The sequence below is a fragment of the Nerophis ophidion genome, linkage group LG04, assembly GCF_033978795.1.
Source record: "Nerophis ophidion isolate RoL-2023_Sa linkage group LG04, RoL_Noph_v1.0, whole genome shotgun sequence".
In the NCBI taxonomy this organism is placed as follows: Eukaryota; Metazoa; Chordata; class Actinopteri; order Syngnathiformes; family Syngnathidae; genus Nerophis; species Nerophis ophidion.
Window position 1 is genome coordinate 29,453,404 of NC_084614.1, and position 127,868 is coordinate 29,581,271.

At 39.4% G+C, this 127,868-nt stretch overlaps 2 protein-coding genes across 13 annotated transcripts; both read right to left on the bottom strand.

Annotated features, from left to right (window-relative positions):
* Positions 1 to 237: 237 nt before the first annotated feature.
* acaca (acetyl-CoA carboxylase alpha) lies at positions 238 to 68,326 on the bottom strand. 10 transcript variants are annotated; one of them, XM_061897801.1, is made up of 54 exons: positions 68,087 to 68,325; positions 64,312 to 64,570; positions 59,237 to 59,369; positions 54,833 to 54,971; positions 54,185 to 54,294; positions 54,018 to 54,099; positions 53,852 to 53,950; positions 53,595 to 53,701; positions 49,663 to 49,773; positions 49,382 to 49,591; positions 47,823 to 47,993; positions 41,231 to 41,392; positions 40,973 to 41,136; positions 40,644 to 40,794; positions 40,305 to 40,408; positions 34,448 to 34,675; positions 34,203 to 34,353; positions 34,009 to 34,143; positions 32,873 to 33,019; positions 32,613 to 32,801; positions 31,821 to 31,921; positions 31,572 to 31,660; positions 31,268 to 31,392; positions 30,966 to 31,079; positions 30,462 to 30,575; positions 30,300 to 30,389; positions 30,076 to 30,194; positions 27,685 to 27,708; positions 27,224 to 27,295; positions 26,379 to 26,522; positions 26,090 to 26,300; positions 25,959 to 26,015; positions 25,680 to 25,724; positions 23,847 to 23,888; positions 22,658 to 22,873; positions 22,402 to 22,557; positions 22,123 to 22,326; positions 21,376 to 21,531; positions 20,928 to 21,074; positions 20,538 to 20,807; positions 15,981 to 16,078; positions 15,687 to 15,807; positions 15,492 to 15,602; positions 10,461 to 10,604; positions 10,256 to 10,376; positions 8,945 to 9,041; positions 8,738 to 8,834; positions 8,495 to 8,630; positions 6,628 to 6,805; positions 6,435 to 6,547; positions 5,019 to 5,173; positions 4,429 to 4,599; positions 2,386 to 2,522; positions 238 to 1,535 (listed from the first exon to the last, which is right to left on the bottom strand). In XM_061897801.1, the coding sequence occupies exons 2-54, from the start codon at positions 64,539 to 64,541 to the stop codon at positions 1,409 to 1,411; spliced, it is 7,125 nt and encodes a 2,374-aa protein (XP_061753785.1). In that variant the 5' UTR covers positions 64,542 to 64,570; positions 68,087 to 68,325; the 3' UTR covers positions 238 to 1,408. The 10 variants fall into 10 exon arrangements, with proteins under 10 accessions (XP_061753785.1, XP_061753784.1, XP_061753787.1 ...); XM_061897800.1 differs by having other exon boundaries at positions 22,102 to 22,326; XM_061897803.1 differs by lacking the exon at positions 25,680 to 25,724 and having other exon boundaries at positions 68,087 to 68,326.
* A 6,369-nt stretch (positions 68,327 to 74,695) lies between these two features.
* On the bottom strand, positions 74,696 to 94,467 carry LOC133551268 (T-box transcription factor TBX3-like). 3 transcript variants are annotated; one of them, XM_061897812.1, is made up of 8 exons: positions 91,897 to 94,467; positions 87,419 to 87,686; positions 87,151 to 87,297; positions 84,938 to 85,014; positions 84,720 to 84,865; positions 83,759 to 84,061; positions 83,619 to 83,695; positions 74,696 to 75,629 (listed from the first exon to the last, which is right to left on the bottom strand). In XM_061897812.1, exons 1-8 carry the CDS (start codon positions 92,235 to 92,237, stop codon positions 75,264 to 75,266), a joined length of 1,725 nt encoding a protein of 574 aa, XP_061753796.1. In that variant the 5' UTR covers positions 92,238 to 94,467; the 3' UTR covers positions 74,696 to 75,263. The 3 variants fall into 3 exon arrangements, with proteins under 3 accessions (XP_061753796.1, XP_061753795.1, XP_061753797.1); XM_061897811.1 differs by having other exon boundaries at positions 83,619 to 84,061; XM_061897813.1 differs by lacking the exon at positions 83,619 to 83,695 and having other exon boundaries at positions 75,256 to 75,629.
* Positions 94,468 to 127,868: the final 33,401 nt, after the last annotated feature.

Below are 127,868 nucleotides of genomic sequence, written 5' to 3' on the forward strand. Positions count from 1 at the left end.
TCCTTCTTAAGACTGTTGAAGTTTAAAAGGCAAGGGGAGGGGCGATGGGGGACAACGCTTTAATCGTCTTTGGACTGAGGAATGCAGAGAGTATCATTTTGAATAATCACAAAATGTATCTCCTGTGTAATGGACTCTGTTCTGACTGCTACAATGTAATGAGGCTTTCAGCTACTATCCTCACGATCACTGATATTTAAAACATGTTTATCTTTTACTGCAAAGACATGACACACATTCATTGGGTAAGGTTTATTTCAATTGTAAATATTATTCGTAATAGGTCACAACCAGTGTTTTAAAAAGCAATGGCCTGCTTGTCACTACAGACAAAAAAAAGGTACATCACTTAGCAGGAATCTGTTTTCACATTGTCAATGAACATCTGTGATGTAATTAAAGGACGGCGCTGTTTCCCCATTGTTACCTAATTGTGTCACAAAGTACTTGGCAGTCAGTAACAAAAACATCATATGCAATGGAAAACAATATTAAAACATTTCAATTTTGGTAAATAAAGTATAAATAAAACAAGGTTAACGGTTAGAGATTACGTGAGTCATCGAACATAGGTGATCTCATCAGTATTCCAAAAGCACTTTCCTACCATAAAAACAAATCAATATAATAAAAAAAAGGTATTTTAGATTTTTTTAGGAAGCAAAAAAATATGCTAATTTGTGTGTACTTTAGTACCATTATCATTTCCCAGTTCCTTTCAACGACGTCCACCTCTGTGTGTGTGTGTGTGTGTGTGTGTGTGTGTGTGTGTGTGTGTGTGTGTGTGTGTGTAAGTGTGTGTGTCATTCTGGCAAGCACATTTACAGCGAGGGTTGTGCCAGTTTGATTCTGTATGCAATGTGAACAGCAACGCAGTATAAAGTGCATCTGCAGCAGCATGAAGTCTGAACAGAAGGGACAGCTGTAGTTTTGTGTTCACTGCAGGGAAAACTGGGAAGCAGACAGGGTTTAAAAAGGCTCCTTTTGCTCCCTGCTGGGCTCTTCTGTCCAAATGTGTTACAGTGCTCCTGTTTATTTTTTTAAATATAGTTTTTCAACTAAGTGTGCCCATGTTGGTGGTTTAAATGACCTTTTCTTGCCAAGACTGCTCTCCAATTACTTAATAATTATAGTCAGAAAGCAGTTTAGATTGGAATTTGACAACATTCCAGTTCATTTGTTCAATATTGGTTCAGTCTCAAAAAGTGTACATTAAATTGGTCACCAAGTCATTGCACTGGAATACAAAATATGCTTATTTATCAAAATTGGTAGAAGGGTCATAAACAACTTACAAATCAATATCGAAGAATCATTACCAACAATTCATGAGTACCCTAGTGGGTGCCAAGGTGCCGTCATGTTGGCTCCTCCGAACCTCACTTTCCAGACTAAGTGGGCCTGAGCACTATGAGGAGGCGGCGGTCTCCATAGTAGAGAGTATACGCACTACCTCAGCTCTCTGAGTGGGTGAGATGTGCTGGGTCATGTGCACGATGGAATCCATGGCCACTTCTGGGTTAGCTTGAACCAGGCTGGGAGCAAGAAACCGAAAAATACATGTTATGTTTGTAGGGGTGGGTACCTTTTAAATAAATAACTGTGTTATACTTGAATATCGCATTTCTACATAACTGATCACGGTAATCAATGGTATGGCTTTTCAGGAATTTTGTGCGTGTTAATAAATGTTAATTGTTTTATAATAATGTCAAATTTTTTATTGTATCATTTGAAAATGAGGTGATTTTAAAAACTTTGCTATCCAGTTGTTATAGATTGTTTACTTATTACATTTCTGAGTCTCGTTTGCAAGTATTATACAACAAACTTTGCATGCAGTTGCAATTTCAAAACTTTAGATTGCTATGGTGTGTTGCTTAGCTAGGAAATAGCTGAATGGTCCAATGTCTCATGTTGCGCCCTACATAGTGTTTATACTCAAAGTATTGTATTTATTACACACTTGCTGTTTGATTGTAAAGTACATCTTAGTTTCATGTAGTTTTTCAAATTGCTAATGCTAATAAATAGCCTGTATAAGGCAAAGCCAATTTAAATTAGCATAAAGTTAGCACGTTTTGAAAAAGTGGAGCCTTAACTAATGTTTGAATGTTTTCTATCAGACGTACTTGCTTTGTAGGCATGAAAAATTGCAGCATTACCTATATTTGACAAAGTCTGCTTGTTTCCCCACTAAGTGTTTGAGCTCATGATTACTCTGTCAGAGGTATAAAAACATATCATCACTTAATTTTACGAGTATCGATAACCGACGGAATTTGGTGGTTGCCTATAAAATTACCAAATTTGTTACCCACCACTAATGTGGAGTGACAGCATCGTCATCATTATCATAAAACTGTGCTGCTTTATTAAAATCACCTGCGTATCTGCTTGAGGATGTGATCTCGGCGAATGTACTTTATGTTTTCATCGATGACAGACCTCGCACCCTCCTCTTCTGCGAGTTGCTTCTCCAGCCACCCCACCACCTCTTCATTGTTGTCCCACAAATAGGCCTGCATGATGACATTGTCATGTATGACCATTGTTGTGATAATGAAAAAACATAACTAGCATAACAAAACTTACAAATTGTAATGGTTAAATGTGCATAAATCTATAACAGCACATGCCAAAAGAAGTGGACCAGCACAAAGTAAGCACTGGATGTTTTGTTTATTTGAGCTTGATAGGAATATTAGTATTCATGAGTGCCGACATCTCTGATCCCAAACAAAGCCAGCCTGGAGAGGCTTAGCAAAGATTTGAAGGTGGAGGGGTTTAACAGGCCCTTACCTTTATATGAATAGTCCTGCTTGGGGTCCACAAGAACATTTAATGCCCTTATTAATCATTTTTAATCTGTTTGCTTTTAATTAAGAAACAGCGTGTTGCTCTCCTATCTGCACGTGCCAGAGCTGTGATTAATTGTGGCTTAAGACAGTCACTTCTGATTGGGTAATGGACGAGAAGGCCACTTCGCAGGAGACATGGCTCCTCTTAGCTCCTGCCTGCTGGTTCTCTCAGGGCAAGATTCCTCCTGAAGGAACAGCGGTTATGAACCTTTATTATAATATATGAAAATTACAAATGTTTTAAGTCAAATTACAACTAGTAGTCTTTTGAATGATTGAGTGACTAATGCTATGAGAAAATAATAACATTATCCAAATTGCAGAAATTTATATTTTAGGCCCATGTTGAGATCTCAACTACTTTTACAAACACAGATTTTATGGGCTCTTGAAAAAATACTTTCTGCAGCCAACGACTAGGAATTATCCAATGTAATGCATAGTTTGAGATAACATTAGTAATACAATAACAATTACTACTACTACTAATAATAATAATAATGATAACAATAACAATCAGAAATAATAATAATAGTAATAATTAGGGATGTCCCGACCACCATTTTTGGCCAGCAATCCTAATTACATTTTTTGGGGCATTATACCTACACCAATATCGAATCGAAGTGAAGGCAGGTAAATAAGACCGCCCACAAAATGGCCCAACCTGTAGAAAAGGTCAAAAAGCGGCTTGAAGATGGTCTGTAAAACCTGATCCATGCAAAATTTTGACCCAAGAACCACTATCACATGTTATGTAGACCATAAGGAAGGGTTTTAAATGTAGAAAAATATCATAATATGACCCCTTTAATGCGCCTTATGAATCCAGTGCTTTTGCATGAAAATAGACCTGAACAGATCCGCTCATTGGCAGTGCGCCTCATAATCTGGTGTGCCCTATGGTCCAAAACGTATGGTAGGTTATAAAACTGAACATTTTTTATAGTATGCAACTAAAGTAAATACAATAACACATTTTATAAAGCTTGTCTTATTACATTTGTGGTATTGAATGCCACATTCATGTATTTTTAACAAAATAAGAGTGGCTGTTGAACAATACCTAATGAAAAGCAAAAACTCATATTGGCTCCAATTCAAATATTTTTAGGTTTTGCTTTTAAAGTATTCCTTTATCCAGAGACTGACTACCCGAGTTTGTAAACAATAACAAAAAATTATTTTGTAATAATAAGAACAAGAAAAAGAAAAAGAAAAAGATATATATAATCACTTTAGCTTTGTTTATATACCGATACTACACTAGGTATCGATAGTATCGACCGCTGGATAGATCACCCCTCCTTTACATTTAAACTCTATCAGTTAGCTTCTTGTCATAATAATACTTGGAAGAAAGTGTTTATTTTCCGTCTTGGTAGTGAGGATTATTATTTTAGAAGCGGATTAATTTTGTGGATAAACGATGCATTCGTTGCAGCTTGCTCTTAAATTCCAGCTGGTGTTCTGGCAAGACAGCACCCCTCCTGCAATTCATGCAACTCCTGCATGTGTGTAACAACAAATATGGAAATATAATAGAGTAAACTTGTGTAGCAATTACCTTGACAGCACCTTCAGCCTCAACAAACCAACGGCGCAGCATTGCCTGGATTTGCCCGTCTGTCAGCTCGCTGTTAGCTTCTTGGATCTTTCGCATTACCGTGTCTTCCAGTAGGAGGCGCCGCAGACGCCAGTAGAAGAAACTACGAGAAGTCTGCCACTCTAATATATCCTAAAAGAAGAAAATGACAGGTATCTTGTTAAATATAAATGAATATGTTGGTTTGCTTGGGGCAATTAAAAGGAATGTGATTCTAATTTTTAGATAATCATGAAGGACTGATGGTGAAGTGGGGGTCAGAATATGTTTGTCATTACATGTACACACTTTTACCACAGCCTATCTCCTTCCAAAAGTGTGTGCTTGAGATGAGACTAGAACAGTATGGAAAGAGAGCCAGCCCGCTTCAGGCTGAGATGTGCTTTTCAAAGAGATTGACCTGCATCATCAGAAAATGATTATAAGGACAAACTTCCCTGCCTGACGACACAAGGCAGGTTCAGCAGCTAGCAAGACTCCCACTTAGCCAGGGTGCATTCACATTGCACCAACACGTGCGCACGTGGCTACAGGTAAATAAAAATGCTCACTGTGATGACGCCCTTCTCTTGCATGCGGCCTGGGGTGTCGTGGAGGTCTGCGAACTGCACGGCCACCTGGTGGTAGATTGGCAGCAGAAACTCTTCCCGCTCTTTCAGCTTGGTCTCCAGCTCTTTACGATCAGGGGGACTCAATTCTGGAGTACCTTTTTGGAGAAGAAAACGTGTTAAAATGAGGATTATATTTAAACGCACATGACCAGAGAGAATGCAGAACTGGATGAATAATGGCTTTTAAAAGCCAATTACTCAGTTGGTTAGGGTAAAAATAAATGTTGTAAAACACAGTGTTAAATCATTAATGAATCAAAATACTCAAAGCAATGGCACTGATGTAATAATTAGGCCTATTAAAGTAAACACATTCAACCACAAAAAATTATGTATAAAAGCATATTATTCACATAATTTTTTTGGACTGCTGCTCCTTTACCTTAACTGGGGATGGTTTAACTGAAAGGGGGAGTGAGTTGCTGTAGGGTCAGTGATTAGGTCAATGCATACGCCAGTGCAAAGACAAGTGGGGAGACCCCGACTGGTGTACTTGGTGGAATACTTTACTTCAAAATAAACCCCGAAAGGACTTAAGATAAAATTGTTACCAAGTTTTTAACAAATAAATGAAATGCATTCAAATAAAACATTTAAAAATATTTTTGTGTTTGACATTCTGACAATAAAATTGCGTTAGGCAAAAATGTTGGGGTATTTTAATCACCTTTGATCAAAATTCAAAAGTGTGAGTAATCTTATTAGAAAATGAATCAGCAACATTTCGATGCGCAATATTTGTGTAAAAATGTCGGGAAGCATTTCCACTCCATATTTTTAAGCTCAATGAAATTATTGTAGCTCAAAAATAAATCTACTTAAAAAAATATACAAATAAAAAGTATGGATAACAATGAACATTTTATGTGTCTGGAACAATTGGAATATCCAATATAAATAAACAGTAAGTTGCAAAATGTAGCAGTTACTTAACCTGGACTAAGAGCATTTTACTTAGTGCTACCTCCAGAAGCCCCCAAGCTCTTGTCACTAAAGACTGATTTCTGTCAATTCCAATCTGTTCGCACTCAAACCCTCCTCAATAATGCTTCACCGCTTTGCCCAAAGCACCAAACGCACACAGCATTGGATCACAGCTTCTGCGCGCTGCGAGGTAAATCGATAGGCAGCACCGGGTAGACGGGAGAGCTGACGATTGATCTGAGGCAGCTGTGATTGACATGTCTCCCAGAGGGGCACAATGAAGATGATACTATCAACACCAGATAAAGAAAAGTGACGGCACACAGCACCCCCCTTTCACCTTCTTCTCACTGACATGGGAACAGAGAGAGGGAAGACTACAAATGAAGAAGGCTGCAACGGCTTTAATTAAAATCGAAAATGATGACGAACCCAATCTTTCAGCCAAGCTCATGTAGACTGGATCTACTCGTCTCATGGTCTTCACGAGGTCCTTCTTCCTAAACTTGATCTCCACTGTCCCCTCTGGCTCCAACACTCCACCTCTGAAGACAGGAGAGGTTTCAGTGAAAGCCGTCTGGTCTAATACCGACCTGGATCTTTCCCCTTTTTCGATCCAACTTACCGACTGTCCTTGTCGGCGTACATCTCCATGTGACGGGGGTTAATGGTGGGATCTATGACCACCCAGGATCCTCCCCTCAACTCGGCGTGAGGGGGGATGTAAACCAGTACGGGCTGCTTGTATTCGCGCAGCCCGTCCACAATGTAGGCCCCAAACTTCAACACTTGGTCGTACATGTCTAATGGAATGTATTTTCCAAAAAAAAAATCCATGTTAGAAATATAGAAATATATTGAGATCTTTAACACTGCATTGTAAGACATGTGAAATAGAAGGTACATTATATATATATATATATATATATATATATATATATATATATATATATATATATATATAATATACATATATATATATATATATACATATATATATTATATATATGTATATATATATATATATATACACACATGTATATATATATATATATATACATATTTATATATACATATGTATAAATATATCTATATATATATCATGCATATGTATATATATATAAACATACACGTATCAAAATATATATATAAACATATATATATAAAAACATATATATATATATATATATATATACACAAAAATATATATACACATATCCACACACATGTATATATATACACACATATACTCTGTATATGTATATATATACACACATATACTCTGTATATGTATATATATATATATATATACACACATATACTGTGTATATATATGTATATATATATATATATATATATATATATATATATATATATATCTCATTGGAGAATGAAATTTGTCCATATGTATGAATGTGAGTGTAAATGATTGTTTATACAGTATACGTGCACTGCGACTGCCCATGCTAATTTCGGTTAGCTTGTCAATGAGCTAGTCCATTGTACGTTAGCATTAAGCTAACTGCATTAGAGCCAACTTTTATCCTGCATTTTTCTACTGGCCCTAGTGTGTGAATGTGAGTGTGAATGTTGTCCGTCTATCTGTATTGGCTTTGTGATGAACTGGTGACTTGTTCAAGGTGTACACCGCTTTCCGCCCGAATGCAGCTGAGATGGGCTCCAGCACCCTCCGCGACCCCAAAAGGGACAAGCGGTAGAAAATGGATGGATGAATGAACATAAAGAGCACAGTCTACCAAGTCAAACTCATTGTGTGTTAAACATACTTGGCCAATAAAGCTGATTCTAAAAATATAAGAAAAAATACATAACACATATATTAAGGTATAGCTCGGTTGGTAAAGTGGCCGTGCCAGCAACTTGAGGGTTGCAGGTTCGATACCCGCTTCCGCCATTCTAGTCACTGCCGTTGTGTTCTTGGGCAAGACACTTTACCCACCTGCTCCCAGTGCCACCCACACTGGTTTAAATGTGACTTAGATATTGGGTTTCACTATGTAAAGCGCTTTGAGTCACAAGAGAAAACGCGCTATATAAATATAATTCACTTCACTTCATATTTTTGAGCCTTTATATATATGTGCATCATTGCAAATCCAAATTGTCATAACGTCATATATATTTATATATACTGTATATATACAGTATATATACATATATATATTTATATATATATACACGCGCACGCAAACACACACACACGCACACACACACACACACACACACACACACACACACACGCACACACACACGCACACACACACACACACACACACACACACACACACACACACACACACACACACACACGTATATTGGGGATGGGGATATATATCTTCTTCCATATCGCACAACACTAGTCACTGCCACCCTGGCAGATTTGATAATAAATTATATAAGTAAATGTGCGTGGAAAGGTTGTCTCACAGGATTCAAACAATTAATGCATGATGTTTAATCGTGACACAAACCTTTCATTCCTCCAGAAAAACCTCTCCAGTTGGCAAATACAAAGAGAGGCAGCCCCTCTCTGTTCAGATCCTTAATAGCCTGTGCTGTTTTGAAAGCAGAATCAGGGAACCACACCTGCCCTGCCTGCTGGATGATCTAAACACACACACACACACACACACACACATCTGAATCACTCCAATTTATAGACAAAGAAACACTTGGCTCATACTTGAGTATATGTAGTGAGTGACCCGCCTAACCTTGGCCTCTGAGTCCAAATTGGCTGGATCAGCTGGGATTGACAGCTCCACTGACCTTGTTTCCACAGCAACCACCCCAGTAGGTATACCACCCAATCTGTGGAAATAAACCATTCAGCACATGACTTTTGCAACGTATTAACAGCAAGGACATTTGAGATGTGTTTATCATGTTTTTGTTTGTTTGTTTTTAATTTAGGTGCTTACCGTGCTCTGCCAACCACCACACTTTGAGCCCATGGCTGCATCAACTCCATGAAGGAGCCATGGTCAAAGAATCCACTCTGCCAGGAGCCTTTTGGACCTTAATGTACATAAATGATTCCTTTTTTTTTCACCGCTCATTAATGTTAGCAGCTTGATGAAAAATGTGCAGTGATTTTCATAAGTGTTTATTTCCACAGGGTATTTATTTGTAACTTTCTTCTTAACACAGTGGGAAGCTCTGGGTGTTTCACTGTGTAACAGTAATCCTGGCAGGAAACATGATGGATGATCGTATAAAAAAGCTTGCAAAGCTGTTTTTCTGCTTGCTAACCCTGAGAAACATGCCACACTACTACGAGGTTACTGTTCAATTAAGCCTCGTCGCTCATCACTACCACAGACGTGTACCGCTACCGGCACAATCCTCAAAGATCGCTGCAGTCCCAAGCTATAATTACACTGATACTGGACCTGCTCAGTCTTAGCCCGCATCAAGGAAACACATACACATCCATTTTGTGGCTATCTTGATCTTGTCTTTCGCAGTATGATAGTGGAATTCTCTCTCAGAGAGACTATATACTGTAGTGGCTCTCTAAAAGGAATCACAACTACTATTGTAAGGCACAGGAAATTATAATAATTTACTTGAGGTACTTAATTTGGCTTCACGATGGCAGAGGGGTTAGTGTGACTGCCTCATAATACGAAGGTCCTGAGCAGTCAGGGTTCAATCCCGGGCTCGGGATTTTCTGTGTGGAGTTTGCATGTGGGTTCCCTCCAGGTACTCCGGCTTCCTCCCATTTCCAAAGACATGCACCTGGGGATAGGTTGATTGGCAACACTAAATTGGCCCTAGTGTGTGAATGTGAGCGTGAATGTTGTCTATCTGTGTTGGCCCTGCGATGAGGTGGCGACTTGTCCAGGGTGTACCCCGCCTTCCGCCCGATTGTAGCTGAGATAGGCAACAGCGCCCCCCGAGACCCCAAAGGGAATAAGCAGTACAAAATGGATGGAGGCAGTTAATTTATAGTCAATTTATACTAAAATGGTGACATGACTCCGTTGGTATTCTGTTTAACTTTGCTGTGTATAGTGTGACTCACCCAGGCATGCAACTAGGCCACCCACATATATACAGCCTTTTACATAAAGCCCAAGTCCTTACAGACTAAGAGGTATCGGCTCTTTTGTACATGGTATAATAACAAATGTCATTACAATTTTTTTTTTAAAAGACTTCAAAAAGCCAATAATAGTTACAAATGGCTTTATCATAAACAAACTTGGGAGACCCAAAAAGGCACTTACTCTGGCTGGGACGCCCAGCGAGCATCCAACGAGGGTCATAGGGTGCCTTTGTCGGCACAAATTCAACAGGTCGATCTACGGGATCTTTGGCACTCACAATTGGCACTGGGCTAAATTTGCACTGAGAAGAAATGTATAAGAGCTCAAAAATGCTTTTTTTTTAACATGACAGAGTTATTCTTGGTGGACGGAATTTAAACCTTACCTTGGGCATGTAGGAAAGCCATTGCAGGAGGCTGAAGACTCCCTCAAAGTCATCGCAAACAGTACTATGGGTCACGCCATTGTTGTGCATGATTTGAATTCCACCAAGTTGGTTATTTGATGTGTAAACTTCTCTGCCCAGCACCTAGTGTACGACGTGAGACACAACATGAATGGGAGACTTCATGCATTGCTTAGCATCACACTGTATCTGCCCGTTATAACTTCTGATGCATAGCAACTTATAAAAACTGAACAAACACTTTGTATATAATAACCCTGGACTGTAGGGATGTCAATCTTACACCAACTTACGATTCAATTTAATTACAATTATTTGGATAACAATTTGATTCAGAATCAATTCTCAATTCAACATGATTCTTGATTCGAACAGATTCTTACATTACAGGGCTGCAACGATTAACTAGTTAAATCGTTTTATTCGAATAGAAAAAAGCTTTGAGTTACAAACCCCGTTTCCATATGAGTTGGGAAATTGTGTTAGATGTAAATATAAACAGAATACAATGATTTGCAAATCATTTTCAACCCATATTCAGTTGAATATGCTACAAAGACAACATATTTGATGTTCAGACTGATAAACATTTTTTTTTTGCAAATAATCATTAACTTTAGAATTTGATGCCAGCAACACGTGACAAAGAAGTTGGGAAAGGTGGCAATAAATACTGATAAAGTTGAGGAATGCTCATCAAACACTTATTTTGAACATTCCACAGGTGTGCAGGCTAATTGGGAACAGGTGAGTGCAATGATTGGGTATAAAAACAGCTTCCCAAAAAATGCTCAGTCTTTCACAAGAAAGGATGGGGCGAGGTACACTCCTCTGTCCACAACTGCGTGAGAAAATAGTCAAACAGTTTAAGAACGTTTCTCAAAGTGCAATTTGCAAGAAATTTAGGGATTTCAACATCTACGGTCCATAATATCATCAAAAGGTTCAGAGAATCTGGAAAAATCACTCCACGTAAGCGGCATGGCTGGAAACTAACATTGAATGACCGTAACCTTCGATCCCTCAGACGGCACTGTATCAAAAACCGACATCTATCTCTAATGGATATCACCACATGGGCTCAGGAACACTTCAGAAAACCACTGTCACTAAAAACAGTTATTCGCTACATCTATAAGTGCAAGTTAAAGCTCTACTAGGATTTGCAAAAGCCATTTATCAACAACATTCAGAAACGCCGCCGGCTTCTCTGGGCCCGAGATCATCTAAGATGGACTGATGCAAAGTGGAAAAGTGTTCTGTGGTCTGAGGAGTCCACATTTCAAATTGCTTTTGGAAATATTCGACATTGTGTCATCCGGACCAAAGGGGAAGCAAACCATCCAGACTGTTATTGACGCAAAGTTCAAAAGCCAGCATCTGTGATAGTATGGGTGTGCATTAGTGCCCAAGGAATGGGTAACTTTTTCACCATTAATGCTGAAAGGTACATACAGATTTTGGAACAACATATGCTGCCATCTAAGTGCCCTCTTTTTCATGGAAGCCCCTGCTTATTTCAGCAAGACAATGCCAAGCCACATTCAGCATGTGTTACAACAGCGTGGCTTCGTAAAAAAAGAGAGCAGGTACTTTCCTGGCCCGCCTGCCTTCCAGACCTGTCTCCCATCGGAAATGTGAAGCATAAAATACGACAGCGGAGACCCGGACTGTTGAACGACTGAAGCTCTACATAAAACAAGAATGGGAAAGAATTCCATTTTCAAAGCTTCAACAATTAGTTTCCTCAGTTCCCAAACGTTAATTGAGTGTTGTTAAAAGAAAAGGTGATGTAACACAGTGGTGAACATGCCCTTTCCAAACTACTTTGGCACGTGTTGCAGCCATGAAATTCTAAGTTAATTATTATTAGCAAAAAATAAATAAAGTTTATGAGTTTGAACATCAAATATCTTGTCTTTGTTGTGCATTCAATTGAATATGGGTTGAAAAGGATTTGCAAATCATTGTATTCTGTTTATATTTACATCTAACACAATTTCCCAACTCGTACGGAAACGGAGTTTGTATATTCTGTTGATTCAATTAATTGTTTAATGAGTGTAACTAATAAATATTTTAAAATTTGGACTGCATGGAGTGCCCGGCACTTTAATTACCCTGACATACCTTCCGCATAGCTGCTGTAAAAGAGCCCACATAATAGCGGTGGAGTGGGGGTGCTGTGATCTGTGTGCACACCGTGTACAAGTACAATTTCAATGTTGATATGTATTTATTACAAAAATAAGTGTGACGGTCACGGCAAGCAAAAATGTTTTTTATTATATTAAGTATTGGCCCTAAAAATATAGGCTATAAAGTGGGTTTTGCCCGATTTAGAAAAGGCTCAGTGATGGATTACTCGATTGCAAAAATCATATATTGCTGTTGCCCAATCGCAAAATATTACTTGTTATAAAATTCATAATAACAGTTTTTCAGGTTAAAAAAACTTATTTTGATTTCTGACATATGACGTATGCGCGCAGCAAATAATAGCAGATATGACCAGAAAAAAAGTTGGATCTTTTCAAAAATTGAACAAAAAAATGTTGTTTTTTAAAAAAACAAAAATTAAATAATAATAATTCAAAGAATATATATATTTTTGTTTTATGGTTTGAGTGTATTTCGAACATGCATACAACAACAACATGATACATCACAATTTTCAGTTTCTCTTTACAACATGTTTGAAAAGGAGTAAGAAGAAGCAGAGCTTATTTAATCCTAGCCCTTTCCATTACATAGCAATTGCTAACACTTTTGTTCGCTTCATATTTTCAATTTATTCACAATATACTCCATAAATAATAACATTGAAAATTAAATAAATACATAATACTTAGTTAAGTAAGTTGTAAGTTAGATTATTAATAAGTTTAGAATGTTTATCATGGTTCTTCTTCTTTGTACTTAGTTTGAACAGTTTCTTAAATAGGAGTATATGAGCACAGTGATTTCTTTACTTAATCTATTCCATTATTTAATTCCACATACTGAAATACTGAAGGTTTTAAGTGTTATACATGCATAAAAATGTTTTAAATTACATTTTTCTCTGAAATTACATTTCTCATTTCGAAAATTGAGAATTGATTTATACTTGGAATTAATAAAAATCGCGATTCGGATGTGAATACATTTTTTTAACACCCTTACTACTTGGACTGAATGTCAATATGTTATAATCAGGTTGGAGACAAACTAACTCACAAGTATCAATATGATCTAAAGTTGCACGAAATGTAGGCAACATAGTCATTTTTGGTCTATTTCGGTACAAATAGAGGCTTCTTCGTCCCTGTTTGAGCACTCTCTCACATCCAACACACTCCATAAACATAGTGGATACACCACAGAAAATGGTCACTCAAAAAAAGCAATCATTTTCCATAAAAACATTTACATTTTTTAGTTGCATACTTAAGGAGTTACCAGCATCCTATTTGCATTTATTGTTTGAAGAAAAAAATAGACCTGTTAATACTAAATTTAGGGCATACATTTTAATAAACTCCTATATTATTATTATTATTATATATTTTTTTGCATAAAAGTGTTGTACTGGCTTAAATTAATTTTTGTTGTCATGTACAGTAGTATATAATGTATACAGAATAGAGTACATTGAGAATCTGAGAAACCAAACTACTTTTACCTGCTAAAGTGTGCCCTACCAACCTGATGCCATAAACTCTTAACCCCAGCATATATCTAAGCAGGCTGGAACAGGTGGCAGGGTCCTGACATGGCTCAGTAAAAATCAGAGGGGCTCACACCCTCGCCTCAGCTTTCACCTTTTCAGCCATCATTTACTTTCTTTATTACCATTAATGGTTATGTATCTGGCTACAAATCTAGGGCGCTCTCCTAAAGCTGTCAGGAAAGCCTGCAGCCCCAAGAAACATTGCAGTCACCTTGACACACACAAAGCCTCTGAGCCTCCGGCCATCGCAGCTTCATTAAGATTCCACTGCGCAGAGGTGGGGAGCGGGGAAGGACTGAGGTGCCCGGGAGAGAGAAAAGAGAGGCCAAGTCGATGGAACAGCTTATTGGGGTATTTGTGCTAGTAGTTACTATCCAGAGCCCATGAAAATATGTGAGCTTTCTGGAGGCTAATTAAATGATGATCTTTGGGTGGCAGCCTCCTGCTCTCAATTAAGTTTCAGTTAATAGCCAGGAAGACACATGAAGAATGGAGGGGAGGGACTCTGCTGAAAACCTCAAAAAAATACAACTTTTACAGTTTAAACCTGAATATTACCTCAGTGCTGTGGCCACTTTGATATGTGTCCTTTTACAAACAGCTAAACCATGGGACAATCTATAAACAACAGAAGCTTCTGCAAATAGATGTGACATCAATGTGCCATTTGCATGATTTCTCATGTTGCCGCCTGTCAATTAATTTGTAATGGAGACATCTTATTACACTGTCAAGGAATGAGAATCGGGGGGGAAAAGATATGGAGAAGTAGCAAAGCGTGCTGGCACAAGCACACGCGCACACACACACACACACACACACACACTAATCAACAATATGCAAAAACCTGCCTCAGCAAAAAAAAACATTGTAATGGAAAGACAATAGTATGGATGTCCTGCATAGCAGCCTCCAGCAAAGCAAATATAAATTCATGGTTTGTTTTCAATTATTTAATACTGGCAACAGTGATCTGGGATTGGTAGGGTATCCTTGTGGAACAGAAAGGGACTAAAATATAGCACTGTACAATACTGTACTAGTCTCTCAATTTCTTGACACAGAAGCTTTTGTGGTAACCATGACAATGACATTTTGTAAGCAATAAAAAGGTTAATGCATTCCTCTGCTGTGATTTCACATTGGTAGAATATAAAATTGTAATGTGAATTGTTAAATAAAACGCAGAGATATTACATGTTAAACGCTTTGTGTGAATCTGAGTTGCAAGAAAATATGATGCATGTTATAAAATAAATCCTATTGAAACATTGATTTTGGCTTTACTGTTGTTGTACCTTGTTGAGTGCTCCTGCTCCAGTAAGAATAATATGTGAGTTGTCCACTTGAATGGTTCTCTGTCCAAGTCTCACCAGATAGGCTCCGATCCCGATTGCCCGACACGTTACCTTTCGAGCACAACAATCAACGTTAAGGCTTCTTGGTGCTACAGCTGAAAACTATTTGTATTTTGTACACATATGTGCTCCTACCAGGTTCATGGTGATGATCTCATCATAAGCCAGGGAGGATTCTCCAGCAATCATGCCAGACCCTTTCAGATTCTCCACCCCCAGCCCCTCGTCCTTCCCAATGATGTCAGTTATCTTGTACCTGCGTGACAGCACATAGCTCACGTACATCCAAAGGTTACAAGCCAATAGCCTCATCCTGTACTCTTGCCTTTGTTTTTTCAAACATTATGCAGACTTGAATGACCCAACAATAGCTTCCATAATCCTTTCCTCATACCGTACGGCGTACAGATATGCAATCTAGAGACGTACCTGGATTCTCCCTTGTCTTCCACATGTTCACAGTGCACAGAGTTCAGGGCTGATACCTTCTTATAATCCTGAGGTGTAAGGTAAAGATACTTGAATCCCTGCAGGCGAAAATAGCAGTGACAGCTCAATTATGGTATGACATTAATACCAGGCTTGTGCAATGTTCCGAATTTAAAAAATGTTCTCGATTATTTTGAAGAATTGGAATTACAATTTAATTGGCCTCACCCTACAGGATGTTGAATTGGGTTACAGCAAGTGGAATTTAATTTATTAAAATTCAGAGAAAATCATAATGGTTTTGGCTTAATCCCCAAAAACACCATTACAACACAAATTCCCCCATTTGGACTTCAAAGATTCTTTATTTTCAATCCGTCCATAGGTGTAAGACATATGGAAGAATAGAGTTCAAATGTATTCCTGTACTTGGATAAAGTAAAGCATTCTGGGAAATGTAGTATTTTTTCCACAGTATATTAAATTCCATGATTTGTTTTTTATTTCTGAGGCATTATTTAGTAATGCTAGATAATAACTATCTATATTAAATTATGTTAAATATCACTGTCTATTTATATTTTAACACTGTATGCTGGCATGTATAGGGACTACAGATGGAAATTAGCATTTTGTTAGAATCCGGTGTCTTTACATCCATCTTCTTCCACTTATCCGAGGTCAGGTCGCGGGGGCAGCAGCCTAAGCAGGGAAGCCCCAGACTTTCCTCTCCCCAGCCACTTCGTCCAGCTCTTCCCGAGGGATCTCGAGGCGTTCCCAGGCCAGCTGGAAGACATAGTCTTCCCAACGTGTCCTGGGTCTTCCCCGTGGCCTCCTACCGGTTGGACGTGCCCTAAACATCTCCCTAGGGAGGCGTTCAGGTGGCATCCTGACCAGATGCCCGAACCACCTCATCTGGCTCCTCTCGATGTGGAGGAGCAGCGGCTTTACTTTGAGCTCCTCCCGGATGGCAGAGCTTTTCACCCTATCTCTAAGGGAGAGCCCCGCCCCCCGGCAGAGGAAACTCATTTCGGCCGCTTGTACCCGTGATCTTGTCCCTTCGGTCATGACTCAAAGCTCATGACCATAGGTGAGGATGGGAACGTAGATCGACCGGTAAATTGAGAGCTTTGCCTTCCGGCTCAGTTCCTTCTTCACCACAACGGATCGATACAACATCCGCATTACTGAAGACGCCGCACCGACCAGCCTGTCGATCTCACGATCCACTCTTCCCTCATTCGTGAACAACACTCCGAGGTACTTAAACTCCTCCACTTGGGGAAGGGTCTCCTCCCCAACCCGGAGATGGCAATCCAACCTTTTCCGGGTGAGAACCATGGACTCGAACTTGAAGGTACTGATTCTCATTCCGGTCGCTTCACACTCGGCTGCAAACCGATCCAGTGAGAGCTGAAGATCCCGGCCAGATGAAACCATCAGGACAACATCATCTGCAAAAAGCAGAGACCTAATCCCGCGGCCACCAAACCGGAAACCCTCAACGCCTTGACTGCGCCTAGAAATTCTGTCCATAAAAGTTATGAACAGAACCGGTGACAAAGGGCAGCCTTGGCAGAGTCCAACCCTCACTGGAAACATGTCCGAGTTACTGTCGGCAATGTGGACCAAGCTCTGACACTGATTGTACAGGGAGCGAACCGCCACAATAAGACAGTCCGATACCCCATACTCTCTGAGCACTCCCCAGAGGACTTCCCGGGGACACAGTCGAATGCCTTCTCCAAGTCCACAAAGCACATGTAGACTGGTTGGGCAAACTCCCATGCACCCTCAAGGACCCTGCCGAGAGTATAGAGCTGGTCCACAGTTCCACGACCAGGACGAAAACCAAACTGTTCCTCCTGAATCCGAGGTTCGACTATCCGGCGTAGCATCCTCTCCAGTACACCTGAATAGACCTTACCAGGAAGGCTGAGGAGTGTGATCCCACGGTAGTTGGAACACGCCCTCCGGTCCCCCTTCTTAAAGAGAGGGACCACCACCCAGGTCTGCCAATCCAGAGGTACTGCCCCTGATGTCCACGCGATGCTGCAGAGTCTTGTCAACCAAGACAGCCCCACAGCATCCAGAGCCTTAAGGAACTCCGGGCGGATCTCATCCACCCGAGGGGCCTTGCCACCGAGGAGCTTTGTAACTACCTCAGCAACCTCAGCCCCACAAATAGGAGAGCCCACCACAGATTCCCCAGGCACTGCTTCCTCATAGGAAGACGTGTTGGTGGGATTGAGGAGGTCTTCGAAGTATTCCTTCTACTGATCCACAACATCCACAGTCGAGGTCAGCAGAACACCATCCGCACTTTACACGGTGTTGACAGTGCACTGCTTCCCCTTCCTGAGGCGGCGGATGGTCGTCCAGAATCGCTTCGAAGCCGTCCGGAAGTCGTTTTCCACGGCTTCTCCGAACTCCTCCCATGTCCGAGTTTTTGACACCTCGATGACCGCTGAAGCTACACACAGCTTGGCCTGTCAGTACTTGTCCATTGCCTCCGGAGTCCTATGAGCCAAAAGAGCCCGATAGGACTCCTTCTCCAGCTTGACGGCATCCCTCACCGCCGGTGTCCACCAACGGGTTCGAGGATTACCGCCACGACAGGCACCAACTACCTTGCGGCCACAGCTCCAGTCAGCCGCCTCGACAATAGAGGTGCGGAACATGGTCCACTCGGACTCAATGTCCAGCACCTCCCTCGTGACATGTTCAAAGTTTTTCTGGAGGTGGGAATTGAAACTCTCTCTGACAGGGGACTCTGCCAGACGTTCCCAGCAAACCCTCACAATGCGTTTGGGCCTGCCAGGTCTGTCCGGCATCCTCCCCCACCATCGCAGCAAACTCACCACCAGGTGGTAATTGGTTGAAAGCTCCGCCCCTCTCTTCACCCGAGTGTCCAAAACATGAGGCCGCAAATCCGATGACACAACTACAAAGTCGATCAAGGAACTGCGGCCTAGGGTGTCCTGGTGCCAAGTGCACATATGGACACCCTTATGTTTGAACATGGTGTTTGTTATGGACAGTCTGTGACGAGCACAAAAGTCCAATAACAAAACACCACTCGGGTTCAGATCTGGGCGGCCATTCTTCCCAATCACGCCTCTCCAGGTTTCACTGTCGTTGCCAACATGAGCGTTGAAGTCCCCCAGTAGGACAAGGGAATCACCCGGGGGAGGACTTTCCAGTATTCCCTCGAGTGTATCCAAAAAGGGTGGGTACTCTGGACTGCTGTTTGGTGCGTAGGCACAAACAACAGTCAGGACCCGTCCCCCCACCCAAAGGCGGAGGGAGGCTACCCTCTCGTCCACTGGGTAGAACTCCAACGTACAGGCTTTGAGCAGGGGGGCAACAAGAATTGCTTCCCCAGCTCGTCGCCTCTCACTGCCTGCAACGCCAGAGTGCAACAGAGTCCAGTCCCTCTGTCTTTACATCCATCCATCCATTAGCTACCTTTTGTCCCTTAAGGGGTCATCGGGGGTGCTGGAGCCTATCTCAGCTGCATCGGGGTACACCCTGGACAAGTCGCCACCTCATCACAGGGCCAACACAGATAGACAGACAACATTCACACTCACATTTACATTTACATTTCAATGCAAAATGTAGAGAAATGTTCATCAACTTGCAATATCCCTCCCAAATAAAACTGAATTAAATTGAAAATATGCTGCTGCGTATAATCAAAAATGAAAACAACATTTGTTCTAAATAAAATAATAATGTGTAAATGGGGTTCATGGTAAAATATTTATATGAAATATGTGGAAAAGTTATGAATGGCATATACTGTAAGCCTAATTGTGGAATACACCATAATATTATATTAAACTACAAATTTCAAATCAATTCTATTTCAATTCAAATGTGGCGGCTAACAGCAGAGATTTTTATTTATTCATGAATGAATTTTTGTTGATGCACACATATTAAAAGTCATTTTCAATGTGGATTGACATTAGAATGAAGGTTATGGCAAGCATAAAATAGTTGTTTTTTAAAACAATTTTAACTTAAATTGAGGCTAAAAAAGGGGTTTTATCCCATCACTCTATTTATCAAACAATTTAATTGAGAGATAAGTGGATTACTAAAATATTTGATGAGCCGGTAAGTCGTCAGCGGTGTGGCAAGCCTCAGGGGATATTTTCATTATTTGTGTGGAAACTAGTATTTATCTTGTAACAATGCACATGCCTGCAGCAAGGTGGCAGCAGTGCTCAATCTAATCAAGAGTCTCCCTGTTTTACCCAGTAAAATTAGTAAGTACACAGGACTGAGTGTGTACAGAGCTAACAGAGGCAAAGAGATGTAGCAATTTGTGACAGGAGTGAAAAGAAAAAAAAGTCGTCTTCTGCAGCATTTACAAAAATGTAACTCACACAGTGCGTTAAACAGACAAATAAATACATATTATCAAGGTCTCAATAGTAATTCAATTCAGGGGGTCACGAAAACTTCTGTGCTCCATGGGGGTCATGACAGTAAATAATTGAGAAGTACTGCACTAGTGTAATGAGTTGTGAGATGTACTTTGCTGACCTTGTAGGGATCCTCTGGATCTTGCCAGGCCACCTGAAACATGTGTCGGATTTCCTCAGCCAGGCCAATGCGCGCACCGCTGTTGGCTGCGATGTAAATCCGTGGGATCCTGCTCTCCCGGGCCATCTCTGAGGCTCGCAGGAACAGCACATCCTCCTGCGGCCCGAATGAACCGATCTTGTGCGTGATGTCATTACTTATGACGATGATCTCACGTCCTTCTGGATATTCTGGTGTATGTAGAGTCATCCGCCATGCCACCATGCCAATCTGGAAAAAAAATATAAAAATAATATATGCTAGATAACAACTAATTGCCTTCTAAATGGGATTTATTTATTTATTAATGTCTATGTTTTATTATTTATAAAGTAGACATTCACAACAAACCTCATTGCCACCTGGCAGTCGGTTCATTTGCACCAGCTGACCTTGAGCGTCAAGGACCAACTCGGTGAAAGTCAGCAGCTCAGAGGGAAGAGGGCATCTGGGTACATACATATGGGTTTGGCTTGAGTGCCACAGCTTTTTCAAAGCCTAAATAAAGGGATGTAAAAGTCAGTCATGTAAACTGAATCCATTTGCATTAGGTTTATTTTAGTACAAACTAATGCAGTCAAAAGATTGAAATGTTTAATCAAAATAATCACGAGTTTAATTTTGAGTGTTAATTTTGACAGTTCTGCTAGAAACACTAATGGTATTTCAATGCTGATCCATAATCACCTAATTTAGGGACACATTGCAAGACAGGAAAGTTTTTTTTATTTTAGTAATACAAACCAGCATAGTATTTAAACATTGTTGGTTGAACAAGAGATGTCTTTTCATACCATACCTGTCTGAACATTTCTGGAAAGTCATAGACATATGTGGTGCCCAGAGATTGTGCCTGAAAGCGTTTTGACTGCAGCAAGTCCTTAGTGACATAGGGTGTGTTGATGAGCATGCCATGCAAAGGACCCTGCTTGTCTCCATAGGCTTGGAACATAATCTACAGGAAAAAAAGGATTCATCGTTACAAACACGCCGACTGACAATCTTGACATTCAGGTGAGTGACTTGATGTTGAGAATGATTATTAATTGCCAATAAGCCCATCCTATACCCAAAGCAATTGTGTATGTGATGGAAATATATATTTTGCACACATTTAAATTGGTTCATGCTAAAAATGATATATACACTCCTGATCAAAATTTTAGGACCAGTTGAAGAATTGCAAGAATTTATATTTTGCACTGTTGGACCTTAAGAAGATTGTATTTGCCGTTTAATGGATGGCGGTAAAAAGGTGGGGCAATTGTGGCAAGTATAAGGTCAAACTTACCTGATTAGCTGAGAGGAGAAGCACATATTACTTGAAAGAACTGTCAACCAGGCAGAGTGCAAGGCAACATACTGGATCCCATTTGAATTCATATTAAAACCAAAAATCTATGGCTGTGAAAAAAAGGCTCAAACAACTGCAGTTTAAAAGATGAGGCATTCAGGATGATGTACAAGCACTTCGCCTGTGACTCGTTGGCAGGCGGATGAGATGGAAAATGTATGAATGCCCCACCTGACGGTCTTTGGGCCCCACCTGTCCCGTTCGGGAGTCAGTGACCTCCTTGTAGAGGCTGATGTCCAGGTAGTAGCCAGATTCGTTTGTAAGGAACAGACGAATGGGGATTTGTTTTCCCGTCGGAGTCAAGCGGATGTTGATTTTCAGTTCGGCCTGCAGGACCCGCAGCTTCCACAGACGGCTGCCGTAACGCATCACCATGGAACGCACAGACTCTTCAATCTGGTTATGAAGGCAGATTACTTATATGCAGATGTTAAAGCCGTCGTGTAACTGACAATATTTAACGTTAAGTACCTTTGAAGGGTCCATGATGACCGTAGGTACAAAATTGAGGAAGATGTGGTTGCAGTCAGTTCTCACAGTTGTGTTGTTGAAAGCCACCTCGAGCTCATCCATAGCCTCCAGAAGCAAACGCTCAGCCTCGTTGTGAAGGTATTCAAAGGAGGCCTCCTGGTGAGACAAAAAAACACAAAACAGTGAAGAGTAGTCATGATTGATTAGTGGAATAAACTGGGGGAGCCGATCTAGCATTGGGAGGAAGTATACTCACCTTTGTAACTAAATCAGAATGACGGATAATGGCTCTCACAAAGAATCGGTAGTCTGTAACTTCTGCTCCTACTTCCACGCGGGCTGCACCCAGATAAAGATGCATCTTGTGGTTGGCACATGGAATGGCGGTCAGGGCAAAATTGCGCATGCGATTAAGCTCCAGCTGAAAAGCTAAAGCTGGCTCCAAGTGGCGGTAGATCCTGTCTTCCTGAAACTGTTAAAAAAAAAAATTACAACACAACAGTAATGCAACACAAACTGTGTTAGGAAAAGAATATTTCACTTTTTTTTTTTTTACTACAAAGGAAGTAAAAGTATGAGGCAATATTGCTAAGAACCAAGATTGTATTAAATTGGCAGTTTCAAGAAAACTGATTTCCAATAGAAGTGGAAGGATGCCTGAAAGCTACACACTGTATTAAGTAAATGAAATCGTTGGCAATCTCAATCTCGGAGAGACGCTAATGGGTGTCATTTCTCTTAAATGGGAGACATAATTAAAGAGTTCATTACTTTAATGAGTTTTGCTGGTGTCATTGTAGTCAAACTATCAGGAGTCAGAGAGAGAGGGAGCCATCAATGTCTGCAGTCCAGTAAAATACAACGGATACGAGGGCGTAAAAAGTTGTGCTCCAAACCAATTTAAAAAATGGCCGTCTTAATGTGGATAATTGAGTGTTCAAATAGTGTAGATCATCATAACAAAAGGAAGACTCCTGGTTTTTGTGATGTTTTTGTGATGTCAATAGTACCTAACTGCTACGTGAACAACTATCACTGATTATTTGAGACAATATAACTGCCACTATTGTTGTATGCATACTTGTTAGCTGTCATCATTTGCATTAATGTTCACTTTTGAATTCATATGAGCTCCAGACTTTGAGTTTAGTATTTGAAATAAAGATTTACAAACAAACACAGCAAAATCAGTTATTTAACAATATTTTAAGAATGCCTTTATATTTCCATAGATTTAGTTACATTTATGGTCTTTCTAGTTACAACAGGCCCCTAATCGGCACCTATAATGCTGATAAGATTCTCGGTAAAAATGAGTTTGACAACCCTGTTCTAAGAAGTTCCCTCAAGCAAAACACTACTACATTCACTGAGAGAAATACAATGGATATTTTCAGTTGACACAGGCATTCTAAAACTTATTTCAGCCTTTTAGAAAAACCCACCTTGTCTCTGGCACGGAATGTGAAGAATTTGGGGAATTCTCTCTGTGTAGAAAATAAAAGGAGCAGAGAAAGAGCAAGAAATTAACAGCTTCATAATATTATCAAACTTGCATTAACGATAAATGTTATTACAACAAACTAAAAACTTTATTTGTAGCTCTTAAGGCATAACGTGTTTATTCTAAAGCAAGGGGGTCCAAAGTGCGGCCCGGCGGCTATTTTCGGCATGCCACTTTTCTTTACTATTGGCCCTCAACCTGTTCTGAAAATTAAATGAATTCATTATTACTGAGGTGTATTAGATATAACAATAACAACTATTTGCTTTGTCAACTCGAATACAAAAGCTAGGATAATGCTTTTTTCAAATGATTTAGTGTATACTGATGTACATATTGAATTGGTTTTAGCATATTTATTGTGCAAAATGTATCAAAGTGGCCCTCGCATTTTTCATTTTTGAGTATGATGCCCATTGTGGAAAAAGTCTGGACACTCCAGGTCTAAAGGTACAAAAATAAGTATCTGTCTGTGATTAATTAGGAGTTAACTATGGACAAAATGTAATTGAAATATATTGTAATCATTTAACAGCCCTACAATATATATTATTAGTTGGTACACTTGCTATTTTTTGACTAATAACCAAATGTATTGTAATAGCCCTACAAGATATATTATTAGTTGGTACTTTTGTTACTTTTTGACCAATAACAAAATGTAAGATAAGGATTTTTTTTTAAATAAATAATCATGTTCAATGTACATTGAATTGGTTTTAGCCTATTTAATGTACAAAATGCATTTAAGTAGCCCTCTGCATTCTAAGTTTCAGTATGCGGCCCTGAGTAAAAGAAGTTTGAACATCCCTGTTCTATAGGGAAGATCTACATAGACAAAGCCTTTGTCTAAAGGGATCTACTACCTTTGCTGATAAATAAAACATGACCCTATTTGTGAAACTCTTGATTCTCCAAATAATGCATGCCCGCCTATTTGGAAAACATCTGATGAAGTGTCCCTCTTGCCAAAACAATGCCAGCCCGATTGGGGGATGCTCTTTTCACCTCACTCACATGATTGCGACAGGAAGGCATTTGTACACAAACCGTAAGCTCCGCGGCTGTAATTGGAAACTGATTACACATGCTGGCCACAATATAGTAAATTGAGGAAATAATTCTTTTGGAGTAGAGTACTAAAAAGTCTGTTCACCTCATAATGACAGTGACACCACAGTATGATTAGTTCTCATCTGAGTCCCGCTGATACAAAAAAATCAAAGCCTATTGTCAAAATCGTATCAGGAGCAACGCACAGGTCGTTTCTTAAAATTGCAGAGTTAAATACCACCCTTTAGACTGTCATCACAATGTTAGTTTGTACGTAACTGAGCCAACACTTTTTACTGTGTTGCAGAAGTGAATGGCGGTAGGTATGGATATACTGATCATTGGACACCTAATCAGGTACACACAAAATCTAATGTGATCCAATGCAAGAGTATCAAAATGTATAATTTTCATTGTCATTAATTTAACAATATACGTATAAATGTAGATTATAGTACTGTAGAACCGTACTGAATTATACAGGGATACTTTAAAGTAGCAAAATAAGGGTACCAAAATGATTACAAAAATCTCCAATGATGCAGTTCAGTTCTGCGCCACTGTAAACTTTGATTGACTATATTATATGCAAGTCACCTGGCAGGTAAGTTTATATTCTACAGTACTGTATATAACATTTTTACTATATACAAAGCAACTTATTTCTGTATTATCTCTAATCATAAGGCCTGCAGCTATTCTCCCACCAGTCTCTACTTACGTGAAACCTTTGGTCCACCTCACAGTTGATTTGCTTCCTGAAATCCTGCCATCATAAATGCAGCGAAAGCAATGCATGCAAAAGGAGATACAGGAGAGACAAAGCTGAATTTCAAATCCAATATTACCACAAAAACAACAGCAATGCAGTTGGCATGAATTGTGATTAGTGATATGTTAGTGATTTATAACAGGCATTTGTTTTTGGTCAAACAGTTAAGTTTGATTCACACATAATTAAATTGGTGACATGCATGGCAGATGATAATGAAAGATTTACCTTCTGAGCCACAAGGAAAGTCAAACGACGGATTCCATGATCAAACAGAAGGGTTTTCTGGGATTGAAAAAAAAGGTAATATCTGAGTCCATCACTGTGAAACAAACATGTTTCCTGAAGGACGTTCCAACCTTTGACTGGGTGAACTCCCGAAACACGGTTGCTAGGCCATCATCGTCCGTGTCACTGTCTGTCTTTATAGCTACATTCAGTATATGGATGGGTTCATCTTGGACGCTCTTGTTGTCCTCTTCACCATAGAGGATGGGGTTACCTCCCTCTGGAAATGTTGGACTTTGAGGGGGAGAGTCGGTGAAGCAACTCAACACATCTGTTATGTTCCTGCACAGACAATACTTATTATTTATATAACATATCTGTGTTAAAAAAGCAAAAAAACAGAAGCAATATCACACTGACTTGGTGAACTCCTGGAAGGAGCGAAAGGAGACCATGGCGCCCATCCTCTGACAGGGTGGTGTAAAGGATGTGTCCAGCAAAACATCATTCACACTGGCCATATGCACCATGCCGTAGTGGTTCAGGTTTGAGGAGAATGACATCCTGTGGTGACAGCGGTAGGAATGTTACTCTGCTGCATAACGGGGAACATGTCGATGTTTCCCATCCACCATTTAAATAATCTGAATTTAAAACCCCAGTTTTTTTGATGCTGTGGATAGGAACCATCTTAGTCCCATGAAACAGAGTGACGTTCAAATTACAAAATAAAGCAGGAAGTAAGAAAAAGTTTGCCATTACATCAGCACAATAGAACAGCTGTGCAGTGTGTAAGGGATGTTTGACATTGTGTTAGTTGAATTGGATCAGAAACTCAGGAAACTGTCTGTGTAGTCCCAGTGAAGTGTTCACTGATTACCATTGCGTTAAAAATTGCAAAAGTGTGAGTGATGACAAAAATATGTAATGATATGACCCCAGCTATCTCAAGTACTGTGTAGAATTTGAGTCAAATAATTCTATGAACAAGTGGGGTTTATTTTCATAACACAGCAAACAAACAAATAATAAAAAAATTAAACAATGCAAAATATTCTCAGATATTGAGAGTTTTGCTAGATGCTGACTGAGGCCAGCTCCAATATAGTTGTGTCACTTCGCTGGGACTATTTCCTCCCCAACAAATAAAATTAACCCCCAATCAGACCTTATAAGTGTACACATGTTGATTATTAGCACCATATTGTAATGTTAACCCAAAACGTACACCCATCGAAAATACTTAAAGAGGTTTTGTGTCAAACCTGTCCAGAGATTCCAAATCTGAGGTATTATTGGCTTTTATAATGTCCAGGGCTGAAGGAGCAGACATTTTCCTGGCAGGACAGTCACATGTTTTATTTAGGGAGGTTTGAATTGATCATTTGCTCACATTGCATATTTTGTTACTCATAATCTATATAATACTGAAGCACATACACACACTACAGTTACCACACTATCACATAGACACAGACACACACACATTAAAATAGAATACCGTAGCATATGCAGAGGGCAATGATGTCAGTGAAATTGAAAAACATTGCACTTATCAAAGAGTTCTCTGGTTTCACCACCAGTTTACTTTTAACATGACAAAATGAGAAAACACCAAACTGCTAGGCTTCCAGAAATATTACTCTTAATGCTAGTTAACGCATCGACCATGCAGCTAGGCTACAGTCACTAGTAGTCTAGGCAATAAGAAGAATGTGTACAATACCTGTTTAGAGTGGGGATGTTCCCTCTGGAATCAAACAACATTGATTATTATTGGGTTAGTGGCAGGCATCAGGGGAGGAAGACAGTCAAGGTGGAGCAATGTGTTTGTCCATCTCAACAATGCTTTACTTGACGCTGGTCAATAACTAAATAAAATCACTGGATGTCAAAAGGTTGAGAACACATTTCACTCCTTGACTGCTGCCTGCACCACATGCACTATGAAATCTTTAAGCCTTATTTTGTTAAGCTGGTCTCTCAACAAAAAGGGAGAGGACCACTTCACACCACTTTGCTATTATTGGTAACGGTGAAAACACGAAGGTTATTTAAAAACATCCTGTAATAAACATGCAATATACTGTATATGCCCTCTGGAAACAGCATTAGGTACATCCGCACAATTTAATGAGACCCAATGTTGGATCTGCATTGTAAATGGTTTTACAACACATTTTGTAACAAACTTAAGATAATAATGCTTAATAATGCTTTGATTATTCATTTAATGAGCTGAGATAAGCTCCAGCAACCCCTACGACCCTGTAAGGAAAAAGCAGTAGAAAATGGATGGATGGATGGAGTTTACCGATAATTAATAAAAACTGCTCCAATAGAGCGCACATGAGAGTGGTACACCTACGGTGATGTAAATCGTGCAGTGGGTGATGTGGCCTTTGTATGGTGGGTACAGTAGAGTGTTGAAAGAGACAGCTCAAAGAAATAAGAGAGTAAAAGACCCAAAGATGAGAGAAGCTGTCAAAAATTGTGCAATCATTTAAACTGAAAAAGACGTGGTGAAATGTTTTGCATTGTCAAACGGAACTGGGATTTCACAAAAAGCACTACATCAATGATGCAGCATGTGTACAAGAGTGCATGCTGCAAATTTAAGGGACAGCAACCAAGCAGAAAGAAGGTAAAATTATATTTTGGACGCTAACGTCTTTTTAAATGTTTTGATTGACGTAACACGTTTTATTCAAACATGCATGTTAGGACATGTTAGCAATGAATGCTAACAATTTGCTTGTCCAAAAATCAAACACCATGCCTCCAATTCATACCTTTTCAAATGTGTACATGTTAAATCTTTAAATACATTGTCACTCAATTATGATATGTTTTACAGAGTATTTTTGTTTAGTTTGGTTCTCTATTTATCATATATTTTTACTTTTGTTTTGATGTAAGTAATATATAGTCACGCTCCCATCGCTAATGTACAACTTCAATGTTATGTGCATTTATAAGAACAAACAACCAGTTTCATTTGAAAAATCCTTGTTAATTTCAACTATTTTCCTTAGAAAATGCATTTAGGCTGTAACGTGTGTTTTATTCGATTACTCAATTAACCAAACAATTGAATTCATCAATTACTAAAAGGAATCGATAGCTGCAGCCTAATCTGATTGACACGATCAGTTAGGTTTTAGTAAAACTTGTTTGGGTTGCAGTTCTGTTTACAAATGCACTGCATCACATTAACAATTTGGCTGCATGATTTCGATATATACAAAATAATACCCATTTCAATACAACTCTGGTTGTATCAAAAACACAGTATATTATTGACAAGTATGCACTGTATACCTCTCTGATTGAGTCGGTCTAAACTGAGCAATATTATCTTTGATCTATTATCTTTGGTTTGAATACAACCTTTATCTTGGATTTTATCAGAATATACAAGATTTATCCTGGATATTATCAGAATATACAGCTTTTCCTAATGTTGTAGCTGTTAAGTATATATGATACATTATGCAGCAAACCAAACAACAAGTTGTGCACAGTGACAGCAAGCAAACATATACACTCATACACATACATGCATACACTCGTTCACCAAATGGTGAACACAAATGCAATACAATTATAATACAACCTTGTTGAAATGCTGAACATGCTCAAGACAATTTCAAATTGAGTTGAGTTACTATGGCAACAGTGCCCCCTGAGAAGATGAGCTGACATGAGGTACTGCAGGTGGGAATGCTCACACATTTTAGACCATCCTATTTGCCAGACATTGCAAAATACTTTTGAACATTCTGAGCATTTCTGCACTGAACAATAATACACAGCTGGGATGCTAGTATAAGCAACCACATCAACCACAGAGGATGCACAAAACAACAACATAAAAAGCAAAAATGTGAAATATGTCTTTGGAAAAGGGATATGTAAAAAAAAAAAAGATTACTTTCAATTTTTATTTATGTTCACTTAAAAGCCAAAATATGGTGCTGCCTACTTACCAGTCTCACTTCCAGGATTGTAAAGTTAAGAAGCATCTATATTATAAATATTGATTTGTGTCTGCAGGGTTGATGCCAAAAAATAAAGTAAAGCAAAAAATTGCTGGATTTTTGAACATGAGGTATACCTGTTTGGGTGTGAGGTGGGGAGCATGAACTGGAACTCTACGATACATGTGTTGTCCTTCAACTGGCGATGCTGCACGCTGTTGAGCTCATAAGCGATGTATGCTCGGCGCACATAAACCTGTGGTTATTTGAGATGAAGGCAAATACAATTCTAAGTAGATTTGTAAGTGTCCCGCATTAAAAATAAATTAAAGTAAGACACTTAGAGAAATAATGATCACACCTCAAGAGCGGCCATTCGAACAACTTGATTGCTATGGTAGAAGAAGTTGGGCAGAACATCAAAGATGGATGTTTCGGAAAGGATAAGTTTCTAAAAAATAAAACGACTGTTAATGCTTGCTTTACTGAAATAAGTCTGAAGGTAGTAACTGTGTTTGCCTACCTGCAGGTTCTCAATGCAGAATTGGTGTCCATACATATCAATGGCAGAGAGGAATATGGACTCAACCTGGTTGTGGCGGAGCTCATAAGAGGGGAGGTGAGATGCTATCAACACCTGCAAAGGAGTAGTAGTCAATAAATGAAGCATGAGACAAAACAATTGCAGCTGCTTACAACAGCCTTCTGTTGTATTTTTCAATAATTGTTTTATTACTGAAATATCCTCATAATAATAATATTGGAATATGTATATTTACTAACCATGGCACTTCTAGAGACACTCAAAGCATTTTACAATGAGAACCTGTTATTCATTCACTCCACATTTACACATTAAACATACAGTATATACTTAAAACTGTTGTTTTGAAGAATATAAGGTCCTGTGCTTCCTAAGTGTTTAAAATTAAGTATACACGATCATTTTAAACATAGTTGCAAACTATTCTTTAATTTTTCCCATACTTAATGTATTCTAGTGCTTTATTAGGGGTGAAGAACAGACCTGCCGCGCACGCAATGCAACCTTCGCATTGGTTGTCTTGCTGAGCTGGGTGAATTCAGTCAACATGGCCATCAGTTCCTCTGTTAGTGTCGGATCACGGCCACACAATTGGTCCTTGAAAAATAATACAACTGCATAAATCCATGCAAAGAAACATGCAACAATCCCACATATCCATATGCAGAAACAGTGTTTATTTGTACTGGTATTTACTATGTCGATTGTAAATATTTTTTCCCTAAATCTTTATAAGGTTTTTCCTTCGTGGATTAAAAGTGAGTAATAAATATATGAGCACTTACAATCAGCATTGTAACCAGTAAGTTCTTTTTGGTGACTTGGGCATGGGAGAAGATGTAGTTGAGGACATTCGACATGTCACCTTTGTTTTCTTCACGCAGCGCAAACACACATTTGTCATAGTGCCCTAACAAACAAGCAAATGTCAAACACTTGTTAAATACTAGTGCAGAACTAGAAAACTGCAGCCACACATGTACAAAAACAGTCATTGTAGAATAGCTCCATCCAATGGAGAGAAATAGTAATTGCCTTGCATCTGAATACAATACTGTACATGAATTATGCTGTAATTAGTTTCCTTACCATTCTGAAACTGGATCTCTACTTTCAGGTATTGTCTGAGTAGGTCGATGACCACTGCCTTCATGTAACCACGGATACCACTGCGGTACCTGTCAGGAAAGTGTAAGAAATCAGCTGTTTGGTCTTACAAAAACAGGTACGCAGACATTGAGTCTGTGAATGAAATGTAGTCTATTAACGTGAACAATAGCTGACCGACAAGCAGCGTAACATTTCCAGACAAGTTGAGGCAGAGTCTATGTCACTCACTTTTGAACAAGCTGAACAATGCTTTGTGTGTTCATGAAAAAGACTTCTCGCTCTGATTTCTTGTTAAGTGTTGCAGCGTGGCTGTCCAATATGTTTGCAATCTGGAAAGCAGTGGGAAAAACAATATTCACATCTAATTTATTATGTAGTTTATTTACCCCCCATTTACATCACACTTGTAGTATGTGTAAGCATCGGTGGGGATTGTAAGCCTAAAAAGGTACTATAATCGTAAACTGCACAAGAACAAATGAACACTAAACCTGAAAAAACAAACAACTACCAACAAAAACATTCCAACCTACGGTAAGTGTCATTAAAGAGGAAGTGTGAAAAATATTTTTTACGATAGCCTATAGCATATAAAAGATGGGCCTGCAACAGAACAAAAAAAGAGCAATGATTGAAAAACTGAATATTCCTTTTTATCGAGATAATTATTTATAAGATGAGGTATGCCAACTGTTTACACATGATAATACTCTTTGAACACAAAGTACATGAAGCCAATAAACTCACTTGAGAAGCATATTGGTGAGTAAAAGTATTCTCGTGACTGTGTAAATGTTTAACAAGGCCTGAATTAGTGCACCATCTGCTGGTTACTGTGATGTACCGAAATCCAGTCTGCCTCTATTGCTTCAAAATGCAGTGATACAACCTATTTTGTCAACGCATATAAAATCCATCCACATGAAAATGTTTATTATTATTTAAATTGTCACACCCATTCTTAAAACAGGAAGGTGGTGGTGTGTGTGTATGTGTGTAAGTGTATGTATTTATACACACCTGCTGGCTTGGGAACTGGCAGAGCACTGAGGTAATATTACTGGCATATTGAGCCATCTCCTTCTTGATGGCCTTCTCCACAGCAGGTGGGATACGGCCTGAGACGCTGGTCATGATGTCTTGGAGCTCAAGCAGTGGCAGCGACGGATCACGCATAGTTTTCATTAGTCTCTCTACCCATTCTTTCAGCTGGAAAGAAAAAAAATTGCAGTTTGAAGGCAAAGCTGTAATTGATGTGCTGTATGAGTAGAAGTTCTCACCTTGGTACTAAAAAAAGGCTCAGGGAGACAGTAGCCATTCATGACGTGAACAAGGTGATCAAGTGTGTTGTGGAAAATTCTGTGCAGTTTCTCCCCCCGTAGGGCAACTGGCTGTGTCGAAGGCAAGCACCCGGTATACAGCTCTGCCTGCAAAACAAAAATATAGAAACAATTATAACATCGCGGATTTCTTTGTTTTACATGTTTTTGATATCTTAAGCAATATTAATGGAGTAGCTATAGCCTGGCTGGAGAAAAAAAAAGTATTAGGTATTATTTTGATCATAATAAACACAATCAATTGATTCAGGTCTGCTTTTAAACATATCTCAATGGAACCTAAATTAAAAAACCTCTTATTGTATGTCTTTTTGGATTTACAAACCACATATCGAATAGAAATATGATTTGTTGTCGGAAACTTGTCTCAATTTTTAAACGTTTCATCTACTACCCATTGTGTGCTTGCAACGGAAACATGTTATGCCTGCTGCACATCCATTATGGACGGGCTTATCAATCCCCGCCAGCAGAGCAGTCAGAATAGCAGTGCTGTTGTTAGCTAAAGTGCACATTGCAACTTTATGTGTTTTTCCGTCTATTTCTAGTTTTGTTAGCTCATTATTAGTCCAAATAAAGCAATAGACAAGTGATGTGTGGTTTGAAAAAGTCAGGGGGTATCCACAGATTTGTCGACACTCACTCCCCTGACCTCCGGCTGTAAACCAATATTATTAACCAACAAGGTAAAATTTATTTTATTTTTTAAATGAGGACAGCTTAAGCCAGTTTATTTGTTTTTACTGTTATTAAATAGAAAGTTGATCCGTCACCATCTTGTTATGTTTGTTTTATATTCAAAACTGTGTAGCACTTTATATTTTGTTCAAAGTGTACAGACTTCAGACTTTTACAAAAATATGGACGCTTCTCGAGGCTGCAAACCATTTTCATGTTTACATTGTTTTTTATGGAGACATTTGCTTTAATATACAAACATTTATATTCATAAACCCGGTTCAAGAATTAATTAAGTTTGTAAATCGAGGTTCCACTGCATAAGACACAGAATATACGTTTGTCATTGTTTTGCATGCTAGGTATGCGGATTAACACAACAGCCTGGCACACTTTACCTGTTGCACCCTGGTCGGGTCATCAAGCTGAAGTTTCGCAATGATACAGCCAGGCTCCAGTGCTGCTCCCGTCCTCTTCACATAGTGAATACAACCAGACTCTGCAGCTGTGAGGGTCATGACCATCTTCATCACCTGCAATTTAACACAATAAACTTAACAAATGCATGCAATGTGAAACAAACAAGACAAACCTCAATCTCAGCATAGCACTGGCCAGAAAACACATGACCGCCGTCCTCGACTGTATACTGGATGATTTTTCCTGCTGAGGGAGATCTCAGCAGGGAGGGGTCATTTTCTTTTTCAAAAACACAAGTTTTGTTCCCTATGGTGATGCGATATCTATTGAGAACAAAATCTGATTAAGTGCCATAATTGTATCTTGCTTCTTGGTGCAGCTGGAGAAGAAATACAAATTTGATACATGTTTTCTTACCTGTCAACCTCTTCCTTCATGTAGGTAGTGTAGCTGCTGCCATCATAGGACAGCAACAAACCACCATCACTTAGCCGATGGACATCCACCTCAGCTGTAGAGTGGTTCATTATGACCACGTAGGAGTTGGGAGACTGGCGTGTCACAGTCAGGGCATACTTGATACCTTCATAGATCAGCTCTACATCTACTATGTTGAGAAGTGTGTGTGCTGGTAGCACCTGCCCCCTGGATAAAAGTGAACAGAACAAGTTATTTTATTTTCAGGGAACAATAATGGTCAGTGGTCGCACAACTCAAAATACAACCTATAAAAAAAAATGATCCTAAAGAAATAAAGATGAGATGAGACAGAGTGGCTTGGCATCAACAAATCCCATCATATATTCTAGTCCGTATTAATAGAATGGATTAAGCTAAGAACAAGCAATGTATTGATTTGATCCATTTTAAAAGAGAGTTTAATTTTAAGTGTTTAAAATGTACAAAGAATCATCTTAAACCTCAATAATACATCAGATACATAATCATATATGCATTTGTTTATGTAGACTATAACTCTATACAACTTTTTATTAATGCAAATCTGTGTATCATAATTTATTTATGTACCGTAAATTATGGACTGTAAGACGCTACTTTTTTCCTACGCTTTGAACCCTGTGGTTTATAAACCGGTGCGGCTAATTTAGGATTTTTATTTTTTTTAATTCTCAAGTTTTCAACAGACACTAAAAAAGTGTGTTGTTTGTGCTGTGGTGCCACCTTTTGGACGAGTTTGCTTAATGCAAATGCTGCAGGGTAAATGTCTACAGCAGGGCTATTCAACTACATAATGAAGAGGGCCGCACTTCCAAGAGCCCAAAGGCCCAGGAGCTTGACATGAAAATGTAGATGTTTTGTCAGAAAGAGTCTTGGCATGTTATATTTCTTTAACACTGTGTTTACTTAATGGCAAAGTAAACACATTGGCTTTCACGCTGCATTATCAATAAATTAATTATCCTGCCCTCGCTCCTCGATTCCAGCATGAACAAACAAAAGCTTTAGAAGTTTTGTTGAGCATAGAGGTTCCTTCTTTTGAATTATTTTCCTTCCTCAGTTTTATTTCTTTACACTTCTTTCTTCATTTAGGTTCGTGAAACTGAAAACAAATATGAAATTAACATTACAAAACTATAACATCCATTCTGTATTTTACATACATGATGTCCTTTGTGAATTTTACAAACAGTATATGTAATATAAAAATAAATTTTTTGATTGCAATAAGAAAAGCCCAATGTGTTTAATGCAATTTAATTTGTGTTTAAATTTTCTAAAAGTGTTCTTTGGGTGCAATAAGAAACATATTAATGTATCATAAGAATTTATGTTGAAATAAAGCCAGTATTTACCTTTTTTTGGTCCCCTTTATTGTGAATAACACAGAAATATACAAACCCCGTTTCCATATGAGTTGGGAAATTGTGCTGTATGTAAATATAAACAGAATACAATGTTTTGCAATTCCTTTTCAACCCATATTCAGTTGAATATGCTACAAAGAGGTTGAGGTTGAGGCTGAGGCTGAGGCTGAGGCTGAGGTTGCCGAGGTGGTTAAAAAGCTCCTTGGTGGCAAGGCCCCAGGGGTGGATGAGATCCGCCCGGAGTTCCTTAAGGCTCTGGATGCTGTGGGGCTGTCGTGGTTGACAAGACTCTGCAGCATCGCGTGGACATATGGGGCAGTACACCTCTGGATTGGCAGACCGGGTTGGTGGTCCCTCTCTTCAAGAAGGGGGACCGGAGGGTGTGTTCCAACTATTGTGGGATCACACTCCTCAGCCTTCCCGGTAAGGTTTATTCAGGTGTACTGGAAAAGAGGCTACGCCGGATAGTTGAACCTCGGATTCAGGGGGAACAGTGTGGTTTTTGTCCTGGTCGTGGAACTGTAGACCAGCGCTATTCTCTCGGCAGGGTTCTTGAGGGTGCATGGGAGTTTGCCCAACCAGTCTACATGTGCTTTGTGGACTTGGACAAGGCATTCAACCGTGTCCCCCGGGAAGTCCTGTGGTGGGTTCTCAGAGAGTATGGGGTATCGGACTGTCTTATTGTGGGGGTCCGCTCCCTGTACGATCAGTGTCAGAGCTTGGTCCGCATTGCCGGCAGTAAGTCGGACACGTTTCCAGTGAGGGTTGGACTCCGTCAAGGCTGTCCTTTGTCACCGATTCTGTTCATAACTTTTATGGACAGAATTTCTAGGCACAGTCAAGGCGTTGAGGGGTTTCGGTTTGGTGGCCGTGGGATCGGGTCTCTACTTTTTGCAGATGATGTGGTCCTGATGGCTTCATCTGGCCGAGATCTTCAGCTCTCACTGGATCGGTTCGCAGCCGAGTGTGAAGCGACCGGAATGAGAATCAGCACCTCCAAGTCCAAGTCCATGGTTCTCTCCCGGAAAAGGGTGGAGTGCCATCTCCGGGTTGGGGAGGAGACCCTGCCCCAGGCGGAGTAGTTCAAGTATCTAGGAGTCTTGTTCACGAGTGGGGGAAGAGTGGATCGTGAGATCGACAGGAGGATCGGTGCGGCGTCTTCAGTAATGCGGACGTTGTACCGATCCGTTGTGGTGAAGAAGGAGCTGAGCCGGAAGGCAAAGCTCTCAATTTACCGGTCGATCTACGTTCCCATCCTCACCTATGGTCATGAGCTTTGGGTCATGACCGAAAGGATAAGATCACGGGTAAAAGCAGCCGAAATGAGTTTCCTCCGCCGGGTGGCGGGGCTCTCCCTTAGAGATAGGGTGAGAAGCTCTGTCATCCGGGAGGAACTCAAAGTAAAGCCGCTGCTCCTCCACATCGAGAGGAGCCAGATGAGGTGGTTCGGGCATCTGGTCAGGATGCCACCCGAACGCCTCCCTAGGGAGGTGTTTAGGGCACGTCAAACCGGTAGGAGGCCACGGGGAAGACCCAGAACACGTTGGGAAGACTGTCTGCCGGCTGGCCTGGGAACGCCTCGGGATCCCCCGGGGGGAGCTAGACGAAGTGGCTGGGGAGAGGGAAGTCTGGGCTTCCCTGCTTAGGCTGCTGCCCCCGCGACCCGACCTCAGATAAGCGGAAGAAGATGGATGGATGGATGGATGGATGCTACAAAGACAACATATTTTATGTTGAAACTGATAAACTTTTTTTTTTGTTGCAAATAATCATTAACTTTAGAATTTGATGGCAGCAACAGGTAACAAAGAAGTTGGGAAAGTACTGATAAAGTTGAGGAATGCTCATCAAACACTTATTTGGAACATCCCACAGGTGTGCGGGCTAATTGGGAACAGGTGGGTGCGATGGTTGGGTATAAAAACAGCTTCCCAAAAAATGCTCAGTCTTTCACAAGAAAGGATGGGCGAGGTACACCCCTTTGTCCACAACTGCGTGAGCAAATATTCAAACAGTTTAAGAACAACGTTTCTTAAAGTACAATTGCAAAAAAATTTGGGATTTCAACATCTACGGTCTATATCATCATCAAAAGGTTCAGAGAATCTGGGGAAATTACTCCACGTAAGCGGCATGGCCGGAAACAAACATTGAATGACCGTGACCTTTGATCCCCCAGACGGCACTGTATCAAAAACCGACATCAATCTCTAAAGGATATCACCACATGGGCTCAGGAACACTTCAGAAAACCACTGTCCCTAAATACAGTTGGTCGCTACATTTGTAAGTGCAAGTTAAAACTCTACTATGCAAAGCGAAAGCCATTTATCAACAACATCCAGAAACGCCGCCGGCTTGTCTGGGCCTGAGATCATCTAAGATGGACTGATGCAAAGTGGAAAAGTGTTCTGTGGTCTGGCGAGTCCATGTTTCAAAGAGTTTTTGGAAATATTTGACATTGTGTCATCCGGACCTAAGGGGAAGCAAACCATTCGTTATCGACACAAAGTACAAAAGCCAGTATCTGTGACAGTATGGGGGTGCATTAGTTCCCAAGGCATGGGTAACTTACACTTCTGTGAAGGCACATTAATGCTGAAACGCACATACAGGTTTAGGAACAACATATGTTGTCATCTAAGCGCCGTCTTTTTCATGGACACCCCTGCTTATTTCAGCAAGACAATGCTAAGCCACATTCAGCACGTGTTACAACAGTGTGGCTTCGTAGAAAAAGAATGCGGGTACTTTCCTGGCCCGCCTGCAGTCCGGACCTGTCTACCATCGGAGACCCCAGACGGTTGAACGACTGAAGTTTTAAAGAATGGGAAAGAATTCCACTTTCAAAGCTTCAACAATTAGTTTCCTCAGTTCCCAAACTTTTATTGAGTGTTGTTAAAATAAAAAGTGATGTAAAACAGTGGTGAACATGCCCTTTCCCAACTACTTTGGCAAGTGTTGCAGCCAGTTAATTATTATTTGCAAATAAAAAATAAAGTTTATGAGTTTGAACATCAAATATCGTCTTTGCAGTGCATTCAATTGAATCTGGGTTTAAAAGGATTTGCAAATCATTGTATTCTGTTTTTATTTACATCCAACACAATTTCCCAACTCATATGGAAACGGGGTTTGTATTTTGGAATCTGTACTGATACCAAAATATCAGTATAGGGACAATACAATATAAATCACATTTACAGCCTTCAGTCACTCTGCAGAAAAAGGCTATCAGGATTGTGTCCAATGTTCACTACAGATATCATTCAAATTCACTATTTATGGACTTAAAGCAACTTAAACTGAACGATGTGATTAACTTTAAAACTGCTCAAATTATGTTTAGGGCATCCCAAAACTTTCTACCCTCCAATATACAGAAACTATTCAATGACAAAGAAGATCACCATAGTTACAGTTTAAGAGGAAACAACAAATTATATTTGCCTAAATTTAGAACCTCTTTAAAATCAATGTGCATTTCAGTGCGTGGAGTCAGTCTGTGGAACAACTTAGGGGACAAGTTAAAAATGTGTTCTAACATGATTCAATTTAAAACACTGTTTAAAATCAGCACAGAGCGATGGGAGTAGGTTTGGTGTTCTTGGGATGCAACTCAGTATTCTTCTTCCTCCAAACACGACGAGTTGAGTTTATACCAAAATGGATACATGGGTGATACAGCAGAGGATTGGGAGAATGTCATGTGGTCAGATGAAACCAAAATAGAACTTTTTGGTATAAACTCAACTCGTCGTGTTTGGAGGAAGAAGAATACTGAGTTGCATCCTAAGAACACCATAACTATTGTGAAGCATGGGGGTGGAAACATCATGCTTTGGGGCTGTTTTTCTGCTAAGGGGACAGGACGATTGATCCGTGTTAAGGAAAGAATGAATGGGGCAATGTATCGTGAGATTTTGAGCCAAAACCTCCTTCCATCAGTGAGAGCTTTGAATGGTTGACCAAATAGTTATTTTCCACCATAATTTACAAATAAATTCTTTAAAATTCCTACAATGTGAATTCCTGGATTTTTTTTTCACATTCTGTCTCTCACAGTTGAAGTGTACCTATGATGAAAATTACAGACCTCTGTCATCATTTTAAGTGGGAGAACTTGCATAATCGGTGGCTGACTTAATACTTTTTTGCCCCACTGTATATATATATATATATACATATATATATATATATTAAAATAATATGGCCACCGGGGGCCGGATATTTATTTATACGTGTATGTATGTGTGTGTATGTATATATATATATATATATATATATATATATATATATATATATAAATAATTTTTATCTAATGTGGCCCCCGAGTCAAAATGTTTGGGGACCCCTGGTATAACTGATTGGTAAACTGAAAAGGGAACTGGTTAATTTGTGATTGAACCCTGGAATATGTTCATTCTCCTGATGTATGCTTATTGTACCTCTCCAGAGAATGCAGGAAAATGGACACGCTGTTCCTCAGATTCACATCTGCCACATGTAGAGCTCCAGTCACAATTCCCAGCATGGTGTCGGGACGTTCCGCCTGAATAAAACATGTACTGTCAGAAGTAAATAATAGCATAATTTTCTCTCGGCTATATGGTGGCTCACTAGACACTTTATTCACAATAGATCACAATATAATAGCTATATTTAATAATGGCCTTAATTTGATTAGTACATACCATTTTGCCTGCTAATTGCAAACTGTATATGTATGATATAGATATATAATAAAATTATTCTTAATAATTTTTTGGAGTATAATTTGTGCGCACCTGCATCTTCTCAGAGATGAGCCTATCCAGCCATCCAGTATCAATGTTATTATGCTGAAAGCTTTCTGTTTCCAGCAACTTGATGAGATATTCTACTGTAGTCCTGAAGTCTCCTCTGATAGATAACTCTTTCAAAGCAACCACCATGTTACTAGAAAAGAATACAACACATCATATCCATCAACTATCCAAAGCTTCCACCATGTTACTAGAAAATATTACCACACATCATATGCATCAACTATCCAATCAGATAACGGCATGTCAAAACTAATATTGTAACTATAACACTTACATTCAAATTGAGTATTGATTTGTGTGTTACTTACGAGATAGCTTCTTCGCGATTCTCTCCCCAAGAAAAACAGTGTCCAAACTGGGAGTCAGCAAACTCGTGCAAGCCTCCAGCAGCTGCAACACTGAAGTAGCCCCAAACATTCTTATTGCTGCGGAAATTCAGTTCTTGTACCGTTCCAGAGCTTGGCTTAAATCCCTGCAATCAGACATAATTTGATGAAAAATGAGAACGAGAACCATGAGAAGGCATCTTGTCAAAAAAAAACTATGAAGCTGAGCAAGAAGCTTACTTCATCTGGATTTTCACTGGTAATGCGAGCTGCAATTACATGTCCCCGTGGGGAAGGGGCCGTCGACAGCCCTTCAAAGTCGATAAGAGAGTCTCCCCAGGGCTGCTCCCCGTAAAGCATCCTTATATCTTTGATTCTGTAAAGGGGAATGCCCATTGCAATCTACAGAAAGATATACAACAAGTCAAATAAATGTTAACTATACATTTTTAACAAATTTAGTTTATTAGCCAAAAAGCACAATCTAACAAATACTAACCAAAACAAGAGAGGCAGAAAATATGTTTACATAAATAAAAAAAGCCCCGTGTTGATACTGTCTTATAGATATTAATTTAACATGTTTATTACTGAGGGTAAAGTTTACATGGTGGTGTTGAACTGCACTGTATCACACTCAGAGGTCTTTTTAATATATTGCCCAGAGGCTAGTGCAATGATGCACCATGGTAAAATACAGCCACAATAATAAAAGTTTGATGCAGGGATGACCTTTTTTTTTTTTTTAATCTACAAAGATACAAGTAACTTTCTTGCTTTTCAAGACGGATAAAGATACAGTACTGGTAACTTATTTAAATCAAATGTTCTTTTAATTGAGATTTAACTGTGGTTGGTGCACACCTTTCATTGCGGCTAGCATTTTTTAATGTGATCATTTGTTTAATGTTATAAAACATTTTTCAGTATGACATCATAATTCATAAGATTGGCTTGATAAATTAAACATATTCCTTTTAACTTGTTCTGGGTCTACCCTTGATCTTCAAGAACACCTAATCATTGTTGTTTTTGTTTGTTTTTTTAACAGTATCTTAAGTCCTGGAATCATAGTTGGGGACGAACTGACCAAATTTAAGTTGTAACCAATTCAACGTATTCATGGACTTGTTTCATGAGAAAGATGAAGACACTGCTTTTGCCTTGCAATGGCTTTATTTTGAATGTCCAACACAGCATTTTCAGGCACATACTCACTCGCTCCACACGCATCTCTCTCTTCTATTGCCCCCCACTTTTCAAAATTTTAGTCATTGGTCATATGTATTGACGCAGATGCTAGCTCATCTCTTTTCGGAGGTAGTTTTTCCAACTAATACTGTAGCACACTGATGTGTTACCATGCTAGAAAAATAGTTCCTTAGTGTTTGCTCTTACAATAACAATGTCGCGACAGCTTGGTAATGACACAGGTTACGGAACATAAATTAAGTATAGATGAAATTCGAAAGTGATTTAGAGTTAGAATTGATTGCTCCCAAAACTTTTATCTTCTTGTCTCTCTTAATGATTGTGATAGACAACATTTTTTTTAAAGTGCAATTCCCCTTCAAACTGGACACTCATAACTCCTAGAAATTATGTTAATGAATTGGTTGAGGCCAATGTTAAAGAACAGGCTCGACTTAAAGTGGGCAATGCGAACCAAACTCCTGCTGCTGTTGTACAAAGACTGGAAAGTATGGCGTAGCATGCCATGTCTCGTCCGGACTCCTAAAGCACACCCCACAGGGCACCTCTTCCAAGTCCACAAAGCACATGTACACCAATTGGGCAAACTCCCATGCACCCTCCAGTTCCCTTGAAAAAGTGTTTTCAGTTTGATAAGTCAGTTAACCGACTATAAATGAAAACTAAGTCGGTAAGTTTTCCATCATCGATAAATTGCCATTTGCATGCTTTAGGAGCATTCGTGCAGCTGCGCTCATTCATGCCATAGCAGAGCAAAAAGAAGGGGATAAATTTGCTTGGCCTTCTTTGAGTGTCTTTAACTCTGTGTGGCAAGGCGTGGCCGCTGCCCCGCTAGCATCACACAGTGCAACAAGTTAGCACACACATGTTGTATCAAACAAGGAAAAAAAGAGCACAAAACCAAATGCCACCCCACCAGAGTGGGAATATTGCCTTGCAGCAAGATGAGCCAATCATCACCGAGGAGCCAGTTTGCCAAATCTGCGCGAATACAACAAACCTGCACGCCACATGAAACACAACCACCCAACATTACACATTCACTTTGTGTTTAGTGAACAAGGTGAGTACAAACCAAACTGTGCAAAATGTTTGGTTAAATACATCGCCAAACACATGCTGCCATTTATTACTGTTCAAAAACTAGCATTTCAAAAAGTTTTGCAAACGTTTAACAGACATTTTTCATGTTGACTTCCTCACTCGGAATCTGCCAGACTAAAGTTTTTTGCAAATGACCTGTTAATACATCTGCTTATACTGTAGTGTTTATATTGTTAGTCTGCACTTTAGTTTAAAAAGGTCTTAACTTGATTGTCAGTTAAGTAATGTACAACTCAACGTCTGCTTACATGTTAAAAATTGAAGTGCAGCTTGGTTTGTTCATACATTTAGCCATTTAACTTGTTGGTTAGGTTGTGTAAATGTGAGGGCCTCCAAGCCCCTCCTTTACATTTTTTACTGATTTTTGATGTGATTTTTTTTTTATCAAATGCAACATTTTTCTTACAAAGTATATTTTATTTGTATTATTTGTTTGTTTTATTTAACTTGGCGATTTAAAAGTTTGCATTCCATTTACATTGGTAAAATCTACGAGAAATACAAGTGTATTTCATTTGAAAGGATATTGAAGCATTATTATTACGTATTATCTATCATTACATCAGTGGGTAATTAAGTCTCAAAAAAATAATGGCAATAATATTGTTTATTATCAACAATTTGTAGGTCAATATGTCATCCAGCAAAATTTGTTATCGGCCCAGGCCTAAAAGGGTGGAAATCTGGCCCAGTGTTCTGCGACCAGGATAAAAAACACATTGTACCTCCTGTAATCGTACCCCTCTCTTCAATACTCTCGAATAGATAATCCCAGGAAGGCCAAGGAGTGTGATCCCCATGTAGTTGGAATGCACCCTTCGGTCAACCTTCTTAAAAAGGAGGCCCATCACCCCGGTCTGCCAATCTAGAAGTACTGTTCCTGACTTACATGCAATATTGTAAGAGAGACATGTCAACCAAGACGTCCCACAACATCTAGGACCTTAAGAAATTCAGGGCGGAAGAGCCTTGCCAATGAGGAGTTTTTTTGAATACGTCAGTAACCTCAGCCACTTTCCGCATTTGTGTTCTCACACTGGACAGGGCACCGATTCCTCTTTCTGAGCTTCTTTAAAGCCGCCAAAAAATTCAAAATACTTTGAAATAAGATATAAATTTGATTTTACAGATTTTATGGATTTGCCAGAATTTTTTTATTTTATTTTAATCATAAGTTTGATGAAATATTTCACAAATTTTCTTTGTCAAAAAAACTGAAGCTAAAATGAAAAATTAAATGAAAATGTATTTATTATTCTTTACAATAAAAAAAATAAATTTACTTGAACATTGATTTAAATTGTCAGGATAGAAGAGGAAGGAATTTAAAAGGCAAAAAAATCCTAAAATAATTATTACGGTTGTATTTTTTCTCTAAAATTGTCTTTCTGAAAGTTATGAGAAGCAAAGTAAAAAAATTAATGAATTTATTTAAAGTCTTTAAAATATTTTCTTGGATTTTCAAATTCTATTTGAGTTTTGTCTCTCTTAGAATTAAAAATGTCGAGCAAAGCAAGACCAGCTTGCTAGTAAATAAATAAAATTTAAAAAATAGAGGCAGCTCACTGGTAAGTGCTGCTATTTGAGCTATTTTTAGAACAGGCCAGCAGGCGACTCATCTGGACGTTATAGGCAACGCGGTGCCCGCGGGCACCGCGTTGGTGACCCCTGAGTTACAGAGACGAACAAGGTTCAGCCCATTTTGAGAAATTTGGTTCCAGAATCCAAATTGTGGGTTCTTTTTTAACCTAATGCAAAAGCTCAGGCTCTTACCCCACCAGGAATATGCCCCCAAAAAGATTTGGCTGACAAAGGCCAGATCATCCAGGTTCCATAGGCTTCTACCCTTGACTGCTGCGTCAACACACATGGCACCGGATCATTACAGATACCCGCAGGTGGTGGGTCTACAGGGAGGACATGTGTGGCTTTTTCGGACTGGGTCATGCTGGGTTAGAAGTAAAGGCCTGACCACCAGTCGCTTGCCTGTGAGCCCCTTCCCTAGACCTGGCTTAGTGTCCCATATCCAGCCAAAGTGTGGTCTTTTATTATCAGATGTGGGATTACAGTATGTCTCAGTGATGGCCTGGGAACGCCTTGATTCTCCTCCGGTGGAAATGGAAGAAGTGACATATACCGGGAAGTCTGGGCTTCACGACTGAGACTGATGCCCCCACGACCCGGATCCAAATAAGCGGAAAAAAATGGATGAATGGAAGGATGGTTGGTTAATTATTGGTCCGACATTTATTGTGCATACCTAGTAAAATGCTGAGCTCAAATTTAACCACCGCAACCGCCCTCTTATTTGCCGTGATGCCCTAAAAAATTGACCAACATTTGTGGCAACACCTTGCCGTGACCGCCCTTGACTTTATTTCCATTGTCTTTTAACCTGTTAATGGACAAGGGGTATAATTCAACGGCATAATGACAATTAGCGATTAAATTCCAGACAGTTAGTAATACCTCTATTTCATAAATTACCGAAAGCCCTATATTTATTAATGCATTTGGGGCAACACAAAGTCAGACGCGTTTGGCTTATTAATCATGGAGAACTGACAATGTTAATCCCGCTCCCGGGGCATCCCTCGGAATATACTTAATCAACAGACCTACATGTCCAACTAACGGTGGCCGTATAAACAAAGCCAACACTGACATAAACATGTGCCATATAGTGAGACAACACAAAACAACATTGACAAACACATTTCGGGAGAATATGTCCACAGCAACACAACATAAACACAACAAAACACATTCCCAGATTTGCTTGTAGCACCAACTCTTCCGGGACGCTACAGTTATTTTCCCTTGCTTCCCGTCATGTGTTAAAGAGCGCACTGCTGTGTTTAGATGGAGACAAGGTGTGGACAATATTGGAGACAGGTGTGGACAATATTGGAGACACTTTTCCCCCACACTAAAATAATACTTCGGAGGAGAAAAACTATATGTTGTTGCTTTAATTTTGACAATATAGCGTCCATCAGCTGCTGTGACAGTTAATAAGGTCAGGAAACACACTGCCACTCCTGTTTTTTTGTTGTTGTTTGCCAAACTGTTGGACTGAACCACAAGGGGGCGTTAGTGAAGAACACATCTTGTTTATTAGACTGTATCTTCATTAGCCAAACTGCTTTGTGTTTTATTTTCATATCAAAAAGTAAACGGCATGTTTTTTCTACATTACTTGTGTAGGTAATACTTTGAAAACATTTGACACATCATTTTTTAATGTTTTATTGTGTGTAGTTAATTCCTATACAACATATTTCTGTTAATAGATCTGTCCCGATACAGCATCTGCATGTACATAACTTAAATAATTAATAATTTTAAAAAAATACTTCCATCCAACCAAAGGTAAAAATAGAGATAAAGTCATTATGAAAATACAAAAAGCTGACAAGTTAATATTAATAATGAATTTTAAAAAACTGTATATGTACGCATGCATGCTTTGGAGCCCCTACCTGGAAATAAAATGTTTGTCTTGGTGCCCTTCTAACTTGCTTTGGTACCCTAAAATATGAGCCATTCTTTAAGGCAGTGGTCTCCAACCACCGGGCCGCGGCCTGCTCGATTGGTACCGGGCCGCAGAAGAATTTTTTTATAAATGTTTGTATTAATTTTTCATTTTTATTTTTATTAAATCAACATAAAAAACACAAGATACACTTACAATTAGTGCACCAATTCATAAAACCTCCCTTTTTCATGACACTTTTTCGGGACAATTTATCAAGCGTTGACCGGTCCGCAGCTACAAAAAGGTTGGGGACCACTGCTTTAAGGGAACACTTGCCTTGACCTTAAAAAGTTTAAATTTGAGGCCTGAAAATGTGTTCCATCTGTGTCAAGTTATATTGTATCTTTACACAGGCCATAAAAGAGATCACATTTGATTGTGCAGGTGTACCGAATAAAGTGTCACTCAATCTATTGAGCGGTATGTGTGAGATACTACATATGTATTAAAAGGAAAAAAGTGAGAATATTTTCTAAAATAATGTTCATTTATGGCAAATTGTCTCAGTCTCCTATATCTGTTCACACTTGTGGCTCAACTGATCAACATCATCTTGCTGTAAGATAGCGCCTGTAAAGACAGCAACAGTGACATTCAATCAGCGTAAATGCCGCAATTTTTCATGCCATTCCGCCCTTCAGCTTGACTGTCACTGACCTAAATTCGCACACAATGCCCAACACCACGGGTGTACATCATGTGACCAATTACAGCTACCATTACTGCATTGGCAACAATGCTACCATATATCACCCTTCGCTTGTTGGTTGCCATGGAGATAGGGGCCTCCTCCAATGTACAGCAATGAATGCACTGAAGCATGATTAATGTGGTGTACTCATTGGATAGTCCGAGATGGCCAGCGGCCTGTAGAGTCTACAGGCTGTTGGCCATCCTACTAATCGGACAGTGCTATTAGTAGTTTAGAGGGTGTAAAACTGTTAGATGCTATTCTAGCATTGTACGTGTGGAATTCACCTGCAGTTGTGCGGCAGGCAGGTTGACATCAGCCACCATCTCAGTGCAGGGGTGCTCCACCTGCAGACGAGGGTTGAGCTCCAGAAAGTAGAAGCTGCCATCTTGGCTATAGAGGTACTCAACTGTACCCGCACTGACATAGCCCACCATCTTTGCCAGCTTAACTGCACACTGGACAGAGAAACCACAACAGGTCAAGTTTATCTAAATAAATGGCATTTTTTGAAATAGCGCCGTCTCACAAAAAAAGGCCAGTCAAGGATAGCTTCTAGAAGTGTGAATCTTTGAGCACACTCCAATTTGATTACGATTCAGGAGCTATGATTCCATTAAAAATCAAGTATTGATGCATCTTCAATTTACGTATATTGATGAAGTTTTACATTTGTTTTGCTTCACTAAATAAGCGTTTATCACTTGCAACTTTAAAAAACAGTGCATTTGTAATAAGAACCCGTTAAATTAATTCCCACATTTATTAAATAATGGAAATGTGTGCAAAATTGGAACATAAGTGCCCTAAAATAAAGAAGCTGGTCGATCTCTCAGAGAGGTAGCTTGCTGCAGTAAGCCAAATTTTAGAAATGTCTGCATTACTTTACTTACAAAAAATAAATTGATTATCGATTATTGACGTGTACAAATCGATTTTATAATCGTCCATGTTCAAATTGCAATGCATCTAAAAATCGATTATTTCCCCCACCAACTCTGATAGCTTCTCTACAAAACAGGCCATTATCTTGATCTTTTGTAAAACTAAATAAACAAATGATTCGACGGCATGGCGCAGTTGGGAGAGTGGCCGTGCCAGCAACCTGAGGGTTTCTGGTTTGATCCCCACCTTCTACCAACCTCGTCACATCCGTTGTGTCCTTGAGCAAGACACTTCACCCTTGCTCCTGATGTGTCATGGTTGGTGCCTTGCACGGCAGCTCCCGCCATCAGTGTGTGAATGGGTGAATGTAGAAATAGTCTCAAAGCACTTTTAGTACCTTGAAGGTAGAAAAGCGCTATACAAGTATAACCCATTTACCGTTTTTTATTTACAGTGAGTGCTATTTTTTACCATGAATTGATTTACGTGGACCCCGACTTAAACAAGTTGAAAAACTTATTCGGGTGTTACCATTTAGTGGTCAATTGTACGGAATATGTACTGTACTGTGCAATCTACTAATAAAAGTTACAATCAATCAATCAATTTTGAATTCTACACATTTGTGTGTATACAGTTCTCTTCCTCTGTCTGTATCGCACAAGGCAGGAACAGTGATTGCTGCATTACCTATAAGACACATCTTTGTTACGTATATACTCACAAGTGAGGCTGCAATACTGTAGGCACTGACATTGTAGATTGTTTTGAGTACTTCAAAATTGTTATTGCAAAAGGCAGCTGGTTATCATAACTGGCAAAAAGCAGTTGTACTACAGTCATGTGTGTACAATACATGTTTCTGTTGGTCTCTGGTCTCTATCACAACATCGTCTGGCATTATTATTCGGCCATGACAACCGGCTGCGTCCTATTGATTGCTATTTATGAATGTAAATACCCGTTCCATATCCTCAAACACGTCAGATGTGGCGATAGTAGCAGGTGCCTCCTCTATAATTTTCTGATGCCGGCGCTGCACTGAACAGTCTCTGCCAAACAAGGAAATGGCATTTCCATACTGATCGGCCAAGATCTGGACCTCCAAGTGGCGAGCATGCTTGGCAAGCTGCATGACAAACACAGGGGAACCTGGAACTTCTGCCTGGACCTGGTAAAATAAGTCAATGTTTTATAAATTTATTGAATAATATATTTAAACAATAATTCATTTCAATATACCTGTCTGAATAGATTTGGTAAATCGTCAGCTGAATTGACCTTCCGGATGCCTTTACCCCCACCTCCTTCTGAGGCTTTCACCATAACAGGGTAGCCAATCTTCTCTGAAGCCTGGCAGTGAACATAAGACAAGCTTGTAGCATAAATGTAGGTTTTCACAGCCCATTGCAGCAGTAACATTCAATGGAGGATCAGAAGGTTTTGATTTATGAACCAAAGACCAAAAATAAAAATATTTTGGTGCAAGAACCTTGTCTCAGTGTACAACCCTTTCATCCACTTTCGAACAGCAGCTACTGTAGACAGGCTAATTGCACTCCAGTACTCAATCTCAGCTCAGTGTTGAAGGTGTTACCGACAGTCCTTTCAGTGCTTTTTAAGTGTTTTGGGCCTTTTTACAACTTTTTTTCAAAATTTTGCTCACTAAAAATGAGTCAATGGAGCAGTGGACATGCGGTGTGCGGTTTGAAACGTTGGGGAAGTATTCAGAACGTTTAGGATAGTAATGAGTTTTGCAATTTCAAACTGTGTGTGCAGAACAGGGCTAGTGACAGTGTGTTTGTGTCAGCAGGGACGCTAAATAAAATTAAGACAGTTTCGCTAGTGTTTTGGCTTTGTTAATAATGAGATAGTTAATCTATCACTATGTTTGTTTGATATGCAGTACTGTATCACGCTTTAATATTGTGTTCAAAGTGGTTATGGTTATGGTGTTAGTTTACACTGTATTTTGAACATGCATACAAATACATCACATATTTCCAGTTTCTCATATAGTATGTCCGAAAAGAAGTAGGAAGAATCAGAGATTATTTAATCCTCCCCGTTTTTGTTTCATAGCAATTTCTAACAAAATTGTTGATACTCAATCTGTAACATTGAATAAATAAATACAAGGAGTTGGTAAATAAATACATAAAATAAGTAGATAAATATAGAATACATAACTAAACAAATACATTTCTCATAACTAAATAGTTCAGTAAGTTTTGATTTACGTAAATAGACAAGCGGTAGAAAATGGAATGATGGATGGATGGATGATTAGATGAATACGATTGTTGCATTTTTCAATAATTTTCAAAATGATTTTCAGGATTCTTCTTCCATGTACTTTGTAAACACTTGGAGTTCAAACACTTTCTTAAGCTGGATCATTTTAGTACAATGTTTGACTTCTTTGTTTAATCTATTGCATAATTTAACTACACGTACTGATACACTAAAGGTCTTAAGGTCTGTGCATAAAAATGTTTTACAGTAAGTTAAACTTTTTCCTCAGGCATTATTTATCCTGTTTTGTTGAACATTCTTGAGTAGCAGGTTATAGTTTGCTTAGAGCATAATTTTTGTTGTTTGCAAACGCACCAACGCAATGAATTTCAATATTTTTGGTTCAATACAAAGGATTTAAATGTTCTCCATTGCCAATGGTACGTATTATTCTAACCGACCTCTTTTGTAACATGGTTAGTAAATTAAGTATAGTTTTTGTAGATATTTCTATACAATGACCCACATATGTTAACAATAGCGAGCAGTAGAGAATATGGTGTGATTGAGGTCTCTTTAATTTGTGTATTTATTCTGGTATTATTTGTATTACGTTCTGTGTGTTGTCTAATGAACAAAACAGTTGTGTTGTCAGCAAACAGTAATAACTTTAGGTCCTTTGTACATTTACAAATGTCGTTTTAGAGATTGAACAATTTTGGTCCTAGTATTGATCCCTGGTGTACACTGCAAGATAGATTTAGCGCTATGAACTTGTGGTCATCTAGCTTCATGTGTTGCTTCCTGTTAAGTAGCTTCTTATCCAGTTCAAGACCAACCCTCTGATGCCAAATAGTTGTAATTTGTTCATGAAGACAATATGATAATGGTTTCAAATGCTTCAGTTAGACTCAAACACTTTATACCATCCATTACATTGGTAATCCCTTCTGGTATTTCGATTATCGCCCTTGATGTTAACACTTTGGCTCTGCATCCGTATCCAAGTGTTTTTGTTCAATGGTCCCCTCTGAACATAGTAGTGTTGAATGAAAATGTTGATTATTCGTCAGATTCCATTATCGTTGTCGTTGTCAAAGCGCTGTGAACTCTATTATTTGTCCAGATCTTTAATGTATTTGACTAAAATAACTTTTGCTTCTGGGCCTCCATTCAGCTTGGTGTAGATTTTGCGGTTGGCACTCAAGTTTCCTCAATTATCCCCTGCTTCGTCAAGTTGTGTGCTTTCTTGGCAAAGCCAACATTGCGTTTAGTGAGATTGTGATTTATGTACACATGTGTCCTCTTCAGCTTGTTTCCCTGTTTTAGCAGTGCAATTTTGGATTTCCTGTTGGCGAGCTTCAAGATTATGACTGGCAAGGTGTTGATGTTTTTTCTATTAAGTAGAATGCAGGAGTCAATGTTGTCATTGTCGACATCAAAGTCCTTTGATTGCAGAAAGTTGACTACATGTGGCTCTGTTGAAGCAGTATCCATATCATCTGGTTTTCCTCTGTTGTCAACTGCTTGGCGATGGATCTGGGAGTGATGCAATGTCCTGCACAAATGATATCATTATGTCGTGTCGTCTGATCCATCACCTCTTCGTTGCTCTCCAGGTCGGCGTTATCTTGTTGCTTGGTATTCAAGTGTTGGCACTATGCTGCATTCTCTTCTTGCAGGACCCTCACCTCCTGCCTCCCTGGTGTGGTGTCCTCTTGTAAGATCTTCACCTCCTGTCTCCCTGCTGTGATGTCCTCTCGTAAGATATTCACCTCCTGTCTCCTTGCTGTGGTATCCTCTTGTAAGATATTCACCTCATGCCTCCCCGAGGTGGTGTCCTCTTGTGAGACCTTCACCTCCTGTTTCCCTGCTGTGTCATCTTGTAAGACCTTCACCTCCTGTCTCACTGTTGTGGTGTCCTCTCTGAGAATCTTCATTTCATGTCTGAACTTCTGTATATCATCAAGAAATTCATTCCTCAAACTGTCATTCTGTCTTTTCAGTTGTTATATCTTTGATTGTACAGCTATATTATCTGATTGTATATATGCTTGCATACCTTTAATATCTAATCTCACAGATGATTGTAGTTATTCTATTTCCATCATCATTCTCATATTGTTCACCATCTGTCCACATCATCCATCCATCCATTTTCTACCGCTTGTCCCTTTTGGGGTCACTGGAGCCTATCTCAGCTGCATTCGGGCGGTAGGTGGAGGACCCCCTAAACAAGTCGCCACCTCATTACAGGGCCAACACAGACAGACAAACAACATTCACACTCACATTCACACATTAGTTATCATTCCTCATATCATTTGCTTCCTAGAATTAGATATGTAAACAGGCAGGTTTGTTCTGTGTGTGCGCATTTCATAGTTGCTATGCAGCAATCTAAAAGCTGCTAGCATTGCAAGCTTTGACGGCTAGCGTCACTTCTAACTTGTTTATTTTAACAGATATCGTACCTTGTGCAGGTCCGAGCTGTGACAGCCTGTTTTAGAGATCATTTTGTGTTATCAGAAATGCTTAAAATATGTCCAATCTTTCACACCCTGATCGCTGATAGCTTCAGGTTTGTTAGTCAACCTCTTTGAGATAGCATTTTAGCTAGTTATCCCCCAGCTAGGGGCACCTTCACCTTCAAAATACGTGCCTCCCACCGTGCAGAATTCAAATAGAGTATGTTAGCAAGCGGTCCTGTGGCTGTGATCAAAATTAGTGGTCAGGAAAGCTCCAAATTTTGTCAAAACTCTCTAAAATCTTTTACTTAAATACAGACTTTTGTCAAGACTAAAACCCATTATTCATGTTTACAATATTTTTTATGGGGAAATTTGCTTCAATATACAAACTTTTCTATTTACGAATCGTGTTCAAGAACCAATTAAGTTTGTTAATCAAGTTTCCCCTGTATTTCACAACACACTTACTTTTAGGCCGTCCTGTACATCATGAATGCATCCAAGCTCGTACAAGTCATGGGGAACACTGATGGTTCGTTTCTTTTGGTTGCTCTCTGACCATTCGACTGTCAGGCCTAGAAAAGAGAAACATACAGTAAACTGCAAATATTATGATATCAGTGTGAACATACAGTATCCTTCAAACATTATATATGTGTGTCAATCTTCTCCATTATGTAAGAATCTGAGATATGATAACAGACAGAAACCGTATTATATCATACCTGTGCCACTCCATGGCAATGTTGGGATACCAGCTGTCTGAGCAACAATAGAGGAGGCAATCTTATCTCCTAATGCCCACATAGCCTGACTCGGAGGACCTAAGGAGGAAGTAGGAGATTAAAAAACTTTGAAATAAGATATAATGAACGGGGATGTGTATCTTACCCATGAAAGCAATGCTGTGCTTATTGAGTAGCTCTGGGAGTTTGGGGTTCTCTGATGCATGACCCCATCCAGCCCACACAGCCTGTAAGAACACACTAGTCAATTAGCAACTTTATTTTTCCCTGTGCAAGTCAACGAATTGGAGATTCGTAGGTGTATGGCGGTACCTGAACAGGTATTCGTTTTGCAATATCCAGAATGAGCTCAACATTGGCATAGTTGTTGTTGTTTGTCCCTCCGGGCACGGGGACGTAATGATCTGCCATTTTGATGTACTCTGAAAACAATCACGAAAATATTAAATATACAATTCAAACCTATGCTTTTTCACAAAACAGTTAATTGTGAAAGAGTCAAGCACTAAACTTAAGAATATTCTGTTGTAACGACATAGGATAGCATGGCCACTTCTCAACTGATTCAAAATCAAACAAAAACTGTGTTATTTAGTGAAACAATATAATACTGTTCAGAGATGATTTCAAAAGCAAGTTCAGGAAGACGGAGGTAATTCTGTAGCAATGTTAATGCATTGTCAGAGGCTCTGCTCTTCTGACAACAACAAAACAACATTTCAGTCAAATTGCTCTAATGTTGTCATCCTCCAACCTGAGGCAGAATTATAACTGTCAATTATGTCTGTCTTTGGAGTAATGACTTTGCAACAGAATCTCTTAGAATACACAAGAGCACTGAAATTAAGTAGACTTTGTAACAAAACACCATTTTGTGTTTTGTGGAGTCATGTGTCAGCACATTTACATCATATTAAAGGGTTGTTTTATATGTTCCGAGATTGTCTCGCAAAACCTCACCAGCGTTGGCCTTTAGATCCTCCGGGGTGACCATCACCACAAAGCGGATTGCCCGTTCATTTCGAAACATCTCGTAAGCCCAGCGTCGAATTGAGCGCATGCACTTAACTGCTGCAATGCCATTGTTCGCGATAAGCACCTGCAGAAATGTTGAAAGGAAACAGTCTGTTCACGGCACATGACAAATAAAGGGCCAAGAATAAAAGGATTGAGCACCAGGGCTGTTCCGATCAGCGTTTCATGCTGTCCATTGCGATATCAATTACAAGCGTGAGATCAGCGGACACCAATACAAATCACATGTATAAACACTATATTTTTCAATTGATTTATAGTGAGTGCCATTGACAATTTAACAATACCAATACATTTAAACTAGTTTCTAATTTTTTTCGGGGGGCAGCAAGGCGCAGATGGTACAGCAGCCGTGCCAGCAACTCAAGATTTCCAGATTCGATTCCAGCGTCTGCAGTCTTTAGTCACGTCCGTCGTGTCCTTGGGCAAGACACTTCACCCTTGCTCCTAAAGGGTTGTGGTAAGCACCCTACACTGGCAGCTTTCCGCCATTAGTGTTTGAAACATGTGTGTGTGAATGTGGAAATAGTGTCATAGCGCTTTGAGTACCTTGAAGGTAGAAAAGCGCTATACAGGTATATTCCATTTACCATTTCTATTTTCTTACATACAAACTCAATAGTATTTAAACCCTTTGGTTTTCTCCCTCAAAGTCCCCTGTGTCCAGGGAATTATTAATTTTAAGTTGTATTATTAGTTTTTAAATGTCTTAATGGCCTTGCGCCTTCTTATCTATCTAACCTACTTTTACTCCCCCACCGCTGATCCTGGAGGTACCCAAATCAACTATTGTTGTTTTTAAAGGGCTTTATAAAAAAAAGTTGGTATGGTATGGTATGGTATGGTATGGTATGGTATTCTATGAACCCTCGCAAATCCTGAGGTCCTCTGGTACTGGCCTTTTAGCTTTAACAAATACCAGAACAAAGACCCACAGTGAGACGACATTTAGCCACTATGGGCCCCACCTGTGGAAGAGCCTGCCAGAGAGCCTCAGGATTGCAGAGACCGTTGAAAACATTGTATGGAGACACACAATTAGCTCCTAGCTGCTTGTCAGCTGAGAGACTAAAAATAAATACAGTCAGCCAGAGGAGATTGGCGTTTGTGATGGGCATTAAAATGCTTTAATCAGCAATGGCTATCATGTACTTTTTCAGAAAAATCTGCTAATCCCTTAAAAAGTGATGTTTAAATGTTCATTTATACTATGGATACTAGATTTTCGGCGGCAGATAATTATCGATTGATAATGGAACTTATCACATCACATCGACAATTCCGATAATAAGAAAATCAACCGATAAAATGAGCCAAAAATGACAAAGGTCGCTTATTGTCTCTGTGTTTGTGATTTGTCTCTGTTGTGGCTTGTGCGCACAACATGAGTTTGAGTTTGAGTTTATTTCGAACGTGCAAGCATTAGGGGTGTAACGGTACGTGTATTTGTATTGAACCGTTTCTGTACGGGGGTTTCGGTTCGGTAGGGGGGTGTATACAACGAGTTTCTAAGCTAAAGTCTTAACAAGCAGTTTTGCTTCTTCTGCCTCTGTCTCAGCACCCAGCATTGTCCCACCCACACAACCATCTGATTGGTTACATATATAGCGGTAACAGCCAAGCAGCAGTGCGTATTCAGAGTACATGTAGTAAATGCTTCAGCGTCGAGCAGATAGGTGTTTAGCAGGTGAGCATAAGGCAGCGTACTCTCCCCAAATGATAATAACACCTCCCAGTCAACTATTACTAACATCACTATGAGCCCGTTGACCTTCTAGCTTGAGGTGAAGGCTAATTAGCTTTTAGTGTAACGTTAGCTCATTTTGCGGTGTGTGTGTGTGTGTGTGTGTGTGTGTGTGTGTGTGTGTGTGTGTGTGTGTGTGTGTGTGTGTGTGTGTGTGTGTGTGTGTGTGTGTGTGTGTGTGTGTGTGTGTGTGTTTTATGGACAGAAAAGCTTTGAATGGCAGGGTCCTTGCTATCACATGTTGATAAAAACATAACATTTACATAATAAAAATCAACTACAGGCTTCCCAAATGCTTTGATAAATTAAGCATGATGACTTTAGGGCAGTATAGCTCGGTTGGTAGAGCGGCCATGCCAGCAACTTGAGGGTTGCAGGTTCGATCCCCGCTTCCACCATCCTAGTCTCTGCGGTTGTGTCCTTGGGCAAGACACTTTACCCACCTGCTCCCAGTGCCAACCACACTGGTTTAAATGTAACTTAGATATTGGGTTTCACAATGTAAAGTGCTTTGAGTCACTTGAGAAAAGCGCTATATAAATATAATTCACTTCACTTGACTTGACTTGAAACTGTTTAATGTTGCACTTTTTATATGTAGAAGAAAAGTTTTGTCATTTTATTTAATCTTAGCAACAATTTGAGGCAGTTTAATGTTGATTAATGTGGGCAGGATTATTATAGTGTTCCCAATGTTAAAGAGATAAAGCCATCGTTTACAAATTTGGTAAGTAAATAACCAATAAATTTATAATTTTGTTGTTTTCTTACTGTACCGAAAATGAACCGAACCGTGACATTTAAACCGAGGTACGTACCGAACCGAACCGAAATTTTTGTGTACAACATGATACATCACAATTTCCAGTTTCTCTTATCAACATGTTCGAAAAGGAGTAGGAAGAAGCAGAGCTTATTTAATCCTACCCCTTTTCTTTTACATAAATTGCTTAAACTTTAGTTCACTTCCTGTTCTTAATTTATTCACAATATACTCCATGAGTAATCACAATATAAATAAATAAATAAATAATTGGTGAAGTAAGTCATATTTCGTATGTAGAGATAGTAAGATTATTTTGAGAATAATAGAATGGATGGATGAAATAAATTCAGAATGTTTATCATGGTTCTTCTTCTTTGTACTTTGTAAACACTTTAAGTTTGAAGAGTTTCTTGAAGTGGATCATATTAGTACGTTTTTGGATTTCTTTGCTTAATCCATTCAATAATTTAATTCCACATACAGACATACTGAAGGTCTTAAGTGTTGTACGTGCATACAAATGTTTTAAATTACATTTTTCTCTGAGATTATATTTCTCCTCTTTTGTTGAGAAGAATTGTTGTATATTCTTGGGTAGCAGGTTATAGTTTGCTTTGTGTATAATTTTAGCTGTTTGCAAATTCACCGTCAAAGAATTTCAGAATCTTTGTTTCAATAGATTCAACATGATACTGATACTGCGTGCGCAGCCAGTTGTTTATGGAGAAATACAGCAGTTACCTGTCTCATGTGTGCAAGTGTGTTTGTTTGTGAGGTGTGGGTGCGAGCCTGCCGCAAAAAGTCAGGCTCCTCACGACGGAATTAATGCACAATCACTGCTAAGCCTCTTCCCCCTCATATAAGTGCAGCCCAAAAGAAGAGAGAAAAATAAATAAATATGACCAGCACTCGCATATAAGTTGAAACAAAACATATTAAAGCAGCAGCGACTTCAGTGAGAAACAATTTCTCACGAATGGAGATACCTTGTGCGAGCTGATTTTTTTTTTTTTGCGGAAATTCTGCCCTCACTGCGGTTCTAGCAGGAAGGCACAGAATATCTATCACTGAACTATTGGTCCAAACTGGGAGAACAAAACGTACCTACTAAGTTAATCAGAATTTGTATACCTAAATATTTAATCACACTTTTTTCTAATATGTTTGCTCTGATTCAACTCCTCAGATATAACATGGACTAAAAATGTAATTGTATTTATTTTATATTAGTCAATCAGCAGGGGATTTCACTCCACTTATTTTAGTTTGTTACGGCAATTCAGAATCCTATTGGCTTTGTATCATTGGCCTCAGTTGTGTATGTTGTGTTGGAGTCGGACAAATTGTTTTTTCATTTTATGAAATCATATTGAGAATGTTTGAGTTGCTTGTAGTCTATCAAAGTAATTGAAAAGTTGAAATATTGATACATTTTCTTTTTTCTTTTTTTTTTTTTTTAATTCTACGCAATGATGCTAATGGTTTGCAAGGGTCCGAATTAAAGTAGAATGTGTATCTGTACTCAAATCATAGTTAATTAAGAAAGGAAATATCGGTTGACATTATCCTTATCCCAACAATAGATTTCTGTATTTTTTGGTAGACTCCATACATTTTGGGTAAAAGTGTAAACTGTTCAATTAATTTATTTTCCCAAAAAATTGTGTAAATGTATATACATAAATATTGATCATTGGTATCGGTTAAAATTTCCTTTATTGTGCATCCTAATTCATACAATTCATTTGTCATTTCTTTTGAAAGTGGCATGGTTTTCTCCACCATTAGTGCGTTTACAATTCAAAACCAAAACAGTTACCTTTTCAATGACCTTGTTGCCACCAAAACGGGTGACAAGTTCAGCAGGTGATGCCACAGTGAAGTCCCTCTGCAGATCAATACGGCGGCGATCTCTACTTCGCTTCACCAGATGTAGCCCAGACATGCTTGACCTGATTAAATAAATACATCCGTATAACTATATAAATCTGTAACAATTTCAATTGGCCATTAAAAAAAAGTAATTATAGGTGCAGAACAACGTATTACTACGTCAAATGGCTCATCTGCTGCTTTACGCCACTGGCGTCTTATCGTAAACTTACAAGTGCATGGTTGTGGAGATAAGAGTTGAACAGCAGTCAGTATTACCACCAGCAACAATGTTTACATGCGCATACTTCTTCACACTAAATATTGCACATACAGGCAATAGCTAGAAGGTTATTCCATTTAATAGGTATATCTTGAGTCACACTTAAGTGACACATTCTAGCAGAGCAAAGTTACATTCCCCCTTTGGCAAGTTCAACAATCTGTTAGAATGTGCACAAAGTCTTTCGCACCATAGATTTCGGCATTATTTCATGCATCATGTATTTACAACAGTGATGTAGTAAACATTAATGGCTTTATTTGCTGTTGTAGAATTAAGCATAGAGTTGTCTTAGTACAACACAATTCAGTTTTACACTAGTGCAAATAATAATGAAACACAATAATGAATGCATTGTTTAATGTGTACATCAAAGTAGTAAGTAAATATATTTTATTTCATCTTCTGACTTGTGCTTTGTCCAGCTCCTCCCAAAAGGAGGCTTGCTAAAGTAGGCAGGTTATTATAACGAGGATGAGGGTGTAGGGGTGCTAAGGCTGGCTGGTTTCTGTTGCTGAATGTTTTTTTTTTTGCACTATTGCAACACGCTAGAAGTAGAGCAAACACACTGGTTTTAGTCCAACTGTGGAGCAAGTCCTTAAGTATTGGGGGCGGGAAGAGAAATCCTGTATTTCCAGGTTTGAAAATGTATGTTGCGTCCTCTCAAACTTCCCCTAGAATCTTGAAAATAAACACTGACAATCCAAACTAAACATGAAAAGAATTTGTTGAAACGAAGTTTAAAAAATACCCGACTGGTGTGCATTATTAACAATTAAAAACTAGTTGACACAGGGGCACATAGGGGACTATTAAGTCAGCAGCGGTGAAACCACATTTTTTACGTGCCTCTCACTTGTTTTAAGAAGACATGTTTCATTCAGCTTTTCCCGTAATGAGTTGCTACAGCCAGTCTATTGAATGTTTGAGTTTGCTAAGTTTTTATACCGAAAGCCCTCCCTCATACAACGCTCCCATTTATCCAGGTTTCACACCAGCACTGGGCATCTACTTGTGTAGTGGCTGGGTGTTAAGGTCCTTGCTAGAAATCAAACCTGTGGCAACAGCACAAAAGGCAGCAACATGTACTATTACACCACTCATGCATCACTAATGTATACTAGAGTCCTCCATGCTGCGGAGTGATACTCCAATTTAAGTATTGATCCAATACTTAGTTAGAGGGGCTGCATTGGCCATGCCTATGTTCATAATAAATGTTTCCAAAATCATTGAATGATTAAATTTTGTATTACAATTATTCAAATAAATATGTAAGTGATTTCCTTATTCCCTTTTGTTACATACAACATGTAAAATAAAGTCAAAAGTGCAAAAATAATATACAATATTAAAAAATACTATTGGCTTTTATTCGATTTGTGATATTAAATATCGACTTTATACTGATACCATAGTTTGGCATCATTACTTGTTGATACGGTATTTGTATCTCCAGTGTGTGGTGTTGCATGTTTAGAAATTGCTTTTCCTCTAGTTCTAAAGTTATGATACTTGCAAGAAACACAGTTTATTTGTCGCCATGGAGGCAAGGATTAGTTGATTTAATTTCCCCTTTGGGATTAATAAAGTACTTCTGATTCTGATTTAGAAGCAGCTTTGCACTGTAAGCACGCCTCTGCAAGCTAGGGACGCTAGCTTGCAGAGGCGTGTGTGGTTTAAAACATTGCGTTGAGGCCTTTGTTTGCTTGTTGCTGTCTGATTTGCAGGACGCAGCAAAAATGTGCCATCACCATGCATTATCATGATATGACAATAGTATTGAAAGTTTGCCTCAACCCAATTTATATCTTTTATATAATTAATGGCCCATATCGTGCAACCCTTAACGTATTTGAAATGTTTGCAGTAGTCTGAGATCACTTGTTGATTCGGATATCACTGGATGAACATTTTTTATCACGATTATTGTGACCAAAATGAACACGGTAATCATTTTTACTATGGTAATTTTAAATGTGCGCAAAATTTTCAAAAACTACTTTTAACATTTATTTAAAAAAACACAAACAACACATTCAAAATGTATATATGTACCTCAAGTAGAAAGTTGAATGTGCATATAAAAGCAACGCAAGCATTAAAAAACCAAGTAATATGGCAGAAACAAAACAATACTTTAAATAAAAAATAAAAAATAAATTTAAATTTCGCAAGATGGCACCTTCTGGACACAAGACCTAGCGGCACTTTTTGTCCATTTAAATAAAAATAGTCTTCATATATGAGGTCTAGTCTTACACATAGGACTGAATGATTATGGGAAAAATAATAATTAAGATTATTTTTATCAATATTGAAATTAAGATTATTAGTCAGGATTATTGGCCTTGCGATGAGGTAGCGACTTGTCCAGGGTGTATCCCGCTTTCCACTCGAATGCAGCTGAAATAGGCTCCTGCACCCACTGCGACTCCGAAAGGGACAAGCAGTAGAAAATGGATGGATGGATGGATGGATTAATGATGTTTGGTAAAACAGTGTTGGGGTATGAACGCGACGCCATCACGTAATTCTTAATATCCAATAAAAATGCTCCAAATAAACATTATCTATATATTTAAAGAAAAATATTTGTGTTTTTGTTCATTAATAGTATCAGCTTTTTTTTAATTACATGACGCCTTTATCTCTGTTTTTACATTTTCATAGAGAGAGGTATTGTTTAGGTTATGTACATACATTTACATGTACTAATGTGTGTATATGTACATGCTGTATCAGGACAGGACGATTGTAGCTGAGATAGGCACCAGCAGCACCCCCCGCAACCCCAACTGGAATAAGCGGTAGAAAATGGATGGATGGATGGATGTATCAGGACAGATCCCTTGAGAGTTTGAGCAGAAAATTGTTTCACAGTCTATCCATCCATCCATTCATTTTTTTACCCTGTGTTCCTTTTGGAGTTGCGGGGGGTGTTGGAGCATATCTCAGCTGCATTCGGGCGGTAGGCGGGGGTACACCCTGGACAAGTCGCCACCTCATTTATCGTATAGTACTAGGTAATACCGTATTTCCTTGAATTGCCGCTGGGCATACAGTATGCGCCTGCCTTGAATTACTGCCGGGTCAAACTCGCTTCGCAAAATAATTAGCGCATGCTTAGTATTACCGCCGGGTCAAATTTATGACGTCACGAGAGACACTTCCCCTGTCATCATTTTCAAAATGGAGGAGGCTGATTTCAATAATGAAATCACATAAAGGGAAGAAGATTGCTGTTATTGGAACACAGTCAAAATAAAGGATGAGTGAGCATCCCAGTCAACACACTAAAGACTATAAATAAGTTGTGGAACGTTTACGACACATCGCCTGCTGCATGGTAACACTCAGTCCCAGCAGCTGGCGGAAGGACGCTAGTTGCACTTTCAAAATTAAACAGCACTGCGCTCTTAATCGCACACCTAGACTCCATTTAAGTAGAAGCAAGTGAAATAAAACAAAGCAACCGGCTCCATTTACTCGGAGGGAACATTTTCAAAGCTAAGTCCATGTTTTGTCCAGCCGAACGGCTCTAGTACGCATGCGCAGCGGCGCTTCAGTTTTCAGGAAAAAAGCAATGTTGCCTAAAATGCCTTAATAAATGATATTTTTTCTGTAATACATTTTTTTAACGGTATTGCTAACCGCATACTTGCCAACCTTGGGACCTCCAATTCGGGAGATGGGTGTGGGGGACGGCGAGTTTGAGGTGGAGAGGTTTGAGGTGGGTGGGGTTGGGGGGTGGGGTTTGGTGGCAGCGGGGGTGTATATTGTAGCGTCCCAGAAGAGTTAGTGCTGCAAGGGCTTCTGGGTATTTGTTCTGTTGTGTTTTATGTTGTATTACGATGCGGATGTTCTCATGAAATGTGTTTGTCATTTTTGTTTGGCGTGGGTTCACAGTGTGGCGTATATTTGTAACAGTGTTGAAGTTGTTTATACGGCCACCCTCAGTGTGACCTTAATGGCTGTTGATCAAGTATGCCTTGCATTCACTTAAGTGTGTGTGAAAGCTGCATATATTATGCGACTGGGCCGGCTGGCTGTTTGTATGGAGGAAAAGCGGATGTGACGACAGTTTGTAGAGGACACTAAAGGCAGTGCCTTTAAGGCACGCCCCCAATATTGTTGTCCGGGTGGAAATCGGGAGAAATTCGGGAGAATGGTTGCCCCCGGGAGATTTTTGGGAGGGGCACTGAAATTCGTAAGTCTCCCGGGGAAATCGGGAGGGTTGGCAAGTATGGCTAACCGTCTGGAATTTTACCGCGGTTTATCATTATATCGTTTACCGTTACATCCCTACTTGTAGATTTAACATCTTCACAGCTAAAACGGAGTGCCATCTAAATTATTCTGAGTTTTGTATTAGACTTCAAAACAAATACAACTAAATAAAAGAATAGGAAAAATCTGAACAAGAAAGCTTTTACGTTGCCTTTAGTAGTAGAATGGATTTAGTATGAATGAACTCATCTTACACTCCAGTATAAGCATGAACCTGCCTGTCTGAAATCTAAATAGATAATAATGTCATTGTTAATACATTCATACACCTGCCTTATTATTTAATGTTACTATTTAGAAGAGAGTGGCAGTGTAAGACTTTTGGTGCGCTACAATGCTGTGTCAAACTAAAGTTAAGCCAAAAGAAGTAGAAAGGCAACTAATATTAAAATAGTATTAAGGACGGAATAATGCCTTATTTAATATCATGAGCAAGTGAGGTTTCTGACCTTAGGTTATGCGTGTTGCTGTCGATCTGCTCAAAGCTCATGTCATAGGTACTGTCAGAGCTGCCGGAGGATGGTGACGAGGAACGTCCCTCCTTCTCTTCCGGCTGTACATCTGGCTTCCCTTGGATTTCATCTTCAGAATTCTCCTCCGACACCGATCCCATTATAAAGTGGGAGTGCAGCGCCGCTATTGCTGGGTGCTTTTTGGGAGAACCCTCCTGCTCTGCCATAGCCGGTCGACAAGTACAGGCTGCAACCACTTAGCAAAGGAGAGAGGAGCACAAATTATCCATGAGAATAAGAGTCCAAATATGGTTGTTGATTTTTTTTTTGAACACACATAAATTGAGTTAAGAAACACCACATGTTTACACTTGCACAATAATTCACATGGTCAAAAAAGAGTCTGAAGAACTATATACTAACCTTTATCCATGCATCAACAATATTATTCAGTTTGCTTATTTCATGTTTAATATATTGTATTAATAAAATTATTCATAATAATTTTATTCTGAATAATAAAATCTTAAAGAAATAGTTTAAAAAAAACTAATTAATAATGACATGACAAATGAATAATGAATGAACACAGGAGTTTGAAAATACTGAATCACGTCACATTACAACTTGCCATTATAAAATAGTTGTCATTTTATGTAGTCATTTGTTTTGCCTGACTGAATCATTGTCTTCTTCCACTTTGCTACAACTTTAAAACCGGTTTTGTAGTTGTTATATTTATTTTACATAATTTCATTGAGATATAGTCTCCCTTGATGTTACAAAATTTAAAAAAATAATATAAATATTGTTGTATGAATTTTTATATGTTGCTATAATCCCTTAATTTATTTGCCATCCATCCATTTATTTTAACGCTTGTCCCTTTCAGGGTCTAGGGGGGTTGCTAAAGCCTATCTCAGCGGGACTCTGGCAGAAGGCAGGGTACATCCTGGACAAGTCACCAACTATTTAATTCAATATATTTACAGTTTTATATTTTAATAGTTTGTTTTTTTAGGGGTGAGGTGTGTGGGTTGAGGGAGGTTGATGCTCAATGAAGCATATACAAAAATACGGAAACACTTACTTTGTAATGTAAAATACTGGATACACATTTGAGTAAGCCTCTATGTCCAAACTTTTTCCAGTGAGGGCCACATACTGAAAAATCTAAGGATGCAGTGGTGTACACTTAAATATTTGTATTTTTTTTTTGCATAAACAAAAACAAAACAAAACAAAATGCTGGAAAAACATGCAGTACTTTAAGAGTTGTTCTTTATTTTTGCATTTGTTTTGTTTTTGTTTCATTTTATTTCTACAATGTGCAGAGGGCCGATATAACACAAGCATGTGGTCACAAATGGCCACACTTTGATCACCTCTGGACAAAGCTATAACTTATTTAATATTGTTAAGAGAATGAAATTGGGATGAATGATATCAGACGTTAGTGTTCTAAGTGTCCTTCTTTTCATTATGCTTTTGATGTTTGCAAAGCTGCAGGCTCATATTGGCACATTGTTTGATCCTGTTTCTCAATTTAGCTGTACAGTCAATTGGCAGCGGAATCTGTTTGCCGGGTTGCAAAAGTGAGTCGCTAAAACATATTTAGTTGTTGCAACACCATGACCCAGACAGTCAGGTGAGTTTACTCAAGCACATTGACACTGAACTTAGAAAACAATTGTCTCAAGCAAATATATTTTACAGTAAAGGCACTGATGGTGTGGTGAATCAATACAACCATTGCCTATGTCAAGATGAAAACAACATATATCAAGGCAACCCTTCCATGCGATTTATGTGCTGTTTGATCAAGCAACCTATGGCTCTGTTTTTTATTTCGAACATGCAAACCATTCCAATTCAATACTTTGTAATATTATATGCAGTGGCGTGCTGTCAGGGGAGGCAAGTGAGGTAGTGCCTCACCTTGCCACCAGGTGGCTTAACCGTGACATGTTCAAAAACAAAGTAAAAAAATATTGAATGTTTCTATTTTAGCCTTTGCTTTTTATGTGATTTTGGTGTGTTTTCTGTATATTTTGATCAATTTCATGGTCAAAATCGCGAAAATTCCTTGTTTCCTAATGAAAATAACGCGGAAAACGCAACATGAGGCAGACACAGGTAGTGCATCCACGGCTATACACAAAGTATATTGAGCATGTGCGTGGGAGGGTGCGTGCATGTTGCCACGGGGAAAAGGCAGGCCATGAGGCAGCTAGTACCTCTTCAGTACTCTGACTCGCCAAACTGGGAGTAGTGGGGGCGCTCAAGCTAGCAGACACATGTCTCTCCAGCGGAAGCCAGCCTTTTATTTATAACAAACATGGCATTTGTATTACACTAAGCCAGCGTATGTGGGTGTTTTTTTGTCGGATGCAAAGGGTGGTTCGGCATCTGGTAAGGATGCCACCCGAACACCTCCCTAGGGAAGTGTTTCGGGCACGTCCAACCGGTGGGAGGCCACGGGGAAGACCCAGGACACGTTGGGAAGACTATCTCCCCCCCGCTGGCCTGGAAACGCCTCGGGATTATCCGGGAGTAGCCGGACAAAATGGCTGGGGAGAGGGAAGTCTGGGCTTCCCTGCTTAGGCTGCTGCCCCCGCAACTCCACCTCGGATAAGCGGAAGAAGATGGATAGATGCAAAAGTATTGTTTTATTGCTCTGAACAAAATTAAATTAAATTCATGTGTCTGCCCACGATGGCAGAAGGGTTAGTGCGTCTGCCTCACAATACGAAGGTCCTGAGTAGTCCTGACTTCAATCCCAGGCTCGGGATCTTCTGTGTGGAGTTTGCATTTTCTCCCCGTGACTGCGTGGGTTCCGTCCGGGTACTCCGGCTTCCTCCCACTTCCAAAGACATGCACCTGGGGATATGTTGATTGGCAACACTAAATTGGCCCTAGTGTGTGAATGCTAGTGTGAATGTTGTCGGTCTATCTGTGATGGCGACTTGTCCAGGGTGTACGCCGCCTTCCGCCCGATTGTAGCTGATATAGGCTCCAGAGCCCCCCGTGACCCCGAAGGGAATACGCAGTAGAAAATGAATGGATGGATGGATGGATGAATGTGTCTGGCAAGATGGAGGATTATATACTGTATCCAAGATTGAATACTTCTCAAAACTGAAATTTAAGAGGAGTATAGCCATTGCTGCTTCAGATACAAATACAGAAAGGTAAGATACACTCACAATACTTTATTTTGTTAAAAGCAAATGGGACCAAAACATATTTAATAACAACTTTGTCAAATACTTTTTGGACCCATTTATCATATCTTAATGTCATTATGAAAGCGAATTACTCCCTTTCTTTTCCATGTTAATCTATTTGGCAACATAGAGCGGCATATATTAATTTATATTAAAAAAAAAAGAAGAAGAAAAAAACTCCCTAAGTATTTATGACTCACCAGGTGTATTATATGAAAAGTAGACCACTGGCGGTATTCTGTTTATAACACACCTTCTTTACCTACAGCAGACAGCTGCCGGGAAGACCAGAAAAACAAGTCGAGCACTTCATTGACAGTTACCAAACGTGAACCGAAGCACATTGCCGATAAAGTACAAGAACATATCCAAACTGGGAATATTAAACGAGGAATATTTCTGCTTTCAACTCGCACGTCGCGGCTAATGTTAGCGCCTTAGCATGGAAGCTAGCTAAGCGATGTAAACTGACAGAGCTCCGATACAACACAGCAGCTTCATTACCGTAATGCACTAAGTGATGCACAGCCAGATTACTGACTCACCCGTGGAGACAAACCGACACGCAATCCTGAACACTTGAATGAAAGCGCTCAGTAGATGACAGCAGTCTGTAAAACATCCATGTGTCCGTAGTGGATGAGGAGGAAAGTGGGATGGGAAAGAGAGAGAAAAAAATCACATCATGATGAGGTCACGGTCTTGAAACACCAGAGAGTGGGGCGATGTGACGAAACTCCGGCGGGTTACTCATGGACATTCACCTCTAACCGCCAGCTTCCGGTATAGAGACAGGTGCTACACAAGACAGACTAACACGACTGATATTATGTTGCTTTTTAAATAGTAGTAATTGTTTATTGCTTATAAAGGTTTAGTTAAATACTGTGTTGCTGCTATAATCATTAAAAAAAAAAAAGAAAAACTCAGCCTGTTTTGTCGATGTCAATCTATGAAACGGTGTGACTCGGGACAACCAATCAAATTTTAGAGGCGTTTCTGTGGGCGGGGTTTGGGAAAATCTATAAACGCGAACCCGGAAATTGTCCCCCGCTATAGCAACGGAGTGTGCAGCATAAAGCGTGGAAACACCACGGAAAAGGCGTCAATACAGCGACATATGTCTTCATTATCAAATATAGTACGATAATATAGTCAAAAAAAAAAAAAAAACTAACCGTGTCCCCTTTGACAAAACTATTTTGTCAAAATAATAATAATAAGTGATTATGCATCCATCCATCCATTACTACCACTTATTCCCTTTTTGGGGTTGCGGGGGGCGCCTATCTCAGCTACAGTCGGGCGGAAGGCAGTTTACACCCTGGACAAATCGCCCTCATCAAAGTCCAACACAGATAGACAGACAACATTCACACTCACATTCACACACTAGGGCCAATTTAGTGGGAAGAAGCCGGAGTACCTGGAGGGAACCCACGCAGTCACGGGGAGAACATGCAAACTCCACACAGAAAGATCCCAAGCCCGGGATTGAACCCAGGACTTTGTATTATTTTATTTTTAATACATCGTTATAGAGCAGTGGTTAGTAACCTTATTGGAGGTACCGAAGCCCACCAATGTCAAATGCACTTTCACCGAACCCTTTAGTGAAAAAATAAATAGATAAATACATTCTAATTCAAGACAAAGTTATATATGTGTTGTTTTTTTTACCGGTGCACAAAATCAACCCTGCATGAACCTCACCTTGTTCAAAGAACAAAACCAACACAGAGCATTAACTTACAAGTTGTGAGTTAATGCATAAGAGAAATGAACGCTTGCTTAGGACCCCGCGGCCACCAGCGGGCCCCCCAAAAGCTCTGCGAGTCTGCGGATAGCCTGCACTCTTCCTGTGACTGTTGCATCTGCAGAGGGGAGCTTTTCCAAGCTCAAATTAATAAAAAACTACTTGAGATCTTCCATGGCTCAAGAAAGACTGAGTGGACTGGCAGTGATTAGTATTAATAACAAAGTCGGCCATCAGATTTCTTACAGTGATGTCATAAATGACGTTGCCTCCAGAAAAGCCAGGAAGCACAGGTTTTAATGAGTGGTTGGGGTGTTGTGGGTGGTGAAGAACAGAGGAACAAAACTGTGATGTGATGGTCAAATGTGTGAATTAAAGTAGTTTATTTTGATTATTTTTTCCCCCAAAATGTTTGCACATTGTTATGTACATTTACATAGTTTTAATATGTAGTAACTTCATATTTGTTTGTAAACAAATAACATAACGGTTTATATAAAAAACCGTTACCTTTTTTCTGGTAACTCTGTTCATTAATATTATTTAAGTATTTGCTTGATATTTAATTTGTTTTTGTACAATTGAATTTGTTCATTTTTATACATATTTAAGTAATTTTATTGTTGCACTTTATTGTTTTTCTTGCACTGCGAATAATTTTTGCACATTGCTGTTTCAGGTTTTTGTTACCAAAAATAATCAAGTGAATCAGAATCAGCTTTATTGTCCAGTTATGTTTAAGACACATGGAATTTAACTTCAATAGACCGCGCTCTCTTTGTACAAAGTAAACATTAAATATTAAAAAATAACTAAAAAATATAAACTAGTAATTAAATACTAATATGTACAAGACTGATGAGACAAGATGACACTTTTACTGTAAATACAAATAATGTTCAACCCCAGGCCACTCTTGTAGCTGAATGTTTTCTACATTTTAAGACTGGGAACCATATACAGCACTCTGGACATCATTCGTTCATTCATTGGTATTATTTATGTTCTTAACTGGGCCACCCCCATATCTTTATAAAATGACATGTCATTTGTAAAGACATGCCAGGCTGACAATAGGATAATGTAAACAACACTGCCAGAGCCGCAATGACTTTATAGTAGGTGTGTGAATGATCAACAATCAATATTATTGGCAGAAATAGAGGGCCCCAAAATCTAATTTTGCTTAGGGCCCCATGGAGGCTTGGGCCGGCACTGCTCACAACAAATGACACACCTGCAAATCAGATGGAAAATTAGAGGAAATATTGTTTGGGGGTATCACGATGAGTTGGGCGTTTCTTGACCGCCGAACCCCTGAGGCCGACTCACCGAACCCAGGTTAAGGACCACTGTTATAGAGTAAAGGTACTCGAGTTTGACTTTACGGGAATATACTATTCATTTGTCGAAAATTCCATTGAATGCTGGTATTTAACACCGGTACTACCATTCAAATCCGCTAGATGGCAGAGTGCTCTCGTTGGTGGTAATTACTAGTTCAAAACAGCGTTATGGTTTTAAGTTTATTTCGAAAATGCACACTGAGAAAATTCTTGACATTAAAGTGCATTTTCACTGTAAACTGGACATCAAACTGATATTGGTAACAATTTTTGGGGTCATCTTACTTGCATAATTTTCTGTTCTGTTCAGCATGAATGTCTGCTTTATATTTGATTAATTTAAAAAAAAAACGTACTTCCTTTTTTTCATATACTTTATTTACAAAAATCCCACGGTATTTTAATCAATCAGATTGGATATGAATGTATAAAACAATTTCTAAGACATTCAAATACAATATTACAAGCAATAAAGCAAAACACATATTGACAATAACAATAATAAATAAGTGGTTAAAACAATAAACAAAAATTATTTCAGTAACAGAAAAAATAAGTATTATTATCATTATTATGACTTATCATTCCCATAACCATCAGAGCCATTATATTTCCTACAAAAGAAAATGAGAAAAAATGCCATAAAACTTTAACTTTGAAAACATTTACAAGTTACACTGGACATTTGGCGATTGTCCTGGTACTCAATGTTCTCTTTTTTGATAAAGACTGTTTTTTTTTTTCCACCTAAAGGAGTGTCTGAGCTGGTATGATGTTCACTTATGTTGATACTTGTCCCTGCCTGTACCATCTGGGGTTGCTTATACCAACACAACTGCACTGCATGATGTTTATTTTTTCATAATATTTTATTTAAAAAAAAAAGGATTATAAATAAGGTAATATAGGTTTACTATATATTATACTATATACTATATATATATATATATATATACTATATATATATATATATATATATTTATATATATATATATATATATATATATATATTTTTAAAGGGTGTGTTTACTACTGGATTATTTGATTTTCAAGGTTTACTGTACCTACTAATGTTGTAGTTGGTTGTTATAAATACAGTGCTTACAGAATGTGGTAAACCAAATAATCACTTAATTAAATCTTCAAACATGGTGTTACTGTAAAAACTGTGTGTAATATTACAGTGGCCAAAAATGGTAAACATACTTGTAGAAAAAAACTCTGCCTTGTTTTTAATGAGTATGTAGGCCTACTTTGCGACTGTATTTTAGTGTGGGTCATTATGGTGGTAATGTCTTTGTGAAACAAGTTTGAGAACCACTGCATCATAATGTTGACTAATTACATACAAAGTAGTTCAAAGCTCCATTATTATTTTTTTCATCGATCATACGGCTATGACTTGGATGCATGATGAGTGTAGTCGTCCTCTTCTAGTCTCACACCTACAACCCAACAGAACTGTTAGAAGTTTTCTGCTGACTGCCAAACTTGGCTGTTGACCCGCTTGCCACATTTCCAAGCCAGTGGAGATGTTCTCTCAGCATGTAGCCATGCTCAGCCAGGGAGAAAATTCACACAACTGCACATGCAAGGGAGGTTTTTTCAGTTCAACGTTCCTTCTCGGGAGAGCGCCTGACCCCTTGGCACCAAAACAGTTTTTTGTCATGCTATGAATATTCGCCTGTAAACTGGAGAAAGAGGCACATTGAAATGTACCTGATAGGCACATTTCTACATGGTTGCCATCCTACATGTGATGGTCAAATAGGCAAAAAAAATTATATAAGCTATGCTTTAGTGCAATGGTTCTTAACCTTTTTTCAGTGATGTACCCCCTGTGAACATTTTTTTAATTCAAGTACCCCCTAACCAGAGCAAAGCATTTTTGGTTGAAAAAAAAGAGATAAAGAAGTAAAATACAGCACCATGTCATCAGTTTCTGATTTATTAAATTGTATAGTGGTCAAGTGACAAGTGATTCAATTATAAATAAATATTTCTACACATAGAAGTAATCATCAACTTAAAGTGCCCTCTTTGGGGATTGTAATAGAGATCCATCTGAATTCATGAACATAATTCTAAACATTTCTTCACAAAAAAAGAAATCTTTAACATTAATCCTTATGGAACATGTCCACAAAAAATCTAGCTGTCAACACTGACAGCTAGATTAATTGTTGAATTTCTTTTCACAGTTTATTAACTTACATTCATATTTTGTTCAAATAAAGGATTTTTGAATTGGTGCTCTTTTTAGAACATTTGTAAAAAAAATCTCACAAACCACATGGCATACCTTCAGGTACCCCCAGGGGTACGTGCACCCCCATTTGAGAACCACTGCTTCAGTGTTTGCATCACATAACGACAACAAAACGACATCAGCTTCTTTTCTTTTTATTAGTGAAACACAAACTCACAAAAAGTATCCTGAGTTTTGCCTTTGAGTGCACAGTGCTGCTTGGCTACAGTAAAACAATGTGTACAAGTGTTCTTACAATTCTTTGGCAGTTTTAGCAATGGCCGCTTGAAGTGTTTGTCATAACAATAGTGAAATTAACCAACAGATAATATTTACATGATTGTACAACGTATTATGAAAACCTGCATCTTGTGAGCATGACACATTAGGTCGACATTGGCAAGACTATATAGCAATTTTACTGTCACACAATATGATGTGAATAGTCGTCGCAAATGGGAATTTCATCAATTAGAAATAGAAACAAGTGATCTTTTCTCCAGGTATCATTAAATTCAACCTCAGCCATGTTTTTGAGTAAAGAAAAACGACCTGGAAGTTTGAACAAAGTCGATAAGTAAAATCTAAAATTGGCCATTTGACCTTGAAATTAATATTTGAAAACTGTGACATACACATTGAACTTAGAACTATGCTTTACTTCCAGCGTTTTAGATGAGAGGTTTAAAATAATTGAAGCCTGAAAAAAACAAAAAATATTGGCTGCTGATCCTTGTCAGATATTAAAATAAATACCGACTTGACCTGAATATTCGATAACTTCTACCGTATTTCCTCGAATTGCCGCCGGGGCGCTAATTAATTTAAAACCTTGTCTCACTCCTGCGCTTACTAAAGGCATGCGGTAAAAGTAAGCATGCGCTAATTATTTTAAAACCTCTTCTCACTCCAGCACTTACCAAAGGTATGCAGTAAAAATTTGAGTGTGATGTAAGCTTGGACCTTAAATCCTACTGAATAGCTCTTAATCTTCTTCCCTTTATGCGATTTCAAATTACCGGTATTGAAATCAGCCTCCTCCATTTCGAAAATGATGACAGGGGAAGTGTCACTCTTGGTGTCACGAGTTTGACCAGGCAGTAATACTAAGCATGCCCTAATTACTTTGGGAAGCGAGTTTGACCCGGCAGTAACTCAAGGCAGGCGCATACTATATGCCCTGTGGCAATTCAAGGAAATACGGTATTTTGTTTTTAAAGAACTGCTGATACAGTGATACCTCAACTTAAGAGCTGTCTCTACGCTATTTATTATGCTTTAAGTTTAAAACCATCTTTTTAAATGAGCATCCCTGCTATGAGTTGGTGTAGCAAATGTTACAAATCTGTAAAATATGAGGATAGACCTAAGTTGTTTTTCTTTCTAACCACGGGAAAGAAGAAATTGAGAGTGAAGGACAGAGTTGAGAAGTGGATCATTTTCACTAAATTAAATAAGATATCGTTTTGCCAACTTGGTGAAACAATTTAAGCGTATAATTGGCAGTCTGCGACATACTGAAGCAGATTGAGTCTAACACCAGCCAAGAATGTTAAAATAATAACTGACTGGCAGACATTTATGCAATAAACTATTGAAACCTGCTGATTGTTTGTTTGACTGGAAGGTGATAACATAAAAGTCAATGCTGTATATTATTATTACACTACTTTATAAAATTACTGTAGTTGTTATTAGTCCATTATGTTGTATTGTTTTGTACAATATTGCTAATCTAAAAGTTTGTTTTCCTTTTTAAAAGGCATTTTACATGCTACAATTGAGCTTTTTTTGGGGGGGGGGGGGGGGGGGGGTCAAGCACCGAGGAAAATAATTCCAAAAAATGTTAATAAAATAGGTAGATTTTGGATACAAGTGTTTTGAGTTAAGAGCCCTGTCAAAAAAACTAATTAAGCTCTTAAATTGTGGTACTACTGTACACTTCTCTAGACCCCCAAATATAAGACGACCCATGGTTTTAAGACTTGAGGGAAAAAAATACTTATATGGATCAATACAATAGTAAATAAACCTGAAGGAGGCTGCTATTGTACATACCAGTATGTGAGTTGTAAAAAGGAAGATGGACTGAATTAACCTTTTACCTCAGATACCTTGACTTTAACCTCAAATATGCTTTTCTGTGTGGACAAAAAAATCCTACAAATGCTTTAAAGTCAAGGCAGCAGGCGTGTCAATGAAACACAAGTAAATGTAATTATGAATAGACTGGAGTGTTTGTTATGCACAGTGCTTTTTACGTTGAACTGACCTTCTGACATAATATCCAGTATGTGGTGGTTGTCAGTGGAATATGCAACACATACGGATGAACATTAATAAATGTTTATAGCAGTGGTGAAATTAATTGATCAAGTACAGCTTTGGAGTTCCTCAGCGGAAGCTTTGATATCAAGTGGAGCAGTCTGCTGGTTTCCAGCCTTGTTATGGTTGTGACTGTCTGACACTGGACTGGACTCTCCGCTGTACGGTTTGGACTGTCCAGATTTAGTCGAGTTAGAACTCGCTGGCGGGGGTTTTTGACTCGATCCAGCAGCGGCTGGTATCTGATAAGGGCTGAACCGCAACCACGGTAGGGTGTTGTGAAAAGAGCGGTTTCTTAAAAACGATGAGGTTGTGGAACCAGTTGGGAGTGCTGCGGTCATTGCAGCTGGTGATGATGCCATGTAGCTCCATGGGTATGACAGCAACCCTCCAAAGGGTGGGAGTGAAATTCCCTGTTCGAATGAATACAAAACATATTAGTTTATTGAGCTCATCAATGACCATACATCTACATATTCACAAACGACCGTGACTACATTAATCACTTTGGATCTCCTAAGGGCCTGATCAACTAAGATCCAAATTCAATTGATGATAAAATGATCTGGAAATCTCATATAAAAATACACAACATACAGTAGCAAGATATACGTCAATAATGAATAAAACTAAATACAAATTGGACCAAAAATCACTTCATATTCTCTACTGCTCGCTAGTGTTACCATACCTGAGTTATTGTGTAGAAATATGCGTAAATAACTACACAAGTACGCTTTAGTCATTAACTGTGTTACAAAAAAGATTACATAGAACAATACATAATGTTGGCTATAGAGAACATTCCAACCCTTTGTTTATTGAATCAAAAATATTGAAATTGCACGATCTAGTGAATTTGCAAACAGCTAAAATTATGCACTAAGCAAATTATAACCTGTTACCCAAGAATGTACAACAATTCTTCTCAACAAAAGAGGAGAAATAATGTAACTTAAAGCCTTTGTATGCACGTACAGCAATACAAATCTTTAGTATATCAGTATGGAGAATTAAATTATGGAATGGAAATAAGTGTAGAAATCAAACAATGTACTAATATGATCCAGTTTAAGAAACTGTTCAAACTCCAAGTGTTTACTAAAAACCAAGACCAAGAACCATGATAAACATTTTGAACTTATGACAACCTTATTCATCACACAAAATGAAATACAACTTACTTCACTATTGATTATGTATTTATTTATTTATTTGAATGTTATTTTTCATTGATTACATTGTGAATAAATTGAGAACAGGAAGTGAACAAAAGTGTAGTATTAAATAGGCTCTGGTTCTTCATACTCCTTTTCGAACCTGTTGAAAAGCGAAACTCAAAATTGTGATTCATCATGTTTTAATTGTATGCATTGTTGAAATAAACTCAAACTCTAACCCTAACCATAAAACATGCACTAAATAACACGTGCAAAGTATTGTAAAAAATGCATGTATATTGGTGGGCTTGTTGCAAGCGATCTACTAAGACTGCATGTACAATTTATAACTGGTGCAAAACTGGTGCAGACCGCTCTATTCAAATGAGGCATTTACGTGTACTATACAGGCTAAGACTGTGGAGACACTCATTTCCCTCCACTTTCATGACATTATATGCTTCTTCGGGCTGTGCTGTTACGTTTTGTCAAGGGAAATGCAGCACCACACCCTTTTCTGAGCAATATATACTGTAGAAGTGCAGTCGAGACCATTTTTTTTAGCACGCCAAGGTATGCTCTGGGAGGCGCTCATGTGGTGACGGTGCTCCTGGTATAATCCAGCAATACATGCAAGAATGCAGTAACATGAATGTTGCAAGAAGTTTTTTCATGTAAATGGTCTGTATTTATATAGCGCTTTACCATATCTGGAATGATACCCAAAGTGCTTTATATTAAACATCACATTTACACACTGATGGCGGAAGGTGCTAACCACGGCCCATCAATAGGAAGGGTGGAGTGTCTTGCCCAAAAACCAAATGACTACAATGACAGAAGCTGGAATTAAACCTGTAACCCTCAAGGTGTTGGCACAACTGCTCTACCATCTGCACCACGCAGAGACAATAATAATATATGTCCAAACGGAAAAACAAACAAACACCAAAACAACTCGCCAACAGACAACGAAACAAATCCTTTTCTTTTTTTTAATTAGCCCCTTAAGTCATCCAGCAGCAATACAATTACAAAATGATATTTGTGAAAAGACAATATGACTATTATATCTTATATATAGGACAGTCCAAATATGTTGAGACACACACGTAAGACGGATGATTCTATGTCCATCGTCTGTCTTTGGAAAGCAATCGCCTCCTTTCTCACAGCCTTTTGTGCGTAACTGCGCCAGTTTGCACCACATTTGAAACGTACTTAACAGCAATAAAGTGATTGCAAAACCGTTTCACCCTTAATAATTTACATTGCAGAGCTAAATAATTATACTTGCATCTCCTCCTATGATAATTGTAGGCATTCTGGTAATCAAGATATACAGTATCCTGCATATACATGAAGACAGACAAGCTAAATAGATGGCACTCTTTAGTTTGATCACTTGCGCACAAGCTTAGTAGATCAGCTTTGCAAGCGCTATCAAGTTTCCAAGTATTCTAATACACACAAACCTTTAGTATATAAGGCCCATAATTTTATATAGTTTTTGTTGCAAAACCGTTCTAAAACGTTCGACAAAGACCAAACTATACAAACACAAAAGCAAATAATCCATGTAATCTAATCGAGAAAAGCAATCATAGTAACATTACATTAAAAATATTTTGACTTTTACTTGCAGAAAATAAACGAACAAATGAGCGAAATCAATTTTATCTGTATAGAAAATCTTGTTTGGCGAACACAACATAGAGCGCAGAGGGAAGAGGGAAGGAAAAAGCCAGACAGACACTATCTTTGTAGTTTGCGAACAGCGCTTTCTTAAATTCACTTGTGGTTTGTCAGCTTTTAATCCAAGTGTTGGCACTTGCAACTTTCTTTGGCCCCATGGAGGCTTATTTTGCAGGCATACTCAATAATAACACAGAGAGACTTGTAGTGTAACTGTCACTTCCCGATTTACTGAGCTGCCTGATCCGATTGCAAATTCACAAAAGTTGTAACAAACTTGCGCAAACAAAACAACTTCCTGCCATGCTACTCGTGTTTTACGACTTTGAGTCGTAAAATCATATTACAACTATAAGAAAGTATGTGCATTCAAAGTATTTGGGTGGATTCAAAAATGGAGCATTTTAAAATTAACATGAAATGCAAGCTTACTTAGTTACGACAATGTGACCACCAATATGTCACCCAGAGTCTATTAGATAAGATGGAAACGGCATCTTAAAATTTTAATAATAAACAATGTGGATGGATAAATTATTTGGATATATAAAGTGTAGTTGTCAATTATTTGAGATGATCAATAAAGATACATTAGGGACACAATTGCAATCACACATTGTATTACCAACACAAGACGACATTAATAACGCATAGAATTTTTTTTCTGGGCACTCAACTCTGCCTAATGATACGAGTACAATGTAGTTAGTTTGCTATGTTTGGCCATACTTTTACTGACAACACTGTATACAAAAATTGGGGCAAACTCTTTGTGGAAAACCAAATCCTACAAAAAATGGTGCGTATGAAAAGGGAGGTACCACTGTCGTTGGTAAGGGCCTTGAACCATAATACACTCATGGACTTCTGGTCAGATTCTAGAAACACATTTAAAGTCTATAACAATGGGAGCGCGCAGACCTCCGCCAGGTGCTATGTCCCGATTGTACATAAAATTATTAAAAAATCTTGACGGTGACCCAAGTCACCCCCAAAATTTAATCACTTGTTCTTCATCATATTTCTCAAACTTTCATAAAAATCCGCCCATAATTTTTTGAGCTATGTTGCTAACTCATCAACGAACGACAAATAAACTTCCGCAAATCAAAGAATAAATAAAATTGCTGTCTGCGTGTGTTTGTTTTGTCCATCGGTCGATCGCTTCTAAACAAGCTGCAAAAGGGTTCACTCCTTGCATTGGTTTCAGCCGCAGAGCGGGTTTGTTCGATAACAGAATTAAATAAACAGCGTGAACCCTCCTGTCAGTCATCTACTCTTTTTTTCTCTGTGGGTGGAGGGGGAGCCACCTGCATAAACACAGAGAAGTTAAGCCTCGTAACATACTGTAAATGTAAAGTAAGGTATCAGATGTTTTATGTACTGATATTGGTTCAATATCAGAAAAAAACAGCACATTTACAAGTACAAAGCGGGACAGCCAGTTAATATCTAAACGTCCTTCAAAATGCACACAACGTTGGCCTTTCCTCGTATTTTACTGAAGTCATTTAAAACAGGTAAACGTGGTAGACTACAGGCTACAAGGAGTTGGCAGCTACACAACAGCTTCGCACACAACAGCTCCCAAGCTAGCTATACATAATAGGTATCTTTAATAGAACAATAACAGTCCAAAACATGACAATTGTCAATATAAACAAGTAGGAATGTAGCGATATCAAAATCACAGTAATAAACGGGAACTGCCCTTTTTTAAAGTTTGCCTTTCGTTCACAATCATAATAAAAGACATGACAACAGATGTATTTTTTTTCTTGATGAATTCTAAATAATAAATAAACGTAAATAAAAGTCTGCTTACAGCAGAGCAAATGGGAGCTCCACTATTCCTGCCATAAAATCAGATAAATAACCATTCAAAAACCGCCAACAATACTCCAGTTACATTTTGTGACTTGAATATTAACCAATCCCTAATTCTATCTGTGTTGGCCCTGTGATGAGGTGGTGACCTGTCCAGGTTGTCCCCCGCCTTCCGCCCGATTGTAACTGAGATAGGCTCCAGAACACCCCGCGACTCCGAAGGGAATAAGTGGTAAAAATGGATGGATGGGTGGACGTAATCCCTTCAGTGTTTCCCTATGTTTACATCATGCTGCTTCCTTGCTTCCCTGCTCCATGGAAGTTTATTGTAGATCATAAATCCTGCCTATCACCTGGAAAGTAGATGACTGAAGATATAATCTGACATGTTGGGACATTTTGATTGCCATTTAGGACCTGGAACTGGTGAGAACGACACGAAAAGTGCTTGTTCCCCCTACTCCCCACACCCTTTCTTGGCAAGGATTAGGAGACGTTCTTCATTTAAGTGAGAAAATATGAACATCCTTGCAGTCTGCATCCTAATTACAGCAGACTTTGCACGGTAAGAGACTTTTGTTGGCTCTAATGAAGCCTGCAGTGAGCAGAAATCAGTGTTGAAGAAAAAAATAGCAAACGTGATGAGTTTTTTAAATTAATGCATAAAATGATCATAATACATAAATATTAAGTGTTATTATAAATGTGCTTGTTACTACATTCCATATATACTTACAGTACATTATGTATACATATATATATATATATATATATATATATATATATATATATATATATATATATATATATATATATATATATATATATATATATATATATATAAACCTCAATGGAGGTGTTAGGGGCGGCATGGCGTAGTGGGTAGAGCGGCCGTGCCAGAAACCTGAGGGTTGCAGGTTCGCTTCCCACCTATGGACATCAAAGTCGCTGCCGTTGTGTCCTTGGGCAGGACACTTCACCCTTTGCCCCCGGTGCCACTCACACCGGTGAATGAATGATGAATGTATGATTGGTGGTGGTCGGAGGGGCTGTAGGCGCAAACTGGCAGCCACCCCAGGGCAGCTGTGGCTACTGATGTAGCTTACCACCACCAGGTGTGAATGCATGATGGGTTCCCACTTCTCTGTGAGCGCTTTGAGTATGTAACAATAGAAAAGCGTGATATAAATCTAATCCATTATTATTATTATTATATGTTTTTTTAAAGGCTCTATAGCCAGAATTGAGTGGCTCCCATAGGCTCCAATGTAAGTGAACGTTTGATCGCATTTATTTAAAATATACAATGCATTAAAAAGAAATTAAAAAAAATAATCCGTCGTCATGTCTTTCATAATGGTTGTGAACTATAGGCAACATTCCAAAAAACTTAAGCTCCCCTTTAAACGGTAAACTGCACTTTTTTTTTTTTAGATTTTTTTCCTATCATTCGCAATATTTTTGTCAGACAAGAATACATATGTTTTAGTGTTTTTCTGCATTCTAAATGACAAAAAACTGCAATCAAAAATCTGCTTAAAATTCAGCCTACCAGAGTCGCTCTATTCTTCCTATAAAGCCCTTAAAAACATCCAAACACGGCCATTAAGGTTTTATATACATGCTATAGGTACACATATTATAAAGCACAAAGCACAGGGCAGCACGGTGGCGGAGATGTTAGTGCGTCTGCCTCACAATACGAAGGTCCTGAGTAGTCCTGGGTTCAATCCCGGGCTCGAGATCTTTCTGTGTGGAGTTCTCCCCGTGACTGCGTGGGTTTCCTCCGGGTACTCTGGCTTCCTCCCACCTCCAAAGACATGTACCCAGGGATAAGTTGATTGGCAACACTAAATTGGCCCTAGTGTGTGAATGTGAGTGTAAATGTTGACTTGTCCAGGGTGTACACCACCTCCGGCCTGATTGTAGCTGAGATAGGCACCAGCGGGGCCGCGACCCCAAAGGGAGTAAGCGGTACAAAATGGATGGATGGATGGATAAAGCGTACATTTATAATAACAGGTAATATTTAGATATTTTGGTCATTTTAAGCACATGCAAAACATTATTTCCAAAACGTATCATGAATTTTGCTTTTTTCTTCAACATTACTGATTTTTACTCACTTCAGACTTCATGAGAGCCAACAAACATAATAAAATGTCACTTACTTTACAATGTCTGCTGTCACTGGGATGCAGATTAATAGAATCTTGTTATGTTCCCAATTAGAGGACGAATGACTCATAATCTTTGCGAGCAAAGGTGGGTGGAACCAAGCGTTTTTTCATGTCTTTCTCGCTATTAGCGGGTCTAAATTGGCTGTCAAAGTGTACCAACTTGTCGGAGTATGTCCACGTCCTTCTACTATCCAGGTGAGAAGCATGATTTATGATCTAGAATAAACTTTCATGAGCACCGAGGCGAAGAAGCAGCTCACCAGCCGATGATGTCAACATAACCACATATCTAGTGGTAAAGTGGATGGATGAATTCAGAATTCATCAAGACACTTTTCAGTTTGCCAGTAATTCCCGCTGTGTACAGTTTTTTTCTTTTGTAATTTCCTTCCGTTCGGTGCTACATAACCGGCTCGAGACAAACGAATGCAGACTTTATTACGTCCACCAAAAATATTAAGTTTTCGCCATGGTTTGTCTGTTTGTTAGCAACATAACTCAAACAGTTGTGGATCGATTTAGATGTTGTTTTTTTTTCAGGAAATTCCTCTCATCTGCCATGAACACACTTCACTTCCTGCTTACAGCGTTCCATGACCCCACCTTGACTGCTCCGCGCTGCCCAGAGGATTCTAGGAGATGTATTTTATTTACCTACCCAGCCAACACTAAAGCGCCAGAAAAAATGGACACACCCAGTTTTTGTTTGATAACGTCACACGTCACGGCATTATTGTGAAGACTTTGAAACCTTAAATCTGCGGTACCTGCAATACCGGTATATCCCTATAAACAACTATTAAATAATATTACTTACTGATACAAAGTCTCCAAGACAGAAGCGTATTAGAAAGTATCCAGGAACCAACGTGTCTAGATCACTTAAATTACTATGTCATGATCTTAATGAACTATTGTGGCGACTAGTTTTTGCCAAAATACAAATTGCCATTCCACTTCAATTTAAAGACAACATATGTCCATTCCAAATGTATCAAATAGGTAAGTATTTTCATACCTAACATTGTTCTTTGTTTGAGTAATTTCATTTGGCAAAACCTTTTCAAACTTTGCACGCAACAACATAATATAATATATACTATGGTTTGTGCTTATATTGTCTCGGATTATTATCAATATCGGCAAATACTCAAAGGTTTAAATTTTGGCATCGTATCAGAAGTAAAAAAATTGTATCGGGACACCCCTAATGGAAATGATCTAGATCACTCCAGAAATCGATCACTTTCATTCTTTTTTTACTTTATTTAACCAGGTTAAAACTCATTGACATTAAAATCTATTTTGCAAACACTTGTGATATTTCCTAAAACTTTCATTAAAATTTGCTCATAACTTTTTGAGTTATGTTACAAACTAAGCAACCAACACACAGAAATAAAATTAATCATTTTTTGGGTGTATTATTGTCTTCGAAAATTTTAATTCAGTATTTTTATTTGATCTCATTAGATTGTTATTGTTATTGAGAAAACAATTATACACTTCCAAATATATTGAGGTGTTTCAGTTGACATACCTGAGCTAGGTGAAACATGAGTGGCGATGGAGATGCGAGGCTTTGAAATAGCCCTCTGTGTTCTGGCTCATTTAATCCTGAGAACGAGGAAAACAGATGTCCCAAAGGATGAAAAGCCCCTGTCTTCAGAGACAACTGACCTGGGTGAAACAGCAAAGGTGCCCCAAGATGGCTGTTTGAAAGCACCTCAGTCTGTAGCTGTCCTGTACTCTGTGATGATGAGCTTTGTGTTTCCATTGACAAAAGAGGCAGTTGTTTCAGGCCATCTTTGATTGTACTCCTGTAGCCTTGTGAAGGATTTAGCTCCGCCAATAAATTCTCAGCAGACGTTGGCGGATCCTTCACGTCACTCTTCATACTCAGCCGAGACGAGGATTCGACCCAAGAGCCACCGATATCCTCACCTTGCAGATCGATATCTGAATCGCTTCCTGTGTTATCATCTGTTGGTAACATGTGATTGGGCGTGAAAACAGTTACACCACATATCTGCATTAGTTGTATGCAGCTCCAAAGAACATTTGAAAGAAAAAAAAATAGTAGCGTGAATAAATGCAATGTGGCTATGTTGGTTGACTTATTAAAACAAACTGATTGGGGGCTTTCAAAATGAATCACACAACAACTTGTGGTTGTGATCTATGTTGAACAACTTGGCTCATTGTGTTGTTTTTTTTATTGCTGGCCCCACTGACTAAATAATTCATGTTACTGCAAACACGCTTGTTGACACCCTGCCAGACTCACACTGCACGCAATGCCTGCGCTTCACTCCCCAATGAGTATGACACATGTACACTAAAAGGCAAGAATTCCATCAAAGATAACAAAACATTAAAAAAAACTATCAGTAACGTTTTCAAATTACAGTCGTCCCTTGCTGTTGATCGGTTCAGGACATGACCGCGATAAATGAAATTCCACAAAATTAAATAGTTTCATAAAAAAAAAAACTGTCTATGACCTTAGAAATATGTTTTTTTTAACATGAACCCTCTAGACATGAAAAAACACACAAATTAATCCTGATTAAAAGTTCATTTGTGTTCATATGTGTAAAAATGTCAACAAGCAAACAAAAAAAAACAGGAGTTGTGTCACCTTGACAGTTTGGCATGGATGTCACAGCCCAAGATTGCTGTGGAGAATAAAACGTGTCGCTGGTACTGGGCTGGTCCCAAGAGTCGTCCGAATCAGCACAGTCTGCTTTGTTCTCATGCAGTGGGGATATGTTTAGAGGATTGTTCCTGCAGAAAGTGGATTGAGTTTAGGGTCTATGAGGGAAGCTGAGACTTCTGCACTAGAGCAAGTAAACAAACCTTTTTTCTCGTCTTCCATTGCCTGTGTCCCTGAATCCTTTGGCAAAAGGGTTGTTGTCAATTTTTAGCTGTGTGATCTTGTAGAAACATGATAATTTATTAGGTACCCGTTTGAAATATCCCCTATCAAACCACGGTGCTCAATCCAGAATGTAGAGGTCTTAGTTATAAAATTTACAAAAATATATTTTTTAACGGCATATTTGACCTTGCACTTATGCAAATAGGGCTGCAACGATCCATCGATTAACTCGAAAAAGTTTTTATTTTGTTGCTTTGATGATTCGATTAATGAGTTTGATGAATACAAATGTATAAAATCCATAGTGCATGAAGTACCTGGGACCTTAAAAAAAGCAGTTTGTTTTTGCAAGACTTGAGCACACATGAGAGCGGTGATGCGGGTCCCACTGCGGATGCTATGGCCTGTTTAGAGGGGAAAGCTGAGTGCTGAAAGAGAAGGCTCCAAGAAAAGGGGGAAAGAGAACAAAGGGCCCAAAGAAGACTAGAAAAGCTAACACAGGTTTTTTGATTATTTATAAGTGAAAAAAGACAGATAATTTGGTGAAATGTTTAGTGCTGACATTTAACAATCATCTAACAATGATGCAGTACGTTACCAGAAAGCATCTTACATATTTAAGAGAAGTAAAACAAATCTGAAATAATAAAAATGTCCATTTTGATAGCTTACATCTTATATGTTTGACTTGCATAACGAATGTGTTAGTCAAATAGGGGGCGGCTTGGCGTAGTGGGTAGAGCGGCCGTGCCAGAAACCTGAGGGTTGCAGGTTAGCTTCCCACCTATTGACATCCAAATCGCTGCCATTGTGTCCTTGGGCAGGACACTTCACCCTTGTCCCCGGTGCCGCTCACACTGGTGAATGAATGATGAATGAATGATTGGTGGTGGTCCGTCAGTCTACCCCAGGGCAGCTGTGTCTACAGATGTAGCTTACCACCACCAGGTGTGAATGAATGATGGGTTCCCACTTTTCTGTGAGCGCTTTGAGTATCTAACCATAGAAAAGCGCGATATAAATCTAATCCATTATTATTATTATTATTATTACCTGTGAGGACGTGTTAGCATCTACAGTTTGGATGTTGATCGTAACGAGTTGTTTGTCCCAAAATCAAACACCACTCCTTAAATAAATACCTTTTTAAATGTATATATATTAAATGGGCTGTTTGCAACTTGCTCAAAGTTACATTTTTCAAACCAAAAGATACAACAAGAACACCATTGGCTAGCTTATGTTAGTTACCATTAGTGGTTTAACACAACAGATCGGTTTTAAAACTGTCGATATGTTTAGCAATACTAAGTTTAGTTAATAAAAATAAAATTCCGGCCAAAACAAAAATAAATGGTGTTCACGTCTGTCACTCACCCTGTCTCGCCAACACCTACGTAGAGGGACCACGTGCAAAAAACAAAAGTGTAGTGAATCATATTTATACAGCACGTTTCTCTAGTGACTCAAAGCGCTTTTACATAGTGAAACCCAATATCTAAGATACTTTTAAACCAGTGTAGGTGATACTGGGAACAGGCGGGTAAAGTGTCTTTCCCAAGGACACAACGGCAGGGACTAGGATGGCGGAAGCAGGAATTGAACTTGGCACGGCCATTCTCCCAACTGAACTATACCGCCCCAAAACAAAAAACAGTCCAAGAAGAGAAAAGAACTATTTGCAGTCATATTGTTGTTACGATAAAATATAAATTCAATGACAGCTAACGCTAGCTAGCCAAATAGCTATCATTAACTAACAACACCCAAAGCTACTGTGACTGCACGTGTTACATACGTACGTAGTTCCGACATCACGTTCTAGAAGCCATAATAGGGCGGAATATGCTATGTAAAATACATTTGAAAGTTGGTGCCCCCTAGGCATCTGTGTAAATGTTGCAAACATACACTTTTGGTTATGTAATTTATTACAGGGTTTTAGGCTACACAGTGTTTTATGTTCTACATATAAGTAATATAGTGATTCTCAAGAAGAAAGCAAAATCCTTGTTTATTTTAACTATTGTTCCTGAAGGACTCAATCAGGCTATATATTGTATTTTATTCAATTATTTGAACCAATTCATTGATAGATTACTCAATTTACTCGAATACTAAAATAAGCAATCGCTGCAGCCCTGCTTGCAAACAATGCACCTGTGTTAGTGTGGACGATTGGTTGAGGTACCTTCTCGTTTTGGTAAGCAGTGACAGCAATAAACTCAGTCTCTGGGAAAACGTAAGTCAGGAAGGTGCTGTATGGAAGTTTCATGATGTCGTTGGCTCTCACAATATGGAACCTGGGCTGGTATTTATGCATTGAATTCAAAATTGTCTGAAGAAACAAAGATGAGAGAATTAGAATGAACTTGCCTTGTGACACAATCACATTTTACAGGGTGATTTCAGTCATATGTATTTTATGGGATAATGACAGATCTGAAATGACTACTTACAAATCCGTGCTTATCCGATATATTGTTGGTGAGTTTGAGTTTATGGAATGCAACGGGCTTGCTCATCCATTGCTCTCCCTTGGATGGACTGTCAGGATGAATGTACATGCGCTTTGGCATCTCCGGGTCTGCTTTTCCAGCTACTATCCAGCGGGAGTTGTGAAACTTGTAACGGAAGTCATCAACAGAGACGATGTCCATCAGCAGGATATATTTAGATGTTTTGTCAAGGCCATCCACCTTTACTTTGAAAGCGGGGAACATCCTCCTGTAACAGAGTCAAATAAACACATTACTTTTGGGAACTGCTTTTCCCTGAATTATGGTTATGGCAGTAGTTTATTTCAAACAATATCGCAAAAGAAAAGTAATCACAGAGCATGCATTATGTTTGTTAGGGCTGAATCCTGACACCAGGGATATTGAACTAAAGTGTTTTAGGGCAAATATTTCCAGAAAGCTAAGGACTGGGGGCTGGACTTCTCCTTTCACTATTAGTCTTATTTTGTATATCCTGGAGAACCAGAATCCCTTACAATAGTCATTTGATTTTGGTCTATTTATTTTGTTAGAGTCACAGAATCGCTCTGCTGTCCAAGACCTTCTGCAAAAACTCTAGTCAAAGATCATCTCTATGATAGCACTAGTGTGTTTTTAAGAATCTGATGCAAAAATGTGAGCCCCTCACAAGTTTTTTGAACTGAACTCACAGGCCAACAGTTGAACAACCCAAATGATGAAAAAGCGAGGACCTAAAATGGAACCTTGAGGAACACGACTAGTATACCTAAAGATTACTGACTGCATCTGAAGTAAGTTACATAAATCACATTATGAAAAAACTGCCAAAAAGGAGATGACTTAAAGGAGTGCTTTGAGGAACGCCTCTGTTATGTAAAACACGCGTTTGGGCGCCAGCGTTCTGTTTGCAAGCAAGTTTAAAATGTCAATGGAACGATATGCTGATGTGTTTACAGTGGTTTAAGTTCCTCTATACAGCAGGAGCACGCTTGTCTTTTTAGGAATTTGCTGGAAAAAAGTTTGTCTCTCATGTTTTGTACTCAACTTGGGAAGATGTATCGTGGCACTTCCAGACCGGATTTGGCCCCTGGCCCACTAGTTTAATAGCCCTGCCTTACACAAAAGTATTAATTAAATGTTTTAGGGATGGAAGATCAAAACATTTAGATTTTTGCTTCTCACGATTATAAATACATTATAAATAAATAAAAAATGTGGGGGCTGCGCAACGTGTATTCAAATTCCTGAACTTGAATAGAATAGAATAGAATAGAATAAATCTTTTCAATTTTCAAATCTTTTTCAAAACAATTATCTTTGGCTCACCAACACAGGTAACAGTGTAACGGTGAGTGAGGCTTTTGGTGAAAAAAAGTACCACATCCACCAAGAGTTTGGTAACCCAGCATGGTTGCCGCTCCCATTTACTTGACCCAGCGCCATTATTCCGAATCCCTCATCGTCAAATAGCGTCAATTAAGTTAAGACTCACAAAGAACAAAAAAGAAAAGTGGGAGTTTAAAATATGTATTCCTCTACATATCGTGCAATCTCAACTGAAGCTAAGACATTGACACCACTCAGTACGGAATCATTGAGACATCAGCTATGCTGTTAAAGGGGCTGTTTGTTACAAGCAATTTTCCCTCCAATTTTTCATATGTGTGAGCAAACGCCAAAACTCCTTGAGCATTCAGTGGCGCACATGTGAGCGAAGGCAGACGTGCACACTGTTATGCGCTTATCTTTTTATCCGATTTTGAGCACGGTCTAGATTTGCCGTGCGCAGAGGACGCGTGAGCAGTGTGTAATTGCACACACTGTAAAAAAAAATTCTGTAAAAAAACGGTAATTTACCGGCAGCTACGGCTGCCAAACAAAAACCATAAAATTAAAGTAAAACATTGGAAACCAAATAATGATCAAAAACATTATATTTACAGAAATTTTAATGAAACGTTTTGCGTAGAAATATCGTAATTTTACAGATTTTTACTAAATTATTAAGATGAACCACCTTTAATAAAGTGACGATGCAAACAGTTCTGCAGAAAAATACCTTTATTCTACAGAGTTTTTCCAAATTATTACGATCAACCACCTTTAATGAAGTGACAATGCTGGCAGTTCCACAGAAAAATACCATTGTTTTACAGATTTTTTCTGAATTTTTAGGATCAGGTGTCTCACATTCACCTTACCGGGGGGGCAACTGGATGCGGGAACTTGGTGCAAAGTGGGTCCACCTTCCATGAATGGCTATCCCACCCTAGCAACATACTTACCGATCCTACCATTTTACCGCGAGATTTTCAGTGACCCTCTCATAGGATTGATCCATTGTCTGCCCGGGGGAATATATCACGGCCGTACCGTGATAGGGCTTTATCGCACTCTGCGATCGCTCATTCACTGACTCACCAGCGTGCCAACTTGGGCACGTGATGTGTATGGTTTTGACAGACATATGATAGTGACTGCAAGACATATTTGACTAACAGCCACACAGGTCACACTGACGGTGGCCGTACAAACAACTTGACACTGTTAAAAATATGCGCCACACTGTGAACCCACTTCAAACAAGAATGATAAAAACATTTCAGGAGAACATCCTCACTGTAACACAACATAAACACAACATAACAAATACCCACAATCCCATGCAGCGCTGACTCTTCCGGGCTACACACCCGCTAACACCTAACCCCGCCCCCCCCCCCCACACACACACACATCAACGCCCCCCTCCGTGCGTCGGTTGAGGTAGGCGGGGTTTGGTGGTGGGGGTGTATATTGTAACACATGGAATTCTGGGTATTGTTTCTGTTGTGTTAATGTTGTGTTACGGTGAAGATGTTCTCCTGAAATGAGTTTGTCATTCTTGTTTGATGTGGCTCCACAGTGTGGCGCATATTTGTAACAGTGTTAGAGTTGTTTGTACGGCCACCGTCAGTGTGACATGTAGGGCTGTTGACTCTTGATCAAGTATGTCTTGCAGTCACCGTGTGTCATATTACTGAGAAAAATTTTAAATTGTTAGTATGAGCATAAACCTTTATATAAGAGGCTACATATATTTTTCGAGATGAATGTAAAAATAAACACAAATATTAAAAAAAACAAGATTTACCTTAAAATTACATAAAACTACTACTATGGTTAACATGGTTAATATTTAATGAAAGTTAATTACTGTAATTTTACATGAATTTGAAAGTAATTTGAGAAAACAGAAAATGATATGTATAATTAATTTGATATTTTTCTGTAAAAAAAATAGAAATATACATAGTTTGTCTTTACTGGCATATTACTTAAAATAACAGGCGGTTTGTTCATTTACAGATAATGTCTTCAATTCTCCAGTTTTATAACCTATTTTAAAAAATTTAAAAATTACAGTAGAAATTTAGAGTAAATTAACCATAAAAATAGGATTTTTTTTACAGTGCAGGCGCATACCTTAGAGGGAACGTTGGTTACTAGCTTTAAAAGCACAGGGGAAAATAAACCCACTGCGCCATGCCATGGGCTTCACGGTGGAAGAGGGGTTAGTGTGTCTGCCTTACAATACGAAGTTCCTGCAGTCCTGGGTTCAAATCCAGGCTCAGGATCTTTCTGTGTGGAGTTTGCATGTTCTCCCCGTGAATGCGTGGGTTCCCTCCGGGTACTCCGGCTTCCTCCCACTTCCAAAGACATGCACCTGGGGATAGGTTGATTGGCCACACTAAATTGGCCCTAGTGTGTGAATGTGAGTGTGAATGTTGTCTGTCTATCTGTTGGCCCTGCGATGAGGTGGCGACTTGTCCAGGGTGTACCCTGCCTTCCGCCCGATTGTAGCTGAGATAGGCGCCAGCGCGACCCCGAAAGGGAATAAGCGGTAGAAAAGGGATGGATGGATGGATACGCCATGCCGCCCCACTTATTGTTGTTAACTGGTTACTAATACATTTCCTGTTATTTTGAGTGAAAGTTGAATTTTGGTGTTTGCAAATTAAATGAATAGGGATGTGAATCTTGCAACAACTCAAGATTTAATTTGATTCACCAAAAATTCTCGATTCAAACTGATTATCGCGATATGTTATTTGGAAAACCTGTTCAAAACAGGTCACAGGTTGCAAAAGCTCCTCTTGGTAGCTGACGAATGAGGTATACGTGCAGAGAGTAACCGGGGAAATTTATATTTTTAAAACATAGGAATTCATATAAAATCGAAATAAATAAGAATCGCAATTCTGATGTGAATCTTTAAAAAAACAAAAAAACAGATATGTCTGGTAATATTATAATGGTGATTTATTTGTTTTGCCATAATGGTCCAGTCCTCAAGTTTATTATTATAGCTGCAGCCAGTAGTGTAAATTAAAGGGACAATTACAATTAAAAACAGATCTCAGTAAGATGCAGTGCAATTTCTTTTTAAATGATAAAAAATGCACAGCTTGACTCACCTTCCTGATTTAGTAATAACCATCTCCGTCCCCATTTTGTGAAACTGGTTCCATAAATCCTTGGATTCTAAAGTAACTTTGGGGTCGTCACTCAGCCCGTCCACAAGCTGCAGATTCTTGAAGGTGCCCAGCGGGGTGCCCTGGTGGTGCTGTCTGCTCAGGGCAACGTGCAGCCCCGCCTCGGAGCCCGCCGGCTGCCGCTCAGCCTCCGAGCGGGACGCCGCATCCGGGACACATAGCGCGGGGTGGAAGGAAGGCTGTGCGGCTGCCAATAAGGCAGGCAAGGGCAAGGCACCTGCTCCCCGTTGAGCTTGGAAAGGGTAATAAGCCATGGCGAGCATGCAAGAACTGTTTCTCCATCAAACTGAGCAGGGATAGTTCAGTCCACCGTACCCAGGATATGCACGCTCGCTCATATCCAAGAGAGCAAAAAAAAAAATCAAAAAAAAAATAAAATCCTCCACAAGTTGATCGACACCAAAGAAGCTTAACTGAGAACAGGACAGTGAAGCAAACACTAAAATCGCTGCCGAAAGTGAAGTTCTGCTGCGCTTCAACTGTCAGTGCAGAAGTGGGCGGAGTTTAACAGCCCTGACTTGAGGGGCGCTTTTTACACTCACATGGGAGATACATTATTTATGCGATTGACAATACTTTTTTTTTTCAGATGTTCATACACATGCCTTAAAGATGATAATAACAGTGCTCCTGTCAGAATTTTAACAGTGACCGTCTACTTAAACGTTTCGATTCATACTGCACATGCGCACGTCAAGGAAATCACGACGATCGACCGTACTATGAGTAAGGAAACCTGTTCTGATTTTAACCTTCCGACTAATTCGCTTTTCAGTAAATATTGTTCGTTTGTTGAATGTTTAGAGTAGATAAGGCTATATTAGTGTATTTTCTCAGGGGCTGTTTGCAACAAGCTCAAAGTGAAATTTTCCAAACCAAAAAACATAAGTCTCCCTTGCTAGCTAGCGAACGATTAAAAAACAATATTTTTGAATAATATTGTAGCCGAGTGTCCTGGGTTCGCACAATTTGGGTACTGATAAAATAAAATAATAAAAGGGAGTCATGAGAGCAGGTCCAGTCTCCACCACTTCTTTATTGCTCCCTTCTTTACACCTCTTTCCATATACCACACCTTCTTCAACAACCCACCTTTATATAGACCTCTTACGTCACAGCCTTACGGCAACACTGGAGGGATATCCTGAACTGTTTGTTACATACCTCCCCCCCTCAATACAGAAACGTCCCCGTTTCATCACAAACAAAATAGGTAACAAACAAGGGGAAATAGAACAGAGAAAAGAAAAAAAATCCAAATTCACATTTTTAATGCACACATAAATCAACAATATTTTTTTTCACACCATATTGCATAGGCTAACACACTGGCCCCTCAAAACATGCAAAAACTCCCAGATGCGAAGGAAGTCACTCCAATCGCCCCATTTGTAAGATAGTTCAATTATGTGGAGGAGGTCGCCCCCAGCAAGATGGTCCGATGGTGCGCAGGAGGTTACCCCAGTCACCCCCTGCGAGATAGTCCGATTGTGCGCAGGTCGCCCCAGTGACCCCCTGCATGATAGTCCGTTGGTGAGATAGTTCGTTTAGGACGCTCCATCATGCCATCAGACTTGGGGTTATAGGCAGTGGTGCGCGTCTTATTTTTTATCAAGAAACATACAGAGTCTAATTGAAGGGGAAACACCCTGGACTCCCCACGGCCCCCATGGGAACCTCCGGGCCACATCCAGAACGTCCATGACCACCCTCCGGGGGGCCGACAAACCTGGGACCCGCCCACGGGGACGTTAAGGGCACCGATGGGTCCGACACGCTCTGTACTTCTCACGCCACCGTCGGCTGTCTCTCGGCGTGAAGGGCCAGCAGCAAGACCGCGGGAACGCCTCCGCAACCAGCCGGGCCACGCCCGCAGCAAACACCTCCAAGCTCTCCCCTGGAGCACGCGCACTCGCCGACAGGTTGGCCCCGAAGCGGTCCATTAATTGTCCCTGCTTAAAAAAAACTGCCCCCAGTCTCCCACGGGACGAGTCGGGAGGATACGAAAATCCTCACCAGCTCCTGGTTGCAGTCGCAGTCGGCTCCCTCTGTCAGTGAAAGGAGCGGTCAAAACAAAAGTCCACTTTCGACTTTCATGCCGTGTGAGTGTCCGTCAAACGGCGCCTCCAGACTTGAAAAGGGTCGTGGTCGCCACACCACGTGTCCGCAAAATGGCCGGGAAGCTTAGCAGCTAACTGGAAACTCAGGTGTCCCGTGTAAAACTTTCTTCTTCTTTTTTTTTTCAACACAGCAGTTAAAATCCCACCTCTGCCACCAATGTAGCCGAGTGTCCTGGGTTCGCATAATTTGGGTACTGATAAAATAAAATAATAAAAGGGAGTCATGAGAGCAGGTCCAGTCTCCACTACTTCTTTATTGCTCCCTTCTTTACACCTCTTTCCATATACCTCACCTTCTTCAACAACCCACCTTTATATAGACCTCTTACGTCACAGCCTTACGGCAACACTGGAGGGACATCCTGAACTGTTTGTTACAATATCATTATTTTATCTGAAAATGATGCATGATGACAAGATGTTATATTCTGTGTGTATGCCGATACATAGGCCTTGTAAAGTAAACCGTTCCATAATTCATCATTTTCATTAGACTGAAAAGACATGGGTCCATTATGGTTGACTGTCTTAAAGGGGAACATTATCACAATTTCAGAAGAGTAAAACCAATAAAAAATCAGTTCCCAGTGGCTTATTTTATTTTTCGAAGTTTTTAAAAATTTTTTACCCATCATGGATTATCCCGAAAAAAGGCTTTAAAGTGCCTGATTTTCGCTATCTTTAAATCCATCGTCCATTTTCCTGTGACGTCATTTAGTGATGCCAACATGGCGGATAGCACAGCAAGATAGCGACATTAGTTCGGATTCAGACTGGGATTTCAGCGCGGCTTAAGCGATTCAACAGATTACGCATGTATTGAAACGGGTGGTTGGAGTGTGGAGGCAGATAGCGAAAACGAAATTGAAGAAGAAACTGAAACTATTGAGAAAATAGCTATTGAAGCTATTCGGCAATCGCCTTCTTACCAACGATTGCATCTTTTGACCACTGGAGCAACTTAAATCCGTCGATTGGTAAGTGTTTGTTTGGCATTAAATGTTGGTGGAGGGAAAGGCTGGATGCAAATATAGGTACAAATGTACTTACCGTTAGCCTAAATAGCATCGATTAGCTGGCAGTCATGCCGTGACCAAATATGTCTGATTAGCACATAAGTCAATATCATCAACAAAACTCACCTTTGTGATTTTGTTGACTTTATCGTTGGAAATGAATCTGCTTTGAGTGTCGCAGGATATCCACACATTCTTGCCATTTCTGCCATGTTAGCATCCATTAGCATGCCGTGCTAATCGGTACACACTCCACGTAAGACAACTTGAATCCGTCCCTGACCGTGTTGTTACACCCTCTAACAACACACCGACGAGGCATGATGTCTCCAAGGTACGGAAAACAGTCAAAAAAACGGAAAATAACAGAGCTGATTTGACTTGTGTGTGTAATGTGTTTGAGAAAATGGTGGACTGCTTCCCATTGTAATGTCACGGGTGAAAGGTCATCGCTCCGACAGCGAACAATTGAAATGCGTTTAAATCGCCAAATTCACCCCTTTAGAGTTCGGAAAGCGGTTAAAAAAACATATGGTCTTTTTTATGCAACATCAAGGTATATATTGACGCTTACATAGGTCTGGTGATAATGTTCCCCTTTAAAGAACATAACAGTGGTATCTAATTTTTTTTGAGAACCGAAGCATTTTTTTCTTCAGGAATTTTTGAAATAATGTAAATCCAGTTAAATGGATTGTTTGCTCTAAGTTACATTTTTCAAACCAAAAAAAATAACAAGGTTTGCTTGCTAGCTAGCGTACGATTAAAATAACATGTTTTAAATACATATGTTTATTTTCTCACAATTTCTAATCCTGTTTAATAAAAATTGCCTGTCGGACTGAGGAATTTGTCTGGCCTTAAGGCTTGTCACGCACAACTTTCTTAAACGCAGAGACCACGTACACCAGGGGTGTCAAACTCAAATACAGAGTGGGCCAAAATTTTAAACGGAACAAAGCCGCGGGCCAAGGTTAAACAAATTAACGTTTTAATGGGGACCCAAACAAGTTTTGCATTAAATATTGAACAAGCAAGGCTTATATAACTTTAGTGACATGCAAAATCCAGTTTCAAATAATAATAATTAAAAAAATATCAATGGCATATCAAATAAAATTTAAATAAAAAATGTTATGCTTTTTTTTCTATTTGCAATCTTTTGAGGTAAATATATTTTTTTCCACAGGCTAATACAAAATTTGAAAATAAAATAACAATAATGAATGAACCAAACATTCGAGCCTTGAAGTAGCAAGAGAAAATGCATGAATAAAACGTTAATTATTGGTCAGTTTGCTGGAAGTTTCCCGGAAGAGTTAGTGCTGCAAGGGATTCTGGGTATTTGTTCTTTTGTGTTACGGTGCGGATGTTCACCCAAAATGTGTTTGTCATTCTTGTTTGGTGTGGGTTCACAGTGTGGCGCATATTCGTAACAGTGCTAAAGTTGTTTATACGGTCACCCTCAGTGTGACCTGTATGGCGGTTGACCAAGTATGCCTTGCATTTACTTGTGCGCGTGTGTGTGTGTGTGTAAAAGCCACAAATATTATGTGACCGGTGTTAGTATGGAGGAAAAGCGGACGTGACGACAGGTTGTAGAGAACGCTAAAGGCAGTGCCTTAAATGCACGCACCCAATATAGTTGTCCAGGTGGAAATCCGTAGAAATTCGGGAGAATGGTTGCCCCGGGAGATTTTCGGGAGGCGCACTGATCTTCAGGAGTCTACCGGGAAAATTAGGAGGGTTGGCAAGTATGAGTATGGCGCAGTGGAAGAGTGGCCGTGCGCAACCCGAGGGGCCCTGGTTCAAATCCCACCTAGTACCAACCTCGTCACGTCCGTTGTGTCCTGAGCAAGACACTTCACCCTCGCTCCTGATGGGGGCTGGTTGGCGCCTTGCATGGCAGCTCCCTCCATCAGTGTGTGAATGTGTGTGTGAATGGGTAAATGTGGAAGTAGTGTCAAAGCGCTTTGAGTACCTTGAAGGTAGAAAAGCGCTATACAAGTACAACCCATTTATCATTTATTAGCGGTGAATGCGGTGTTACAGCGGCACGGACGCTGTATGACACCGGCGGGCCAGCTCTAATGCTAAATTGATATTGCCTAAAGGGCCAAATTAAATTACACGGCGGGCCAGATTTGGCCCACGGGCCAGAGTTTGACACCCATGACGTACACAAAAGCAGTCCCAGAGATTTACAGTTGTTACGATAGGCTATACACCTAATGGTAGCTAACGTCTTTAGCTAAACTAAACAAAGCTAATATGTGTGTGTGAGAGTTACAGAGGGCTGTAGTTTACGTGCTAAAAGCCAGAAGAAGGCAGGATGTAATGCTTACAATACTCTAAAAACTTAGCGCCCTCTAAGTAGCCGTGTACAGGTTGCACACAGCCCCTTTAAAATACATTACACTACAACAAAAATAATTTACCTCCTTTCTGACTTATAAATGTTGTTACAGTTTTGGATATTTGTGGTAATTAATGCCAAAGTGTCTAATCATAACATTCATACATTTGAACTTGAGCCTGCCAGCAGTTTTGGAGGCCTCTTTTTTTTTAAGTGGACCATTTGTGATGTCACAGTTTGACGGGCGTACTTATGTGGGCATTCCAGTACATGCTCTCTGCCAGGCCTCTTCTCTCTACTATGCTCTTTTGTGGCGAGACTGTTCAACTCATAGTCCCTTGATGAGGATGGAACCTTCGCCCTCTACAACAAAATGTATAGGCGAGTGCCTTTGCACCACCAGGGATTGACATACTCATGGGTGTAATCTGTACCTTATTCAGCGGTGACGGCCGAAGTGTTTATGCAATAACAATTTTTTTTTCATGTCAACAACATACAGTAGTCACTTTCAAACGAAGCACAAGCCTCCTCTTGTTTCGTATTTTTCTTTCTGTTACCGGCTACCAATTCATACTGCCATTCGGAGGCCAACTCTTGTCTCCTCATGATTGGTCAGTTGCTGCATTGTGTCATTGTGGTGAATGATAGCGCCACAGAGCTAATCAGTGAGCTTGGGAAACAGACTTCCGCATGAGTGTCCGTTTTCCACTTGGTGCTTGTGTTTGACTCGTTTCCATTTTGTACCCAAAATTACGCCACTGGGTTAGATTTCATAAAATGCTAATCAAATTGAACCCCCTACAAACTACTTACAGAAAAAATAAACAGTATGCATCTAAATTGACTTGAACATGGTAAGAGCCTTTCATGTAATTGTGGCCCTAAACAACCACACATAGTGTTTATACCAGGACCTGACTATACATAAGGGTAGTACAGGCTTAAAAACTCCTCAGGAAACAAACTAACATCCATTTGGAGATTGCGTTTATGTGTGCACGTTCATTCGGAGAAAAGCGTGCTAAATATGTTCTGGCATTACTTTGCGGATTTCCAAAAACATGTAGGATTTTACAGGAAAAAAAGATGAGTCTTTCAAATTCAAAACTTGTCTACAGATTACCTCCACATCATTTCTGGATGTAGATTCTGTTTGCTGACAATGTGTCTCCAAAGTGTCTGCGAGCCGAAGTAGCATACCCCGGAGAGACTCATGATGGATTTTAATGCAGCGCTGCCTGAGGGATCAAATGTCACGGACGTTTAGTGTTGGGTATTCAGAGAGCTTCTCATTATGAATGTGAATTAATTTTTCAATGATTGTGTGGATTGCGTGGCGATATGACATCTCTTTCAAATGTTCATTGAGCCACATTGTTTGAGATACAAAAGATATGTAACTTTTAAACAAATTAAGTGAATTTGGCCGGATGATATGCCAGTGTGGTTGAGGATCACATAGTTGGATGAGCTCGGAGTCGAGTCCAAAGCCTACCACCTCTGACCTTACAAATGTTCTTCTGGATGGAAGAAAAAAAATATCACATTCACAGAAAGTCTTCCTTGAATAGTGTTGTTTCCGTAAAGCAGGGATAGGGAACCTATGGCTCTAGAGCCAGATGTGGCTCTTATGATGACTGCATCAGGCTCTCAGATAAATCTTAGCTGACATTGCTTAACACAATAAGCAATGAAAAATGTTGCTGGTAATCACAGTGTTAAAAGTAACGTTCAAAATATAAAACATTCTCATGCAATTTAATCCATCCATCCATTTTCTACCCCACCTGTTCAAGAAGTCACATTATTGATAAGAAGTATTTTATTTATTATTGGTTAGCTTCAAAATAAAAATGTTTTTAAAAATATTAGGAGACTTATTTTACTCTAAAAATGTTGTTATTAATTAAAAATGCACGCATTTAGTTGTATTCAGTGTTAGAAAAATATATTTTTGGCTCTGTCACGCCAAATTTCTTCCCCCCTACAAAAACCTTCCCCCCCATTGACTTCCGGGGTCATGATTAATACAGACGTTTTGTTAACGCTATATTATAAAAATATGACGCTATATTATAAAAATATAACGCTATATTATAAAAAATATAACGCTATATTATAAAAATACAGACGTTTTTTTAACGCTATATTATAAAAAATAAAAAATAAAAAATAAAAATTTACAAACACAAGCTATGGGATGACACATTTACTTCCGGGGTCACGTTTCCTCACGTTTCGTCTTACGTCATCCTATAGCTTGTGTTTGTAAATTATTATTATTTTTTTTATAATATAGCGTTAACAAAATATCTGTATTTTTATAATATAGCGTTATATTTTTATAATATAGCGTTAACAAAACGTCTGTTTAAATCATGACCCCGGAAGTAAATGGGGGGGGGGAATAAATTTGGCGTGACAGCTCTCACGGAAATACATTTTAAAATCTTTGGCTTTCATGGCTCTCTCAGCCAAAAAGGTTCCCGACCCCTGCCATAAAGGGTGTGGACCACCTGCATAGTTTTGCCTCCGATAGTAGTCGTTGGCGGCAATGCCCTGCTTTGCTGGGTTTTGTAGAACATCAACTCTTTTGGCTCTAATATGACACTTCTGTGTGAAAGAGGGTGGTTTGCTTTAAGTGAAGGCGAGTAAGTGTATTTGATTGTGGCTGTGATATAGTCACGAACAGTGCTCCACTTTTGTACTTTTTACTTGGTGCTGTGGTCAACAAAATAAGACAGGCGCCAGAACAAGGAGGAGGCACGATGACTACTCTGACCACAGTCTATAGCTGAGAACTGTGCATGCAAACGCTAGGTCATAAAAGGTTTCTGGCAACTGAGACAATACAAATGAAAATGATGCAGGATGACAAGATGTTAATTTTGTGTGTAAGCCGGAACATAGGTCTTATAAAGTAAAGTGTTCCATAATTTAGCATTGTCATTATACTGAAAATACATTCATTATACAAAACCCGATTCCATTTGAGTTGGGGAATTGTGACAGAGTAAATAAAAACAGAATACAATGATTTGCAAATCATTTTTAACCCATATTCAATTGAATGCACTACAAAGACAAGATGTTTGATGTGTAAACTCATAAACTTTATTTTTTATTTTTTGCAAATGATAATTAATTTAGAATTTCATGGATGCAACACGGGCCAAAGTAGTTGGGAAAGGGCATGTTCACCACTGTGTTACATCACCTTTTCTTTTAACAACACTCAATAAACGTTTGGGAAGTGAGGAAACTAATTGTTGAAGCTTTGAAAGTGGAATTCTTTCCCATTCTTGTTTTATGTCGAGCTTCCGTCATTCAACAGTCTGGGGTCTCCGCTGTCGTATTTTACGCTTCATATCGCGCCACACATTTTCGATGGGAGACAGGTATGGACTGCAGGCGGGCAGGAAAGTACCCGGACTCTTTTTTTTACAAAGCCACGCTGTTATAACACGTGCTGAATTTGGCTTGTCATTGTCTTGCTGAAATAAGCAGGGGCGTCCATGAAAAAGACGGCGCTTAGATGGCAGCATATGTTGTTCCAAAACCTATATGTACCTTTCAGCATTAATGGTGCCTTAAAAAGTGTTTAAGTTACCCGTGCCTTGGACAGTAATGCACCCCCATACCATCACAGATCCCGGCTTTTGAACTTTGCGTCGATACCAGTCTGGATGGTTCGCTTCCCCTTTGGTCAGAATGACACGATGTCGAATATTTCCAAAAACAATTTGAAATGTGGACTCGTCAGACCACAGAACACAGATAATCTCTGGCCCAGAGAAGCCGGCGCTTCTGGATGCTGTTGATAAATGGCTTTTGCTTTGCATAGTAGAGCTTTAACTTGCACTTACAGATGTAGCGACAAACTGTATTTAGTGACAGTGGTTTTCTAAAATGTTCCAGAGCCCATGTGGTGATATCCTTTAAAGATTGATGTTGGTTTTTGATACGGTGCCGTCTGAGGGATCGAAGGTCACGGTCATTCAATGTTGGTTTGCGGCCATGCCGCTTACGTGGATTAATTTCCCCAGATTCTTTGAACCTTTTGATGAGATTATGGACCGTAGATGTTGTAATCCCTAATTTTTTTGCAATTGCACTTTGAGAAACGTTGTTCTTAAACTGTTTGACTATTTGCTCACGCAGTTGTGGACAAAGGGTTGTACGTCGCCACACCCTTTCTTGTGAAAGACTGAGCATTTTTTGGAAAGCTGTTTTTATACCCAATCATGGCACCCACCTGTTCCCAATTAGTCTGCACACCTGTTCCAAATAAGTGTTTGATGAACATTCCTCAACTTTAGTAGTATTTATTGCCACCTTTCCCAACTACTTTGTCACATGTTGCTGGCATCAAATTCCAAGGTGGCGACTTGTACAGGGTGTATCCCGCCTTCTGCCCGATTGTAGCTGAGACAGGCACCAGCGCCCCCCGCGACCCCAAAGGGAATAAGCGGTAGAAAATCAATGGATGGATGATTATTTGCAAAAAAAAAAATGTTTATCAATTAGAACATCAAATATGTTGTCATGGTACCATATTCAACTGAATATGGGTTGAAAATGATTTGCAAATCATTGTATTCCGTTTATATTTACATCTAATACAATTTCCCAACTCATATGGAAACGGGGTTCGTAGTTGGCCGTCTAAAAGAACATAACTACAGTGGTATCTCATTTTTTGAAAACCCAAGCATTTTTTTTCTTCAGGAATTTTGAAACAATGCAAATCCAGTTAAAGGGATTGTTTGCAACTTGCTCTGTTACATATTTTAATCCAAACAATATAAAAAGAACACTATCGGCTTGCGTTTGTGACAATTATTGGTTTAACAAAACACATTTATTATTAATGAGTATATTTGTATATGATAAGAAATGCTGGTTGGCCCGTCTAATTTGTCTGGCGATCGGGCTTGTCACTTAAGGAGAGCCTGCACATACAAAAACCCAGTCTCAGAGAAGCAACTAACAATTTGTTGTTGTTACGATGAGCTATACATTTAATCACATTTTTTTTATATAGCCCTTAATCACAAGTGTCTCAAAGGGGTGCACAAGCCTCACAGCATTCAATGATAGCTAACGCTAGCTACCCAAGTTGTATCATTAGCTAACTGCACACACAACGCCGATGCGTATTGCGTACTTTTGTAAGCAAAAACGGCAATTTTTTTTTTGGAAGGGGGCGGGGTTGGCAGAGTGGATGTGGGGCATGATCTACAGGCATGTTTGGGGGCGGTCGGGCTAGTGGTGGATTGGCTTTGGTCCCTGCTGTGCGCTGGGTTGCAGGTCAATTCCTTTTCCATGGGGGCAGCATGCTGTTCGCCCTTTGGTGGCGATCCCCGGCGCGGTCTGCGGCTGTATGAGTCTGTGGTGCCGGGTGTGGTCGGCGGCGCCTTAGGGTGTTTGGTTGATGGTTTGATCAGATGTCCGATTGTTCGTTTGCGCTCGATGGGTTGGCGGCCTCAGTGGTAGGTTAGTTGTGGTGCAGTTTTTTATGCGTGGGGTTGTTTGTGTCGACTTCGCAGAGTTGGGATGGGTTGGACAGGCATTGGCTTTTTTGGCAGGGGGCGGACTCGCGTGGTGTTGTGTTGGCCTGGTGTGGAGCCCCTGCGGGGTCATCGGATGTTGGGGGGCCGGCCTTCTGGCCGTAGATCTTGGTTGCCTCCTGCATGGACTGGGGAAGCTGTGGGAGTTGTGTCCGGGCCCTATGCTCCTCCTACTTACCGAGCACACACACATATAGGACTTTGAGGGATTGTCCTTCGGGGAGGCATGGCGGGGGGAGGAGGGTGCCTCTATGGGGCTCCAGTCTTCCCGACTTGTCCCCTGCTTGTCCATCCCTATTTTTTAACTGTATGTTGGACACTTAGTGTTTGGGGGGCTCGGCATGGTAAGGACCCACCATAGCCTTGATGTCCCCCAATTTTAAATGCATCATTAGTCCCCACCCACATACAAATCTCCCTAATACAGCAGCACACACATCAAAAGGGATCGGAGGTTGGCTGTAATGGCCGACCTCCTAATTTTAACTATGCAGTAGACACTCTGGGGGCCTTATACACTCCCACATCACATGCACGGGTGGGTTGAGGTTCAAAGGTGCGGCGCGCCCCTCATTACCTCCTCGGCGAGCGCAGGCTCCATGGGCTGCGGTCTGGTGGCCTGCCATTCCTGTGCAGAGACCTTGCTCAGAGTCTGAGGTTTTATAAACTTTTATACAGTACATACACTCCCATATACACACACAAATTCAGTACATACATACACACTCACGGTACATACATCCACACGCATATCCACTGTACATATATACATATACACAAACTGTACATAAACAAGCACATATACATACATACAGGCATGCATATAATCATGTTTCACCAACCATATATTAACGTTGTTCTCCCAGTGGAAACTGGGTAAAACACGGCAAACTGACAAAGCTTAACCTATTGATACTATAACAATCTACAAGGGTAATACAGTTCGCTTCTCTTTCCTCCCCTCCAATATCTGCTTTCTTTTGTAATTCACATTATCACTACATAAATGTATTGTTGCATTTGAAACAATTGTATGGTTGAAAATAGATGTAATTAATATTATTATTCATTATAAATAGTGCTATTTCTATTAGTGTTTCTATGGCTCCATTTGTGCTGAAATTATGTTAATAGTCATTTCTGTGTTGTTAATATTTACTTCACTAATTGCTTCTGTACTGTCACTTTTTGTATCAAATGGGGACGTATCATATTTGCTTATGTTGTTCTTGTTGTTGTTGTCGATCTATCTTATCTCCCTCTGGTCCCCGCAATTTCCCCCTGTCTTCCTTTTTTGTCTTCTCTCTATCCCCTTTTCTCCGGTCTGTCTGCGTCAAACATTAAATAAATCAGTTTAATAACATACAAATACAAATAAGACAACAAGATAAATATTCCACACTTCTCTTTTGTAAAGTAAATCTGTAGAGCAAATATTGGCATCTACATTAATAATATGATTTGTCTGAGGAGCTGGACAGGACAAAAAAAAAAGAAAATGGTGATAAGCGGAAAGGGCGGTGGGAAAGGAAGACTCATGTAAATGCTAACTATGTACTTTGATATGAGGGCTTTTTACAATTCAATAGTCTTTTTCATGTTCTTTCTCAAAGTGTTGGCAGTTCTTTGGCCCCATTGTGCCTCATTGTTCAGTCATAGTCAAAACCCACAGAGACCCACAGACAATATTTTTTGTTGGGGGCACGGTATTAGAAAACGCGATACAAACTTTTGGTGTAAATCATCACCGAGGTAACCCTATACCCAAAACAAATTAAATTAAATCCTTACCTTATTATGGAGATAAAAAATGGCAACTTTTTGGGCATATTTGGGCTGTTTTGCATATATTTTTTAGGGGTGCAACAATTAATTGATTAAATCTACAGCATATAGTTTTTTTTTATGTAATGCGTGTTAAAAGAGCAAATTCAACGTTGATGATGTGCATTTGTTTGGGGGAAAACAATGAAGGTTATAGCTAGCAGAAAAAATTGTGTTTATTTAAACTATTTTCCCCAAAATAATCCTAGAGGCTTAAAGTGTGTTTTATCTAATTGAATTAGTCAGTTCTTAAAATAATTGATAGCTGCAGTGATATAGAATGTATGTTTTTGAATATGCACTGTCCTATTTAAAAGTCATCCATTCATTCATTGCAATAGACTTGATAATGTGTCGTCCATGCCTAGAGAAGTGGTGTATGGAAATATCATTCACTAAACTAAATGCCAAGATTTGAGTGCTCTCTCCAAGATCCAGACATGAGAATTGTATCATCATTAGAACTTTATGATGGCCATCCCCATCCAGAGCTAAAAGTGAGTGTGAAAGATTTTAGGAGCGACTGAAGCCAAAACTTCAGTGGGACTTGAGCGATATAGCAGATGACTGTCATTCCATGAAGGGCTCTAAAAAATGGAACAGACAATCTTACCCTTTTATGTATTACTTTAACCTATCTTTTGTAAGTCCAAGAACCTTGAGATGCGCTAGAAGGCGCCATCCTTTTCCAGCTATTGAAATGAGTTATCACTTGTTATTGGGGGCCCGGTAGTGTAATGGTACATGCTGCTGCTGTTCGTGCAGACGGCACGGGCTCGAGGGCCTCCACACCCGGTCTATGTCCCAAGCCGGACAAATGGTAGGGTTGTGTCACGAAGGGCATCCGGTGTCAAGACTAAGCCAAATAATTCATGCGGTTGACTTGTTGTTCAGACCACTGATGGGAAAAGCCGCGGGACCCCCAAGAAATTATTTGTCCTTGGGAGCAACATGTTACCATGTTTTTCAAGCATACACATAATATACAGTATACTCCCTGAACACTTAATTAGGTACAACATCTCATCAGCGCTTGTACAAGATCAGGGGTTCTTAACCTTTTTCACCTCGGTGCCCAACTTTTCCACCACAGAGGGGCCGTGGACCCACTCACCCATTAACACTGAATTAGTAATTTTGCTCTTGATTTTAATCATATTCAATAATTAAATTATGTATAACCTACTTAGTTTACAATCATGTCAAATGAAACTATGTGTTAAACACAAAGATTATTATTTATTTAACACATTTAACCTTGGGCTTAGGTCAAGCTGATCAAAAAAATAAGTACTAACCATGTACTGCATAAGTAGGGCTGTATAATTTAATAAAAATTTTTTAAATAACATTAAGTTGTACTAAAATGAATAAACTAAATTATGAATGAATATGTTTCTGAACTAAAGTTGGAATTAAAGTGCAAATGAAAATAAATCTTCACCACTTTAGTATTAAGTTTTGTGCTTAAAAGCAAACTGCAATTTTTGTTTATGTCCATCATTCACAATCCTTTTGTAAAACAAGAACACTTATGTGCTCCTTTTTTTATGCATTCTAAGTCATAAATAAACGCAAGTCAAATTCAGCTAACAATGGAGTCAATGGTAGTCGCTCTATACCACCTATAAAGCGCTCTAAAAAACATCCAGAAACCTCCATTAATGTTTTAAATACACACTGCGCTGTAAGTATGTATGTAATGTAGTAGCAGGCACATTCTTCATAATAATAGGTAATATTTACATTGGCAACACTAAATTGGCCCTAGTGTGTGAATGTGAGTGTGAATGTTGTCTGTCTATCTGTGTTGGCCCTGCGATGAGGTGGCGACTTGTCCAGGGTGTACCCTGCCTTCCGCCCGATTGTAGCTGAGATAGGCGCCAGCGCCCCCCGCAACCTCAAAAGGGAATAAGCGGTAGAAAATGGATGGATTTACCTATTTTGATTATTTTAAGCATACAGGCTTCACGGTGGAAGAGGGGTTAGTGCGTCTGCCTCACAATACGAAGGTCCTGAGTAGTCAGGGTTCAATATTTCTGTGTGGAGTTTGCATGTCCTCCCCGTGAATGCGTGGGTTCCCTCCGGCTACTCCGGCTTCCTCCCACTTCCAAAGACATGCACCTGGGGATAGGTTGATTGGCAACACTAAATTGGCCCTAGTGTGTGAATGTGAGTGTGAATGTTGTCTGTCTATCTGTGTTGGCCCTGTGATGAGGTGGCGACTTGTCCAGGGTGTACCCTGCCTTCCGCCCGATTGTAGCTGAGATAGGCACCAGCGACCCCACAGGGAATAAGCGGTGGAAATGGATGGATGGATGGACAGCGGCGTATTAATTTCACAGACGCATCAAAACATTCCCTTTTCCCTTCAACAACAAACATTAAGCAACACGCACTAGTTTTGCTGAGTGCTAAACAAGATATTCAAACTAAGATAGCAAAACAATCACTTGATTGACTGATTGATTGATTGATTGATTGATTGATTGATTTATTAATTGATTGATTGAAACTTGTATTAGTAGATTGCACAGTACAGTACATATTCCGCACAAGTGACCACTAAATGGTGACACCCGAATAAGTTTTTCAACTTCTTTAAGTCAGGGTCCACGTTAATCAATTCATGGTACTGTACAATGTCTGCTCTCACTAGGATGCCGACTTATAGGATGTTCATATCTTCCCGTTTAGAGGAAAAAACAATCATAATCCACCTGGAGGTTCAAAAAAAAAAAAAACAGGTGGCAGCAAACACGTGTTTCTTCTTGTCTTTATCACCATCTAAAGGTCTAAGTTGGATCTCAAAGTTTACCAACTTTCAGTTTTTAGATACAACTTACTACTGTCCTTATGAGAGGCATTATTTATGATACAGAATTATCTTTCACCAACTCAGAGGCGATGCCAGAGCTCCAAATGACAATATAGCAGCATACGCTAGTTAGCGCTCTGTGATCAAGGCGCCGCTAAAAATTAATCATATGCGTAAGCACTTGTAATAACAATATCGCTAATACTTAGTTACTAACCATGTCCTGAAAGCTGAATGGAGTAGTGTTGGCACTTTTTGTATGTTTTTTTAGAGGGCTTTTTGGGCAAAATAGTGCACTACCATAAGCTGCATTGTTAGCCACCTCATATTTTACATGTTTTATGACTTATAATGCATAAAAAATAAATACAAATCATATGGTTTGTGTCTTCCATTGGGTTTGTGAATAACAGGCAAAATTCCAATAAAAGTTACGTTTCCCTTGAAGAAACTTCTGTATGACTTTACCTCCAGACTTATTTTGCCTGTTTGTGGGTGTAATAACTGCTACAAGTGGTGGAAAAGTGTATTACGACTGAGTACCGCTGCGGCCCATAAGGACCACAGCTGACAAACAGATATTTTTGGCATTTCTCTAGGGGGCGCTCGCACGCCCAATAATGTTTAAGAAACACTGTACTACATCATGTTAGACAGGTGGTCTTCAACAGGTATCTTAAGCGATCAGTAGCTCGCCACCAGATATTTTTATATCTTAAAGTCTAAGAGTCAAAGAAACATTTCCATCAACACTTGGTATTTTCATAACTGTTCATTTAATGACACATTACCACAAAATCGCATAAAACTATTACACCTTAAACGGAGACCTGCTTCATAAATACTGGCTCGAAAGTAGCTCTCATAGAGATGACATTTGGAGGACCGTGTATTAGACTGTGCATGTGGGCCACATGCTGTGGACAATAAGCATCTATTTATGTTAAAGAGGGCTTTTAGGAATCATTCGAGGCAACTTTTTCTGTACTCTTTTCAAATCCCGCACACAGTATTCAATGGGTGGTTATTGAAATAACACACAAGACCTATTTTACAACAACAACATATATGGAAACAAGGCAAATGGGGACGTTTTCAAAATCCTACCAAGTCCATATACGATGCAATGTGCAATGTGTCCAAATCACTATGATTCCACAAGAAGTGCCACACTTTCCCAGGAGTCCCAGAAGTGGACCTTTCACTCTGCTCAGTTAAAAATGCATGTTTAAAGTCTATTTTTGCCGGTAGCTGTGTCAAGAAATTCACACACACTGACGGGACAGAGCAAGCTGCTCGATGTTCTGCGTAAAACACCCAAGCAGCCTTTCTATCATTTATTACATCGTCACATTACTGGAATGACTCCTGACATCAAGCCAAATGCCAAACGATCGGAGGATTATCAAATGTTGGTATGTTTAATGTATGTTAATTTCAGCTATTATATATTAAAGTCTGTGTTAGGTTTTGTCTGTTAAGTAAACCAACAAAATATTCAAAATCTTGAATGTTCCCATTAGGATTTTTTGCTCCGGATTCTGATCATCTATGAAAAGTGAGATTGGTCGATACCTACACCGATTACATGTATTACCTGTATTATTTTTTAGAAGTATTTATAGTGAATGCTATTGACAGTTTAACAATATTAACACTATTTAAACTAGTTCTTTATTCCTCTTCATTACATCAAATAATACATTGTAAATTGTGCACTACAACTAAACAAAAGCAAAAACTATTATCTACTATTCATTTAAATCCTTTGGTTTATGCTCTTTATGTCCTTTTGCCTTGTTCCCAGAATTAACAAAAACAACCAAACATTTTTTTTGAGAAAAAAAAATGTAGATTTAATCACTATATCGATATTATACCCTACCATTGACATATTTAATCCATCTGCCCTCTTCTAACATGTTGTGTACTGATTGTGACATTGATGTTGTAATACATCTCTTTAGACTACTTATTAATCTATAAATCTTATAAATACTAGAAGTACTTTACAAACGCTAACATTTAACTTAAACACCCTCAAATTGTTAAGTATTAACAACATTTTCCATATTTTGACAGAAGCAATAATCAAGAATTTTAGTTGACTAAAATAGTAGCATGCTAAGTAGCAAGATAGCTACTAGCATGTTGCCAAAATTGGTACATGCTAACTGTTGATGGAATGTATTTGTGTGAATAATCAGTTTTAAGTAAGATGCTTTTATTCTTAATTGTGCCATTACAATGTTTGTTTTTATATATGTGTGCATGCTCTACAAAAAATAATGTGTAAAATACACACCCCGTTTCCATATGAGTTGGGAAATTGTGTTAGATGTAAATATAAACGGAATACAATGATTTGCAAATCTTTTTCAACCCATATTCAATTTAATGCACTACAAAGACAAGATATTTGATGTTCAAACTCATCAACTGAGTTCAACTATGATCAACTTAGACACTGGCTATGCTTGTTACCAATAATTACCTTCGCAAGAAGGCATGCCTTGCTCATTGATTCATTTATAGTCGCACGCTCTCAGTAGGATGGTGGGTCACGGTAGATATTGAACATTGAAAAGCTTTTTATAGAAAATGTTTTGCTGTTTTGAGTTGAACATTCAAACAAACAAGTACAAATTAAGTATTTTCAAAGAAACCCTGTAATTTAACCAGTTATGGTGTTTTGTTTAGACTCAAAGATAACACAGTCCTGTTGAGAACATTGCTGCTCTGCTGCATTAAGTTTCCTAGTGCCTTAATTGCCCGTGTCTTTCTAAGCTTGCCACCCTTGTGGATCAAGACGCGTTGGGAATTCCCTCAGAGTCTGCCAGCAGAAGGCTTTTAGGGACCTGACTTATCTCTACTTAGCCCACCTCACTTCTAAGATTTTCACAAGTGTCGGTGAAGAATTTCAGCAAATATGCTCTCATACTTAGATGTATACGTTGTTTTATTAAGTGGATGATTTTATAAGTAGATAGTCCGGTTATTGTAATAACTGATTGTATTACCCAAGAACAACTGACATAAACACATCCAAACAACGAGAAAGCAGACATAGACATACCTTGGTGTATACTTTAAATATTCTCTCATGCAAGTAAATTAAGGGCCGCCACAAGTGAAACATTTTTAAAGAAAATAAACATTTGAATTTTGTAAAAAAAAAAAAAAAAAAAAAAGGTTTGTGATACAGGAAGGTAAGACTTCAGTTTCCAGGTTATATACATGGTTATGACCACCCATCCAAATGATCAAAATCAGGTGTCCTAATCACTTGGCCCACAGGTGTATAAAATCAAGCACTTAGGGCATAGAGACTGTTTCTACAAACATTTGCGAAAGTGATTTCAGTGATTTCCGGCGTGGAACTGTCATAGGATGCCACTTGTGCAACAAATCCAGTCGTGCAATTTACTCACTGCTAAATATTCCAAAGTCAACTGTCGGCTTTATTATGAGAAATTGGAAGAGTTTGGGAACAACAGCAACTCAGCCACGAAGTGGTAAGCCACGTAAACTGACAGACAGGGGTCAGCGGATGCTGAAGCGCATAGTGTAAAGACTTTCTGCACTGTCAGTTGCCACAGAGTTCCAAACTTAATGCGACCTTCCAATCAGCCCACGTACAGCACGCAGAAAGCTTCATGGAAGGGGTTTCCATGGCTGAGCAGCTGCATCTAAGCCATATCTCACCATGTCCAATGCAAAGCGCCGGATTCCAGAGCAGTGGAGATGCCTTCTCTGGTGTGATGGATCACACTTTTCCATTTGGCAATCTTACGGACGAGTCTGGGTTTGGGGGTTGCCAGGAGAACGCTACATTCCGGACTGCATTGTGCCTAGTGTGAAATTTGGTGGAGGAGGAATTATGGTGTGGGGTTGTTTTTCAGGAGTTGGGCTTGGCCACTTAGTTGAAGTGAAAGGAACTTTGAATGCTCCAGGATACCAAAACACTTTGGACAATTCCATGCTCCCAACCTTGTGGGAACAGTTTGGAGCGGGCCCCTAATGAAAACATAACCTGACCAAGGTAATAAAGCGTGCCATGTTCGTCTCAAGTGTTCCAACCAAAACAGATAATGGAGGGACTTGGAATTTTGGAGGAGAATCTCATAGACTTAAGCAGAATACAGAACATGGGTTGTGGAGGGGTTTTCTAGTATGACAGTGACCTCAAACATACTCAAGATGAAGCCCATTAGGATCTGTGAGTGGCCTGGCTAGAGTTCGGCTCTTAATTTCATTAACGTAAATGTGGGTGGTACGAAAACTTTGAGTTGCCAAGAAACACCCTCAAAACTTTCAAGATTTGGAGAGTATCAGCAAGGAGGAAAGGGTTTGTAGAACTTGGTCTGCAAATTTTGTGTGATCCGGCAAAGTAAAAATGACCTGCATAGAAACAGACCAACAAATGTGTGCATAAGATGAAGTCTGGTCACAATCGGAATAAAGGTGGAATATATTTTTTCCAAAAGAAAAGCCTCTCGATTATTGCACTTCAAATGAGTAGAGCAACAGAGTTAATCGGGTAAATCGGATTAACCCTTTTCCACAAAACACATCATTGGGTTTGGGTATCTACCAGGATGGCCCCCTATGACATTTCAATCCAGGATTCAAAGGTTTGATCAGAGTAAGAGCATTATAAACGACTGGAGGTCAGATTGGAAAGTAACGTTAATTGAGGATTAAATACAATCTTCAGCCATAGTTGCACATACCAAAAGAACTGTTTTCACCCTCCTCTTGAGAGGTCAACAACAAACAGCTCTAAAAGCTATTACAAGCTTATCAACATGCAATAATCATCCTAGAAACCAACCATAAATTATACTTTTCTTTAAACCTGCAAGGAACTCATCTTATGCTCAAGTAGATACAGTATGTTGACAAACAAGGGCAACATTTTAATGTAATAAAATATAAATACATTCAATAATGAGGGTTGTTTTAACTTAGCCAATAAATAAAGCATGTACAGTTCTTACCAAACTGTGGCAAAAAAAATCATAGAATTCTATTCAGGACACGCCGGTGTGTCTTAAACCATTTCCTTGACGGCAGGCATATGTGTTTGAGACAACCCGACTTAAAGGCTGTTAAGAATCTTAACCTCAGTAACCCTCTAAATCCAGTTCCAAAATGAGACCTTAAAGGTGGCATCTCTCATTCCATTGAAAACAACCTCAAGAATAATCTTAAACATCATGTTCGTCGACACGTTCACGTTAATGCATGCACGCTGCGTCAGGCTAACTAAGGTACTTCCACGCAAACTGAGAACCTGGTGGTTGCTAAAACCAGTTGAAAGCATCTAAAGTGCAAGATGGTATATATTTTCAGAAAATATTTACTTTTTTACTCTGATTTACTCTGTTTTTATTGTTTTATCAGCATGTTTATGATGCAATCCCATAGAAATGTAAAAAATATGCAGTATATGTCTTTTACCAACCGAAACATTGGAGGAACGTTGTCAGATCTATGAGCATTAGAGCTCATTAGTATTTTTTATAGGATCGATGTTGTGCCAGCCAACTTCCTGCAGGAAGTCTCACCTTTGCAGTTTTAATGCAGTTAACTTATTACACTGAGCCTAAGTTGAGATAATGCATTCGGGCTCCATGTGCGCACCAAGTTTCTATGTTTCATGACCCCTTGTTTTGGATGCAAAAAAGATAAACATATCCAGACTTGATTTAGACTGGAGGCTATTTAATATGTTTATTTTTGTGGGTTACAGCAAGAGGACAAGACTGCACCCAAGGTATTTGGACCTCATCCAAATTTACACTCCTGACCTAACCATGAGATAGGTCCATGTCATTGTATGTATTATAAATATGTTGTAGTGGGCGTTGAGTACTGTGACAAACTCTATTTGCATGTTCAAAAATAAGAACTGACAAGAAGAGCTGAGAGCAACTTGTTTAATGGATAATTTCACCCAATTCGTGCCCTTTGCTTGTTGTAACGCCGTCAAAATAAATTGATATTCCCGTCTTTTGTCAAGAGTTATTATGACAATATGCATATTGATCTACAAACCCCGTTTCCATATGAGTTGGGAAATTCTGTTGGATGTATATATATATACGGAATACAATGATTTGCAAATCATTTTCAACCCATATTCAATTGAATGCACTACAAAGACAAAGTATTTGATGTCCAAACTCATAAACTTTTTTTTTTTTTTTGCAAATAATAATTAACTTAGAATTTCATGGCTGCAACACGTGCTAAAGTAGTTGGGAAAGAGCATGTTCACCACTGTGTTACATCACATTTTCTTTTAACAACACTCAATAAACGTTTGGGAACTGAGGAAACTAATTATTGAAGCTTAGAAAGTTTAATTCTTTCCCATTCTTGCTTGATGTACAGCTTAAGTTGTTCAACAGTCCGGGGTCTTGTTGTTGTATTTTACGCTTCATAATGCGCCAAACATTTTTGATGGGAAACATGTCTGGACTGCAGGCGGGACAGGAAAGTACCCGCACACTTTTTATATGAAACTACGCTGTTGTAACAAGTGGCTTGGCATTGTTTTGCTGAAATAAGCCGGGACTTCCATGATAACGTTGCTTGGATGACAACATATGTTACTCCAAAACCTGTATGGACCATTCAGCATTAATGGGGCCTTCACAGATGGGTAAGTTACCCATGCCTTGGGCACTAATACGCCCCCATACCATCACAGATGCTGGCTTTTGAACTTTGCGCTTATAACAATCCGGATGGTTATTTTTCTCTTTGTTCCGGAGGACACCACGTCCACAGTTTCCAAATATAATTTGAAATGTGGACTCGTCAGACCACAGAACAGTTTTCCACTTTGCATCAGTCCATCTTAGATGAGCTCGGGCCCAGCAAAGCCGGCGGCGATCCTTGGTGTTGTTGATAAATGGCGTTCGCTTTGCATAGTAGAGTTTTAACTTGCTCTTACAGATGTAGCAACCAACTGTAGTTACTGACAGTGGTTTTATGAAGTGTTCCTGAGCCCATGTGGTGATATCCTTTACACACTGCTGTCGGTTTTTGATGCAGCACCGCCTGAGGGATCAAAGGTCCGTAATATCATCGCTTACGTGCAGTGATTTCTCCAGATTCTCTGAACCTTTTGATGATTTTAGGGACCGTAGATGGTTATATCCCTAAATTCCTTGCAATAGCTCGTTGAGAAATGTCATTCTAAAACTTTTCGACAATTTGCTAACAAATTGGTTACCCTCGCCCCATCCTTGTTTGTGAATTACTTAACATTTCATGGAAGCTGCTTTTATACCCAATCATGGCACCCACCTGTTCCCAATTAGCCAGCACACCTGTGGGATGTTCCAAATAAGTGTTTGATGAGCATTCCTCAACTTAATTAGTATTTATTGCCACCTTTCCCAACTTCTTTGTCACATGTTGCTGGCATCAAATTCTAAAGTTAATGATTATTTGCAAAAAAAAAAAAATGTTTATCAGTTTTAACATCAAATATGTTGTCTTTGTAGCATATTCCACTGAATATGGGTTGAAAATGATTTGCAAATCATTGTATTTCGTTTATATTTACATCTAACACAATTTCTTAAATCATATGGAAACGGGGTTTGTACACAAAATGTGTATTTCCCATCAGGAAAAAAAAAGACTGTCATTCAACTCTAAGTTCCAATGCGTTTTTTTGTCCAGGTCACCAGACCAGCTTTACACCCTTGCAAGGGTACTGGAGGGTGCATGGGAGTTTGCCCAACCGGTCGGTCTACGTGTGTTTTGTGGACTTGGAAAAGGTAATCGATTGTGTCCCTTGCAGACCCAGTGGGGGTGTCCCAGGAGTATTGAGGTAATTGCCCTCCATGTAATTCATCTTGACACAGTTAAGGGAAAAATAAACTAGGTAATATATTGTATAAAAGGATATATGAAGCCTCTTATTTGCGCAATGTTGACGAGTGATGCATAAAAAAATTTGGCCACTGCAAAAAGACATTGATCACAAAAAAAGCATATCTGAAACAGGATGTTGTGATGACGTAACCAAGACACATGCGATTGTCTGGAGCAGAGGCAGCATGTCTGCGACGTGGACACACTTAAATATATCAGAGTGTATACACGGACAGAGATCTACAAAATATGCTTTTATTAAGGAGACAGAGTCTATCTGGAGCAGCAGTGAGGTCTGGCTTACTGCAGCTCTGGCTGTTCACATCAAACGACAAAAGTAAAGCGTCTCTAAACACGTGTACACTCTCTAACAGTGGTGATTGGCCTAAGACTGCAAAGGAAGCTAATCTTCCCCTGAAATATAAAAAAAGTGGTCACATTTGTAATTTTGTGTTCATGTGTGCATTAAACAGTGTTGAGGCAGCACGGTGGAATAGAGTTAGTGCATGTGCCTCACAATACGAAGATCCTGAGTAGTCCTGGGTTCAATCCTGGGCTCGGGATCTTTCTGTGTGGAGTTTGCATGTTCTCCCCGTGACTGCGTGTGTTCCCTCCAGGTACTCTCGCTTCCTCCCACTTCTAAAGACATGGACCTGGGGATAGGTTGATTGGCAACACTAAATTGGCCCTAGTGTGTGAATGTGAGTGTAAATGTTGTCTGTCTATCTGGCCCTGCGATGATGTAGCAACTTGTCCAGGGTGTACCCCGCCTCCCGCCCTAATGCAGCTGAGATAGGCTCCAGCACCCCCCGCGACCCCAAAAGGGACAAGTGGTAGAAAATGAATAGATGAACAAACAGTGTTGAAGCTGAGTGTCTATTGACTTCAATCAGGGAGCACAGAGTGAGTTGTTCCACTTCAGCAAAACTAGAGTCATTGGATAAATATTCAACTTTGTAAGGACAATGGACACCAGGCATCTCTGGAAGTGAATGAGAAGTGGGCTCGGCCTCAGCTGGCCTGGATGCAGGGCTTCTGCAAGATGATTGGATGATCTGTCTAAGGCTAAATCTCTTTTTGACTGACGGCAAAATGAGTGAATCAGTGATCTTGAAAAATAAACTACTGGCAGGGCATTGTTTAAGTTTCATTCCGCTTTTCCGCGTTGATCAGAAGCAATTTAATTTTTTTTTTTTTGAAAAATTTAGCATCTTAATGTGTATACAGTATATGTTATTGGAGACTGAATTTGTGTTTTGAGACTGTCTGAAAATGAGCTTCTCCAACTTGAAAGACCAGCAGCTGCCACTGGTCCCTTTTTTTTTGTCTTGTCCAGCACCTCAGGTAAATCATATTGTTAATGTCGATGCCCATATTCGCTGTACAGATTTACTTTACAAACGAGAAATGTGAGATAATCCTCTTGTTGTTTTATTTGTATTTGACTTTATTAAATTGATTAAAATTAATGTTTGTCACAGCTGGACCGAAGCAGGAGGGGATAGAGAGGGGGAAAAAAAGGAAGACAGAGGGGGAAATTGCGGCGACGAGAGGGGGCTAAGACAGATAGACAACAATAACAACAACAATAGTAACAAGAAAAGTAACAACAACAGACCAGCATCATCAAATACGACACGTACAATCATGATTCGAAAAATGATAGCAAAGAAGCAGTAAGTGAAGTAAATATTATTAACACATAAATGACAATGAACATTATTGCACTACAAATGGAGCAATAACTACACCAATAGAAATAGCATTTTTAATAATGAATAATAGTACTAATTACATTTATCATCAACAATACAGTTGTTTCAAATTTAACAACGCATATATGTAATGATAACTTGAATTAAAAAAAAAAAAGCAGATAAATGGACAGGAGCAAAGAGAAGCAAACTGTATTAACCTTCTAGATTGTTATAGTAAAAATAGGTTAAGCTTTGTCAGTGTGCCGTGTTAACCCAGTTTCCCAGAGGGTTACAGCGTTAATATATTTTTGATGATACATGATTATATGCATGACTGTATGTATGCATATGTGCTTCTATATGTACAGTACGTGTGCATGCATGTTTGTACACTGGTCTCCAATAACACCAGAAAAATATGCTAGATTTGTTGCTAGTTGTTATTAACTAGCAAAAGGATTGGGGGAGTCTCTCATAACTTGAACAATTCTCAACAAAGTACATTTTACTTTGTTGTGTAGAGCAATACAATATAAGAACATGTTAATACTAATTCATAACAACACAGATCTGGTTTTAAATGTATGTATAAGCCTGACAGGACAACATCAAAAAATGTCCCGGACACACCCCAGCTGACCTATTGCGCTTGTCCGAAAACCGTGAGTGGTGGAGAGTACTGAGTACCAGTCCAGCACGGTACCCCTATGACCTCCGGCCCTGGGGTGAGTGAGTGAGTGATAACATTTTTTTAGCTTTTTAAAATAAAATAAATGCATCATCGCAGATTATGCAAATTTTATGACAATTTCCTATTGACCACGCCCCCACAAGTATATTGGCAAGCTGGGTAAAACCCTTTACGGGATTTGTTGCATGCTACTATCCTTGTACAACTGGAACAAGAGCCTGATTTCCCTTAAACATTGGCCTGCACCAAGCCTGCCCTTTGTCAGCAATTATGTTCATAATTTCCATGGACAGAATCTTTGAGTGCAGTCAAGGTGTTAAGGGTTTTTGGGGGCCTTAAGATTTCATCCATTGTATTTGATGTGGCCTCATCAAGCTACAACCTCCAGTGTTTGTTGTGGCGGTTCGCAGCTGAGTTAAGTTCAACTTTCAAACCTGAGACTAAAGTTCACAGCTGGGAAAAGGTGGATTGCACCCTTTGGGTTGAGAGTGAAGTTTTTCCCCAGATGGAAGAGTTCAAGTAGCTTGGAATTCTGGTCACAAATTACAGAAGGCTGGAGTGCGAGATCAACAGGCAAATCAGGGTAGCATCTGCAATAATGCGGTCGCTCTACCGGACCGTCCTAGTGACGAGAGAGCTTAGCTGGAAGACAAAGCTCTAGATTTACTGATCGATCTACATTCCTGTACCTCATCTGTGGTCACGAGCTTTGGGTAGTGACTCAAAGAGCAAGATCGCTGGTACAAGTGGCCAAAATTAGTTTCCTCCGCAGAGTGACTGGACTCACTCTGTGAGACAGTATAAGGAGCTCGGCAATCCAGGAGGAGCTCAGAGTAGAGTCGCTGCATTGAGAGGAGCCAGTTGAAGTGGCCTCGGCATTTAGTCTGGATGCCTCCTGGACGCCTCCCTGGTGAAGTGTTCCAGGCATACACAGCTGTAAGAAGGCCCTGGGGTAGACCCAGGACACGCTGGAGAGATTATGTCTCGCGGCTGGCCTGAGAATACCTCTGTGGTACTCAGGAGACCAAGATGTCTGGGCTTCTTAACTGAGACTGCTTCCCCCGTGACCTGGACCCGGATAAGCGGAAGAAAGTGGACGGCTGGGTGGAAAATAATTTTTGGAACAGGACTGTGGTGATATTTAAACCCACATAGTCATAGTTAAAATATCATTGAATGTACAGAAAAACATAAATGAGTAAGTTACTTTAGGGCCCAGGAATGGCAAACTCATTTTTATTGAGGGCCATAGAGCCACATGACAGTACTGGCTGCCCTCAGAGGGTTGCTTGTAACAGTTTATATATATTTAATAATTAAAAATGTTAATGTATAATCACCTATTATTGATATTATTATACAATTGCTGATGCATTTGTATATTGAATTTTTTGTAACATACAACATGATGAATAACTTGCTTCGAAATCATAAGCACATATTTAGGTATTTATTTAAATTTTTGGAACATATATTTATATCACGTTTTTTTGCATTATCAGATAATATTAAAGTTTAAAAACCATGAGATTCTATACACACCACAAGCGAAACCCCCCCCAACAAATCTATTTAGTAAGTAAGATGAACTGCTTTACTTAGGGACTTTATTTCGAAGCTTTTGTGGCGGGTCAGATCTGGCTCCTGGGCCAGGAGTTTGACATATCTGCTTTAGACCTTCCAATATCATGCAAAAGATCTAAATGATGCAACTGTGGACCATGTGACATGTGGAATAATCCACGTTTTTCAGAGGGGGGTAATGTCACGTCTTAAGGTAACAGGACTGAAAAGCTCTGAATTTTAACTTAAGTGTTTTTGGAAGAAAACAAATCTTGATCATTTCTGAATGATTTATATTATGACTGTAAAATGATAGATTAATCACATTTTGGAATTTGGATTATTCATGATTAATCACAGGTCATTCCTCGCTTGCATAAATAAAATAAGCTCAAGACAAGACCCCAATATTTGTACACAAATGCAATTGTACTGTCAAAATGTCATCCGGGAATGTTTTTAAACATTTTACTTGAATGCATATCGTCTATTTTCCACGAAACTTGGCAACAGTTTTATCTAAAGTTTTTTCAGGCTGCATTTTGGAGTGAAATTTGCCAGCAAGCACACGAGTCTGAGTCTCCTCATTCATTTTTGTACGGACGTATATATTTTGATCTGATCACTGACCACGTAGCGGTTAAGGTAAAAAAGCTTATACATACATTATAAATTGCATAGCTATTCTTAGAGTGTTCATGATTAATGCAATAATTTTTTGTGATTAATCACATGACTTAACTCAAATTTGTACATCACATTTTTATGGGAATTTTTCGGAAGCAGGGACAAACAACAAATGCATGTTTTCCAGTGTTCAAGTTAGTTTATATCAATCCTTTAACTTTGTATACTACAAAAAAGAGCTAAGGAAATATACAAACCCCGTTTCCATATGAGTTGGGAAATTGTGTTGGATGTAAATATAAACAGAATACAATGATTGGCAAATCCTGTTCAACCCATATTCAATTGAATGCACTACAAAGACAACATATTTGATGTTCAAACTCATAAACTTTATTTATTTTTGGCTAATAATAATTTGCAAATCCTTTTCAACCCATATTCAGTCGAATGCACTACAAAGACAAGATATTTGATGTTCAAACTCATAAACTTAATTTCTTTTTTGCAAATAATAATTAACTTAGAATTTCATGGCTTCAACATGTGCCAAAGTAGTTGGGAAAGGGCATGTTCACCACTGTGTTACATCACATTTTCTTTTAACAACACTCAATAAACGTTTGGGAACTGAGGAAACTAATTGCTGAAGCTTTGAAAGTGGAATTATTTCTCATTCTTGTTTTATATAGAGCTTTAGTCGTTCAATAGTCGTATTTTACGCTTCATAATGTGCCACACATTTTTGATGGGAGACAAGTCTAGACTGCAGGAGGGCAAGGAAAGTACCCGCACACTTTTTTTACGAAACCACACTGTTGTAACACGTGGCTTGGCATTGCCTTGCTGAAATAAGCAGGGGCGTCCATGATAACGTTGCTTGGCTGACAACATATGTTGCTCCGAAACCTGTATGGATCATTCAGCATTAATGGTGCCTTCACAGATGTGTAAGTTACCCATGCCTTGGGCACTAATACACCCCCATACCATTTGAACTTTGCGCCTAGAACAATCCGGGTAGTTATTTTCCTCTTTGTTCCAGAGGACACCACGTCCACAGTTTCCAAATATAATTTGAAATGTGGACTCGTCAGACCACATAACACTTTTCCACTGTGCATCAGTCCATCTTTGATGAGCTCGGGCCCAGCGAAGCCAGCGGCATTCTTTGGTGTTGCTGATAAATGGGTTTTGCTTTGCATAGTAGAGTTTCAACTTGCACTTACAGATGTAGCAACCAACTGTAGTTACTGACAGTGGTTTTATGAAGTGTTCCTGAGCCCATGTGTTGATATCCTTTAACCACTGATCTCGGTTTTTGATGCAGTACCGCCTGAGGGATCAAAGGTCCGTAATATCATCGCTTACGTGCAGTGATTTCTCCAGATTCTCTGAACCTTTTGATGATTTTACGGACCGTAGATGGTAAAATCCCTAAATTCCTTGCAATAGCTTGTAGAGAAATGTTGTTCTAAAACTGTTCGACAATTTGCTTACAAAGTGGTGACCCTCGCCCCATCCTTGTTTGTGAATTACTTAGCATTTCATGGAAGCTGCTTTTATACCCAATCATGGCACCCACCTGTTACCAATTATCACGCACACCTGTGGGATGTTCCATATAAGTGTTTGATGAGTATTTCTCAACTTTATCAGTATTTATTGCCACCTTTCCCAACTTCTTTGTCACGTGTTGCTGGCATCAAATTCTAAAGTTAATGATTATTTGCAAAAAAAAAAGGTTTATCAGTTTGAACATCAAATATGTTGTCTTTGTAGCATATTCAACTGAATATGGGTTGAAAATGATTTGCAAATCATTGTATTCTGTTTATATTTACATCTAACACAATTTCCCAACTCATGTGGAAACGGGGTTTGTAAGATAACAATTCTAGATTTTAGGATACAAATATTAAAAACTAGTGAAACCATCTGTCAATTCAGATAGTTAATTTTACTTGATAAGGCATCCTAAATGTAGATTTTATCAATCTAAAAATGTGCAGAATTTTTAAGATGGAAATAAGTGGACAGGTACCGACAGGCCAAGCGGTGTGCAGCTTCAGCGGTCGCGGAGGCAAAAACTCGGACATGGGAAGAGTTCGGGGAAGCCATGGAAAACGACTTCCGGACGGCTTCGAAGCGATTCTGGACCACCGTCCGCCGCCTCAGGAAGGGGAAGCAGTGCACTGTCAACACCGTGTATGGTGCGGATGGTGTTCTGCTGACCTCAACTGCGGATGTTGTGGATAGGTGGAAGGAATACTTCGAAGACCTCCTCAATCCCACCAACACGTCTTCCTATGAGGAAGCAGTGCCTGGGGAATCTGTGGTGGACTCTCCTATTTCTGGGGCTGAGGTCGCTGAGGTAGTTAAAAAGCTCCTCGGTGGCAAGGCCCCAGGGGTGGACGAGATCCGCCCGGAGTTCCTTAAGGCTCTGGATGCTGTGGGGCTGTCTTGGTTGACAAGACTTTGCAGCATCGCGTGGACATCGGGGGCGGTACCTCTGGATTGGCAGACCGGGGTGGTGGTTCCTCTCTTTAAGAAGGGGGACCGGAGGGTGTGTTCCAACTATCGTGGGATCACACTCCTCAGCCTTCCCGGTAAGGTTTATTCAGGTGTACTGGAGAGGAGGCTACGTCGGATAGTCGAACCTCGGATTCAGGAGGAACAGTGTGGTTTCTGTCCTGGTCGTGGAACTGTGGACCAGCTCTATACTCTCGGCAGGGTTCTTGAGGGTGCATGGGAGTTTGCCCAACCAGTCTACATGTGCTTTGTGGACTTGGAGAAGGCATTCGACCGTGTCCCTCGGGAAGTCCTGTGGGGAGTGCTCAGAGAGTACGGGGTATCGGACTGTCTTATTGTGGCGGTCCGTTCCCTGTACAATCAGTGCCAGAGCTTTGTCCGCATTGCCGGCAGTAAGTCGAACACATTTCCAGTGAGGGTTGGACTCCGCCAAGGCTGTCCTTTGTCACCGATTCTGTTCATAACTTTTATGGACAGAATTTCTAGGCGCAGTCAAGGCGTTGAAAGGTTCCGGTTTGGTAACCGCAGGATTAGGTCTCTGCTTTTTGCAGATGATGTGGTCCTGATGGCTTCATCTGACCGGGATCTTCAGCTCTCGCTGGATCGGTTCGCAGCCGAGTGTGAAGCGACCGGAATGAGAATCAGCACCTCCAAGTCCGAGTCCATGGTTCTCTCCCGGAAAAGGGTGGAGTGCCATCTCCGGGTTGGGGAGGAGACCCTGCCCCAAGTGGAGGAGTTCAAGTACCTAGGAGTCTTGTTCACGAGTGAGGGAAGAGTGGATCGTGAGATCGACAGGCGGATCGGTGCGGCGTCTTCAGTAATGCGGACGTTGTACCGATCCGTTGTGGTGAAGAAGGAGCTGAGCCGGAAGGCAAAGCTCTCAATTTACCGGTCGATCTACGTTCCCATCCTCACCTATGGTCATGAGCTTTGGGTCATGACCGAAAGGATAAGATCACGGGTACAAGATCTTGTACCACGGGTACAAGATCACGAGCCTCCGCCGTGTGGCGGGGCTCTCCCTTAAAGATAGGGTGAGAAGCTCTGCCATCCGGGAGGGACTCAAAGTAAAGCCGCTGCTCCTTCACATCGAGAGGAGCCAGATGAGGTGGTTCGGGCATCTGGTCAGGATGCCACCCGAACGCCTCCCTAGGGAGGTGTTTAGGGCACGTCCAACCGTTAGGAGGCCACGGGGAAGACCCAGGACACGTTGGGAAGACTATGTCTCCCGGCTGGCCTGGGAACGCCTCGGGATCCCCCGGGAAGAGCTAGACGAAGTGGCTGGGGAGAGGGAAGTCTGGGTTTCCCTGCTTAGGCTGTTGCCCCCGCGACCCGACCTCGGATAAGCGGAAGATGATGGATGGATGGATGGATGGATGGATGGAAATAAGTATATATATATATTTTTTTAAACATGCATTCTTCAACTTGCAATTCTTATAGTAAGCATCCTCGGAATGTTGCAAAACTTAAAACACGATTATTTTATGTGAGGGATTATTATTTAAATAGTTTTTTTCTCAATTTCAAGATTTTTAAACTACCGGTAGAATGTACAAAATATAATTTTTATGCTAACATTAAGATTATGACGTAAAGTCAAGGGCTAAATATACTGTAAGTAAATGGGTCTTAAAACAAGGGACATTTCTGGAAATAATTTATTTTATCTTGGCAAGTGGTGAAATGTTTTCAATGTAGTCAATCTAATTTATGATCACACTTTTTCTGTATGAAAAAATTTATATATTTTATTTCCCGGGTACACAAATGACCCACATGCCGTACACCACAGTGTCAAAAATTGGACTTTTCACTTCAGGGGAATTGTGAACAAAACCTTTGGCTTAACGGCCTAGTGAAACCCATTACTACCCACCACACAGTCTGATAGTTTATATATCAATGATGAAATATTAACATTGCAACACATGCAAAAACGGCCTTTTTAGTTCACTAAATTACAATTTTAAATTTCCCGGGAGTTTCGTCTTCGAAACGTCGTGTAATGATGACGTGTACGCAAGACGTCACGGGTTTTTAGGAAGTATGAGCGCTGCACACACACACAGCTAAAAGTCGTCTGCTTTAACGGCATAATTACACAGTTTTTTGGACATCTGTGTTGCTGAATCTTTTGCAATTTGTTCAATTAATATTGGAGAAGTCACAGTAGAAAGATGGAGTTGGGTTGCTTTAGCCTTTAGCCACAAACACACGGTGATTCCTTGTTTAAAATTCCTGGAGGTGAAACGTTACTATGGATCAGAGCGCCGTCAAGCGAACATGAAACACGACGAAATGTCAACCAGTAGGTTTCGGTGAGAAAATTGCGGTTAAAAAGTCGCTTCTTACCGGAGAAAAGCTGAGCTTGTGTCGTCCATGCAGCTGCCGTCGACTCCCCTGAGACACTGCGCGTCAAGACACCCGTGGAGACACCCTTCCGACTATCAGGTACTGTTAAACTCACTAAAACACTAGCAACACAATAGAAAGATAAGGGATTTCCCAGAATTAACCGAGTAAATGTGTATAAAAACATTGGATACCGTCCCAATGCAATCGCGTTTTTTTTTTTTTTCTAGTCAGTCGCTATCAATATCCTCAAACACAAATCTTACATCCTCGCTCAAATTAATGGGAAAATTGTCATTTTCTCGGTCCGAATAGCACTTTTTGTTGGAGGCTCCCATTAAAAACAATGTGAATATGTGAGGAGCCATCAAACATGTGACGTCATCGTCTGCGACTTCCGGTAGAGGCAGGGCTTTTCTCTTAGCACCGAAAGTTGCGAACTTTATCGTGGATGTTCTCTACTAAATCCTTTCAGCAAAAATATGGCAATATCGCGAAATGATCAAGTATGACACATAGAATGGACCTACTATCCCCGTTTAAATAAGAACATCTCATTTCAGGTGGCGACGATAGAAAGATACAAGATAGTGGTTGGAAAGTAAGAAGTGTTATGCTGTGGACGTCTATGTGACATTTGTTGAAGAATGCAGACCACACAGTTGAGAGGCGTCAGCATGGAGCCACCGCCCATGACCCAGCACCAAGGGAAGCCATTGTTTTGCAACAAGTTCCCCTATTTAGTCGCTATCATCAGGATCGAAACTCACGCATTCATCACAAGAAGCCTATTAAAAGGTTTGTAGGCAAGACAAAAAGTACACTTGTCATGAGAAACGCATTACTTTGTGGGGAAATCTTTTATGATATCTGGGTATATGAAATCAAGGAGCAGCTCAATCACATGCTCTATCTACTGGAGAGGAAACAAGGTCACGTCACGTCCCATTACCCATAGAGGTCTTCCTCCTCTTAGTACTTACCACTGCCTCCCACGAGTGTCAGACGACAGACCATTAAAACCCTGTTGAAACACCACTGATACTGTCAGAAGGAGGGCGGCAGACGTGCGGAGAACCCCCGAACGCAGGCGAGATGGAAAGTAGGAAGCCGCACACAAATGTTGACTTGATAGAGTGTGCAGGTGGGAATGAAGTTATGGAAAAAGCATTAAGTGTTAAAGTAACTCCCTGCTGGGCTGCTGTACTTGTTGGGAATATGAGCACGAGAGTCAGGAGAGAAGCGGGAGACGCAGTGATGATGCGCCGGCTAATGCAAAATGACACAGTGTATGGCGTAAGAGTTGGAAGACGCATGCGAGGTAGGTCAGCAGATGTTGAGCTGACAGTCCATGAAATATTTACACCCAGACACCACTATCATCACTTTGTCATCTTTGGCCGTATGTTTGCGAGGGAAGAAACATCTCCGAACAATTTCCACTCAACGTCGACGGAATTGCTTTTTCACAAACAAAAACGGCTGTCTCACGTTTCATAGAACAAAGTACATGATCATGTTTACTATTGGAATGTTTTGAACAGTAATACCTCAACTTACAGGCTTAGTTGGTTCTGTAACGGAGCTCTTAACTCAAAACACTTGTCTCCCATTGAAATGAATTTAAATCAATGTCAATGCTGCTTGGCAAGCCCCCCCCCCCCACCCCCCCCAAACAGCAACATTTTGACATGTAACATGCCTTTAAAAAACAACAACACATTTTTAGACGAGAAAAATTCTACAAAAACAAAACAATAAAATGTTGTACCAATAACTACAATAGTTATATGACGTAATGTAATAGTAATGTAGAATATTTATCATGGAGAGTTTACTTCTACTGTATCTCCTTCCAGCTTCTTCTCCATCAAACACACCATCAGCAGCGTGTTCATATTTTCATGGATAAATGTTCACAGTTTAGTTACCATTTTAACATTCTTCACTGGCATTAGACTAAGTCTGCTTCAGTATGGTGCAGACCAGGGGTCACCAACCTTTTTGAAACCAAGAGCTACTTCTTGGGTACTGATTAATGCAAAGGGCTACCAGTTTGATACACACTTAAATAAATTGCCAGAAATAGCCAATTTGCTCAATTTACCTTTAACTCTATGTTATTATTAATAATTAATGATATTTATCTTTGTGGAAACACTGATCATCTTAATGATTTCTCACAATAAATATATATTTTTGATGACATTTTTTGAATAGGTTAAAATCCAATCTGCACTTTGTTAGAATATATAACAAATTGGACCAAGCTATATTTCTAACAAAGACAAATCATTTTTTCTTCTAGATTTTCCAGAACAAAAACGTTAAAAGAAATTCAAAAGACTTTGAAATAAGATTTAAATTAGATTTTACAGATTTTCTAGATTTGCCAGAATAATTTTTTGAAATTTAATCACAAGTTTGAAGAAATATTTCACAAATATTTTTCGTCAAAAAAACAGAAGCTAAAATGAAGAATTAAATTAAAATGTATTTATTATTCTTTACAATAAAAACAATTAATTTACTTGAACATTGATTTAAATTGTCAGGAAAGAAGAGGAAGGCATTTAAAAGGTAAAAAGGTATATTTGTTTAAAAATCCTAAAATAATTTTTACGGTTGTATTTTTTCTCTAAAATTGTCTTTCTGAAAGTCATAAGAAGCAAAGTAGAAAAATAAATGAATTTATTTAAACAAGTGAAGACCAAGTCTTTAAAATATTTTCTTGCATTTTCAAATTCTATGAGTTTTGTCTCTCTTAGAAATAAACATGTCGAGCAAAGCGAGACCAGCTTGCTAGTAAATAAATACCATTTAAAA

Coding starts and splice junctions, on each gene's coding strand:
- LOC133551268 (XM_061897811.1), bottom strand. CDS start 92,237: ATGCTCGCCATGGCTTATTACCCTTTCCAAGCTCAACGGGGAGCAGGT. Junction 85,015..87,150: donor CTGCTTACCAAAACGAGAAG/GTACCTCAACCA, acceptor TGTTTCTACAAG/ATCACACAGCTAAAAATTGA. Junction 84,866..84,937: donor AATGGAAGACGAGAAAAAAG/GTTTGTTTACTT, acceptor CACTTTCTGCAG/GAACAATCCTCTAAACATAT.
- acaca (XM_061897800.1), bottom strand. CDS start 64,541: ATGGCAGAGCAGGAGGGTTCTCCCAAAAAGCACCCAGCAATAGCGGCG. Junction 26,301..26,378: donor TCCTTCCAGGAGTTCACCAA/GTCAGTGTGATA, acceptor TTGTCTGTGCAG/GAACATAACAGATGTGTTGA. Junction 23,889..25,679: donor AGGTGGACCAAAGGTTTCAC/GTAAGTAGAGAC, acceptor TTTTCTACACAG/AGAGAATTCCCCAAATTCTT.